The sequence below is a fragment of the Calliopsis andreniformis genome, chromosome 9, assembly GCF_051401765.1.
Source record: "Calliopsis andreniformis isolate RMS-2024a chromosome 9, iyCalAndr_principal, whole genome shotgun sequence".
Classification (NCBI taxonomy): Eukaryota; Metazoa; Arthropoda; class Insecta; order Hymenoptera; family Andrenidae; genus Calliopsis; species Calliopsis andreniformis.
The window spans coordinates 13,375,133-13,497,028 of record NC_135070.1 but is presented as its reverse complement, the minus strand read 5'-3'; the positions used below and the strand labels follow the sequence as shown (position 1 = coordinate 13,497,028).

The 121,896-nt window shown below is 41.4% G+C and overlaps 1 protein-coding gene across 1 annotated transcript; it reads right to left on the bottom strand.

Moving 5' to 3' along the window:
• Positions 1-505: 505 nt before the first annotated feature.
• Sei (potassium voltage-gated channel seizure) lies at positions 506-121,474 on the bottom strand. Its single transcript, XM_076385608.1, has 24 exons — positions 120,823-121,474; positions 102,852-103,082; positions 85,132-85,290; positions 78,654-78,804; positions 65,652-65,838; positions 64,151-64,319; positions 60,018-60,142; positions 59,755-59,835; positions 22,129-22,372; positions 21,431-21,612; positions 19,665-19,685; positions 13,575-13,729; positions 12,452-12,572; positions 12,174-12,294; positions 11,710-12,019; positions 10,605-10,941; positions 10,091-10,275; positions 9,688-9,812; positions 7,074-7,169; positions 6,472-6,612; positions 5,739-6,066; positions 4,421-4,498; positions 2,097-2,336; positions 506-1,439 (listed from the first exon to the last, which is right to left on the bottom strand). The coding sequence occupies exons 1-24, from the start codon at positions 120,896-120,898 to the stop codon at positions 1,124-1,126; spliced, it is 4,179 nt and encodes a 1,392-aa protein (XP_076241723.1). The 5' UTR covers positions 120,899-121,474; the 3' UTR covers positions 506-1,123.
• Positions 121,475-121,896: the final 422 nt, after the last annotated feature.

Below are 121,896 nucleotides of genomic sequence, written 5' to 3'. Positions count from 1 at the left end.
TATTATAAATTCTTTCGCCTACGCTCCCTACCCCTCCGTCTCCCTCCGCCCTAGCCGCCATTTTTGTCCTCTGCTCGACAAGTCGTTCGCGACATCGAACAACGAAAGCTCTCCTCGACGGAAACGAAAAGACTCAGCGCGCCCTGAGGGGAATACATGCGTGTGTATAATCGCGGTTAGTAGTTTTTTCTCCGATTAATTTTTAAAAAAGGTTCGCCCGGTGGGAACAGCATCGATGCGAGTAGAAACCTCGAAGGCAAGTTCTTGCTCCTGCGGTCGGATTCGAGAGGCCCCGAATGCCACGGGACAGTTTACGCGTCAGCTTCTTTCTTATCATTCCTCCATTTGTAGTTTCTGTGTGGGAACGTGTGTATATTGCGTGTGTATGTGTTCGGATATAACTTTCGTTTCTGAAACGCCGCTCGTGCTTTCTGTTCTCACTCTTTTCTCTCGTCTTGTCGCGCCTTAAGCTTACGTGTCTGGCGCTGGTTGGTTGATTTCCCTGCAGAGGCTCTTTTCAGTCACTGTCCTTACGATTCAAATGTTCCAATAAGACTGGCGTTTCGGTGGATTATGGTATAGTGTAGCTTGGATAACGTACCCGAGTCGCGAAATTCTCTTAGAGGTCCCGAGCTTGGCAACGCGAGGCCAAGAAGGGAAATCTAAAGACAGAATTTATAGCGGTACGCGAGAAGTAGATCTACTTGAAATATTAAACTCTGAGGTTTAATACAAGTAGAAGAATACCACCGAAATTAGATGAAGTTTGAAACCAATTCGCTGGATATTTATAGCGCCTTGACCTGATTCTCATTAGCAAGTTTCGTCCGTCTTCGTCATTAAGCAGGACTAAAGAAGTCCATGTGTACAGGTTCCTAAATAATTTTGGCTAAAGATCTGAGATAGGACCACGTGAAATCGATGAGCTTCAGAAGAAAATCGAGCAGCCAGCGCGCTACATATCCCAGTGTCGCATTTAGATCCTTCAAAGGGAAACGGAAGGAGTCCACAGCCATCCGAATGATCATCAGCCGCGCCGTCGATCCGTCGGCAGCGGCGACGCGTCGCGTTTCAGTCGCAGGCGAGTCGAAAGTGCTTCGAAAAGCGAAGAGGAATCATGCCCTTAACTGCCGTGGTCCTGGTCCAGCTCGTCCAGGGACTCCAGTCTCGCGATCGGCGCCTCGTTTATCGTGAACTCCCAGGACATGTCCTCGCTGGTCTGTCTCGAGGACTCTTGCCGTGTGCCCGACGTCTGCGGCTGCTGCGCGCCTTCCTGTGTCGCTTGCCTGCTCTCTGATCGCTGCCCGCTCGCGCTCGCCGATTCCTTCCGCGACTCGCTGCTTCGGGGACGTTGGGGGCCTCCCCTGTCTGACACGGACACCACGCAGCTCCAGGGGTCATCCCCCTCTGGCTCCGAGCGTTTGTTGAACGAACTGTACCTGCAGCAAGTCGAGATGTTAGATGTGGAATGGTTTTTGCTTGAGGCTTTTTTTTATAGATAGCTGAGGATAGGAGTATGCTTGATTCTGGTTAGGTAATGTACAGGGAGCTTGATAAGGGGAGTCAGAAATTTTATGGGGTGATTCTGTATGTTAAAATGGAACAAAAATCGAGAATGATAGAGTTGTGTTTGAGCCTTATTTTCAGAGTTATTAAGTGTTGAAGTATGGCTGAGTTTGACTTGGGACATTCTACTGCCGCGGTGCAGTAGCCAGATCAGGCGCAGCGAAGCCAGTAGATTAAGCCCTGAGTCAGACACATTTCAATAGTTAATAACTCTGACACGAAGTCTCAAATTTACTTTCGTTTTATTTTAGTATATAGAAATGTCCCTTGAAATTTCTGACAATTTATTGCGGGACACTCTACACTACTTGTGCTACAGTACTACAGTACTACTTTCGTTTGCCACTGTACATTCTTACTACAATACTACAGGCTTAAATTCCAATAGAGTCAGGAGTCCAGATTATAATCCTCGCCTAATAGGTTCAGATTTTGCTGGGCTATTGGAACAAAACTTAAGCCTGCATGATTGTATTTCCAGATTCCACAATCCCTAAAATCACTAGATTCTCTAAAAGTATCCCACGTACCCGCTCCTGAACTCTCCCCTTCTGAACGCAGCAGGTTGGCTGTGCCAGGCGTGTGGCGGGTGTGTCTGCTGCGAGTTCGGCGGTACAGCCAGGTCGACAGGTTGGCTCTGCGACCTCGTCGGCGCCGTTCGTCCATTCAACGCAGTCTGGAGGGCAGTGGCCAACGCCGACGTGTCCGACGTCACAGTCAAACGAGACGTGCCCGAGGACGTCGAGGTTGGCTCCCTTGTCGGGGGTCTGCTGCAGATGGAGATCGAAACGAGTTAATCGTTTATCAGTGGCCAGCAGCGGCACAACGCGACCGCTACGAGTAGCAGCGAAATATACTTGAAGCACGTGATTATGTACAAAGGGATTCGGTAGGCCTCTAATTCCTCTAAGTGTCCCGAACAGTGTCGCAAGTCTGGCTGATTGGGACTCCTAATGTTAACCGTTGTAATCGGACATCGACATTACAATTAAATCTACGGTCGGGTCTCGTCGCAAGAATTATGCCGTTGTTTCTTGTCACGCCAGTGTTCCAGCGGAGCACGAGCCTTTAATTAGGTGCTAAGAGGAGCATAATAGAGTCTCGATTGTTCTTCGTGCAGAGACTTTTTCGAGATGGAACTGAAGTAGGCTTAATCATTCGGTGGACGAAGAGGTTCTGGGAAGAGGCTCATGGTTCTTGGCTCAGGTATAGGTTCGCTATATGTATATTGAGAGGAAATGAATTTTAACCTTCTCTATGATAAGTTCTTCCTAATAGATTTTCATTAAAAGAAAAATTATTTTTCGATTTCGGACGTTGTAAAAATTGGTATCTACACTTCCAATTTTTTCAAGATATAATAATGAATAGTATAGAATTTGTAACACAATGTTGAAAATATATTTTAATTAACTGTTTAAGCGATGTGTATACGAAATTTTTTACCTACTTCTTATCTACATTGCATGGCTCTTATAATTGTGTATACAGTACACGAACAATTAATTTCTAAATTATCGATTTTTTTTTGTAACTCTCGTTTATGGAAATAATGCAATCTTTTAAAGATTGAATATCGAAGGAACAGTCGAGACTATATCGTGCTTCACTAAACGGGGCTAGCAGAACATACGTATGCTTGTGCACTAATGAAAAATTATGTCCTACACAGTGGCGGTTCATACTCGCGGGGAATCTACTAGTTGAGCTTCTTACCTCTTTCCATTACGACGGGGTATTTAAAGTAGCTACGAGGGCAAGTTCTGTTAAGCGTGTACTATAGTTACAGAGTGAATTTGTGTGCTTAGATCTTAAAAGAAGCGAAAGAAAAATGAGAAACTGTTAGGTAAATCTATGGTTTTTATTTTTGTTTTATAATCGGAAATATCGCAATATTTTCTTTTTAATTATGGATATTCTAGTATTTCTAAAACGATTATTTTTATCATTTACAGATCTTCTAATGACTATATAAGGGTTCTGATAACAAGCAAGAGAAATTTAAAGCGTAAGTTTGCATGATAAAATAAGATAAAAATCAAGAGTGATAAAATTGCGTGTTGACTCATTTTCAAGTGACTCGAAATTTCGTTGCTCTTGAAATTCATTTAATTTTACCATGTAGAATTATAATTTTAATTTTCTCTTTAGTATTATCGACCACCCTGTTTTTATTTCTTTACTAACAATAACCATTGTCTAAATATTCGGTCTAGTACACGAATATAGTAACAATACATTGTGGTCATGTGGTGTAGTATAGCGAAAACGATGAAAAAGAACGTTTTCATTTGTTGAACAATTTATTTTCAAGCTCTGAAACGTGCTAGGTAATAAACCAAATCGAACAATCTACGCGTCGTGTGGAAGATGCTCAGTCAATCTAAAAAGGAAAATGAAAGACGTATTTAAGAAGGATCGATCGCAATACAAAGGTAACCAAAGGAATCTAGCACTAGTGTCGAAAAGAGAGCAGGTCATTCTACGTTGGATATCGAATACAATTTACTCGAGTGACTGAATGTCGATGTCGATTATCGATGCTAATTAATCGAAAGAGACTGTTAAAAAAAATTGAGAAAAAAACAGAGAGAAAGATAGAGAGAGAATTCAAAATATTACACAAGGGAGATATAAAAGATCACGTACTTACGACGTAAAAAAGAGGGGAACGATTAGCGAGATCGAGATAAACGCAGGAACTAGCGGCTTTACCGTTTTCGCATTTACAATACTTTTCTTTGCGTTTCCACGTTGCAAATTTAGATTACAGTACTGGCTGGTCTCGTTTCACTACACGCGCGACACTGCTCGCAAGAAAAAGGGTTTCAAAGAAGAGTATGAGTATGGTCACCTTCGGAACTTGTCCAACCTTTCCAAAATAAAAGACGCCGAAATCAAATGCAACTGATCCAGGGATTTCGAAAGAAAGCTTTCCAAGAATAAAAACATCGATTACTTCCTAGGAGAAAAAACAATCAATTTCTACTTGAGTGAGAAAAATAAATGCATGTAGAATGATTAGATAGAACACCGTGCTCTCTGTGTATGCCGAAATCGGTCGCGTCGAACTTCGACCGAGACGATTCGGATAGAGAGAAACAGATATAGAGAAAGACATTGAAACAGCAAGAGAAATATAAAGTGATAGAAAAATAGAGAGAAAAAGAGAGATAGAGAGATAGAAAAAGAAACACATGTATTTAATCGCTATGACGGACAGGCTAATAGATACAGTAGAGTGCGATAAGGATAACATCTTTTTCGCATGTCTTTGAATAGATATTAAATATCGTATAAATGTTTTGTAAATGTTTAAACAGAGGGCACTGATATTAAATTGTTAAATTAATTCGAACAGGAGGAATTTTTTAATAAGACACTTGTGAATTCAGTGGAAGCTTCTATCGTCTGAAATAGTAGGGGAATAGGGTTGTCTATGTCAGACACAGGTGTGTTCGACAATAGAAGTCAGAAATATTAAGAGATGTTTCTACATTCTTACAATTTTTAATAATTTTATATGTCTAAAATTCGCGTGAAATGTGTCTGACCTGAGACTTATTCTACTGCCGATGTACAGTCAGGCCAGACGCAATGAAATCAGTAGAATAAGTCCCGAGTCATACACATTTAGAATTGATAACTCTGAAAGGAAGGCTGAGACGCAATTTCGTCTTATTTTAGCATGTAGAATCATCCTTTCAAATTATTGACACCTGTCATCGACCATCTTATATAAGTATACATATAAAATCATTATATAATACAACTGATCATCCTACATAAATTTATCCAAATTTAGAGGCATCTCAAATTTATCAGACAAACATGTACCCTTCTTAGTTCTGAAAGCGTTCATAATACATCACGAAAACTTAACAACTTATATCTCCAAAACAGTCAAACTTCCCATAGTACAAACCACAAAATACTAACAAAATATTTCAAAAGAGTACCCTTCAAATTCGACAATCCTTCACCTCATTTTATTTTATTTTTATAATTAATAGGCGATCCCCTTGGTCTTTTCCACTTTCACAATCTTTCCCACATTCCCCTACCACCCTCATTTTCCCACCACCTCCAACTTCCAGACGCTAATCCTTTTCGCACATCACTGCAAGAACCATCAAGAATCTTATCAGCCTAAATACCGCCACCCTACTTACCTGAACAAACCATGGGACGTGCTCGGCTGTATCTTCCCATTTCCATTGGTGGATGGCGGCGCGGTCGGCGGTTGCGGCTCGCTGGCCGAGCGTTGCACCAAAGCTGGCGGTCTGCTCGCCTGCTTCCCCGTTCCAGCTGGAGCGGTGCCAGGCATCATCTCGATGCTGGAGCTCTCCCGCGACGAGTTAAGCGTTTGTTGAAGCAGAGTCAAGATCAATCGAATGTCCCCAGCCATCGAGTGCTCCAGGGACGACACCTGTCGCGACAGCTGGTCTATCCTCGCGTTGATCTCCTCTATAGGCCGTCCTGGTCCGCTCTGAAAGTCACCTGGAAACGGCAGCGTACCACTGAGCACTCTCTGACCCAACCAGCCGCGCTCAGAATTATGATCCGATGGAACTGTCGGTGCTGTGAGATGATGGTCGAACCTTTCGAGCTAAATACTTGGGGCGAACGGCGGGCACCTAGGATCGATTAGGGTCGATTCCTGGGACACGTTCGGATCGGCTGGGACACCTTCGAGCGATTCACACCTACGGGGAGCTTTAGACCCGGTTCTCAACGAGAGTTCCCATCTCGCAAAACACCGACTTCCCCCGAGACCCTGCGCGGTTTCGTTCGGGTTATTCGATGGAAGGGGGAAGTGGGAAGAAGCCAGGAGGATGTACAGAGAGAGAGAAAGAGAGAGAGAGCACTCTGGAAAGCGACGACGCGTGCGTTACTAGGACCCACCATGGGAGTGCGGATGCTGTGGTGGCGACGGCGTCGTGTAATGGCTGGACGTCGTCGAGGTCGGGTGCACCACGTTCTGGCTGAGGCAGCTTTCACCGGCGGCGGAGCTTCTCCGTGCTGGTTTCGTCAACGGCGTGGTCACTGGATAAACCCAGGCACAGAATCAGTACCAGCACGGCAGGTGGCGCGAACGGCCGTCCTACCCTCTAAAATGCCTTTTATTCTCCAAGAGAAGGAGGAGAAGAGGAATCGAGGAGAAGAGAAGAGAAGAGAAGAGAAGTGAAGAGAAGAGAGAAGAGAAGAGAGCAACAGAGAGATTAGAGGATGTAGAGAGAGAGAGAAGTAAAGAGAGAGAGAAAGAGAGAGCCAGAGAGAGAGAGAGAGAAAGTAAGATAGAGAGAAGAGATCGAGAGATCTTCTATAGAATGATCCATGGGGCCTAATAACCGTGAAGTGTATCGTTGATACTTCGCTTCGATAGCCGTGAATCCAGCCGATATTGAGCGACACGTCTCTTTAAACACGTTAGGTCCGTGCGACGATCGATATGAGAAGGGCTGTTGCCTTGCTTACGCTATTCGCACCGAGAAATGGATACTTACTCTGCTTGGCGAGGTAATCGTGACTCGTCAGTGGTTGCAGGTGGATCTTGTGCTGACGTAGGTCCGGTATGCTGCGCTTGAGATGGGTTAGCATGCCTGAACAACCAGGTTTCAAGGTGTTAACGAACTCGGGAGTCAAACGCAAACGCAAAGCTTAACGCCGCTCGCCTAACCGAATCGCCTCGAATCTCTACCCTTGTTTTCCTTGGAACTGATTCCATTTTACTTTGAGATTGAATTGTGGTTTGTATGTGACACTCTTGACGAACAGGGTGATCCATTTCTATGTATGTGTATTATTCCTTGTGTGAAATTTAATAGTTTGCGAGGCTGCTGTTATAAAATTTATCTTTTTGTGATAATTACTGCTTTGTAATTTTAAAACTATTTTCTTTTTAACATTGTTTCTGATGATGTGTATCTTTTCGTATAGTTTGGCGAAATTTTGTTTAATTCTGAGAACTAGAAGTATACGAATATTTATTACAGAAGCTAAATTATTAGTAAATGAATTATCGCTGTTTTATTTTAAGTTTGAATATAATGAGTATATTAATGTAAATGTAATCAGAAAAAAACGTACCAATCCTAATCACTATTTCTTGATATAGAAATTGTTTTTTAAGTAAATTGTTTAAGTTGTGGGTGATAAACAAAAGTACATATTTTCTCCAATATATTACAATTTCTAAGATATAATAATTTCTGAATTAAAATGATTCACCCTGTGTAAGAAAATATGAAGCAAATGATATCCTTTTTCTCATACTGCAATTGTATTTTTAGAAGACTCGATATTAGAATTTTGTTTAAGAAGCAGTGTCTTGAATCCTTGAAAAGACAGTTTCAAATAAATTGGCCTATGCTGATTTTTCGAAAATAGTTCATACGATTTTAGGTTTAAATAGCGAGCTGTCCCGATCGAGGCGATTGGGTTAAGGGGATGTTTTAGTGGGTAGAATAAAACGGGGGGAAACAGTAAGGGAGGATAAACAGGTCGATCGAATGAAGCTCGTGAGAAGTAAACTACGCTACGGAGACGAGATTTTACAGAAACTCTACGGAGGAATGAAGATCTTTATGAAACACGAGCAAGTAGCAATTGAATCAAGATAAAGTTTGCTCGTAATCTAGTGATCGTAGAGCGGAAACGGGGACAGTGATACCAAAAGCTTCGAGAAACCTTATTTTCCTCCTTTTTCTGGAAATACTCTAATGAGAAAATGATTTTCTCATTCTATAGATTTTATACTTTGACTACCACGTCATTCGTGTATGGATGAGAATTATTTACACAAATATGAGTATCAATAGTAATTTACAGTATTATGAATGATATTAACAAGTATTTCTAACGAATGTTTCTATTAGAAGCGGAATACCGTAAAATGAAGGGAAAGATTAGTAAAAAATAATTTAATCTAAATCTAGAATCATTCTGCATGTCTTCAATTTCTAAAGAATATGACGTGGCGGTCAAAGTGTTTGTTATGCTTATATTAATTTAGCTTTTTAATCACTCTATTACGCTATTCATCTACCAACATTAATTTCACATCTCAGAGTAAATTATGTCCCTCTTAAAGGATTCTACGTTCTGATATGCATCTGAATTTTCTAGCGAGCCTAGAATGTAAAAGCTTGCAATCCTCTCTAGTGACCATCGTTCTTTCAATTAACGACGGCAAGGGTGTTAGAGGCGTTATTAGGTTTCAAGTCCAGCATTAGAGCAAAGGCTGTTCATCACTCCGTTTTCACTCCACGACTTTGTTGTAATCGGGGTAAAAGACTGTAATTACTCCGCTCTGCGTCGTTGGCCTCCGAATTACCTTTTCCGCAACAAAGTTGTTAATTGGCCCGGAGTAATCATACTCTCGAACTAAGCGGTCCAAACGCACGTGACCAGTAAGTCGAGTAAACAAGAGAAACGGGGAAATAGGGGAAAGCCGAGCTTTTTATATACATTATGTTTCAAGATGCTTCTATGTCTCTTTCGTATTGTACAGGATACTGTTGAATTGTATTTGAAACGATATACAGATTGGTACTCGTTGAAAGAAAGACAAGAAAATTCTGTGAAATTTTCTGTGAAATTGTATCTTAAAAATATACGTATATTAATCATTTTTAATTTGATTTCTTTTCCCCTGTATTTCGAATAGATTATACTTACATTTAAATAAAAGTCAAGATATGCTCTGATTAAAACCTTCGATTTCTTTGAACGAGTTCAACCAGCCCCTACAGTTTGTATCTACGTATCAGCAATATCCTGTATAATAGATATTCTGTAATGGTAGGCGTCGATGTGTTGCGGGTATTGCGAAGCATGATTCAAAAGTACCTTCCAGTATCATAAGGATCTTCCGTAATCCGTGTGTGTGTGTGTATTAAGTCAATACTCTCGGCTCGTAACGATACCGACAACCGTCAAAAGAACGCCTTTGTCGAATATCAGAAGAATTTCTATACGTCGTGCAGAGAACAACATTCCTCAGACAGAAAGTAGAGGCAAACAAGAGAAAATTTTCGGCAAAAGAGAAGGCATTACTCCGAAGGAGAGAAAAAATTCGAGTAAAACTTCGGTTCGTACGAGGAATGGGGCTGTTCTCACCGGTTATGGAGTTCAAGGTGGAGCTTCTCTGCTTCGGCTCGTCGAACTCCAGGTTCAACGGTGTCACGTCCTGGCCAGCCTTATCAGTGCTGAACTCCAAAATTCCATGACCACTTGCTTTGTCGCTGTTGTGCGAAAGAAATGATTCAATATTACACGTTTCTCCACTTATGATAGAAAGAGAAAAATAATTCTTAAATATAAAAAAAAATCTAAGGAACATAATAAAAAATTTGACGAGTGTTCGCGAGTATACCTAAACTAGAATCCTCATATCATGTGTACAACTTTATGTGAAGATTCAAAGTCAGGCAGATTTTTAGTATATGATTTAATGATGGCTGTGTCACCTGCTGATTTAATGTAAATGTAAAGGAAGAAGGAATTCAAGAAAGAAACTTACTAGTCTTCCTGATCACCCTGTAAGGAGTCTTGTCGACCAGTGGGGATAAGATTGGTGCCAGGACCTCCTGGTCCTCGACGGTATCTTGGTGGACGGAAAGCGAATCTCCTAGCGTCGACGTCGACGTCCGTTGGAGTGCTGACAGGAAACCTTGCTGACATTGGATCGACACCAGCTTGTTCCTCCTATGTGCATATCATTGCAATCTTCATTAATTATCTCCATAATTACCTCCAATCACGACACATATTATAGCAAATTAAGTCTAAACCAAAAGAAAAACCTCGACTCACACTATGGACTCACTATAATATTTGACGTGATTTCACGTGACGTGACGGTAATGTGTTTGTACCTTAAATCACCTCATTTCCAACATTACATTTGAAAAATAGTAAAATACCAATTCGTAATACCACTTCTTTAGAATGGTTTTCCTTTGGAAAAAGGTACTTCTTGGTTTGCATTCACACAATATCTAACTACAATTATTATTTTCAGAAAATATACGTACGTCACGTAAGTTAAATGTGATCTCGAGATTCTGGCTGAAGTGATTCGAGAACTCCGGATAAAGTGCCAGAACATCGAGTAGATCGTCTCTGTGTATCTTGTGCAGATCACAGTAGGTCAGTGCGCGCACGTTGCAGGACGACTTGCCGACGGTCGAGTATATGCAAGGATTCTCCCCGAATATGTCGTCCTTGCCCAGGATAGCCATCACCACGTCGCCTTTCAATATTTCTATGCTGCCGCGCGATATGAAGTACAGAGACGTCAGTACGTCTCCTCGATGAACTAACGTGTCACCGGGTGGTGCGTGTGTGGTTTTGAATTTTAACGATAATGCCCTGGTGTGCAGAAAGAAGAACAAAATTATTCACTGAATTCATTTATGATTGACGAAATTTTGTCGAAGGTATGGTCTTTATTGTAGCAGTGGCAATAGGGAGATGTTTAAGAGGATATTAAGATAAGGGATTGGTGAGGAACTTGAGGTGATAGAGACAAATAGGTAACAGTAGTACCTTTATGTAAATGTCTGAATGTGCAGGGTGTAGTCGACAACGTTTTAATATTTTTAGGTATTGTAAGGGAGCTCAGATGGATTATAAAATGTTTGATGCTTGAAGCTAATATGTAATGTTATGTCTGCAATTTTAAGTACCTTCTAGTACTACTACTATTACTACTACTTACTACTACTACTACAATTACTACTATTAGTTACTATCTATCAGAAATGATTTTGAAATGCAAGTGTTCAGTATTTTAATAAAATTCTAAAATACTATTTGAAAGTTTTTATTTTTTCACGAAAATTGCAGCAGTAATTCCTGTAGTCAAACTAAAATAGATTCTAATATATATTATATTCTCTATGAAAATGCTGAAAGAAAGGAACAATCCAACACTGCTCTATAAACTCTTACTTCAAAATTTATATTTCTGCTTTCAAAAATACCGTGAAGGTACCCATGCGTTATTTAACAGGGTCGAGTTTTCTGTGAGGTTCGAGAAAAGAGTTTCACAGACAAACGAAGATAATACCCAATGCTGTAGGTAGTTTATTCTGCGAAACTCACGAAAAGAGGGAAGCATTCAGTTTCATCCATTACCTTAAACAACCGGGACTGGCGCCCTGAAAGGCTCTACAGTTGCTTAAAAGATTTCTGTTCAGATGAAGACAGATGTCCGCCTGAAGGCACTCAGGGAATCCTTTCAAAACGCTGTTCATGTCGATCCCGTTCGTGTAAGTCCAAGCGTGCTGGAAGTATTCCTCCAATCGCTGTCGAAGCGGATTTGGAATTTGATGGAACCTTATGAACTCTCTAACTCGAAGCATCTGCGTGTGGTACCTTGCTGTACCGCTGTAAAGCCTCTGAATGATCGCCGAAACGTTACCGAAGATGCTTGCGTACATCAGAGCTGAAAAGCGCATTGATTACTAAAATTAGTTTCAGAGCCATTAAATATTCGACGAAGTTCTTATTTATTGCTGTAAAAAACTTCTAAGTTTAAATTTACTTTTAAACGTTTCACTTGTCGATTATTTGACTCGATCAGCTCAATGGTTACTCACATCCGATTAACATAACGATTATAGTGAATATCTTCTCCATGTCCGTGTTTGGAGCCACGTTGCCAAAGCCCACCGACGTTAAACTACTAAAGGTGAAGTACAGTGCTGTGATATAGCGGCTCTAAAATCGAACAAAGGAAAGGTTCAGTTTTCTTGACGACGCTGAAGCAGGTTTGTTTCATCCGCGGAATAAAAGTCGATTCAATTTTACGCAAAGTTACGTATATGCATCGACACGGTACCAGGCATTTAAAGAGGAATTTATCGAGTTTGTTCACCTTTATACTTGGCCCTCCGGTGTTGTTGTGAAAATAAAACTGATGTGTGTCATTGGCCAGAATATCGAGCCAACCGACTTTGCTCTTCAAGGATGGTCTTTCTGCGTTCCCTATAGCGTACCTTCGACAAACAAATTACCTCGTTTATTACTTTGCCTCACCGAAATTTCTCTCTCTACACGAAAGAACGATTTACGATCAAGCGCTGCGGAACGAAGGGAACGTAGCTTCTCTGAAGCTTTTTTATATTGACATGAACATTATTAGATTGTAGATAAAAGTTGTGTTAGCGAACAAATATTAGTGGTTAATGTTTGCGAACGGTTGTTTGCGAAGAGCTATTTAACATATGATATCTGTGAGGAGTTGATATACAGTAGCACCGTCACCTTGAAAACAAAAAGGAGTATTGATATATCTTATTCTATATTTTTTATATAGAATCGTCTTTTTTTTGCAGTGTTCGACAAGAGATGTTAGAAGTTTCAAGGGGAGATTCTACACGATAAAATAATTGCCTTAGAAGCTTAGTTTCAGAGTTAGTAATTGTTCCAAATATGTCTAGAATTCGCGCGAGATATGTCTGACTCGAGGCGTACCTATTCTACTGCGCGCGTACAGTAGTCAGGTCAGGCGCAGGGATGGCAGTAGATTAAGTGCTGTCAGACACATTTCAGGAGCGTTTTGGGTGCATCAATTAGTAACTCGGAAACGAAGTCTCCTTTTGACTACATTATTTGATAATTATGTAGAAAAGAAAGTATAGAATTGTAAGACTAGTACGTATGCTAACTAACACTTCGCTCAAGCGACTATTCTGAAACACTGAAAGCTAATACATATTTGCTCGTTAATACTCATGCGAACTAAGTAACAATATTCACTAATCTATGTATATCTCTTCACTTTACAGTCACAGGTACTGTGTAGCCATCGTTAACCCACTTAGTACCAAGGTACCGATACATCTGTATTAGATAGTGCTTAAATTGTCAATTGGGACTAAAAGGGTTAAAGGACCCCCATTCGCTGGTGTCAGTTTTTCATTTAAGCTCTCTCACGCTTTCAGGTTTCGTTCTTTGAGTAGAGGTTGTTTAACATAAGATAAATGTGAGTAATTTACCATATGCACGCCATCCAGTGAGCGATAAGAGCGAAGGTGGCCATCAAAAGGAGCAAAACCGCAGCTCCATATTCGCTGTACCTGTCGATCTTCCTAGCTACTCTGACGAGTCGCAGAAGACGAGCCGTCTTCAAGAGTCCTATCAAGGTGGTCGTCTGCAAAGAACACGTTACACTTTGTCGATCTCAACATCGATCGTATGAGTCTTTTGTTCTTTATACGAGCTTTCCATCGAAGGGAAAGGGAACTGACTTTGTCAGGCCATCTAACACAACTAGCAATGACACATTTTTGGTCGCTATTCAATCTTACAATAACCAGTTTGCGATATCACTTTATTTGCTATACTATATTTATGTCTGTTTCAAAAACAATAAAAAATTCTTAAAGTAAGTAATCGTTTAATCGAGGATAAAATTTATCCTCGTAAATCTACGATTTACGAGTTCTAAGATGTGCAATGATTCATTGAAATTGATTGTAACAATTTATCCAGTTTATTTACGAGGATGTTCCAGCGAACTCCTCCACGTGTACAATTTCATATCGAAGAAATTTATCTTCGTGACGCCACCAAAGTCAGTTTTCCCGGTTCCATTTGTTGCGATTGTAGGTTTTACGAGGAATCTCTAATACACGACAGTCGTTCTTCCCTTCGATCGATCGAGACGCTGCCGGTTATTTTCAGGTCAGCCAGAAGCCATCGGGTAATAATCTATGCATGATCTTTCAAGGAACATCGAATTATGTCAGGCAAGTCAGACGATTCGTAGAATTCACGTTAAATCAATAATCGTTTCTCGGGCCACGTTTCGATCGCGTCGAATAAGTATGTACAAAAAGCCCTCCTGGCAAGAACGACAGTCGTGGGCGTTTCAGCTGACTCGTGAGCAGACATTCTGCTTCGTTAAGTGCATTCCCAACGAAACACTAAGAAGATTAACTTCAACTTGCAAAATCACCCTACTTTACTATTCAATTTACCTTGGGGGGGCTCAATTCGTTACGATTTTTATGTACAAATATTGTTCTTGTGTAAGAAACGGTACAAAATATAGGCAGAGTACTTACTAAGATCCACTCGAAAATACATTATAGCTAGTGATAGTTAATTAAAGGGCAAACACTCTAAGAGGGCCTTGTTATTCACAGTGAGAGAAAAGCTACGTGAGAGAGATCAGGGTTCTTCGCTCCCGCTCGATTAATAATAAATTTAGCGCCAAGGGTAACACAGCTTCCCTTTTCTGCTCGATAAAAAAGATCCAACTCACGAGCAGTCGGTTGTCATGTTGCAAGTGTCATTTGCATACACCGTTGCAAACATTCACTTCAAACAGAGATGTTACTCATGCTTCTCTTCAACTCCTTACCTGGCGTGGGTTCGAGTTTCGATAGCGATCGAAGCTCGACTGTCCGAAAATACCATGGAATACGCATCGTCCGATCGAACGACGCCTCGTACCATCATGCAAAGTCGACTACGCTCCAATCAAACTGAACCATTCGTCTAAATGTTTGGTAACGATAGTCTCGACTTGATACTTTGGTGCATAGGTTGCTCGAGAACTTTCACACGCGACAAGGATATGATTATTTGGAAAATGGATATTTTATATCGTAGAACAATATGCTTAACGAATATCATATTTATATTTAAGAAAAAGAGTACCAAATAGATAACAATTGTATTAAGTTATTCTTAGTCAAGACTGCATTTCAATGGAAATTTCTTTCAAATTGTCCTACAATGAAAACATCTCTATTCATCGACAAATTATACTATAATGTTGTATATTAGGAATTTTGCACAGTTTTGAAGAAAATCATCGATCGATCATTTTTCACTGAATACTCTGTCGAGTACAAGAGTAGATGTATCAAGGCTAACACAATATTTTTCAACATCATTGGTTTCTTTCTGCTTCAATGACGCACACCGCGGGCCAAAAGTATTGGACTTCTTATTACTAGATTTCTCACTAATTGAGTGTCGATTAATGTAGACTAATCCTATTAGCCTTTACCTACATTTAATCGTCGTTATATCTTTCTTTTTATGCGTTAAATTTTTAGCAAATAATTTCTACTCTTTTACTAAATGTAGGGGTGTGATTTCCACTTTTGGCCGACAGTGTTCGTTCTAAAAACTCTGATACATGGACACGATTTGCGTCTGAAATGGCGCGATAGATTGGCCAGCGATCGACCTGGGCCAGAGATGAGCCCAGGTCGGTCGTCTTTTATCCGGCCTCGGACTGCTAAGAATATCCGAGGACGTATGATAGTTGCGTCTGATAGCGCAAGGAATGCTGTTACGTACACGCGAACCAAGCGCATCAGGGAAGATCGTGGAAGCTTGGAATACTTGATACTCAGTCCTATTCTGCATGCAGATTTTATCTCGCGAGTGAAACAACTGGTAGAATGTCATGGATACTCGCAGAGACGAAAATAAAGATATTTAATTAGACATTTAATATGTCTGGTATTCAGTCATGTAGGAAATCGGTACTCTAGATTTTTGGTATTCTGATAGTTCGGTGTTGTGAACACTCGAGTGTTATAGTGTTGAATATTCTAGGTGATATTATCTCTCGATGATATTAGTGGTACTGTACTCTATAGGGTGTACAAGTGAAGGGAAATTAGAAGGGTGATTCCAAATATCAAAGTAAGAGGAAAATAAAAAAATTATGAAATTACATTTGTTAGTTAGAAGAGTTTAAAAAATGGTAAAATCTGTCTAAATCGAGAAAAATAAAATAGCTCTGTTATTAGTATAAGTAGCAAGGATCAAGCCATAAAGAGTAGTGATTAATATAACCATTATCGATGTACAATTCCATCACAGATATAATATTGAACTTAATATTTAAAATATTCTACATTTGACGCTTCTCATAGTAAGCCAATCTTCCACGATAATACAGTGACCACTTCCAGTTTGTGTACCTCACTCCATAAGATAGTCAAGACACGTGTAATCTTCAACGTACATAGACCAAAAGCATTGAAAGTTGCGCATATCTGTGCGTGTAAAAATATTCTAACAACCTATGCTTGTACATAAGACGCATAACACGTAGGCGGAAGAAGACGAAGCGTTCAAGCGACAGAAAAACACACATGGTCACTTATTGTGTAGAAAAAATATCGAGATGTACGTATGTATAATAGATACATGTATACACAAAAGAAAAAGGAAGAAAACAGTACACGTAACAGGATGAGTTCTCAGTTCCAGTATCAAAGCGCAAAGATCGCAAACACATCGTTATCAGAAACACGACGAATCAAAGGATTCGCGCGATGGTAAATGTTAATTAACGCGCAACGAAAAAGTTCATCGTTGTTAGGCCGGGCTTGTACGGTTTTAACACAGCTTGCAACAGAAGCGTAACGATTAAATGGTACGAAAAAAGAAGCTCGACAACGTAACAAACAAAGAGAAAAAGAAGACAGGATCAACTGAGCCTTCTTAGTCGACTCCAGAGACAGACAGAGAGAAGAGAAAAACGGCAAAAGCGTACATACGATCGTTTTACAAAAGTCCCGCTGAAAAATCGTTCGTTTTCGTGGTGCTTTCGTTGTGTCGCTATGTGATCCTCTGCGTCTCTTGCATGTCGTTTTGTTTCTATAAGTGTGTACTGTGTGTACCGTGTACGTGTGTGAGTGTGAATGTGTCGTTATTTCTCTGTGACCGGGAAACCACGAATTTGTTCATTTTCGAACTAAATTATTATTCCTAGATTATTCCTATTCTGTTCAGACTATGATATTGAGACTATGAATAACGATCTGAAGCTGTGATTAAACAGGTGCCAGTACACGTGATCGCACCTTGCAAGGTTGGAAGACTAACTGTTAAATGAATGTATGAGTAGTATCGTTAAAAAGTTAGAAGCGCGTATGTTGTGTGGGCGTGCTTGTGGCTATTGGAAAAGTCCCTGCGAAGGGGAGAGATCGATTTTATAAATGTCTGTCTGTGCAGTACTAATGCTACGTCTTTCCTCTACTGTAGAGCAGTTCAGAATTTCGAAACGAATAAATTTCCCTTAGTGTAGGGAAAATTGGAGTCCAAAGAATGTAAAATTTTGTTTTTAATTTTACGTTAATTTTATTCACTTTTAGAATCTTCGTTAAAGTGTTCCATGCCACATTTATTAGAATTTAATATTGAAACGAGATGATAGATACGATATTTAAATTGTAATATATGTAATATATCTTCATAGATTCGTCACTGTTCCCCTTATCTCTCAAAGTTATTCTTCCATTTCATTTGACTTTAAAATTCGATGACAAGAAGTTACCGAACAATTAATTGAAAATAAATGGAGTTAAAAAATTACACTGAGTGGAAACTGTAATTAAATATTGGAGTTCTAATTTTTAAGCATTTGAAGCATGAAACACTCGAACGTGTTAAATTTCAATTAGTCGCCTCTCTACCTTTAATTTTATTTGCGAGGTTTGAATTTGGAGCGATTCCAATTCATGAGAATCATTTATCCCGTGTTCTCGCAGCACGACAAAGAAGTGACAATTACTAGTTGTTGAACACCAATATTCGGTAAAAAAAGTTGTCAACTATCTACAAAAAAAGAAAATATTCTAACTATTTGGTATTATTTGCAACAAGTTTTGGTATCGAATCTCTACGTCACTACGCAAAAGGGGGCCGTAGAAAAATAGTAATGACAAGAAGGTAAAGAAAAATCGAAACGAAAATATAGTTAAGGGGATCGTTCACTTGATATTAACAATGGGTCAATATTTGTTGGGAATTAATCGTCTAAAAACTATCATCTATCTAGTCAGGATAGTGTGTGTGTATATATAAATAAGTACATATATTATCATATATGCATATATAATACAATATTCTTATCAAATACTGATTACAAAGTATTTTTCATTTTCTTCTTCCATTCATACTAATACTTTTTTTAATGTTCAAACATATGTATAATATATTTTACAAAAACTCTTGTATGCTCAGGGATACAAGGCTCAGAAAAAAGACAGACAGAGAAAGGGAGGTGTAGAGAGAAAAAAAAAGAAGGTAGTTTTAACGCTACGGTTTCATACTCTGATGCAAGTCGATTCTCCTACCGAGCGATCGTACCTAGATTAATTATTTACAGGATATCGTTTTTGTGAATACTTTACTCTGAACATGCAGACTTCTTCGAGGTTTACCACTGAGAAATTTTTATATGGCGCAGTCGGGGTGGGGCCGAGGGCAGTCGACCGCCACTTGCTCTCTCAAAAATGCATTACTTCAAGCATTCCACATCCTCGACATATATTTGACTATCACAAATATTTCAGTGCAACTGATCCATAAAAGGGCAACATTTCCTCAAGTACCTTCAGAAAACTACTACAAAATTGATGGGCAAGCTTGTAAGCACAATTTTCTTCAATTAAGCAAAAAAAAAAAAAGAAAAGAAAAGAGACAATCAATCAGCCGCGACAGTGCGCAAAGTGTCGATCGACATCGCCCCCAAGTTCCTTGATAAATCGTGGGTTTACGGTTGCTTAACTTCTGGTGTACGTGTGTGTTGGTGTCTGCGTGTTCTATATGTGTGTACGTGTACGGAGTAAAAGTGACGCGCGTGTGTGCGTGTGGTGAGTCGCGTGAGAAACCGTGTGAGGGGTGGGACGGGGGGTCGACGTGAAACATAGTGGAGAAACGAGTATCGTTAAGAACAAAACGAAAACACTTGTGCAGAAGATAGTCAGAGATATCGCACTGTGTCTGATGTGTTTTCAAGCGATTAATTGTACACGAATGAAAAAGACAGAGAGAAAGAAAGTAACAGAAGACAGAAGAAGGGAAGAGAAGAGAAAAAAAAGGATTAATGGCTGCGTTGGTGATTTTCAATTATTAATGTGTAGAAAAAACGTGTGTGATTCGAAATCTGCGTTTCATTAAGGACAGAGATAGATATAGATAGAGAAAGATAGAGAGAGAGAGAGATAGAGAGAGAGATAGAGAGAGATAGAGAGAAAGAGAGAAAGAAAGGAGAGAAAAAAACGTCAGCCTGTGAGTAATTTTTCTGTGTGTATTGTGTGTCAACTAACCTCGTCCTTGTCCAAGCCGAGCTACGAAAACGTTAAACTGAGGTTAAAATTCGTTCGTCACATGAATTCGTGAATTGATTTAATTGTTGCTCAAACGAAGAAATAAAACAGGGAGCTATGCTCTTTCGTTTTTCTTTTTCGTTTTCTTTTCGTCTTTCGAGCGAGATTCGTTTGCAATAGGGGGTTGGGTCAGGGGGTGCGTCGAGGGGGACAGAGAGGAGGCTTAAATTTACGCCGGATCGTTTCGGAGAATATAAATCTCATTCCCCTTGGAAAATCGTATGTTCGCCGAGGCGCAAACATCCTCGCAGAAACAATTAATTCACGCATCACGCTCGTGACATAAACTTTCCTGCGCGCGTAATTAAAATTACACCACCCTATTTCTGCTCCTCCGCCAAGGAGCACGGGAAAGAAGGGGGTCACGTAGATAACACGCAGATGTATTTTTAACGCGGTTCTGCGTCTTCGACTTTCCATCTTCGCCGCCGCACCATTTAGCCCGTTCGTTTTTCCTTCGCACTACCATTAACGAGCGGAGACGAAGGGGAACGTTTCGCGCGAAAGGAGGGCTGCTTTCGCTGGTATCGCTCCGCGCGAGGGATGGGGAGATGCAAATAAACACGATAATTAATTGTGATGTACACAACGGAACTGAACGTAGAACGAAAGAGATAATCGACCGGAACGGAAAGGGGCGAGAAAAAAAGGAAAAGTAAAAGAGAATGCGAAAGAAACGTGACGCGGGGAAAAGAATATAGAAGAGAATCTTGACGAGGTATTGACAATAAAAGTAATTATTATATCTAACACGTTGACAACCAGAGAGTAGAAATCTTCACAGCGAGAGAGACTAGACTTACTTACACATGTATTATTTCAGATGCGTATGCGTACGTGTGAGTACAGGTACAGATTCGATTAAAGAAACTGCGTCGATGTATTTGCTTTTTTGTTCGTCGTTATCTTACTTCTTTCTTTCTTTTTTTTTTTCGCTTTTTACTTAGACGAGACAGCGTCGACTGTGAAATGACTGCCAATGTGTTGCACATAGTGCTGAGTGAATTTAGTTTCTTTTTCTTTCTTTTTTTTTTTTTTTTTAATCCGTGTATGACGCATGTACGTGTACCACTCGTGAAACTTGTGTGGAATCGTTCCAGTCAACGAGAATCCGTTAAAGTTCCTTCTCGTCCGCCGGTACGTAGTGTGCACATTGAAATGTATTTGCACATCGAACTGACTAACTTTCGACAAAGAAAAATAGAACTCATTCAACACCGAGAAACGTCGAAAAAAGGGGAAAACGAACAAAGCACCAGTCCGGTAAAAGACACACCTATTAATGGGCACTTAACTTGGGCTCGGCATGTCATCCTAATCATATTTACGAGCTAACATCGACATTCTAGAAACTTTGACTGAAAAATCTGATCCTCTGTCAAACTGCTTTCCATCTAATCATTCTATTAGTTCCTTGATCGATCTTCCTACACATAAAAATAATAGACAACGAATAGCAGTGATAACTACTGTTCTGTATAACTATCGTTGCTTCTTTCAAAATGAAACATTTTTAGAATTGAATCGGTAAAGTTGATATTCAAGATTTATTTCAGTAGAAGTCTATTTTTGTGTTGGTTTAATATGTTTCTTTGAGTTTCAAGCTTCACTAGTGGAGAAAGATTGACTGGGAGCGATTTCACAGTGACCAGATTCAGCCTTATAAAAAGATTCTGAGAAAACGTAGAGCGTGCGACATAACTTACCTCGTCAGTATCGGAGCCAACGAGGAGGAGGTCGAAGGGTATGGCAGCCACCAGGTCGATGATGAACCAACCCTTCAGGTAATGGACGGCTATCTTTGCAGGATGGGACACCACTTCATCGTTGCTATTCACGAAAGTCGTGCGAAAATTTATGATGATGTCCACTATGAATGTGACGTCGACTGAAAAATCAAAAAAGAGCATATGAGAACGTCGAGCAAGAATAACTAGAAAAATTATACATCGCTGCTGAATAAATTTCATTGTAAAAAAAAAAAAGAGAGAGAGAGAGAAACATGAAGTTGTGTTCTTTTTCTTCTACATGGTAGCACTGTAGTCATATCAAATTAAAACAGGAGAAAAAGAACAAGGGGAACACGGTACTCCTTGTTTACTAATTTCAGAAAAAAATATCGCTGAGCCGAGCTGGAGTAATTAAAATACTCTTTCAGTCGACCTATTTTGCCAGCTATCGCTAAATACTTGCACACGACACAAAAACCTGAAAGAAACTCAACGGCTTCGTGGTTTCTCTCTTCTCTACTCTCTCTCGAAACCTGTATACGCATTCTCTAGAATATGTCTCGTGCCCGCGATTTTAGCTCAGCGCCCAGTGAAATAAGTCCCGTCTGTGGTCAGACCGAGGGACGATTTAAGCGAAACGAGGGCGAAGTCGATTTTTCTCTCGTATGTCTTACCTATGAAGTCTATGATGACAATGGGATCGTCACTGTACTTTTTGTTCTTCCTGCTGTTGTAATCTGGATCCGACAGGACGAAGGCGGCGACGTATGGAGTGAATATCGCTGTATACATCACGAGCAGTAGTATCACCCAGTCCCAGACCGCCTTGAAAGGTGAGTAGTGCAATATGGTCCACTTGCCGATTCTAGGTGACTGTAATTTGTACTCTGGGAGGATATCGTTTCCAAGGGACAGCACCTGGAGCATACAGTATCAACACCTTGGGAGTGAACACATTTTACAATGGCATGCTTCTCGTTTTCTTCAATAAACAGGAGAAGATGTAACAAAAGAGAAGAGAAATAAGACACAGCTACGTTTACTAGTCAATTTGGGATTTGAGTTTGAGGGAGTAGCGTTTTCTCGATATAGGCTCAGCGTTTACTGATGAGTTTATAGCGTGGAATAGTTTCTCTTATGTTCATTGTATTCTAGTTTGATCTTATGAAAAATTGTGAGTAAATGAAACTCTTCCACTCTAAATAATGTCACAGTATAACTAGTGTGATAACGTGGCTAAAATGAGGAAACACTGCATTGTGGAGGTTTTTGTATAAAACAGAATTTCTATCATATAAGGAAGAAATTCTACTTGAGGTAGTGTTAAGAACTAAAATCTAGAACTAAAAATTCAGGCTCTTCGTACAGCTAAATTAAGCTAGGTAACTGAAAAAAGAATTAAATTAAGAATTTATAATTTGCAGAGAACTTTGAGTAGAGACAAAAGAAATTTTGTTATACTATAGCATTCTTTTCGCGCTTGTTTTCGAATGTTTTTACAGACTTCACGTAGCAGGCTTCTTTTATAGTTGCAATATACTTTTATTGACCGTTACGTTAGACAGATGACAATAATTTTTGCCTCCTTTTGTGCTTGCGCCGTATTGTCGATTGAAAATCGAATTGAAAGAAATACAGTGTTGCTATTGTGTTTACATTCTTTGTTAAAGTGAAAAAAGAAGAAAAAGTATTGTTCGCTACGTTCACCGTACTACAGTCCGCTTTTCAACTTTCCTCTCTGCAAAACAACGAATCTCGAAAGTCTCACAAAAGTTACACATCACACTCTGGACTACATCCTCCCCGCCAACGCGAGAAAAAATCACTAAAACACAAATCTGTCGCGCGTTCATTGTTCCATTCCCCGCTGACCGCATTCCTTCGCCGAACGCTACCGAACTAAATACATTCTAACTACGTTCAAGCTCTAACCTTCATCTCAATATTCTCCACGAAAGCACACCAGCAAAAATCCTGAAACCGACAATCCACTCGAACCATCAATCGCCACAAACAGAAGTCTCCCCATGCAGGAACCACTTAAAAAACTGAACACATCGAACGGCAGGTGACGAGACCGATACCTAAGGCGTCAACTCAAGCCAACAGAAAGCGACAAAAAGGAAGAACAGACAGATCACGACGCTCGGTCGCGTAAAGTGGATGAAACCGCGAAAGCAACCGAGCGTCGAGGGAAGACAAATCCTCTTGTCGCGCAAACGTGGAACAAGAGCTAACCTGCCTGGCACAGTAGCGTTTCGAGTTGCTAATCGGACTCTCTGCCATTTAAGCCGGCGTTTGTGAAGTTTCTGCGACGAAACCACGAGCACCGATCGGGCATAAGTAAACACACGCGTCACGTACACAGACCGAGGTTCCTCGCGAAACAGACACACGGGGGCCGGCACACGTGCAGCGCGTTCATCCACCGACGAGCGGAGACATCTCAGGTCCCGCAACTCCCACGGCGCCGCTGAGCTGGCTTCCCTTCGTTTCAGCGACGCGTGTAGCCCGCGATAAGCTTCGCCCAGCCGCGACGCTCTCCCTCGGCCACTTTATCGAGCGCGAAAGACCGCGCGAAACACCCTTCGGCGTGTGTGCCAGTCGGAGCGGGACTCCGCGAGGTCCGAGCGTAGAGCCGGGGATATCGATCCTGAGCGTTGGGAACGTTGGCCCAAATACCGCCTCGGTGTCGGTTGTTTAGTTGTTTACAACGCGAGGAAGAACCGGAAGAGTCCTGGTCGAGTGCTAGCCTCACACTGATGCAATGCGGGCCGCGAATGGTGGCGGCGTTCGATTGGCGAAGGGGAGGACGACCCTCGGGGCGAGGGAGACAGCGACGGAGGCGAGGGAGACCGTGTGCGTGAGTGTACGTGTGGGTTAGGGCAACCCACCGCCGTCACACCCTACGCGCCGACCACGTTTCGAAGTATCCAGCCTTAGCAGGGTTAGCCTTATTACCTTAATAGTGGCTGCCTCCGCGGCTTCGCCTGGGCCAATAACAAGCGCCAAGGATTCCGTGCTCCTCTCTCTAATCGGGACTAATCACCCAACGACGATCACCGCGACCTGTTTCCTCCCCGGCTTGATTTCCGCTCGCCTAATGGCGCCGATGGCGCTGCTCCATTTATTTCCCTCGCTCCCCACCCCTCGGGGATCCTTCCACGCTGGGCTACCTGTCGAGCCCTGTTTACCTGGGGATCTGTTGCGCGGAAGGACGCCCCTTCTGGGGACAGGGCGAGGAGCGGTTTTTAACGCTGGGATTTTCGGGGGTTGATTACCTCGCTCTGGGTTCAATGAGATGGGGTGGTGGCTGGAGGGAGTGGGGGATTGGGAGGGAAAGTTTTGGAGGGGCTTCTGGGGCAGCACGTGGCTTTGGGGAGAAAGGAGGGTTTGAAGTTTAATATTTGAGTCGTGTGTTGGTGGTCGAAGTTTTGTGGACATTCGAGTTTGAATATTTGATGTGGGTAGTATTTATGGAGTTTTAAGGAGATTAATGTATTAATAAGTTATGAATTTTTTGTATGGTACATTGATTAGTTTTTGTAAGTGAGATTGGGGTGATTTTGATAGCTCGTGTAGTGGGAGACTAAGGGTGAGGAGAGGGTAAAAATTCGAGTCTTTTTTGAATGGGAATAAGTATGATTGATTAGCAAAGATTTGTATCACTGACTCTAATTTTTTTCCTTTCTAAATTTTTGATGCCTTGAGACCCACAAGGCATCTCAGAAAGGAAACTTACAGAACGAAACTTGAAAAGTTCTTTGTAAGTCCACTATCTATACCTAGATGTCTTGGAAACTTCTCCGAATTACAATTTAAGAGGATTAAGGTATAAATCTTTCAAGCAGAAACTTCTTTTATACAACTTTCCTTATTCAATTTCAAATCGCTTTGTACATCATGGTAAATTAGCTAGCATGGTTTTCAATCTGATATTGAAGATTGAAGTAAATAAAATAAAAAAATTATGAGGTGGTAATTTAAGAATAGCCTGTCAGAATATCATTACTGAACAAAAACAGGCGACGAAAGACACTTTTAATTAGTGAATCCTAGGAAATGAATATTCACTTGTCATCGATACTCTTTCTACAATTCAAACTTCCCTGATATCTTGAGACCCATTTACGAACGTACTCATCATCAATTTCAAGAGGACGTGACTACTCTACAGTTTGATTAACACTTCAATTAACTCGACAACGATTAAATCATCGCGTCGGTCATGTGCAATCCGATGATTCGACACGAACAACTGTCGTCTGGATTTAGTACGTCCAACTGTCTTCGTGCTGCGACAGAACAGGACACCCCATCGATTTCTCATTATCTGTCCTCATCTCTGGCTGCCAGCGGCGCTGCCCGACGGGAGGAAAAACGAAAAGTCATAGTTCGTCACGGACGACCTGGAGAAAATGTAAATCCGAATGGATTATCTTTTATTCATGCACCTGCACTCGCACCAGGTGAGCACGCGTTCCGCTTACACGTCCCTGTGTGTTCGTGTGAGGTCGCGACCTGGCAGCCCCGTTTCAATGATCCACCGTCGTTGGGGCGTTCAGGAATGTTCGTTATTCTTAACGAGCCAGAAATTAATGCGAGCACAAGCCTCAGCCAGAAAGAATAACGGGCCTTGCTTTTCAGATTTCACCGAAACGCGAGAAAGCTATCCCGAGTTGGGGCGAAAGTGGCTTTCTAAGCTATTGCCATCGATTCGTCGAATGAAATGGAATCGAAGGCCAGAAGGTATAAAAGCTGCCCTGCTGGGCGCGTTGGGAGCGTGCCCGAGCTATCGGTGATTTCCCGACGAGGAATAAAGCGATCTTGAAGAGCGTTGCCTGTCGAAGCCTTTTGTTCCATGGCTTTCGACCGATGAGACGGAATGTATTCGGTCGTTATCTTAAAAGGCGGGTTCGATAGATTTCTAGATTGAAAAGGATCCCCTCGGATAAGGAGAGGACGAAAATGGTTGGTAAGACTCTTGGCGAAGTGCATAAGGATTAATTGGGTCGCAGATGTTTGATAATCACCGGGAACAATTTAGAACGTTGTTCTACTTCGCTGAAGTCAATTCTGACTCGAAATCGATTAATCCTAGTTAGCGGTGCTATGTTTAGGAGCAACCTGCTGTCCTAGTTCTCTGCGCAAAGGGCTCCGCAAGGATGATACGAATTTCATGACCTTTAATGCTTCGGAAGGCATTCGAGTTTCTCCTTTGGCATTCGAGCTCTGCACGAAGAATCCTGTTGATTATGGAATTCAATCTGGGATTCGAAAAACGATAGATGTAGGAAAAGGAGGACAAGTTGGAGACTTCAAGCAGGAAAATAAACATCTTAGGAACCTATCTGACTGATAATACATATTCAAGAATTAATATATGAGAGATTGTATCATGGGAGACAATAAAAGAGCTAGTACAAGCAAAGGTATACTAAAAGTTGATTAAATATGTTGGCGTTGTATAAGCTTCAAATGTTCTTTTGGATTTGATAGACTTCAGGAAGTCTGACAGTATCTGTCTTAATAGGGAAATAAACATATACCCTATCTTGCTCCTTTTGTTCTATATAGGTAGTATTATATATGGAGAGTATATGGATGATATCTCCAGCTTCAAATTAGATCACTTGCTACAGCATTAGCTATCGCTAATTAAAGCACAGAATGTACAGGTTGCTGCCCCCACACGAATCAAAAGGGGTACGCTTTTCAAAGCTAGGATTCGGAAGCAGTGAAAATCCCTGTCATTCCGATTGGTTCAGGCTCAGAGGCGATCATTTGAATCCAATCCGAACCAATCTACTTGGCATGTGAATGTAATTACTGAATGAAGGACGGGAGAGAGCAACGGGTATTTCTACGACTTTATCAAGAAATACCTAATCAATTTTAATTGCACTGACTGGCTGGCTGTACGACGTGATCGAATATTAATTCAGACATAGAAGAAAATCTCTGGTGAAAGTAGTCTTAAGCTACAGAAAAGGTACAAACCATACACCAACAGAGAAACTGGTGACTAGTAAAAAATTTTCAGTTCAGTTCGTGGTGTATCTTCTAAGACATAGATATACCAGCATCTTAAATTTTAAACAATAAATTTGTGAGTAGACTATAGCTACTACATGTTTTATAATGTACCTACATAAGTAAGTGTGCAACTAAAAATGTTCTCTTCGCTCTTCTCAAGACGTATATTTTGCAAGAGTTTTCTCTCAGGGTTGGGATATGTAGCTCTATTCGACAGAAGGGTGCTTGAGTCAATCCTACTTACTCTATTCGCTACACAAATTTAATTACTAATTAGGGACCAGAATAGAGCAGTTTATATCTGGACGAATTCATCGAGAAATACCCTTTCAATTAGAGTAATATGGACCGACTAATAGGCTGTTCAAAGTGATCGGGACCAAGGGTGAAGAGGACACAGGGTTAGATGGTACTAGTTAGATCACGCCGTGACCTGGAATCATCGAATAGTTCCTGCCGAATATAATGGCTGCCCGGTAGTGCTTAACTAACCAAGGAAGAAAGAAGATGCAATAGCTTCGTGCAAGGAACTAAGGTCGTCGCGTTAATTAAAACGCTCCGTCGTCGGGGGAGGGGCTCGAAGGTCAGGGGGATGTTCCCCTGTGCCATATATTTCAACCATTTTATTCCCTACAATCTAATCTTCAGTTCGTGTGACACAGGTTGGATTACTACATTCTAGTAGATTACACTATCAGCCAAAAGTTATTCAAATTAGTTTCTAAATTACTGATACTGCAAGTGTAGAGTACTGCAATCATAATTGAAAGTAATTTCATTTCACATTGGGCGAAATTTTGTCAAATAGTATAATTTGAATGAAAGGGGACAAGTGATTTTGACTGGCAGTATATGCTCTATTAATAGCTCCACAAGAAACAAATAAATCTTTTAAAATACACTCGAGTCTTCGAAGAATTTTAGACTTTTTTGTTTCTTTACTTTGAGTTTCCTAGAAATACTGCGATTTGTAAGCGCAATGGAATGACGATACAGGCAAAGTGGAGTCGTTAAGAACGCGCGATCACTTGGCAGATTCCTTTACAACTTCATTCCCAGAAGTCACGCGGAAATGACCTCTTTTCCGTGGATATATGTACAGGCGATCCTCCTCGAGTTTACTCGTCGAAGTTGTGGGACACACGTGTCGCGTCGCGAATTTAGCTGAAACCTCGCGATGGATCTTCGAAATAACATAAAATTACCATACGTTTTCCTGCAAAGAAAGCTTCTCTAACTCATTTCCTGAAGAAAATACTACATACAATTTCTACAATTTTAACACCCTCACATTTTAAACTATATTTCAAATTTTTATGATTTACTAATGTGAAATATATATTTTATCTCAATATCTATCTCCCACAAAAAATTGCAAAGATATTTAAAACAGTTCAATCCAGTATCTATCGTCTTCAAAGAGACTATTTTACCGCGTTATTAAAAATCTCTTTTTCCAACGAGTTCAGCAGGAACCACTCTCGTCAAGGTTTCCCTTTTGAAACCACAGAATTCGTGTAGGTAAAAGAAATTCTGGTGTCAAAGGAGCACAAGACGATGGAATTTGGATTTATCGAGCCTCGTCGACACTTATGTACGCTAGTCGCGCGATACTCCGAAATCAGGTCGCGTCAAGGGAGAAGCTCATATCGGACGGTGTAATTCAACTTCAGTGAAAAGGAAACCGCTGTCAAAGTGTGAAAGTCAAATTCCCCGGTCGTCGGGTCGGCATTGGCCCATTGTAAATAACAGGGCCGGGTTTAATGAAAGCTTCTCGACCCAGGGACATACCCAGGGCGACACCAGCAGCCGATTTATCTCGAGTGTGTATTCCGAGATGGATACGCTTGTGTATCCGCCTCGAAAACGCGTTCCCGTATTAATGGGCCTATGAATACGTGCTGACACGACCGCTTTGATTTACGCCGCTGCTAATATAACGAGCCATGTTATGAGGGCTGGAAACAGGAATTGTGCAATATCGCGATTTATTGCGTGGAAGAGTATACACAGGGGTGGTCGTGTCAATTTCGCGAAAAGGGGTGGTGAGAGTAGAAGCTCTCATCAGTGGTACTTGAGAAATGTTTATAAAGAAGTGAGTCAAGTTTGAGGATGATCCAGTCTCTGAGATTTAGAGGGTAATGTGATAGAGAATGAGTGTTAGAAATTTTAAGGGATGATTTTGTATTCTATATGTTATAAGACGGAAATTATGAATAGTGAAATTGTGTTTGAGGCTTGGTTTCAGGTTTATTAATTGTTAGAATGGAGCTTAAAGTTGAGATGTGCCTGACTTTGGACTTATTCTATTGACGACTTGCAGTAGGCAAGTCAGACGCAGTGAAGCTAGTAGAATAAGTTCTAAGTCAGACACATATGTATCTGTAACATTCAATAACTTGGAAATGGAGTCTGAAGCGCAAGTTCATCGTTCCTAATTGTTTTCTATTTAATCGTGTAGAATTATAGTTATAAATTTCTAGCAGCCGTTGTTGAACACCTTATATGGAATTGATGACTATGTCTTTTGAACCTGTCATTAGTTTTCAATGAGATCCTAGAATTATCCCATTCACATGCTATATATTCGTAATTTAATACTGTATTATCTGAGATTAAATGACCAGTTAGAGAATATTAATCATTCTTACACTTCACACTATTTTCTCGCCAGAAGTCAATCGACACTCAAAAAAGTGTTTATAGCAAGAGAATACTATGAAATAGCGTAAGAGAATGAACAAGGTTTTCCAAACAATATTCCATTAACAGTTACTAATTGCAAGTAATACTTGAAAATATTTTCAATGCAGCAACAGTGATGTTCAATAAATTTAAAGTACAATCACTAGTCAGAATAATAACTGATTTTACTACTTGTGTTCTGAAATCTAATTCAACCTACATTATATACACCAGTGTTCTGTTAACCGTCTTCATGGAGCAATAGAGTCTACATTGATTATTTAAATCCAAGATGATTTGTTATTTTACTTAACCACGAGCCTGCATATATAAAAATAGTTCTCAATTGTTTATAACTAAATTACTAGCTGAATCAACCATCACCATCTCTACCCTTAACGCCCCCACAACATTCCCCTCAAACTAAAAGAATATCGCATACGAACATCGATGACGGTGAACAGCGTGGATCCAAACTTTTGCTTCTTGCCCTTCACGAAGTAGGAGCGCATCATGGTTGCCGAGACTTTCATAAAAAATTCCAGACTCATTCTCAGCCGGCTGAGGGGGCGAGCGTCTCTCTGTGGCGCCGGTGACTCGAGTGCTCGACGTATTTCAAACTCGAAAGCGAAAATAAGCAACGTTCAAGGAACCACCTGTTCCACTCTTGCACTCTCCACTAACTGCGCACCACCTTCAGCAACAGTCCCCCTAGTAACACAAACTCGCGATCGCCTCGAAGCAAAGGTAGTCACAGTTCCTGTCGACATGACCTCCTCGAAACTGAGCTCAGAGGAACGTTCCTTCGTTCTATATCCTCCCCGCGATTATCCCTCCTGTTCCCATGCACTTCCTGTGTCTGGTTAATATCCAACCCAACGTGGTGCACTAGTGTGCAGCTCTCGCTTCGACCTTTCTCCTCGATTCACTCCCGACCAGATCGGTTCACCGATACGACGAGATCTTCCGGCTTATCTGCATGCTACTCGCAAACCCGAATCCAATTAGGCGGAAACCCTATCGTGAAACGAACCCTGTGATCTCCATGTCGGTCTGAACTTGGCTCGCCGTGTCATTCATCGTGAAAAAGCCACAGGGTAAGGCAGTCTATCCAAATCGTGCGCAATAGGGAGCCAGTGGAGTTTCGCGTGACAGAATCGAGTAGTGGACAGTGAAATCGGTCAGACGAGCAGGTCGAACTCCAAAGCGGCACGATTGTGATGGGGATCTCCCCTGTTCGAGCCTTTTGGCCAATTTATTGTCCACGAAAGGTGGGACAATGCTTCCGTCGCGACCAGGAGATTGAAGATGGAGGTCGATATCTGGGTTCAGCGAATCCTTTGTTTTGGCGGAACGAGTTGCTCGACGACCAAGTGGAGTCACTCTTGACGATCCAAGGGTGGCTGAATTCGGTCAATTCTCCTGGGAGATACTCGACAGCTAGAGGAAAACCGTGGTTGAGACAAGTAGGTACAGTGGATAGGAACAAATAACCACGAGAGGCAGCACAGTTTTTCTAAACAATCCTCTAATACGCAGAGCTCGAAATTTTCAGTAAACTGAACCGACTCTTGCGAATTTTTCAACTGGAAGATTAAGAAGGTCGATTCTATTCTCGCTGAACGATCTCACGGGGTTCTGTTGCGCAGAATCGGTCACGTTTGAGTGGCGTAAACAGACACTGGATCACACCCGGAAGCGTTGTTACTCAAGACGACGTTCTTCGATCCCAGGGGCCGTGGGTCGAGAGTTTCACAACAATGGAGAAGGCAGGAGTCAAGAGCGATACGGAGGCTTTCGTCGAGCGGAGGAACGAGAATTCCAGCGATCTAATTTCGGCAGAGCCTCGCCCGTGGATCAGCTCGGCCGCACGCTCGCGTACGCGCGCCAAAACTGAAGAGGAGGCCTGTGCTTCGACGAGCACCGGCTGAACGCACGGTGATGCTTTCAGAAAACATCTGCCTCGACGGATCACTGAGCCGAAACTAGATGTCACGGGGGGTGGGATGGACTGTGCATGGTTCTGCTGTCCGACCACGCGGCGTCAGCGACCGCTTGTTATCGGGGAATTTTCCTTCATCATGCGACGAACGAATCTGCCTCGTATTTTCAACGACGAGTTTTGGTATTCCAGGGGGCCTTGAGAGATTTGGGTGTTGCGTGCTGGTGAGTGATTTGTATGGTGGAGCGTGGTGTCTGTGAACTGCGCGATACGCAGTGGGCGAGGGTGACTGCTCAGGGAAGATAAAAGGGAAATCTTGAGTACAGTGGAAGTCTGTTTAAATGAAGTTATGGGGGGACGAAGAGATTTATGTAGACGAGTAATTTATGTGTATATATACAGTGAGATATATTAATATTGGGATAGTAGTATAATTTTAATTAGGGAGTTGTTTAATAGCTTCGACATGTAGAGTGTTTAAATATTTGTGTAATATTAAAATCCACTCTTTTTTTATGTATTGAGAAAATTCGTTTGTAGAAACTCAGTGTTAAATTTTATGAAACCATTTTTCCTGCTTTTTTTATATATCCAGTAGCTGGGAAAAAGGTGAAGCGAGTGAAGTAATTTGAGTATATGTATGCCAAGTAGACGACTAGTCGATTCATTGCTGGATCAATCCTCTATCCTACCACGTTAATCTCGTAACGCTGACTTCTACAAAACAGATTACAATTCGCAAGCTCGACAAATACTTATTAAACATTTAAATAGTGAAGCTAAAAAGACAATTTTATGGTTTGAGTATCCTCGTTTCAAATTTTGTATGCACCAATAAGAAATAAACAATAATTTTTTGTTTAATTTCTTAGTCATCACATAAAAATTTTTTCAAATACAAAAGCTGTATTAACACATAAGTTAGAGGTGAGTTGGAATAAAAAGCAGTGAATAAATCTGTATCATTTATTTTTAAAAGTACTACGAAAATGGGCCAAAAAGGTATGCATTCAAGTTTTAAAGTTTTGCAATTTGTCTGGAGCTTAAATATTCCTTAGGCAAAAAAATTCGAGCAATAATATTTCTTGGAGAAAATAACGTGAACTAGGCCAGCTGTAAGTCACGTACTGTGCAATTTGTTTCCTTCTTTTTCCCAATTTCGTTCGACGAAGAAATATCACCAAGCCAGAATTAAGATGGACAGGCAAATACGAGGCAGAACATTTCTCGCAAGTAAGCAGAACGCTGAAATGTCTGTCGCAGGGAGCTGAAGGTGCAGGGGAAACGTCAGCTAAACGTAACTCATGCGAACGTTACGTTCTTCCAGCTGGCTGAAACACATTAACGCTACAACTCCACCCGAGTATTTCACCCTTTTTTCATACTTCGCACCAGTTAACCCAGTTTACCAAGAGAAAAGGCTTCGTTTTACACAGTTATTGCGTGACAATGATGACTCATATTTATGTAAATCACTCTTTAATTGCATCATCAATTAACCACGGACGACTGATTTTTTAATCCTGTTATTTCGAGTGTAAATTTCACTCTGCTTTATTGCAACTCTTAAATATGTCATAAATTACAAATACATTATTTTGATATTCGTAAATAAGCAAAATATTATGCTTGACCCGAAACGGTGTTGGATGAATCATTTTTTGTCGAATATTTCATTTATAATTTATTTCAGCTATCAAGTGAAAAGGGACAAGAAATGTATGCATAATACAAGCTGGGAAATATTTCTATAGTCAGTGAAGCTTTTTCTGAAAAAATCACACTGGAATTTGGAAACTGAGCACAACAAGAAATCGAATATTTGATAGCGCTCTCAGTGCTGGAATGACGTTCGAAAATGCGATGGTTGCCGAGCATAATATCGAAAGAGAGGCAGAGACGTCAACATAACGTGCTGACATCCGGCGGTAATGAACCGTATCGTAAAAATCGAAAATAGAACAAGCTCTGCGTTAAATCGCGCGCAGGAAATTCTAAATCGCTCTGACATTCATGATAACAGAAAATATCGTCTTCATTTAACGATAATTTGAGAATTCATCAGGGGAAAAATTACTATTTCCATCTGGATAAGAAGCTCACACTTTTTGTGTAGTAAAAATAATTCACGATTTAATAAAAAAAAAGGATTACATGAAAATTTCTTTCAATGAATAATATTATTCAGATAATACTCAAGTTTCGGCGTAAGCTTTACGAGGAACTAATGAAACCATTTGATTACAGGTAGATAGAGTTAGTATAAATTTACATGTAACAAACAGCTTATTTCCAGTTCATTAGCCGACCCCTCATTATATCAGGTTAATCTCGTAGCATATCGATCGAAGCGAGGGTGATCGAAAGGTCACGTGAAATACACTCCACTGACATTTCGCAAGCACATCGTCCTATTTCAACGTTCCTTGAACCATTGCTTGACAAGTGGAATGAATAATATCCTTGAAGGATCGAGAGAAACGTATGTATTTGCCATTTTGCGAAGCATACGAAGTTCAAGAGCTTTCATTTCAGCTAGTAATTACGTATGCACATCGACGACCTCGTGCTTCAATTTTTCAAATTAGAAATAGCTTGCCTCGGTTAGCTGTTGCACCACACGCATAACACATAGGTCTCTAAACAATTACTGTAATGAGTGATAACTAGAACGATAACTATGCAACTCCAACTTTTTTTTATTGCTACTATGAAAGTAGTTAATTAAGTATTTATACTTAGATTTCATCGTGCGTGTATAACGTTTGAAATTTTAATGGTCTAATATAAGTGATGGTTCGCTAAGGAATTCATTCTTTGTTTTGTGGTAACAAGTCACATTCTACGTGTAAATTATGTTTCAAATATTGGAGCAAAGCTTGTAGTCGAGACTATACTATATTTTCATTTTGTATAAATGGACTCTGATCAGAATATCCTGAGAAAAATCGTAAGAGATCAGAGACTATTTCATGATAATTTAAGAAATTTTCGAGTGATCTCTTGGTTTTGCGAGGATCGTTCAGTTATCAAAATAAGCTGCGATCTGGCCTAAAAAATACTTATATCTCTTGGTGCGTGCGTCATGTCATTAATCATATGACTAAAACTACGAGGCGAGAAAGTCGACGCGAATCGTTTAAATAAATTTTGCCTTTCTGATCGTTTGTTTCGATCCCAACGTCAAACATGAGATTATAATACTTTTATTTAAACACATAATATTATTCCTGTGCTAACTTTTCTCGATTGGACAGAAGAGAGTCTTACAGTACCAGATATTAGCATATTATGTGAATAAACAAATGCACGTAACAATTCTTACAACATATTCTAACTATGAGTATGAGAAGTGTCTGGTTTGGGAACTTGTTCTACTGTTAGCATGCAGTGACTAAGTCAGACGTAATGTCAGACAAATAAACTAGTAGAATAGGACAAGTCAGACACTACTAATAACTCGAATCACTTCCACAAATTTCTGACACTTGTTGTCGAACACTCTGCATATGTTAACTAAATCACATTAAACGTGTACATCCTGCCAATGGTGCCTTTCACAAATTTTACAAAAATAATTTTTCTTCTTTTATCAAGTTCCAAACACTTTTTCGATTTTGTTTTTCATCAACTCTGGCCGAAAAAAGTAATAAAAAGACTTAGAGTGATTGATACGACACGAGTTTCTCCTATCTTCAAGCCAATAGGAACATCTAACTAGTTCGAGAAATATTCAGTGTCAATCTAGTTCAAATACAATACAAAGTGACGTTGTTTCACCATGAAACTCAGGGAATGCCATAAAGCACAATTATTAGCTTGTTAACCAAGCGAAACGATCTCCCGTGTGTGTTCTCAGGCGTCTAATCTGTAAATATGACCCACCACTGTGTACAAGCCATTTTCAGACGAAAGACAGAGACCATCGGGCTGTACACAAATGAAACTCTCCCTGCAGCTCTCTGGAAACACGTCCAATATGCCATCGCACCCACCGCGATCGTTAACCCAGAAAGGTGTAACAAATTTCGCAGAATTTGTACTAGTACGGCTGCATCTACATGTTCATCTATCAATTCCATGGAAACATATTTTCCTCGGGATTACTCTGGGAATAACGATGAAAAATTACTGGTGGGATTAATCCTCTGTTTCAAAATAACTTACATTATTAATTATACTTTAATTCCTTTGCTGCATTTCACCCTACCTACACTAATATCGAAACCTATTTATTAGTGTTCAAAGAAGAGCACCGAAATTGGGCACAAGAAGAGGGCATAAATTTTCCAAGCAAGTTCCACAATCTCTCTCCAGGATGTAACATCATCGGCAGCGATAGCAGGAGCTGAATAAAATAGCAAACGATCGAGGGAAGAGGGCGTACTCAAGGCTCAAGGAAACGGCCTCGTTATTTCTAGGTAAGCAGGTAAGCGTGAGGCTGAATTAATTAAAAAGTAAGGGAACTACTTCTCGAGTCGGCGAACGAGGAGTTCACTCTTAATTGTATCCGCGATCGCGGATCGGATTCTGTGGCATTTCATTTTTCTCGCGACGGAAAACAAGTCGAGTCTTCCTCTCGTCTTTGTTCCAGGACGGCAGTAATAGCTTTCAGGGGTATTAATTCGTCAGCACACCGCGAGCCGATAGTGGAAAAGACTTGCGTCGACTAAATCAATTTCCACCGCGCGCGCCTGTCTTTGACGTTCAATTAAATTACGCCTTGCGCGTGACTATTGTCCTTGTCCCTTGTGCCGATCCCTCGGCTATTCCTCGTGAAATTAACGGGCAAGACGCGATGAAGGGGCTCAATGTACCTTCACCGATTGCTTCTGGACTCCTTTGTTCGTTGCTCCACGCGCGGAATATTCGATTGGATTATTTTAGAGACGGCTCATTTGTTTCTGGGGAAAAGGGATGCTTTTAATATATCGAAGAGATAGAGTGTTTTCAATGTCGTGCGTTGAATTTGAGGGTTGAATCGAAGGGGCTGGAGTGAGTAAATTGACGTCTGTCTGACTTGAAACTTATTCTACTTGTGACGAGCATTCACCAGATCAGATGTGGACATGGCAGTAGAATAAGACAAGTCGGACATATTTTATGCGTAGTTTAGGTGTGACTTTAATCAGTAATAAATCGAAAATTAAATCTCAAACGTGAATTTAGTATTTTTAATTTTTTCCCTATTTTGGAATATGGAATTATTTCTATGAATTTTTGAGAATAGTTGGTGAACAGTTCTGTACAGAATTCTGTACTCACATTATTCTAATACTTCTGTGTAGAGTTCTATGTAGAATCGATGAGTAGGTCTTTTGAACCTGTTACTCAACTGTATGCCTAAAATATGCATGTGTCTGACTCGGGATTTAATCTACTGACTTCGCTTTGTTTCACTGCACGCCAACAGTAGAATAAGTCTTGGAGTCAGACACATTTCACGAGAATTTCAGACATCTCTGCGCCAATTAATAATTCTGAAAGGAAGCTTGAAACCTATTGATTTTCGTCCTATTTTAACATTCCTTAACATTCCTGACACCTGTTGTCGAACACTCTACGCTCTTAACAATTCCTCTGACAAATATGATTAATATTCTAAACATAATTCAACCATAGTACACTTTCTTATTCCCCAGCTCTTAAATCTTTGTCTTTCAATTATCTAACTCAGTCTTCGTTTTTAATATTCCAAATTTATAATGAAAATAGTTTATAAAAAGTCCTATGTCCAATTATACTCCCTCAAATTAAAACATAATCTTCCGCAATCAGAGGACTGTTTTAAAGCATTGCGCGTCTCACACGTTTTCGTGCGGGCTAGTGTTCCGCAGCGGGAAATGCGCGCACGAATTCCGAAAATAGCAGCCTGATACGGTCACGGCGCGCAAGCTCGACGTGAGCGCGTGTTTATCCTGCTGATCGTAACTGAAGCGGCGAACGATGTCGTCGACGGTGTTTCTTGAGAAAACAGCGCGTGCAAACCGACTGCTACGACGGAATTACGGGAAAGTGCGCGATTCAGCTAGTACGAGGGCAATCGATTACGTTAACGTGGCCAACGACGCTCCCAGTTTCGAGGAAAGCAACGTTCGATCGGTCGTTCCGCGGCGTAACGGCTCGTTGTTCAACTAGGCCGTGTCGATAACCGACACCCATTACCATCGGGCGCGAGGGGCGCGTCAAACGATACGAGCCAGCGACTCGCATTCGATTCGACCGATCGATCCCGCGACAGCGAGTTTAAGCAAGATTGTTGCCAGTGAATGGAGTCGGTGGAAACTTTGAGAGGATTAAGCGCGTCGAGGCTGCGGAGAGGTTTAGGGGATCGATCGCGAGCTGAGGAATCATTGACAAAAGTTGCTTGCCACACACGGTAAACACTTAATTAATTCGATGAATCCTTTCACCGAGCTTTGCTTAGGGAAAGTGTTTCCTGAACGCCTCATGCGCGAGAAAGAGCAGAAGTTAGAGACTCGAGGGGGATTGGATGTTAATGTTGGGTCGGAGAAGTGGTTTTGGCTATGAAGCGCAGATTAGAGATTCTTATTTCAAGTGTGGTTGGATTTTGGGAGCTTGGCATTCATTATCTTTGCAAAGCGCTGTTTTCGTTGCTATTGTGGTATGCAGTAATTAGTATTATAAGTGATGATATGATTAATTTTATTAAGGTATTCTTTTAAAGAAAGGTATCTGAAAGAATGCAGTGATGTCTGTGTTATGCACGAGTTATTTGTGCCTAGTGAACTCACATTGTTTATGAATTTACAATTTATGGAGCAGATGGAGTAGTAATTTTCAAGATTACTACAGTATTCTCGAAGTGGGCGGCAAAAAGTGAATGACTCGGTATTTAAAAATAACCTAATGATCGTTAAATACGACTACAAATATTGAAAGTCGAAAGAGTTTTGAATGAAAACAAACGTTCAGCATACAGTTTCTAAGAAAAGCCTTTCATTGAGAGAAACAGGAAAAGAATGATCACGTGTCTAAGATAGCAATGAAATAGAAAATTATTACAAATAGTAGGCTGGAGTTTAAAAAAATCTTCAAAATAAAGAAGTTTGTATGAGTACACTACTGAAACCAAAGTTTCCTTCGTCACCAAAAAGGCGACGAAATCTGCAATATTCTCTCCACTAAGAATTCGTAAACATAAAGAGCATCGGCATAAAATCTAAAATTCAATCTCCACGAAGAAGTAATAAATCCTCGACGTGCCTTTTAGGCGAAAAAGCGATCGTGACATTTCTGAGATTAAAAAGGTCAAACAGGTAACTCGAGATGCTGGAGTTGCAGCCAGAGACTCCAGCAGAACCATGGAAACAATTTTAAACCTGCCCCATTTGAAACCATTTTACTCGAACCTCATTACCTTAATAGTAGTAGTAATGCAAAAATCGAAAAAAATGCAGAAAAATGGTCTGACTTCGAAAATCCTCTGAACTTCAAATACTCTCACAAAATCACCTCCAATGGAGGCACATTTCCCCAGCGATGTTCAAGAACATCTTCGTCGCAGGAGTGGGGTACAGATAAAGCGAAAACGAAGATGCTTTCTTCCTCCCAAGAAAAGTCTTATAAAAAGACTACGAGCGCACACGGCCTATTGTGCATGGCACTTAAGAGAAGGGAAAGAGAAGTAGGTCTTAATTAATGCGGTAAACATCTTAATCAACTACTAAGAATACCTCTGTCGTGAGTGCACCCTTCAGCGGCTTGGTCTGCGGCCCTCCGTTCTCCAGTAAGAGACTCTTCGTACTACCACCCTTGACCCTGACGCTGCTCCACCTCTGTCGCGGCACATCGGTCACCCGTTCGCTCTTCTCCCCCTCCTTGAGCGATCCACCCTTAACACGCAACGCGCCGAGGACAGCAGGCGTGACAGGGACCTCCAGCTGCCCCAGCAGATGCTCCGACATCGCTCTGGGGGACTTTATGCAGGTCATCGTCGTCGGGGCGAGCGTGTTTGCCGAGGACACCGACTTCACCAGGAGATCCTTGCCCTCCTTTGTCCAGGACGTGATCTTCCTGCCGAGGGACAGACTAGTGGGCGCGGACGAGGGCTTCCTGGATGGTAGGTCAACGATATCCTCCTTCTCCTCGCGTAGCTCGTCGCTCAGCTGAATATCGTCGATCGGTGACCTGACCGTCGACGAGCTGGACGAGGTGTTCTCCCTGAGTCCCAGCAACCGATCCCCAGCCACGAAATGCTCCCTGGTCGAGGAAGCTGCTACGATCCTCTTCCTCGCGCCAAACTTAGTCAACCTGTTCCTGCACACTGTCAGGGGAGTCCTGACGCCCTCTATCAACGCGTCCCTCTCCTCTGAGGATAACTCGCTCTCTTCTTGAAAGTCTGACGAAGTGCTGTCGCTGATACGACTAGCAAATCGGCTTCTCGATGTTCCAGCTTCTTTTCTAGCAAGCTCCAGCTGCAGGTTCTCGATGGGCCGAGCAGACAGAGCCTGCAGGTCGCGGTCGTACGAAGAGGAGCTCGTCGAAGTCGTGCCAGCCTCCGTGAAGACCCTTGCTGCGCCGTTGGTGGAGGCGGACTTGGGCAGCAGGCCCCACCTGCGGGCCCTCTCGGTCCCTGATAACGCCCAGCGGTGGCCCGAATGGCTGTCGGCTCGTGGAGAGCCCTCGGACGAGTGCCTCCCGTCGTTGACGACGCTTGGCTCCTCTTTCACGGAACGAGCACCCTCGTCCGAGACGCTGGACTCCGCGATACTCGAGTCCTGCTGTTTAGCTGACACGGGCCTCAGCGGGATCTGCTTCCTCCTTATCTCCACTGGAGGCGGCAGACGATTGGTCGGCCTGCCAGCCGCCTCCAATTGACCTTTCACCGATCTCAGTGCTATCTGCTCTGCCCTCGAGGACAATCCCGGAGGCTGGGACTTGGACAGTTTTTCCTTGAACAGCTGAATTTTGGCGGAGTGTTCGGTGACCTATTTCGCACTTGGGACCCTCCCCCTTTCCTTCTCGATGGTCGTTTGGATCGCTGTTCCTTTGATCCCTCGCTAACTGGTCTTGGTTCGTGCACCGGGTCGACACGGGTCTCTAGCTTCTCGCTAATTGTAAATACAAAAAGTGTTGCTAGGCTAATACTTGGAGTCGTTTTTTTGAAAGACAGTTGGGTACACAGTTCTCTGCGGCGGTGTTGTGCCGCTTCTCTTCCTTCCTCTCTTCTCTCTACTTGGTTTACGCTAGTTAAGTGTTAAAGAGGGCCTAGCGTGGTAGCTGGAACCCTCGATTTGTGCTTGTCTCGTGCGCGTTTGTGTCGTGCGTATCAATCGGAAATTGTGTGCGTTCACACGGTGGCGTATCGTTACTCTATGTAAACTCGACGACTTCTCTCTGTTCTCCTATTTACGACGGTCTTATGTTAGCCTAGAGGTTAAGTCGCGTAAAAATCGTCCGTGGCATCAGAGTCAAGCTCGTCACAGTCGTTCGTTTATGTTTTCTTCTTTTTCTGCGCTTAAAACATTGGTATAAAACGGTAAAAGGGTCGTTGGCTTAAACGTAACGCTTAATCACACACCAGCTCTCCTCCTCGTTAGCGGGGATTCGACGCAGGATAATTAATAATTAGTAATTAGTAATACGTAATGGATGGAACACGACGACAGTCTCAGTTGGGAAAAAAGTGACTTTCTCAATTGTCAGTCTCGATCACGATTTTTGTTATACTTCCTCTGTCTCTACCTCTCGTGCCGCTCACCCTCCTCTTCGCCTCTCTCTTTCTCTTTCTCTCTCTCTCTCTCTCTCTCTCTCTCTCTCTGCTTCTCCCCACTACCCCACGCTTGCTCTTGCTCTCGTCTTTCACGGAAATATTGCGCAATGCGCAAGCACGGTATTGCAAACGGAAAAAAGGCGATGGAAAACAAAGGGCCTCCGTCCCTTCCTTCTCTTCTTCTTCTTCCTCCTTCTCGATCTCCGTCTCCCTTAGCCTTCCCTTCTCTCCGCAACCGGGAGGACACCGCGAGAAGCACGACGAAGCTCGATCGACCGATCGAACGATCCTCGACGATGGTGGCTGAGCAGAGCCGCGGAGCCTCAGAGCCCCCTCGAGCGTCGTGCTCGTCGACGCGACACGCGAGACACGGGTCCACTGCGATTCAAGCCTCCGATGGATTTGGCACAAGCTAATACTGAGGAATCCTCCACGGATGCGCGAGATTCCATCGTCACGAGGCTCTGTCCGATTCCACTCACCCCGTGCACCTTGAAAAATCCACCGTGGCCTTGTTTCCCCGATCGGAACACGTACCCCGCGCGAGTCCAAGGTTAACGAATTCCAGCGGAACCGATCGATCTGCCCCCCTCGAAACAGAAACGTAGCACCTTGTCGAACGTCTTCCACAGGATCACCGGTTCACCGAGCCTCGTCTGTCCCTTATATCCGTTCTATCCGTCATCCGAAATGAAGCGAATCGAGCGATCACAAGACCCCCGAAGGAGCACCGATTTCGAGCATCCCCGCCACGGATACGTCGTCCCGATCAACGTGCCTGACGCCACTGTCTCCTGTACCTCGCATCTTCCGTTGCACCGAGCCACCTCCGCGAGAACGGTGCACTCTACCACTCGTGGATGTCACCGTGGATGGACTGGTCGCCCAGAGACCCCGCGTTAATCTCTGCTCTGGTGTCGACTGTCTGAATGGACGGACGACGCGGGAACGATGCCGAGCGAGTCCATGTCGCGTGACGGAGGCGATAAACAACGGGGGCAGCGGCCAGGCAGCGATCTAACGACAGTCCTATCACCGACTGGATAAAGTGTCTCGTTCCACCAGGGCCGAGCGAACTAGTGTCCCCGTTCGAACGCGATGCACCGTGTCGATAAACGCGCGCCGTCGTCGCTGGGTGATGTCAACGGACGTCGAGATGATCTCGGGCGCAGCTGCACGCAGCAGGGTGTCTCATGTTGCGTTGGAAGCCACCGTCCTCGGACAGCCAGGGAACACGGGACAACCGGGTTAAGGGAGGGCCGAGGGCACGGTGCAGCGGGCGCGTCCGCGGCTCCAGCTCGTCTGGACGTTACCCGTGGCCGACATTCCTCTCCTGTCCTGTCCACGCGTCGCCACGGGCCGGATCAGGCTCTGGCCAGACTCTTCGATCGAACCACCAGCCCCGCGAGCACACCGTCGCTCCGTTTCTCCCCCGTTTTACGTCTCCGTGCGGCCCTGTCCTGTCGCTGCACGCGCGATGCTGCGCCGCCTCGGTCGCTCGCTACGATCGTCGGACCCCAGAGAGGCAGCCGTGTCGCCGTCGTCAGCGTCGTTTTCTGATGCGCGCCGTGCCGCCACCGACGCCGTGCCACCGACGACGAACCCACCTGTGCTCACGCTTATTGATTCGCGGCAGTGCCGCGAGCGTACCGACGCGTAACGCGCCTGTGCGCCCGAAACGAGATTCTGCGCGTGCAGCACGACGATGCCTCTCGCCTGCACCGCGTGCAGTCGCGCGCGCTCCGCAACTTCGCCCCCTTTCTTCGTCTCCTCTTCAACCGAGGAGGCTCTGATTCTTTTCACGCGCTTCCCCCCTTTTTTTCCTTCGGCCACTTCGGCACACAACTTTTCGGCACCGGCTGCCCTACATTTCTTCTCTGTGATGACTTGGGGAAAGAAATCCCTCGTGGCTTTTTTGGGAAGATGGAGGAGAGGGTAGATGGAGGTGCTGTTGTCGCTGCTGATGGAGGCTCCAGTAGCTGCTTGTTAAGTTGAAAGTAGATGGGTCTTCGTTTCGATTCTTTTCGATTCTTTTCGATTCTTGTGTTCTATTTGAAATAGGATTCGAGGGGAAAGGTTGCGACGCCCTCGATCGCTGCCATTTGATTGAGGATTCTGTGACTATGCGGTATCCTTTTGGCTCGGGTCTGTTAGCTCGGGTTTTGTTCTTTCTGTCCCATTCGGGGATCGTTGCTCGTTCTATCGAATCCCTTTCGCTCATCTGGCCTAGATATCTTTTCTAGTGATACGCGTTTTCGAACCTTCTGCAGCGCTTTTCTCTGTTCTAGAGCTACTGATGCGTGATCTGCTTACTTCAAGGTGTCCACAGTGCTCTCTTAGAGATTTCGATCTTGGGTTTTGGGGATAATAATTGGGGTCACGATGGAGATGACTTTTCTGTAATGTTCGATGAATATTCTTCTGCGAGATGTCTGTCTTGATGATTGGTTATTAACTATCTTGAGAATTGGTCTTTATCTAGTAGGATTCAATTTTTGTCACAGTAATATGAACACAGAGACTGTCGTATATATTCTAACAGAATGCCATGGACAAAGTTTACCAGCCAAGTATCAAAATTACAACGATAACGTGTCCTGTACCTCTTCGTCATAGTCTTCATCACAGAGTGAAATTAGTCTGGTACAAAGGCACTCCTGACAGAGTAGAACAAAATTAACCTCTCTTAACGAGTCACGAGCTAATACATAAGACCAGTACTTCTACCTACATAGTAAGCTTCTACTCTATCCCTAATAAATGTAGTAACATAGTCCTCAACGAAACACAATTGCTCGAGATTAGAGGCAAACGTCAGCTGGTCGACTTCAATTTTCCCTTCTCTTTGTTGCCACTTGTCCCGTCTCAATTTTTCATTAACGCGGAGACCTTCGAGTGCTCATTGTATCGCGATCGATCCCTTTAATCGTCACGATGCGACAAGCACTAGCTGCCCCTCTGCAACGTCGATTTCTCTTTCTTGCTTCCCCCTCGACCCTCCCCACGTTTCTCCGATTCCACCCCGCCTGACAAACAAGCCGCTCTGGAGACTCGAGTCTGCTTTGCCTCGCATCAACTTATTTCCTGCCGCTTTATGCTCCTCGTCGCGTCACAGGGAAAGCTTTTCACGAGTCTGGAACGAATGCGTTAACCGGACGTTTCGAATCACTCATCGTTCCATTCGCCATTTGTCGGCTCCCGCGGCTGTTTGCTTGCGTTTCAGGTTTCACTTGCACGCGTCGGGTGTCGTTTCTTCAATAACTCGAAAGGGGAACCGAAGTCATGCGAGAATTATTTAAGGGGATGCTATTTTTCTATCAAATTCTCCCTTATGCACAGGATGCAGCTGAGCGATATGTAGGTATTTATAGAGGGTTTCTGATAACAGGTGTTACAATTTTAAGAAGTGATTTAAGATATATGCAATAATGATTATAGTTGAAGCGTGTCTAATTTGGGGCTTACTGATGATACTAATTTTGTGTGTATCGTTAACAATTAGTAATTCGGAAATTAAATCTTGAGTCCTAATTTATTATTCTTAGTTTTTGTTCTACTTTGTTGTATAGAATTATCCCCCTAAATTTATAATTCTAATCTGTTATTTAATTGTTGAGGAAACGCCTCTAACATACGCGTGAAACGTGTCTGACTAGTGACTGATTCTACTGACTTCGATGTGTCTGACCTGGCTAGCGCATATCATCAGTAGAATAAGCCCTCAGTCAGACACAGTTCATGCTAAAATACCAAGTAAGATAATAACTAATAAGAGTTAGAAGTAATAAGTAGCGTGTCGTAGATATTACATTTAAATAACATTTCAAGTTTCAAGTAATAAATTGCAATTTCTAGTGTCCCTCAGCGACACTTCGTTTCATCTTAATTTCCTTCGTTCAGAGATCTCGAACCACACCGTCACCGCGTCTAAATCTCAATTCCCTCGTGTACGTACGTGTAAGCACACAAGCTCTATGATCAATTAAAGTCTACGCCCAGTTTCCTTTACGTCTCGTTTTCTCCCGTAATCACATTTTCATTTCCCACCCACGACCGCGTCATCGCGAACGACGTCCCAATTCCCTCGATGCTCGATTCATTAACCGAATAACGCAATCATCCCCGTTGAGATTCGACCGACCACATTCTATTTGGTTTTCCATCTGTTATTAAGATTCGGTTCTGAGCGTGTAACTGAACTCCGAGGATATCGCGGAAATAACGTGGTGGAAAAGGTGGTAAAGAAATTACTACTCGACTATCTGCTGAAATATCTGCTCGACTCTGGATTATTTGTCGAGAGGACGTTCTCTCATTTCCTGCGCAATTAATCGAATCACGTAATCACAGCCTTTCGGTCTAAAGTGTGTTTCAAAGGGTAATACTGCAGTGAAACATAATTACAAAAAGAGAAGGAAAAAACGGGAGCTAAAGCTGACGTTATGTAATGAAATCTGCGGACATCAGCGCTGCGTATATTGCCTCGCTAATTAATGTCAGTATATTAATAGCTATTTGGAGCTAAAAAAGAAAACTTATAGTTTGAATATTCAATGCTTTTTCAGTACAAATTTAATCGATGTAAAATTCACTAAATATGCCCACTACACTATTTTCTATTATTAACCCTAGAAATCGAGTACAAATCTCTCAATTTATTATCCTCCCTTTTCTGAATATCCAGGCACGTCCAGCTTCAATCACAGGCATAATAAACGCCAGTTATTAATTATGAAATCTTCATGCCAGAGCTTTCGTTCTCGTCACTCTCGAGAACTTCTGTCTTCAACACACCACTTCAGAATCTCAATCTCGACAAGAGCACCCACGCCACCCTGTTCCACGAAGTCAAGCAGAGGAAATACGAACGAGACTGTCGACAGGTTTCGTCGTTTCCACGAGTGAGTCGGAGGTGTCCTCCACAATTTTCCCTCGCAGGGGTATCGAAGCAAATAACTATCTAGCGTGTCCGATTTTCCATGCATATTTCCATTGCAAATTACGCGATTCCAATTAAATTAAGTCGCTGCCGCGCTACTAGTTCTACCAGTGCTCGCGCCGACGTCGTAGAAACACATAAATCATGGGATCTGGGTCGACCAGCCCATGCATGACCTTGCCAGAGCGAAGAGAATCCAAAGGCATCGATAAATGGTGACCCAATTCGGTGACAGAAAGGGGAAATCGTTATTTGTCCCCTTTTTCAGGATCGTTCGTTTGGACCGCGACTAAATTACTAGATCCACCGAGATCCATAACAGAGGCTCTCCACGGGAGACTACGATGGACATTCAACTCTGTCTACCCTGATCATTTTTCGAGTTATCCCTGACGTTTCTGGAGGGTTCTTGATACGTGGGCTGTCAGGTATGTGGGTCTCTCAGAAAAGATATTTTAACATCTAATGGGTTTATCTTGAATGTGTTGCAGGGTGGTAAGAGACTCCACACCATTCAAAAGTAATTAAATACTTATTAAGGGTAGTTGAATTCCTAATGAGATCTACCCCTAACAATCACCACTATAAAGTGAATAAATAAGGACGAATTAGGACTGAAAATTTGTTTGCCTAATACAGTATTTGAAGGAGAAAACTAGTGGCACTAGATGGGTGGAAAATATTAACGAGGCAGCGCGTGAAAATTTCATAATCTCAGTTCTAACGATCTTGTAAAGTGTGACGATTTGAAAATAATTAAATGTCCCTCTGACAAGATTCCACTTAAAAATATTTCGAATGCATTGAAAGAGTTATCTGGTGCACAGTAATTCACCTATATTTTGAAAAGCGACGGTGTAAACGACGTTTAGTTCGCACAGTCTTGACGATTCAATGTATCATCAGCGTGTTACTGCGTCACGAATTTTTCACATTTGAAGTGGGTGCACGACTCGCTGCGCCGACGAAAGATCCCGAGTTTGCGGCACGTAATGCACCGAATGCACTCGCAAAGCGCAAGAAAAGAAAACTCTCGCGCAGTCCTTTCGTCACACTTACGGTGCATATTCAGCGGTAAATATGCGCGTGGAATTAACGAGCATTCCTCGAGACGCGTGAAAACGTAATAAAATAGCAGTAACTGAAAAAATTATGACTGCAGTAGTTCTAAAAGTATCGCATTTCTCATTAAATTATAAATGACTAATTAAAGATTGAATTGTGGAATATTGCAGATAATTCAGTGCAACTAAGACTGCCATGTAGTTTCACTATATGTTACAGGAGTGTGCTGAATTCGAAGAAATTTCTTTTTATTGAAACTTTGTGTTGGTTGCTTATGTATGTCTCATTAATCTCGTAACAATTTCAAACTTTATCTACATGGACCTAGTTTAATTTTACTTTAAGTGATGTACACAGTATACAGACTATTTAGAGAACCCTTACGATTAATATCTTAGCACCGTCAGCTTAAAAAACCCACAAGTATAGTGAATATTCTCTTGCTCATGATATCAACATCACCTAAATTTAGATAAATACTATTTGTGGTAAAGAAACCACAAAAATGATATACTTTTCATAAAAAATAGTAATAAAGCGCCTAGAAAATGGCATTCACGAAATTAAAATTTCTATCTTCTATCGCGTAATGGACGAAATCAGTAAAAAGAAAAATTCGAATTGTTTTTCATACAGTCTCACCTGCTCAGCACGCGGTTTGATCTTTTCGTCCTGCTCCTTGGCGAGGTCCTCGACGAGATCATGTAGGAGCCTGATATCCTGGGGGCTGGGGGAGTCGACCCTGCCAGCCCCCACGCTCATCGCACTATGGGGCGCCAGCTCACAGGAGTCAGCAGCCTCGCTCTCGCTAAGCCTCTCGCTATCGTCCTCCCAGCAACCTTTATTGGACCACTCCTGGTCACTGTCGGTCACCCCTTCGTCGTCATCGCTCATTTAGGGCATTTAGGCGGTTTCCATACAAATCAGACCCTTGGCTGCAGCTTCCCCCGTCACTTGGAGCAGCAACGAGCTCCTCGCGAAATCGTTCCTACTGGCACCCTAAACGAACCTAATGGTCCACTTAGGTATCATTTCTTCAATATACTTGGAACATTTGACCGTTTCGACACTAGTTCAGGAGCTACTGGATACTTCAAGCGAAGGAACTATTGGTTTACTCATTTCTACGAACGCTGAAGCTTCAGTCTCCCTTTCTTCGCCAGTGACAAGCACTTGCAAGCAGGTAGCAAATATTATTCAACTGAGATCTTATGATAGTACGGCTCCTATTTTATCTTCTACAGGATTACATAGAGGTCTTCTTCGTCAATTCCTTCAGTAAACAGGTTAGAGCAGCTCTTTCTACTTCTTCAATCATTTCACGAAGGCAATCTCTTCAACGATTCAAAAGTTTCATCCTTAATTGACTATGTCTTCCTCACTTCCTCTCGCTACTCGTTCACCTGAGTACGACGTCCACGAACTTCCGCCCACTCTTGCTTCATTCTTCTCCAACAGTCTACAGTTCTGGACATCGGTGTGAAGAAGCCTCGAGGACCACTAGGTCCACTAGGAATCGTGTGCAGCGAGGTTTCGGGCTTCGATTATTGTCAAGTTGAGCAGTGATTGTAGGAGACAGTTGTTGCGAAGTTCCAAGGCAGAACACGGTCGATACCAAGCCTGGTCGTCAGGTTAGCGATCTACCAGACTGTTCCTCGGTAAATTCCTCCACGTTGGTCGACTTTCAGCCTGTCACTGAACAGTCCCTGTCATGTTGTCACTACGAACTTTCTTGTGAAAATACGCTGAGCACCAGAAGTCCCTCCGTTCGCAGAGGGGTCGAGGATCGAGAGTGTGCAGGCACGCATCGACAGACGAATTGTCGAGAGATTGAGTTGGCCAGCGTGATGGATCACGCTTATTCGTGTCTATTCGTGTCTATTCGACTCCACGTCAGAATTTCGCGCCATGGTGCTCGCTGGAAATCGAGACCTCGGTTTCGCGCAAGACTCGCGTGGAAGTGGGACTTTGGGGATGCAACGCAATGCAACGCAACTCGCACTAACTCGGGCTTACGTGTGGCTCGCGAGCGTGGCCACCGGCGAAGGTATAGCCAGGTGGACGGGTCGCAAGGACGCCAGCCATTGATCACAGCGTGGCTATGACCTTCGTCGGTTGCCCCGTGGAAACGGAGAAATAATTTCCAGCAGAGACGATAACGCGGGAACGCGACCAACGCTTCTGAATTACTCACGAGCTATTGACTGGCCGATCGAAGGAAAGGGTGGACGCGTCGAGTGGAGAGGATCTTTTGCTTGGTAGAACTGTGGCGAATCGATTCACAGGAATGCTCGGGGGTTCGTTGGGGGATGTGATTCGTTTTAGGTGTTTGGAGATTTAGGAGATTGAGAGGGGTGATGGAGAAGTACTGTCGATGAGAAGAGGCTAGGTTGTGTGTGGAGAGAGATTCATTTTTGAGGAAGGGATTTGGCGTTGAAACATGTGGACTTGTCGTGTAAACTTGTATTGGGTGTATTCATGAGTGATTATTTTAGGGTTAGATTTTTTGAGAAGATGGTAGTTTTGAGAAAGATTCTTACAGAATTAAGTGTGACTAAAGGGTGTTTATAGATAAGGAGATGAGTTCAAAAAAATGTGATTTAACTTGAAGGTTCTAAGTTTCGTCAGTATTACTATTGATTACATTGTGGGTAGTAGTACATTGACAAGTAAATGAATCAGAGAATCTCTGTTCTAGAATTGATGAAGAATTAATACTATGTACTGATGTGATTGAGAATTGTTTTGTACTGCTGAACATAATGATACAATTTGCAATTAAGAGTCCCCGAGCAGAATTAACAACGACAGCATTGTCTTACCCCCTATTTTCCCATAGGATTGGTATGCACAAATTAAGAATGGGAACTTGATCAACCAGGAATGATTAGTGTATTTTCGATAGGTGTACACTTTACTTATGTAAAGTGTAGTTGTGCTTCTGAAAGGATCAGAATACCAGTTCTTAATTCCAACTCATCCTGAACAGTTAATGAAATGCATTCATTAGAATGATAAACCGCTCTGCTTATTAAACGGAAGAAAGACCCTAGAGTACACACAGAATTAATTATTCATGGCAAAGCGAGAAATAAATTTTTTCCAGTAACTAGGGCCGACAACGATCGAGTCATTTTCACACGGGATTCTACAGTACAGCGTGCTATCGATTTTTGAGAATTCATACTAGCCTTATGCAATTTCGTGGCACTCGTAATAAGTCACCACGCCTGAGCGCGTGTACCCTCTAAAGGGAAATTTACGACACGCGCTTAATCTCATAAATAACGCATCCCGACGCTTCCTCCTGATCTACTGCCGTGTATTCTCGTCCCCATTCAAAGCCACAAAGACCACAGTGTAATTGAATTCACCGTTAAATCGAGCAATTAAAAGCAAGAACTACTTCACATTTTCAACTATTCATTGCTGGGATAGAAGAAAAAGAAAAAAAAAGAAAACCGAGAGATTCACTGAATTACTTAACGAATGAACGACGGGAACATTTATGATAAAATATAACAAATGTGATATCTATACACGTTACCCTCTAACAAAGGTAAAAGGAAAAGGAAGAACGAAATGCCCACGCAACTCGTCATAGAACCGAACTGAAACTGATCCAACTACACGAATAAATCACCGATTTACGAGCGGATAGCAATTTGCCACAAAGGGAAGCTTCAGCCACTATCAACTTGCCAACGCAAAATTTCTCCCGACGCGGTGCGCCACGCTCGACTATCGACTCGCCACTATCCAAATTCGACTCCGTCTACCGATCCAGGTGCGGTCCCTTATGTAAGAGACTCCGTGTCACTGTTCGTCGCGGCTGGGTAGCGCCGATTGCGGGAAGACCGAAAGAAATCTGCAAGCATTTTCGTTGCTTCTGCATCCGCCACCACCCACGCAACCCGACCAACCCCCGTCCCATCTGGCTCCGATCGCCGAGGTATCCTCTGGGTCAGAAAATATTTTGGCAGGTGGCCCACGGTTTCAGGGATGGAGGCCATTGATTTTGTCGGCCAAAAGGAAAGTGGACCCTCCTCGCCAGGACCCATTTGGCACGGTGCAGCGGGATGCATTATGCGCCTCGTTTCCTGCGGAACGCCGATGGGAACCGTAGCCCACTTAGGCCACCTTCCTCGGGGCGACAGGGGAGGGAAACGTTACACCATTTCCCGTGTTTCCCGCGGTGTCCCAGATATCTGTCTTCCGGGAGCCGCGACTAGCCGTGGGCGCGGCCATTTCAAATCCGCTCACGCTTGACGCAAATCGCTTTTTCGACACAGTTCACCCCCTCTGAATTGGGGATCCTGGATGGGGCGGTTCTCTCGAGGGAATTAGGTAATTATGTAATTTGAGAATGAGCGGAGGTACACTGGGATTTTTAATTGGCTTGCTGAGCTGGAAAATAGTGTATGGCTGATTCATTTTAGGGTTGTACTACTTAAGTAGAATAGGTGGTCAGAAGATAAAAATTAGATTAGAATTCGAATTTCTAAATATTTTAGGATGATAAGAGTTTAGAAGTATAATTAATCTAGGTATTTAGAAATTGTAGAATTTAAATACATACAATTTTGTAATACTTTTATATTAGTTGTATGAAGCAAAATACTCTGAAAATTGAAAATCTAAATATAATAATTTTGCAATACTTTTATACTAGCATTCAATTAGAAAGTTGCAGATGTGGAAAAAAATATTTTGAGACTTATAAATTTAAGAACAGAAATTTTATAAATATTTTTGTATTAGTATGTAATTGGAATTTGATTGTAGACAAATAGCGAGGAAAGAAGACGGATCATTTTCACAAACTAATCAAGAAATATTGAAGCTTCCAGTACATTTCACCTGAATGAGTATTCCTTACAATCTCTGACGACTTTACACGCAGCTATTGATTGCTACAATCAGCCATAGAACATAATCCAGCTCACGTTTCACCCCTGTCTCGATTTCAGTCACGTATTTGCTGCGAGGTTGGGTATCAGGAAAATCATCGCTGCTTATTGGTATCTGCGACAATTCAACATAGTTACGCGCTCGTGTCGCGCGACGCGAACGCCCCGAGCACGTGGGGGTACGAGCAATGGCACGTAACTTGCGATCTTTCTGAGTAACGCGCACTTAACCCCCACGGATCACTCAGAAACGAAACCAAAAGAAAAAAAGCAAAAGAGTCTTCATTTAGATTAGGGTCGCACAAGTGTCGAAAAATGAACCACTGTACTATCTTTGTCACTTTCAACTTAAAAAAGAAAAAACAAGGAAAGATATATTGTCGTTCGCCAAATAGGCTCTCGCGTAACCCTAGCCTAAGGGTATGTGTCCACTTAAAAGTAAAATTATAGTGACTTGCTCTTGAGAGTACTCTCAGATAGTATATTCACTATCTGCCACTGCGTTTAGAGTAACCACGAGTTACTGTCTAAGACAGATTTCTTATCTGAAAGTACTCTCAAGAGCAACTCGCGATAGCTTTACTCTCAAGTGGACACGTACCCTTAATCTCGCCAATTGACCAATTTCTGCGATCCGAACCTTCTCGACCGCTTCCACATTTCAATGAAGACTCCTCAATGAAACACGTGGCGTTCGAAGTAGGTGCCCTTCTCGAAGCGTCTTCAACCACAGGTGGACATCTCGAGGCAGCAGACGCCGATGCACACCCAAATCGCGACATTAGCATTTCAACATCCTCCGTGGTTATTGTCTCCTCGCCACTTGTGCCTCTAACCTCTTGGTTTCTTTAAACTCGAATCGATCGAGGATCTCGACTCTCCCTGCCGCGACCTATCTCAACCCAGCGCCTCCACGACGTGGGTTTAGATCACCGGCAACCAATGAACGGCTGTCCTTCACCTCGGCCACTTCCGGCGGCGACGAACAACGACACGGCTGGCGAGGTGGACACGCGACAGCGTCCCTTCTCCTCGACAATCACGAGGCGTCACACTCGACTGTTCCCTGTCTGCGTGCCTGCAACTCCTGTTTTCCTCCTCGACCCTCCCCAATGTGCCAGGAGGACTCCTCGTCGGCTGAACCGCGCGCGACAGCGTCTTCCCCACGTCCAATCACCGTGAACGCCACGATCGCGTTGGTAAGGCCGTTTCGTCGCGCGGCCAGGCCTTCCTCAGACTTATTCACCGTTTGCATGTGCTCTGCGTGCTCCTTTGAGGACGACGTGGACGGAGTGGCGACGGTGCAACCTGCCGGGCAGGACGGGGGATACTGCGACACTGACGCCAGCGCCTTCTGTCGGCGCGCCTATGCCACCCCCTCTTGCATCCACCCTCCTAGACTGCCACCAACCTCGTTCTCTGTTCCTTCTCGACGTTCCGCTCTGGTTTTCCTTTTTGTCCTTTTTTTTCCCTCTTCCTTTTTCTGTTGGTATGCCCTATTCTGCCTATTCGTGGATGATTGCCCCCCTTTCTCTGCCTCTTTTTGGGTGGACGGAATTATCTGGTTTTTCAGGGGAAAGTTTGTTGGACGTGGAGCTTCACGTTGCAGTCTTGATGCTGTTGTTTGAGTTTCGCAGAGAGAGGCTGCGTTGCCTTTGTCTTTCTGTGGCTGTGATGTTGAGGTAACTTCTGAATAATACGCTGGTTAGGATCTCGAAAATTGTAATTGTTGTGCGAGTTTGGGTGGGATGAAATTGGGGGACAGGTGGGGAGAATTTAAGAGGCGTCGAAATAAGATGGCAGGTAAGGGTAATGAAGTTGTAAATTATGGGAATGAGTTGGTTTGTTGATTGTGGTGGTCAAATTCGTTTGAAACTGGGCAAATCGTGTGACACCATTGTAGCGCGAAGCTTGTGTGATGGAGGTCAGGTCATAGAAAGTAGGGATTATCATAGCCACTTATGGGTCGAGAGTCGTAGAATTCTACTGCAGTTGTGACGCAAGTACCTTCTTATGTTAGAAGCTATGGCTGCAGCTGCTTTCTTTAAACGCTTATATAGGGTGTTCGACGAGAGGTGTCAGAAATTGTAAGGAGTGATTCAGAATAAAGATATAGGAAAATATGTTCCAGATTTCGTTTCAAAGTTATTAGATAATTGCTAAGAAATCGTCTAAAATATTCGTGAAATGAGTCTGCCGTGAGACTTATTCTACTTCGCTGTATCTGATCCAACTGATGCACGCTTGCAGTAGAATAAGTCTCAAGTCAGACACATTGCTAACATTTTTGTAGAATCATTCTTTAAAATTTCTGATACCTATGATGGGAGCAATTTAGAAGTGGGATTAATATAAATGTGTAATCCAATCAGATTAATTAAAGTCAAAGTTTCCTCACTTCTTTAACTGTTTCATGGGAATATCGCGTTATATGTACATGTGTTATCTCTACTTGTTCACATAGTGGTAGGTCATTTTCCGTGGGAGGTAGTAAAGAGATTGTCCTCCTGTTTCCAATTTTCTGCTTCTTGAACTTTGTGCTGCGTTGGCTTTATTTTTGTAGTCTTGTTTCTCGTTTCAGGTGAAGAATTGTATGTTCCCTTCTAGTCGGTGAATTCACATTTCAACCCACCTCTTGGTCGCTTACAATACTCAATGCTTTGTAGTCCTGTTTTCTATATCACTTGACCCGTGTTTCCTTCGATTCACCCTTCCGTATACATTTAAAAGCTCCCACTTCGCCTCTTGCTTCAAGTACACTTCCAAAATCTGCAGACTGCTCTTCAACCTTACACAGAATCCAATCCCTGGTCAGCAAATAGCGTGAATGTATGTTTAAATGGATATAAAAACTACTTCGTGTTTATACCTAATAAACACTGCAACCCCATATCCACTATAAAATACAATTCCACAGTTTTCGTGTCCCCATGAAATCTGGCAACATGTCACCAAAATTAATCCATTAGCGTATCGACAAAATCGCGGGATCATTGCCCACGCACTCACGACAGAACGTAGACTATTTTCACGTGGAATGGAATATTCCCGCGGTTACGAAAGGATTCTCGTGATTAGATCCCTTTTGTTGTCGGCTACAATAGGCGTGTCTTTCATTCGCCGTAATAGTTTCCGCGACGTCGTCGCAATATTGTTTGAGCGGCGGTTGAAAAAAAGCAGGCACAGTATCGGTTGTCGATATCGATAGCTTCGAGCTCCGACAGCGTAAATAGCTTCAACAACTACGACGAGCCTCGCTCTGATCGTTCGTTTGAACAGAAGAAAGGCCTTGCTCAAGTTAAATGAATTTTGGACTCGAGTCCGTTCGCTCGGGGGAACTACTGTCTACAAACAGGACGAACGAACTTTGCCTAAAATAAAACCACCCCAAGTGATGTGTAGCTCGAATGGACCATTGTTTCCAGAATATCTTAATTCGAGGTTTAACAATCGCTCGGGAATAATACGCCTGTTTCACGTGTTCTCTGGGTAATTGCGTTTTAAGCGGAATATTGTACGAAGAGCTTCTCTCTTAGAAGAAGATTGAGTCTCTATAAGATATCTTCAAGGAACGAGTTCTTTTACTTCCTTTTTTTTTAGTAGAAAATTGAGGACAGTTTTATATTGAAGAAATATGCTGAAAACTCATCAATGACCCTCATATTTTAAAATGATTTATAAATTTTCAAAATTGTAAAGAAACTTTAAAATTATTCGAATCTTCTCTTAAGTGCCTTGTTACAATACATTTTTTCACGAGGTTTTTTTCGCGTGGTTATTTCACATGAAAGAGCACAACGTTTGTAACTACAGCTATAGGTATCGATTATAAAGCACTGTCTGCTAAGTGCGATATGTACAGGCTTTTGAAGACCTCGTCAAGAGGAAAGTAGCAAAATTTCATGTTGGCCACTTTAATAATTCCTCCCCTGTCTGTCTCATTAAAATTCACACCATTAAATCATAATATCCTACATCCCAAAAAATATTTTGCCACAAATTAAATAAAATTCTAAATTTTCAAATGGCTAATTTAAGTGCACCAGACCACAAGTTCATACCACGTCTAAATTAAGAATATTTTATTCATTGTAGCTTCGAAAACTCTTACTCGAGGATCACCAGAGCTTTTCTCACTCCAGGCTGAGAAGCTCGCGACATTTGACCCTCTACGCGTCGATAGCGTGTTGGCAGCTGCATCGGAGTTATTTCAAACAAGGAAATTGTTTAAAGGCCGGCGTCCCTAGGTGGGACCGATCAAGTGGCTTCTCCATCCATCCATCCTCGACTGAGGAGGCAAGCAGTGACGAGAGCGTGCAAAGTATAAGTCGACACTTGATCTCCCGACGAGGACTCCGTTGGAAATCTTTGTTCCGCGACCGTACAAGAGTCAAAGGCTCTCTGTCTATCGTTCCGTCGTGAACCGAGAGTTATAAATTATCCAGCGTTGTCGAGAAGCTTTGGGACGCTGCCACGAAATACGCCCTATCGATCCTGAACGATGTATATTTGCATATTCGTGCAATACATGTACGAAAAAGGAAGATACAAGCGAGTCGTAGTTTGACAACTCTGCGAGGACAAATACATTAATTGTGTGTACTAGCTTTCATTGAAATTGGTTAGAGTGAGAGATTTTGATAAGTGGACTACGGATGTTTATGTTAAATTTATATTTGAATAGGCAAAATTGAAACTTAATTAAAAGTTTGCTTCACTCGTTAATTATTATGATTTTGGATATTTTATATGTACATTTTTGAATGTTATGTATATTATATAAACGTTCTACATATTTAAATTACTCATAAATGAGTACACATGTTCGGTACCTATACTGAAAAGTAGTCATATCAAGCACTCGACTGATTATTGGGAAGTTTAGTAAAAATTTAGGTCTACTAACTTCGTAAGCAACCAGATAAGAACGAGCATGCTAGAGTAACATGAAATCGTCAATTTGTAGACATCCCACATTGCGGGGAATTCCCACCCACAAGACTGCGGCGTAGACTGATTGACGCCAGCTAGTGTCGTATTACTACGGGGTGTCACAGTTGAATTATATGTACTTCAACTACATGATATTTAAAAACCAGAAAAATTTGGTAGATATAAGAAACCTTCATAAAGCTTTAATAACTCTATTTGCAATAGGCTTCTTAAAAAAATTGAAAATTTTTAAAGGTTTGACTTGCAAATTTTCCTACCGCCTGTGAAAAAAGTCAGTTGACACCGATAATGTAATGTAGAAATAATGTACGAAGCATATTTGATATGTATTATTAATAATTGTAATTTGAAAAAAGAGTTTTATTCTTTTAAAACAAATCATAACTTTTACCTAGAGAAACTCAGTATTGAGTGAAATGTAATTGAAAGTGAATCTGGCATTAGACTATAGCATCTAATAAAGTCAGTGGAGTAGGGCAGTGCATGTCAGACATATATGTAATTCACATTGTAGTATACTACAGTAACGCATACAGGATACATTTTTCTGTCGAACGCTACTTGTTTTCTGTGATATATGAGTCTTTAGGCAATTGATGTAATTTTTGAAAATTCATGAGAGCAGTGAAATAGTAAGTAGTACAAGTTGACGTACACGACATCATAATTCTTTTTCTCAGACAATAACACTTTTATACGTAGATATCATCCCTTACTAATATAATCTTTAATGAAATTCATATTGTATTACGCAATCCCTTATAAAATCAGTAGAATAATGTATTTTAAGTCAGACGCGCGTACTGATTTTTCTACTATGCTTCTCTCCATTAAGGGGACATATTTCATCAACATAAGGTCTTTTACCCTTCCATCAAATATAAATCTCCATCGAACCAAGAATATTTCCTAGGAATTTTCCTAAATTAAGTAGAACAGCATAGCAAAAGTCAGACGTATGAATATTATATCATAATACGTTTTTTCTAAGGAAATGTAATTTCTTCCTGATTAAAAACCTTATTTTTATATTACAATATACCTTCAAAAGATCAAGGGCGCCTGGGGGCATTCTAGAAAATCAGTGATACAATGTACTGTATGTCAGACCTGGAACATGCCTCGTATTAAAATATACCCTGCCTCGTAAAGATGGAATTTTCTCCAGGGAGAAGTTGGCTCGCTGAGACTGCAAAACGAAAGATAGAGCGAAAACCTAGATGACTGCTAGATTTACTAGAATAAAATGACGTAGACGAGATATGCATGTCACTGTCTGGGGAATACACAATGTGCGCTCATCAAACGAGTTTCAAGTGGAATAAGACAATACGAGACAGACAAAGGTCAAAGGATGGAAGCTACGAAAAGTAAATAATTCATGCATAAAATTTCTTAGATTCCTATACTTTGAGAAATTTAAAAATAGCTCTCCGACAAGTCAGAACTTTTGGAGGTTCTGTAAAACGCTAAAACAATATGTCTCAAAGATATGAATAATTTTAGAAGCACAAGAATTAAGATGAAATTCACCTTGTGTACGAATTTAGAGACTAATGTTCACTCACTAGAGAAATATCATGAATGAAATCATTTACAAAGTTTAAAGGCTGCAAGAGAAGAAGTTTAGAAATTTTCTTGATAGTTCAAGAATTCTTGAATAGTCCATCAACGTAACTGATAGCCCCATTAGTTGTTGAAGGCCCAAGGAGACCATGAAAGGCTATATTGAGGGATCCGCTAACGTCCCTGAGGCTATCCAGAAAAAGAACTTCGGTAACGTGACTCTATTAGAAATTATGCTTTCCTAGTGGAGTGCGTCACGTTTCGTCCTTCCGTGGAAGTTCCAAGGTGACAACGCGAATCATAAGCCCGTAATTTGCATATAAATTTGTGGCATCTCGCGACTCTTGCCCAAGTTCTCTACAACTTGATACTTCTATGCGTGCTCATAATATTCAACTCAATACCGCGTGACGCATCGACAATTAAACTCTATGTTTTAGGAATTAAGACTGAAATAATATTACTTACCTGCGCAACCTTTTCGCCCATGTTCGACGCGTGCATGGCTCCTTGAAAGTATTTCGCAGACCCGTTGTCCTGCAAGGAAAACTGCAACAAAGGATAACGACAAATTAATATTATTGTTGTATTGATAATATTTACTTAGATGCAAAAGCAGTAGAGGCATAAAGAAATAAACATTTTCGTAAAAATAGTATAGAAGAACAAGTACGAAATTATGATTAAATAAAAATTTTACGAGAAATAGTGGTTGTTAATAAATAACATACTTTGTGTTTGATGGAATCGGGACCCATTTGGCTGAGGGACGGCGATTTCCGCTCTTTCGACGTCCGCCATTTCTGCAAGTCACTTTCGGACGCGACACCAGGAAAGATTTTCGAATGTTTAGTTGCTAGAAACATAAATACTTCGGTCAAACAACGCCAGCCAGTAGACATCTCATAATATTGGTCATCGCCTATTTTTGTATCGTTACAAAACTATAAGTGTGAAATACAGGCTCGATTAAAGTCAATACTATTCAACGTGTCGTTTAGAAGTAATTCAATTTATCAACGGTGATTATTAAACCTGGCGCACTAACGCAGGTCGCGAGAGTAATAGTTTGGCAAAATGTTGGTGCGTTACATTTTGGTTTGTCAAAAGAAAGCGTTCATCGAGGCGCAACAGAAAAAGAAAAGTAGAAAAGGAAAAACTCGATCGACATCGACCGCTGTACAGATCTGACAAATGGCGTGATCGTACGTACAATGTTCTCGTTCCCAAAAATTTACCAAATGGGATGTAACATCAATTACAACCACACGCACTAATATGCTAAATGAAAATTACCAAGTGCGATGACGAAGCACACAACAAATGTCACGGGTCGATGCTATTTTACAAAATGGTTCAATACAGATTGTAATTGGGTGTTTCAGAGTTGAACGAACAGAGTGTGACAGTCTGTTCTACGAGTAGAAATAAGCAGTATTGTGAAGACAAATCTTAAATGTCAACTAAAATCTAAAATGAAATTTATATAATATAGATGTCGATATGATAAATATCTTTACTTGTAAGAAAATAGAAATTCATTTAGTCCACTGTAAGTTTAGCAAAGTAAATTTAACAAACTTTATTCCATCATGAGTAGTTCTACAAAAATACTTTAAAAATGATATAGTTAAAAAGCTATTATTTTCTAAAGTTTTGTAACTCTACTATATATAAATGTAATTAGTTTTCTTTACTTATACTTATAAAACGTACTGCCACAGTTTGATCGCCAACTCCGAAATACCCAGCATATGCAAGTGTGTCAACTAAAAAATGACGACCAACGTAGAGCCTACAGATTGTGGTGTAACGCAAAACTGAACCAACGTAAAAAGAACCGAGCCTATATCTCGAATCTAAAAGCGATTAAACGGTGTGTCGTTAAGTTAAAGTTAGTTCAATTCGCACTAGGAAGCTGCGCATACCTGTGAAGAGAAAGATCGTTTAAATGTTCGTAAAGATCGTGTGGTTATTCGTAAAGATGACAATGCAGGTATCTGCTACGCTCGAGTAGTATGTATATTTATTTATAACGTTTACATATGCATATATGTATATACATATACATAATGAAGAATCGGGAATGTATGAGGGTGGGAGTCATTTCGATAATGGTTTGTACAATGAGGAGTTTGTCGAGTATTTCCTAGACCGATCGTGGAAATTTCGGAGAGCACTCGGAAGTTGCGAATTTGTGATTGAAAAGAGACAAAGATAGAGAAGAAGCCGTGTGGAAGGCAGCCACTTTTGCCCCTATTTTGTCGTGATTAAAGCGCAACTAATGTATTCGTCTCCCATGCCTCGGTCAGCCTTGCGTACTCGAAAAGAACCTTTCAATTTTTCTTAAACTCCTAAAATTAAATTAAAATACTCTAAAAATATTTTATAATACTCTACATTCTATTATTCACTTAAAACTTTTGAATTTAATATCATTGAGAATTAAGCTTGTATCTAAACGCAATGAAAGTAACTTGCTTTCTACCTCTATACAGTGAGCATAAGATATTTGAAAGAAATGTATACATTTTGAAAGAAATATTTTTTAACAATTATTAATGATTAAAACCTAAACAAACTTTATGTAAAATTTGATCGATTCTATTCAACAGCTAATGTTGGCTATACAAAACTTCTCCAAAACTGTCTTCGCAACGCCAAGCATGAAAGACTTAAGAAAAAATTCAGTACATAATTTAGAGTCGATTCACCCTTAAAATGAACACATTGACCTCTTTCACCCCATTGAAATAGTGGACTCCAGTTCGAGAGACCTCTAGAGAGAGCAATACAGAACCCCAACCTCCCGTGGAAAAATAATCAAATGATTCTCAAGAAGCTTCTTCCAAACGGTGAACGATCAAAGCTTCCTATTCGCGATGAGTACAAAATGGCTGACCGAGCGATGCTACAGTGCTCGTCTTGGTAAACAGTACGGCAAACAGATACGAGAGAGACAGAAAAAGAGACAGACTGGTAGGGCTAGGAGATGGGTAGAGTGTCGCGTGTTCATAGTATATATCGCGGATGAGAGAGAAGTGGAGGAAGGCAAGTGTAGACGAGTAAAGAATAGTAGTATAACAGAGTGGTTGGGTGGAGGCAGTATATAAAAAACAGGCCTATGAAAGCTCAATCGGACAACGTTACGTTATCTCTGGTAAGCTCATGACCAAAAAAGTAAGCCTGCAAGCGCTTGGTAAGTTGTAAAAGGGGTGCAAACTCGCCGGCGCTCGGTCGGTTAAAAGAAAAACCAAATGGGGTAGCGGACTGGCCGCCCCCGTCCTGTTTTACCTTCGGTGAGATTATCGACTGTCGCTGGCCGTCGTTCGAGGGTGACGTGTTCGCTCCCTCGGCCCGCTACTAAAATACGTTTCTGTGGTTTGACTTTTGGATTTACACACACTCCGCGTACCCGACGGGGTACGGTTAGGCCTGATTTAAAGAAGGAATTTCTGGCTGGGGGATGCGCGGAGGTACGCATGGCTGCGTGAGGGGGATGATCGACGGAACCGACGTGGCTCCTCGAGGGGGTTGTAAAGGAGGGTTGCACTCGGTAAGCAGGCGCCAACTCGCGTCACCTCTCAGAGGCTCGCCAGCCGGGACCATTCGATTTTCGAGCTTTCCTTGTTGACAGATAGCGAGACGACGTTCTTCCTTTGGAATCGTTCGATGGTACTCGATTATTGATACAGAGATGGTGAAGTATTGGTAAGGGATTGCCGATGAATTGTGGCTACGTTGCGTTGGTGGGAGATGCTTTGATTATTTCTAGCTGGATGGAAATCACGTTCCCAGGGAATGTGGTATTTACTCTCTGTCTATAAGCTTCGAAGTCTGGCCATGCATTGGTCTTGTCAAGGGTAACATAAATAGCACTGTTTTAATGATAAAATATTGTACTAGTGAGTTCTAAGAGATATGCACGAATATTCTCAAAGGTGGAATGATGAGTTCTAGAGTCTGACCACGACTGTCTGAATTCACTTATTCCCCTACTCAAGCTTTACACTTTAAAACATTTTTAGCAATTCTTCTAATTAATATAAAACTACTCCCATGTATCACCAATTAAATTTCAATTTTTCAGCAATTTATGCAGCATATCTCAAAAAATAGACAAATAAAATACTACAATCAGACTTACAACAGTAACCATGTAAAGCCAGCGTGATCTTGTAACAATTTACCTACCAGAAAATATAAAAAAAAGCGATTGAAATAGTATCTGATATCGTCAACATCATCATCGATAAAACCATCACACGAAAGCCTCTACTCGTAATCGAGGGACACGCGTGGTCACTATCTGTCAACATTCGCGACACGAAACATCGCATGTGGCAGCATTATCCCCCTGCGTCGTGAATTGCAATTTCACCGCAGCAAACGTGCATTCGCACACGGCTTGTTACACGAGACGACTCGTGGGGAGGGGTATGGGACAAGGGCCGAAAGTCGAATCTCTGCGAAACTAACGATCGAACACTCCTCCACTCAATCGATCCATCTGCCCCTGATACCCTCGCGCTCGTGACTCGATCTCGTTCCAGGAACCTCCGTCGCGTTGGGCCCCAAAACGAGAATCGATCGCCGCGACAACGTTCGATCGTGAGACTCGCAAAGGGTGATACGGAGCGAGATGCAACACCTACTGTAAATCGGCGATCGAGAGAGAAGGAAGCCGCCACGTTCCACAGAGAAAAAAAAGCTCGAGCTAATACGTCAAAGAGGCAACCCACGAAAATACCGAGAACACGAAAACAGAATGTCAAGAAAGAAGAGAGGAGATCAGAAAATAAAAAAATGAAAGAAAAAAGAAAACGACGAGCAATCGAAAGGGGTCGGAGGGCGTGGTACTTACAGACGCTGCAGGTGAGGCTGCGACACGGCGCCCTCGCCGCATCCGGTTTCACCGTCCTCCTCGAGATCGCGTCCAAACTCGCCGCGTGCGACACGCTCCGCGAGGGTCCCTCCGCGCCGCCTGACGACGAGAAGTTCCCCCCCTCCCAGATTCCAGACTTCTGGGAGACCTGGAAAGAGAAAAGCAACCCCCGTTGCAGCGTCACCGTCCAGGCTACCCTTGACTCGGACTTCCGTTTCACGTGACAGCCGGCTGGAATATCGTTAACAGCATCGCGTACACTTCTGCGACGCTGGATCGATACCGGACGTGTTTTGAACCGAGTGCACGCGATCAGGTTGAATTTACCGACTGCTTAGAAGGTGAGGGAGGACGCATCGGTTTCGGGGTTGAGGGCATGGTCTAAGGCTAAGGCTGCAGCTGCAGTGGATGCGTTTTCTGAGGAAGTGCTGCTCTGACGAGTATGCTCCAACTATTTATCGTATAAGCGAGACAAGTTGAGAGGTAGTCGTGAGAACATCAGTTCGTCAGAAAACGTATGAACTGTAACTGTAGCCTAAAAATGCGTCTACGCTGCCAGTTATGTAACAATGTTATGTAACTTTTTCGAAAATAGAAAAGGGACACGTATAGTATTCTCTTTTGTGTTTTTTAAAAAGTTATGTAATTTTGTTATATAACGTGTAGTGTAGACGCACCTTAAGGCTCGTCTATGGTTGGAGGATATCGCGGACTTCAAATCAGGAAGCGTTCAATTGTCCCTGAGGAATTATGGGGCTCTCCCTTGGTGCGTGTGCAGGATGGGTTATTGAATAATAGACGGTTCAAGGGTCTCTATTGTTTCTGAAGATGTCCTGGGTTGATGGGAGAATGCTTTAGAATTTGTTTTTGAAGATTATTTCATTTTCTCTTACTCGAAAAAAATCGAATTATATGTTAGATATGGAAAGTAAAAAAAGTAATTTAAATAGTTAATAGTTTTCTGATAAACCGAATGAGGCTGAGGACATATTTATGCACTTATGGGAAAATTAAATGTATACGAAAGAGTGCAGAGTGCACGCGATATACATACAAGAATACATAAAATATTTAAAGTATATGTATAGTATGAGTGATTCTCTACTTAAGTCCCATTTCATGCACTGTCTTTATAAAAATTTACTTGACAATAGGAGAATATTAATATTGCGAATGTTGAGAATATTAGTACTGAATCTAATTGTCCAAAAAGTAACACTTTATACCTCAAGGATGTAAAATTATTGATAATTTCTTATTGCAAAATCCGATAATAGTTTTCAATCTAATAATACAGCCTTTTCATGTATAGAAACTTCAAATAACTTGTCACAATTTCTATGCAGCAGAGCTTGAAAGAAAAAATGCTTTCCAATGTCTGTGGCTTAGGATCCGAATCGCATAAGCCACAGAATCGCTTTTATCTTTTTGCCGCCCCTTTCTTATGGCCATTTAGGTGGAAGCCTTCCTTTTTACTTACGTCGCTCACCCCCTCGGGACTGGCGATCGGTGCGGCGGTGCTGGTCTGTGCAACGTTTGCGGTCGCTGCAGACGTTGCACCACCATTGTTGCTCCCGGCTGGCGGGGGTGGAAGGGCAGGAGGGGGTGTGCCCGTCCTCCCAGGACCCCAAGATTCCATCATTGTGGGTGAACCACATGTTAGTGGGCTGCAAGATATAGAATACGGTTCCATTAAACGAAAGTGGGCACTCGTAACCACTCGATTGGTAAAAAATAAACCAAATACTGGCAATACTGTATCGAATGCAGTAGTGAAAATTTACCAACTAATGGACAATTCAGTTCATTTGATACCGCTTGTAAATCTACAAATGTACGCCACTGAGAATGTGTATGATTGGTTACATTAATAATTAATTTGCTGTTGTGTGAGTAGAATAACACTTTAATACTTTTTGTTTTTATTGTGGATTATAAATCAAGTCTGGTGATAATTTTGCAAGGAAGGGAATGTGTGATATCTATATTATATGTATAAAATAGCTGTAAAGTGTGTCTGACTTGACTTATTCTACTGTCATCGCTGTGTGTGACCTGGCTAATGTCTGTCCTAAGTAGAATAAGTTCCTGAGCCAGACATGTCTCACGTGGATTTTAGGTGTATCTTTAGCCACATATAATTCAGAATAATGGTTCTAATATGTTTACGACATTATTAATTTTCATGATGTCTGAGCATATACAGTCATTCTTTCAAATTTCTGACACTTGCAGTTGAGCAGTATGTTATATCAGAGGGTCATATAATTAATGCTTTTAATGCTTAAAATGTTAATAGAGGATGCCACCGAGAAATTTCTAATAAACGAATTGTGTCTCCTATCACGACAAGGTTTGACCTGTACGCCACTGTAGTCAAACATTGTCCCCTATATTGTACACACTTCTATTATAATACAGAGATCAATTTCCTAAGAGGCAAAAGGGTAAATGAACGACCAGAGCTTCATTCTTAGACTATCTTCCGGACATACACCCTGAACAAATAAAATCATGTAAACGACCATTAACTCTTTCGTATTAATATCATTTCTTAAAATATCAAAAACCACTTTTACCATTATTTTTCACTTATTTCCAGCTACGATATTCAAGTGATACGATATCAAGCCTAGCTTATTGAAGTGAAGTTTCGTTCCAGGAAATTCTTACAAACGAAACACTTCTATTTAAAGGGTTAAGATCGATACCTTCCAAGAAAAATCAATCTTCAAAAGAAACTTCTATCTTCCTCAAGCCGAAGCTCACGAAACTCTCTATGTCACGACAAAGCTGCCATCATGATAATCCATTCACTGCACGTGCCTCTCGTGGTTCCACTCCCGGCCGAGAGAAGAATGAAAATCCATAAAGCTCGTCGATGTATTGCCCCACGAATTCCTCGCACGTACTCCTCAAAGTTCGATTCTGCCAGGGGATCAATATTAATATCTCCGTTTCGCCGAAACATTCGATCAAGTTCGTTGAAGTCCTGCCCCGCTGGCCGTTCCCTCATTCGATAACATTGACCGCAACACGCCATCGGCGACGCCGACGACGGCACCGTTTCGTCGAGGGAACGCGTCGAGACGGGTCGGTGCATCGTGGATAACCGACGTCGACGGGACTGAGAGACTCGCGGCCTACTGTAATCTCGAAAATGGCCGGAGGAAAAGTGTCCCGACGATAAATTCTCGAAATCTTAAGATTACAGTCGGCGGTGGTCGATACGAAACAGAGGTCAGACTTGGCGAGTGAAGTGTGTCAGTGTTAGGTCAGACTTGCCAATCGATACAGAAGCTGACGAGCCGCAACGCGATGCAGAAGAAAAACGATCCCTTGGCGTCGTCTCTAAACAGTTTAGGATTCTGCTCTCGTTAGCTTCCGACCAAGACGTGCTTGTGTATTCTCTGCTCGTTTCTTTTGCTCGTCTTCTGCGTTTTTGGGGCAGAACCGCGGGGGAAACTTTACGAGCGAGAAACCGATGATGCCGAAAGTATGTGACACTGCTGACAAGTTTATCGAAGGGGAACGAGAGTGAGTGGTTTTATGGTCTTGAAAATTTGTTTGTTATGGGAGATTATGAGTGGAAGTGGAGATTTTGGCGTTGCTGGAGGATTCGACAGGTTTCATGTCTGTAAGGTATGGTGGAAGTTAAAGCGTTTAGACTAACATAGTTCTTAATATTTGGTGTAGCATATGTCCATAGAAAATATACAGGGAGTAATAAACTGGAAAATTCTGTCCTATCAGTTCTAATATAATAATAATAATATCTAAGTATTAGATATAATATAATGTATTAACTAAATAATCTAATGCACTTCTAGTATTTATACTTCTACAACTTAAGTTTAAGTAGATATTTTCCATCTACTAAATTCCAAAATCTACAATCTAAAAAAAGATTACAAAAAGGTTAAGATACTTCCAACACTTTACTATCTGCAAGAAGTATTAATTTAGGTTCCTGAACCCTCAAAGTGCCACTATGTCCGCCAATATCCAAGAAAGAGAAAATGACGGGCAATTTATCAGAGGAACAGTAGTCTGTCGAGGACATTTACCGCAACGTTTACCACGGATCGTCTTCGAAAGACGGAGCTCTCTGGTAATTGGGCATAAAACCCACCCTTGTGGAAGCATAAGGGGAGGCAGAGACCGTGTGAAGCCAGGAGTCGTCGAAAAAGACTAATTCTGCTAGCATATTGTCCAAGCTGATGTGAGAAGTTGAGAAAATTTTGAACGCAGATTTACAACCCTGGTTCGAAGGGATGCAGGAACGTGTGTTGCTGTTAGGATGAAAGCAAGTTCAGGGTAGTTTCATTTGGAACATTTCCAAGCATTTCGAACGCGTAATGAGAATTTCCCGCGCGTTGTCGGAACATTCGCAGCGATACGATCGTTGGCACTTGTATAGGGTATTTCAAAAGTATAGTATGAAGATGTTTGTATGCAGTGGAATGCATTGAAAAAATATGTTAAATGGATTTGAATAAAATCTTGTGGAATTGAAATGTATCGAGTATAATAGTTCTCTGTACTGGTTTTATGAATTGTAGATTCTTCAGATTGTTTGTCCTCGTATGAAATAAATATGCAAAGAGAAATGTAAGTGGAACGAGAAAAAATTTGAAAGAAATATCGTGTAATGCAAATGCTAATTGGAATTCGAAGTCTTCTGGGTGGTAAATGAACTACAGTTAGTCGCCAACTATTGGAACATTATGTTGAGAAATCCTACAATGGCATAATACGACCCTGAGTTCCGCTGTGGCAATCGGTTCTGCCATTCAATGGTTTGAATCACGACCACGTTGTTCCCCTTTGAGCAAGAGCACATTTCTATGTTGCTGAACTCGGAGCTACACAAACAAAGCAGAAAATTGAACATCGAACGAGACTACCCTATAAAATCCTGTTTTCAGTAAGATAACTTTGTTCGTTTATTTGTTTTCTATTCAGCCAATTAAATCTGAATCAGCAATCCTGAAATTCCCACTATTTCAATGAAACAAGAAATCAGTCGTTCTTTGACCGACTTTCCTCTGCTTTCACAGTAACGCCACTTTGTCTCTGAACGGCTATTCGTATGCATTGGGAGGAGCTGGAACGACGATGCTCGTAATTTCGTTACATCAAGTTGAGAATCTTTGCGCTGCAGCAAGAGTAAAAAAGAAAAGGAACGTCGTGATTGATAGGGAGTCTTTATCTTCTAGCGCTTAGTATCAAGTTTATCTATCATTCTTTTAAATGGTTGGTACACCTGCTGCATCACATTATGCACTTTTAATGAAACACGTAAGGTGACTGTAGCAATGCAGGGGTTGCTGTGATGCAATCACAAAAACTGTTCAAGGACTAGAAACTGCATAATATTTAGGTTTATCAATTTCTACAATTCATTCCTCATATCACTATGTCACCAAATTTTTCACAGCTCTCTAATCATCATATTATTCCGAAATATCAACACAATGTATTGATGCGACATAAAAAAAAAATTCATTTAAAAAAACAGCGTAAGCATTTACTTTTTTCTACAATTTCATGTTCTAACATCAAAAACAAATGCTTCTCCGATTACAAAAAAATAGTATCCTGATGCTGTTTCCTCAGATCCACTAAATAGAACAAACAGTATCCTCCAACCCTCAGAAGGGGTTGGAATTCTCCGAGATCGCGTCTAAAACGCGACGTATTTATCGACGTTCACGGCGGCCAGGCAACCCTGACATCGATTCCTCGACAGCCGTGTTGACAGAACGATTTCGTAATACAAATAGATCCACATAATGGACTACCGCTTTTTTCTTCACCCCCCGTCCGAGCCGTCAGCCCCAGCCCCGCTCTCCTTTCAACCCGCCAACATTACCTTGCGGCGTTGCACGCTATTGTCGACTAGGTTCAAGGAATTTACATGTCTAAAAAGTGGTAAATTGCTGTTGTGCATTTTCATGGGCGCTGCTTTAATATGATTCATTGTCGCCAGTCCCGCGCGTGCATCCCTTTTGCCGCGTCTCACGCCCCCACTCGATTCACCGTCGTTCCGACAAATTTGTGACGCTAGAACGAGGCTGCACCGTCCTCTGGAACCGCAAGTATATTGGAAAATTTCATTCCCTTGATGAACTTAAACGCCTCGGATGGCGTCGCTTGGAAAACGATGTGGCATCAAAAGAAACGAATTTGGCAAGGTGCTGGCAAATCGCCGATGCCTAGAGGATCGTTTCAATGAACGTTTTATCATGAAACGGGGTTTTGTAGAATTTTTTTTCTTTCCTCGGCGTTAATCACATCCTCAGAATCGCGAATGGTTAGCGTTAAATATTCATAATTTTAATCAAGCCCCGACGTTTTGTTAGGAGAATAACTAATGAATCACAAGTTTTTGCCGCGTTTCCATGTCACGCCTTGTCCACCCTCTTTTGCACGCTATTGCGTCCAAGAAACGCTAAAATAAAATGGTAACTGGATAGATGTTGTTTGAACGTGATTTAGATTCTCCTGGCTGCCTTATACAGAAATCTGAGCTACCGTAGGAGGGAACGCTATTGTTTGCTGCACTTCAAGTTTTAATTAATTCTAATTACGCATTCGTTCTATTAAACTTGGAAGATGTAGGCATTGTTGCTTCGTAAGAGAGTGATTCCAAAAAGTGACAGAGATTGTAGATTATGTCTAAGTAAAAAAGGAAGTAGTAGTCGCACTTGTGATATCATTTCTAGTAGATTTGGTTATGAATTCTACTTTGTTAAGAGTAAATGTAGGATGCAATTAGATGTATGGAGCTTTGTCATGGATGTATCTTGAAAGTTGAAACTACTATTCATTCTATGCATAATGACAGAAACTGAAGATTGCCACTGCTATCTGTCTATATCACCAGTTTTATCCCTGACTTTTTAATTAATTCTATCAAAGCTAGATCAAACTATCGTAAAAGGATTCACAAGTTTCTTCAGCAAAGTAGTCGCATCGAGGTTCCTTCCGTCGATAAAATTACTTTGACCCGGTAAATTTCCATTTGCAATTTCTTGTTAATTGCAGACCAAACGAAATACTCAACTCCTTTGAATCGGCGAGTGCGTGTTCACACGCGAAGGCCTCCTACAACTATGCAACAACTGGCACGTTCTCATTCGCCACCTTGTCGCCGTTCTTCTTGTCCAATATATATGACGGCAAGTCTTTTACAAATTGAAATATCCGATTGTGAAATTCTATACGTAGTATACACTTCCTTACTTTCATTCCGATAAGAGAAATTTTTACACAAATAATTAGTATTCCCCTTAAAATGTTACAGAACTTGTACCCCGTCGAATGTGTAGAAACGATTTGATTGTAAAATTCAGCTTATATACTCCTTTATGGCCAGCTTATCAGTGTGTCGTGGCTGACTTCTACGGAAATTTGCATACTAACGCAATTCAGTAAACATCAAGCTTTCAAGTTCCACCTTGGAGCTTTGCTTTGTCATCCCATGATTAGAATTCTACACGCACATGCTTACATGTTGCGTGCACGTAAAGCTTATGCCGAAATAGACGACATTGCCTTGAAATGTTCTGTCGCAGTCCATTTCCGGTTTTGGACGCATCACTTGTCTGATTCAGGCTATCCATCATCGTCTGTTTATCAGCTTCCCTACTTATTATTTTAACTCAAGCTTTTCTTTAGCTGTATTCTCTGATTCACTCTAGAGTTAACTTTGGAGACTCTGAGTTTGTCTTGATACATGATTTTATAGGAAAATTCTTTCAGTTTTTCTAGAAAGTATAAAAAGATAAAGATGTATAAAAAACTAACTTCCCACACAAATTTTGCTTCAGAAAGAAACACAAAGGATCACTTTGTACTTATAAAGTATGATAATTTAGATAATACGAAACTCTCACAATATCTTTTAAAACATACAAAATTAAACTTCAAGTTCTTAGGGCGTCGTGAAAATTAGCTTCCACAGCCTTAATTTGCAACACCAAAGTCGTTTCACTCTGCTATACTACACACCCCACCTGGTCCAGTCCCTGAAGCGTATCACTGTTCACCGCACAATTTATCTACATCTCACGAAGCGTTTAGAAACAACTAGATTCTAAAGTTTAATTTACACACCCCCTCTACATAAATCGTCCCCTAAACTATCACTCTAAATTTTCTCCACTATCGCCTACATTCTATGTATTCCTCATCGACTATTCTTCAACAATCCTTCGCCTGTACCTATCAGAAACGCAGTAGCAATAACAATTTTAATTCCCTTCGTCCCAAGCCCAGCCACTTCCGCTGTTCAAATAATTCCAACGTCAAACTTTCGCTCTCCAAACAACCTTAACAATCTCCTAAATCAACCAAAGTTCCCATAACAGTGATCCCTCAGATGTGAATCAGAGTGCAGTAACACTTCAACCCCCTTCCCTCTTCTGTTCAGCAACAACTTCCGCTGAAAAATCCGTCAGCCCTTTTTCTTCCGCCCGATTCGTATCGTCGTCGCGGAATTACCGTCGCGTGCCTCGGCCAGCGAGGAACCTTTGCCTGGAACTGTTCGTCAGAATTTCCAAGGTATCCGTCATCATCGCGCAACTTTCTGATCGTTCGCGGCGGGTCGCGTGTCAGCGGCACCGTCGTGTTCACCTTGAAGAGAGCACACGACCGTGCGCGCACTGTCTCCGCTAGTTCCTGTCTGTTCCCAAGGACGCAGCCGCGATCACATTATTCTCTGTCGCTTCGCCGTGCTTCCCGGTTCCGGGGCTTGTTTATGCTGGCTTGATCCTCTCGCGTGCGAGCTCGCCCCTCGACCATAAACGTCGCCCATCCGATTTTCAAGTCGTTCCTTGCGATCTGCGCCGCCCTGGCGCAGGACGTATGATATACGACGTCTCTAATCTTATTACTAGTTTCTGGAGTATTGGAAAAATGTTTTAAAATAAATCTAATAATAAATTTCGTCTGACTTATTTCTGAAAATTCTGAGTCAATAAAAATACTGATCTCTATCTTAAGGGATTAACGCTAATTCATGGCGCACTTCTAAAGCTCTGACACGTGGCAACTTTCGTCTGAATACCTCTAGCCTTAAAACTCTCATCCTACGTGAAACATCGATTCCTCATTTTCAAATCTCGTAATCAAGCAACCTTGTCGCAGCCCTGACTGGTAATAATTTATGTAGAAGAAAAATAAATACTAATTCCTGCACAATCAATATAAATAGTACCTATATACAACACGTGACAAGGATTCATATGTATCTGTAACACTACAAATGTCAGATTAGTAGAAGATAAACAAACCTGTAACCTGAAACCTGAAGAATAAATGAAAATTGATGAAAAGCTCTGCACCCAGGCGAAAAATCAACTTCTAGAGAAAAACTCGCTCGAAGCGATGATTATTTTCTTTTCAAGAATGAATTGCAACTTGAAGCTAATCGATGTCTTTGGAACACCACCGCAGGAAGAAAAGGAACAGTCGTACAAGAAATGTTGAAGGAACGAGGCACTTCGCGACTCGTCCTGTCGGCAGAGCTTTCGCTCTTTTTGCCATCGAAAGCACGCTCTTCCTCGCGGCTTGTTTCCTTCCCTCCACGGCCGACGATCGATCGTGTATCCCTAGCTCGAAGCAATTCCGGCCTTGGCAATTGTATCGCGCAACAATTGCTATCGTCGAGCTTGCAATCGCGCGACCGATCTCTCGACAGCGCTATCTCTTCGATCGCGCCCTTATCGCCGGACACTTCTTAAACTTTCCTCGTTTACCTTTCGCTGCCTCGTTGATCATTGCAAGTTCCACGCGAGAAGCGGCTTCGAATTTCGATGGGTATCTACGCGATAAATCTGCTGGCGTGAATTTCGGCTTTATCGGGACGATGTTTCATTGCCATTTCGAGATTCGTTAACGGTCGAAGAGCGATGTAGAGGCACGAGCGTTCGAGCAAACTGAAAAAGCTGCGGATTTCGTGTCGATTGTTAATTACTCGGTCTCGAGAGTCGTACTATGGTGAAACAACTGTAATTACATTCTTTTACGCTGACAGATGTGTGGGAGACGGGAATCACGCACAGGCTTTTCAGATTAATTAATTAGCGGCTCTAGCGATGATTAGAGGTTGATAATGACTATAGATATAGTATGTTTGGAAGGATACTTCACGTGTTTCTTTTAATGTTTTGTTTTAGCATATGGAATTAATCCTCAAAATTTCTGACACCTATCGTCAAACACCTTGTATAATGTGAAAATAAAATTGCCCAGTTAGGATTTTATATTACACTAATAGATTAAAAATAGTATGTATAATAGAATGAAATCATTGATAAATGGAAGGTCAACTCTAAAAAGTAACTCTCAACCCATTATATAACTGTTTGACGCCTCGGAACATAGAGAATAATGAAATAAACAATACGACCTCGAAACATACTACCTACACAGAATCGTTACATACATTTGTTTGTTCACATACGGTACTAATACCTCGACGAGGAAGCGAGAACTAGCTTTGGTCGGTAATGCACGACTCTCCCGTAACTACAAACGAGCACCTCTATAGTGGTTATATGCAGGTACAAGTTTCCATTTGAAACACGTTACAAGAAGTATTAATTAGTACAGTACAGCTTCCTCTATCCAAACCCTCATTAGGCAAACATGTACCAAGTGTATCATCAGAAAAGTGAAGGTTCTATTATCTAAAAATTCTTGATCCAAAGACTTTTGACTTCTTATTAGTTCAGATTTCAGATACAAAACGCTCTATTCTATATAGCCTTCTTACATTACATGCTAGATCCTCATGATAGTACTCCATATCACACTAAAGTCATTGGATGAATGATAGACTGTCTTTTTGTCTTTAAAGCTATTAAACAAAGTCAAAGAGATAAATCTATACTGAACACTTCCCTGGAGAAAAGTTTCTCGTATCTATCGCGGCACCTAAGCTAGAGTTATGTTTGCAACGAGTTGCCTCGGTGATACAAAGAAAAATATGTTTTCAACGGTATTTCCGATAAAAGGCACCCGAATCGCCCGCAATTTCCCATTGAGCCCGAATCTCGAAGACAGGCGAGATTTACACGCCCAGATTCTAGACAGCTATCGCGAGTAAAACACGATGAAGAACGGGAACGTTGATACGCGCCTGTTTTTCGTTGGTAACTTCCAAACGATCTTGGCGACACGCGAATCCAAAGAAGCCAAAACAGTTCTAAATTCAACTCCCGCTGACCTGATTTTCGGGGAGGATCATAGAATGAGTTTCTCCTTTGCAGAAATTAACGAAGAGATTTTAATCAACTAAGCCACCGCAGTAAATTAAGGGATAGCTTGTAAGTACGTGCCATGAAATTCTTGATATGCTTTGTACCATAGCCAAGTCTTAGGCTAACAAACTAGCTTGATAGAACCTCAAAAAACTCAAAAAACGAGATTACAACATTTTGATCATAATAAAACAGTAATTGCGTTTTATTATTCATAGCTCAAATCTTCTTCAATTCCATCTAGTTTCAACTTTAAATTACAAAAGCTGCGAGAAAGGTTAAACCAAATATTCTAAAAAAGTTATAAGAGACATTTTCAAACTTTTCCCATAAGCATATTATAAAAGATAATGTAGATTCGAATACAGTCAGAAAAATAGATCCTTGACAAAGTTACGACTCTCAACTGCTTGCGTCCAACTGCAACAGGAAGATGGAATTCAGTCCATCTTGGAAAAGATTGTTAGCGTTAACTCGTTAACAGGAATGGACAATAATTTTCCATTAGTTGACATGGTATTTCCCAAGCGACGAAGAAACATTATGCGATAGTAATGAATATGCAGCATGTGTTTCGTGTATACCGCTTAACAGTAAATACGAATACGTGCAGACCGTTGCAGAACACGTCGACCTAATCGAGTTCGATTCAAATGAATAGCTTTGACCTGACGCTGACCATATTCACGCCTCTTTGGTTTTAATGGGTTTTATGGTCGAAACCTTATCGTTTGAAAGCAACGACTATTGAATTTACCAGTGCACACTAACAATTACCCTGTAACGAGACTCTTCTCACCCTCGAATTGCTAATGAAGCTATCAAAGCTAAGAGGCTAGAAAATTTCCATTTACGAAAGAGGCTGAAATATTATACTTTTAGTTCGATGATACATACTTAAAGTATCAATCGTACAAGAAAAATTCAAGACGATTGACTAAAATAAGAAAATACTTCAATTAAGGTGTCTAAAAGTGCGAGAAATGTGTCTGACTATAGTTGATACTTATTCTACTGCAGACGTGTATTAGGCAGGTCAGGCGTAGTGATATGAGTAGAATAGGTCCTCAAGTCAGACATACTTCACGTGTATTTTAGGCCTTTTTTAACAACTCATAACTTGAAAACAAAGCTTCAGATGCTTCGACATAGAATCACTTCAGTCTTTCCTTGTAAATAAAAATACCCTACACAACGAAGAAAAAATAAACGAAATTTATAAAAATCAACTAATTTGTTAAATCTGTGTGATCAGACTTTTCAGAGAAGTAGGAAGACTTACAAGTACATATTCCTCACCAGAAAAGCCTTTGGAAACTTGTCGCGATTCATAGCCCATCGAACCTCGAGACTTCCGATAGGGATAATCGCTACTCGACACGAACAATGTATCCCAAAATACAAATCTTTGCTTCAATAGCGATCAACACGAAAGGGGACCTTTCACGGATGCGTGACACACTCATGCGAGAGATATCGCACGGTTGCTTATCGGTGGAGGTTGTTTACGAAACCCTTAATCAATTCGTCGGTACCAAACGGAGTTACTGTTTATCTAGGGCGACTGCCAATATTTGATTCCGCGTCTGGTTTCGATCGTACAGGGTGGGTCCTCATGTTTTTCCTACGTTGCCAGACAGAAATCTGTACTATGAGAATTTTCTGTTTTCCTGGACTCCGGCTGTTCGATCCAACAGAAATTGTTATTTTTAAGCAAACGTGCGCACTCCAATTTCACAGGAATCGTCATGAGATTTCCTGGTTCCCCCGTTTCATAATACCATTGAATCTCAGCGTACTATATGTCCTCTACCTTGCCTCACACTTTTATAATTACGTACATCGAACATAAAAAATAAACAGAAAAATTTATACCCCAAAGTCCCATTCGAAAATAAAATCCTCAATTTACTTACTTTTCGAAATAGAACTTCACAGACAAAACTTGACTCTCATACTTCACATACACGAGCACATGACCCTCAGTTTACGTAACGTGATAAAGAATTAACATTTCTCCACTCCGACCCACTTTCCAAAAAAGCGAAGAACATGGCTAAAAAAACTCACTCCACGAATCAAAACGTCCCTTTGGTTTTCAATTCAGTCTTGACTTAGTACCATAAGAAAATCCTACAGAAATATTGCACAGTCCTCTGCTCCAAGGAAGCCTACGATCGATAACACAAAGGTCCATTGAAAATTATCGCCGCGAGGGAAATTCTCGGTGTCGGCGAATTTCAATTCAGCGCGAACGATACATCGAGCGATCGGTAGTTCCAAGGTGGGGGTGGATTCTTGGCTAGCATGGCCGGAAATCGATCACAACCGCGGTAGAGGACGGGGTTAACGAGGTATCGAAATGGCCATTTGGAGCGCGGGTCCGTCGAATTGCCAACAACGTTGTCGAGATTCTATGAACGCGCGCCCGAGGAACAATGCGCTGTATCATTAACGAGCCGAGTGTACTTAGTTAGGTCAGCTTCGTCAGTTTCTTAATTGGCTTCTGTGCAACACCGCAGTACGACCAATTCACCCGCGGCCGTGGCTGGGAACGCGAGAAACCTGCGAATCGTGTAACTTGACCACGAACCGGAGGCCAATTACATTGAAAATACTAGGCGAGCTTATTAGCGATGATGATCGACGTCGTTCTGACATTTGTTACTGTGTGGTCGAAATATTGTATGCTACGTGACGTATTATACTATCACTTCTATAGAATTTCGCTTCGTAAATGATCGTGGGGAGAAAGTGGGTCGAACTAGAAGTGAAGAAGCGGATTTCAACTTGGAGGCTGTATGGTTATGGAGGATTTCTTTAAGGTGGGTGTAGACCTTTTGGTATCTGTGGTATTTGACTTCCCTTTGCTTGTGTAGAAAATTAAATACTTTTATTGAAAGTATAAATTTTAAATATTTAAAATGGCCTAAAATTTGTTATCCCAAAACTAACAATTTCAAAGTAGAAACTGCCAGTTACAAGATAAGTATTACAAAATAAATGAGTCTCAGGTCTAATAAGCTGACTTTCGATTCAAAATTCGTACACCTCAATCTCAGTATCAAGGGGTTAATAATTTCTTTCATTTTTCCAAAGAAAGAAATGGGTTTCTAGTATTAGTGCCTACTTATCAATTTTCACGTACACGTCTCGTAGCGGTTCGATAGACGAAGTATCAAAGTATGTTTAAATTAAGTTCCAGAACTCACCAGTTCTCAGAAGCGTCCTCGTCGAGGATGGTCCCGTCAGCAAGTCGATGAGGTAAGTTGGTCGTGGTTCTCGGTCGATTCCTGACCCTTGGTGGACCAACGACACCGGTTCTGGATAGGCCAGCACGAAAGGACGCCCTTGCCCTGTCGACTGCTCGAGTCAACGTCATTGAATCTTATTAGTGATTGTTAGTAGAAACTGCTAACTCTACATCGAAGAAAATATATTGCGTAAATACAACGTATCGTCGGGCTATTCATAAAGACTGTATTTCCCCAAAAATCAATTAACAAACCTTTTTTTAATTTTCTTAAAAGATAGCAAAATTGTTGCCTCATCTTTCAGCTAAAGTATTACCAACCTATCAAGAAATTAATTCCATACCTAATTTTACAGGACTAACTAAAATGACAAATTTCCCCAAAAAAGTAATTTCAAGTTTGATCAGTGTCAAATAAAATAAACGTACTATTCTTAAACACAAAAAATTGTATCATCATTTTAACTGCTTTAGTAATTCCAGAGCCAAGTATTTAATTAAAAATACATGCTTGCTATTAAATTAGATTTTAACCTGTACAAAGCTAGAGCAGGTACCTAGATCCCTAAATTATTTAGATAATTGGTATTCGTATAAGCTATATCCAAAAGTTTCATCATTGTCCTAAGCACCGACACGTACGTGTTACTTCACGCAATATATTTTTCTCAGTGAACGGGGGATCCGATTGAGTTACGCGTAAACGAAGTTAGTCAAGGTAGGATTAAACAAACTTTAGTCGGAGCAGAGGAAAATGGGATCATGAATCGCGTGGCGGAAAAGTAGCTGCGAGCGCAGAGAACACAATTTCCTTCGGCCATGCCCGTACTGCAGTGAATGTTAATAAAACTTTGCAAATGTTTCTTTCGAGTTGACGTAAGGAAAATATCGTAATCCTGCGAGAAAACTTTCATAAGTGAACTATTTTCAATATTCATTTAACACACTGTTAACGTATGATATGAATCAACATCTTCCGTTTTTGAAATGTTGATAAAGTGTGAGAACCAAGGCTATGCATGTTCAACATATTGTCAGCAATGTGTTAATTGCGTGGAATATTTTCTTAAGTTATCTATGTATGTAATATATAGATACATCATTGTTTTAAATTTCAAACAAATTTTTGAATAAATTCTAGTTAACGTATGATTTGGAAGGTTGAAATTATATAATTTTGCATATAAACTTTTGTTTGCCATCTCTGAGATTTTTATATTTTCGACTCATAAAAGTTTTCTCGTAGAGCTGCAATATCTATTAGATATTCCTGACGATTGTTAAAAAAAGAAACGAAAGTATTGATTTTCATTCACAGGCTACAGAGAAAGAGCGACCATGCAGTGAAACGTTAGATTTATCGTTACACGCGCGATCGGATCGTTGGCACGCGAATTCTACGATCTCCTATGATCGTCATAAAGTTCTTTGATTTTGCGCCAAACGCGAGTCGTTGAACTTCGGGCGCAAAAATACAGTGCCTGTTCCTGATTCTGGGGTCTGATCCAGAAAACGCTAGCAAGATTGATAAAAGCAGAACTAGCAATGTGGTAGCATTTTTGGGAACTCAAGAGTTTTGAAAGAACTAGACATTCTGCTAAGTTTCGGTGATGCAAGAGTATTCAGATTGCGAATAAAATTAAAACATTACAAACTGTTTCAAAAGTATCCAATGAATCTTATAAGAAAACAAGTAACTATAAGATAAGTTACAAACAATTCTATGTTAAAATTAGAATCGCTATGTATATCCTCGAAGAACTTTTAAGGAATGTAACAATTAAATTTTTTCAAAGTTTTTAAAGATTCATTTTTATACTCAACTTTCCACGTTGAAGTCGAAATCATCTCCGAAGAATTTCTAAATTTAACTCTCAACTATTGACATGGAGTCTGGCAGACTCTGCACGATCTAATTATGAACATTTTTATAATAAAACTTGGAAATTATATCAGACCACGTTTCTATATGACAATTAATATCATATTGATTATATGAATATTTAATAGCCATATGTTTTAATTAAAGTCTCTGTATTCGAAAATTAGCTGTCTATAGCTGAGGGTCACAGAAAAGAGGTTTCGAAAGTAATGTGATTAAATAAGCGAAAAATTACAAGCATGTAAGTGGATCATGAAGCGACACTTTCGTACCCATTATAATAATCGATTTCGTTTCGAACGCGTAACTATCAGCTGATTCGACCGCAGGGGCAGAGGGTGGATTATCGCAGGTGTGGAGTGTCTATAGCTTCCTATACCAGGGGTATAGCATTTATTACCAGGTCAGGGTTAACCGTTAGGCGCGCCACACACGTCCAGCGACTGTTCTGCGGCGTCACTCTAAAAATAGTTTCGCGAACACTCCAGATATAAAACGTGACTACGCGTCTCTTCCTTCTTGACGTGTGCTGCGTGTACACGCGCCTGAATTTCAAATCATCCTCGACAAATTGTCGGAGACTCATGGATATTGAATATTACTGTGATTTCTTATAAATTTAATAAAAAACTTGGATTTAAAGCTCGTTTGGAAAGTTAGGTCAGCTTTTGCTGTGTATGTCTCTATGTGCACGAGCTTCACTATCGTTCACCATTTATTATTTTATTACACTGTTACTGCATTGTGTTGTGTGAAGAGATAGCATTAGGAGTAATGGAAGCGTGATTCAAAATAAAAAGTGTGGAAGCAAGGAGATCGCCTGACAGAAGGGGTTGAGAAAGTATGAACAGTGATAAAATGTTACAGTTTTTGAAGACGACCTGAGAGTAGTAGATATAATTTTGAAGATTATTTCAAATTAGTAATACTATTTTGTAATTGTTACGTATTTTGCAATTGAGTAATCTGTGAACTACTCCACTTCGCCACTTTACAAACTCTTATGCACCCTTGACCCTCCTGATCGCTTGACGTTAAAAATTCAAAGAAACTTCGCCTATAATTACCTAGCATTTAATTTTCTTCCAGTGACCATACACTGAATGCAGACTACGAATTGGCGATAACAGAAGTTTCCACAGAAATAGACCCCTGCCCAACCTTCCCACAGAACCCAAACGTTTAACAGTACTCGACCTCGTGGGAGGATCGAAAGAACAAGAAAGAGACGGAAGCTCAAATCGCACTTAGAAAGAGACTTCCCAACTGCCAAACTTCTCTCTTTCTCCCAAATTTAATATTTCCCATTCTCCGCCCATTCAATTCCACTCGTTCAAACGCCCAACACTCGAGCATTCAAATTCGTCGAACTGCCTCGAACCAGCAGAGGAAATCGAAGGGAAGCCACCGAATTAATTACGATCCAGACTTCAGAAGCGCCTCTCGATAGAGAGCTAGCAACTTTTCTCATAAGATACCTCGGCAATCTGTCGTGAAGGGTAACACTGAACGTTCGAACGCTTTACCTTCCTCGGGTGGGACATGTTTGGACGATCGAAGAGGCGCTGGCCAGCGGAACAAGACACGCGGAAGGACGTGCAAACGAGTAAGCTCGCGAGTGGCGCAGGGTATCGTTGCACTGCTCATTATGCGGACAAATCTGACCCCGATCTCTCCGATTCTAATAATCTTCGTCACAATGGAGAGGTACACGTGTGTTACATGGCCCAGTTGCCAGGGGGCTGGCCCTGAATGTCGGCGACGCTGTCTTATACCGATCGGTGCAGCAGAAAATAATGATTCTCTGGCTTAAAAGCCGCAGGAAACTATATGCGAGCACGACACGAAACGTCTTGAGGTATACATCGTATTAGGGGCGTCGGAGGTGCGTTTCGTCGTGGGTCAGGTGATCTATGGACTCATCTTATGGAACTTCGTGTCGCGTGAGGGGAACCACGCGTCGTGGGAAGTCGATCGCTCGGGTAAAGTAATGAGGAGAGTTTTTTTTTGCGTGTAACGATCACTTTTTACTCATTCGCTGCTAGGGGCGTGTAAATACGTTTAATAATTGGCACACTGGGGCAGTATATATAAACACGTCTATTGAATTGGGCAGGGAGAGGTTTATGGGCGTGTTTACGATATCAGTATTTTTATTTGTTGGAAGCATAAAAGGAGGAACTTGTGAACTACTTTTTTCGGTTTTCAAAAGACTGTAATCGGCTGGTTTTAATACTAATACTACTTCTACGTATGTAAATAAGAAATCCTAATAGTATTCCTCAAAAAATTGACTTCCAAGAGTAGATTATATGACGATGACGTAATGAGTTCTACAAGCTGAGAAAGACCAATTAAGAAATGTGTTATACTTGAGGATCTCTTCTCGTCAGTAGACCAGAGATGTCAGTAAAATGACATTGTTTACTACTGATATGTGAGCTCACTAATCATCACTAATTTTATTGATTCTAAACGCATGAAATAAGTCTCTTTCGCGTGATACAAATTTGCATTGGACGATAGATGTGTCTTATGTCTTTATAAGATTTCGAGTTGGTACATGTCTGAAGGAATTCATTCGATGACTTTTAGAAAACGAAACGAATCAATTCCACAATAAAATGTTACTCCACGTGTGGACTGTTACCCGAGGTGAACTACACGGAGACACAAGACAGAAGTGTTAGAAGGAACGTGTTGTTTGAAAAGTTTCGGCAAGGACGGGCAAGAGCAGTCGCAATCTTCTTGGAAAATGAATGACTCTCGACGCTGAGTTTCAGGGTTGATAGAAGGTTTTCGACAAGTACAACAGTGAATTAAGGAAATATTGGAATTCATAAAAGGAGATACAAATTTTGTCAATTGTTTCAGCCTCTTATAAACAAGATCAAGTAAATATTCTTCTAGATCAGTGAAAATGTTAAAGAGACATGGTGCTTTATCACAAAGTCAGAATCATAAAATGCAAACCCTAAGCTCAAAAAAAAAAATACTTAATTGATGTTTCTGAAAATAATTAATTATATTCAGTCCTCTTAATTAAGTACCTTAAATCTCCCACGCAAAGCCATTAATAACCTTAGTATTTCCAGGAAACACTTTTTGCCAAGAATATGATACGTGACTAAGCTCATGGGATGCTGGAAAGCCCTTTATCGCCGAGGTTAATTATTTTAATTAGTTTCGACTCCTTTTATCGAGCAAAGAGTGCTTCCGTGGTTGCACTCGAAGCACACTTTTCCACGGCGAGATTGGCGGAGGAGGGTGCTTGTACTTCCCACAACAGGGTTAATGAAAAATTTATCCCCCTGGGACGAAGTTGCAGGCTGGAATTAAGCGGTTGCCAGAGGAGAATTACTGTAAATTCTGTATCGAGCTGGAGCAGGGAGGCTCCTGGTTTCGCGAGCACCCGAATTCTGTGTCCCGGTCACAGAAAATTAAATCCCACGGCGGATTCGTTTAGTATTCTCTCGACAGTACACGCGATCGATCCGCGTGGTTCGTTTAACGCCACGATCGAGCGAACTTGTTTTAAGTGAAAATTAGATTCTTCGTCGTTGGCGGGAGAATAGGCAAGGCGGAGGCGCGAAATTTATTCGATGAGATTTCATTAAGGCGGCAGAGGGAAGAAAGCGTATTGCATTTCTCTCGGATTGAAAAGCGACTCGGTGGTAATTTTTCCAAGCACCTTTCGGTCTGCGGCGAGGAAGGTCACACGGTGCGCTTCAAGCACGCTCCTACAGACACACCCAGTGTTAACACTTAACTACGTGACCTAGTGTCCTCGACGACACGGTTGCACAACGAAAGCAAAGGGACGAGAAAGAGAACGAGATGTCCGCGGAAATAAATAGGACAAATAGAACCGACGGAGCGACGAGGTGTTCTTTTAGTGCCTAAATCAGGGAACTTCTATCGCGACACTGATGAAACGGAATTTTTCTCAACTACTTCACGATATCATAACTATGATTTTTTTTACATCAATTTTTATACGAATTTCTATGTATCTTTTCAGTAATGACCATTGAAATTGAACTATCTTACGAATAGAATTTTTTATTTGTATAATTTAGATATATTTAGGTATCACATTTATAATCTCTTTTAGATTCAACAAATACTATTTTTAGCGAGTGTTGCATTTTATTGGTCACTGCTGTATACGAAGGTTGAAATCTTTGATTACATATGAACGGAGATTGTAAACACATAAGGGAAGAGTGAGCAAGGTGGGGCCGATGTGTAATGTATGTATATGCACTGACATAAATTTTCTAAGCTGTGTATACGGCAGGCATTGCATAACAAATATTTGCACTTAATCAAGAAAGTAATGATTAACTGAAAATTCTAGTTACACTTGATTTGATCCTAAAGTAAATGTATCTGAGGTTTCTATTACGAAATATTTTACAAGAACATACAGCACACGACAATGTAAACGGGGACATTTTTGGAAGGGATGTCGTAAAAGTTTCTGAGGATAAGAGCGAGTCGTATCAGGAAACGAAAAAGAAGAAAGGAGATTGAGAAAAAAATTGGAACTTACAGCGTGTGACGAGCCTGTTGTTGGTTTGACTTGGGGGTGGAATTGCAGGCTGTGGGGGTGGTTGAGAGCTTAGGTCCTCGAAGTTTATGATTTGTAAGCAAATATCGTCCACCTCGCTCCTTATTAACGCTATCACTTCGCTGCATAAGAACTTGGTGCCTGTAACAGAAAAAACAGTGAAACCAAATGTAATATGTGTCTGACACAGGGACTTATTCTACTGTGAGTACGTGTTAACCAGTTGAGGTAATATAGTTGGTGTTGATCAACATTATTCAAATAAATTCGATATTCTGTTACGAAGTTATTTAAAGCCAATGTTCGATTTCAGATTCAATTGACTGGAACAGTGCAAAGGGGTTAAATAGCTGTCGTTAAAAGACAGCAGAAACATCCAAACTACCACATTTAACCCCATAAACACAGGATCTCCTGACCTCGAGTGCAGTCGAACATCAATGTGATTTGTTTCCTTAAATGCCAATAAAACGAAGTTCCCAAATGGCCTTCCCATATTTTTCAATAACATTCAATTTGTATAGGATTACCACTATTACCATTACTACGAAGTAAGAATGATCCAACCCACATATCAAACGAAGAAATTTCACAGACCTGCTTTTCTATTGATCTCGAAATCGACAGGCTGCAGAACTACATATATCTGCCGGGATAAATATTCGAGATGGACATTTAGTGGATGTCTATTAAACGCGTGCTCGTTAAACATGCTGCCCGGCATGTTTGAAGCTAGTGCGGTAGGCGAATAAAAAACCGACAATAAAACCACCGAACTTCCTATAAAACGTATCTGGATTCGATCCAAATATTTGGCTTGTTCGCTGTTAACGATAATGCTGCTGTAAAACTCAAGATTGTTGCAGGGTCCGTAGAATTGCTAAGTGGTGTGACGCGATTACGCCACTTTCGTCGATCATCGGTTATCGCAACTAATATCCCGTTACATAATAGGAAAATAGTATTTTCTAGTATCTAGAAAATTATTATTTCGTGACTTCTAATCGAAATATTTATTGTCGTCTTGCTTTGAAACGAGAAACTGATATTCTTCTGTTTTATCTTGCAATACTCTTGTAAGAACTATACCTTGAGTTATACTACTACTTTCAAATATAGGCTTGCTAGATTTAACGAAGGTCCTCCTGTATACAAAAGTGATTATATTTGTCTTGAGATATTCCTTACGGAATAATCACTGATTTTTGTTATTCAGTATCCATTTTTTTTATTTAAAATGGCCAGAATATTGTTATGAAAAGAGACACGGTTTATTTGGTTTAATTGTGAAAGGAATTCGTTTCAAGTAGAAACTGTTTATATTCGAGCAGTGAAAGTGCTTCAGGAATCTGGAGCACAATAAATTTGTAATGGTTGTGAATTGTAAAGCATTATAACAATAGTTAAAAAAAAGTGAGTAAAACTTTTTGCATTGTACTTACAGGAATTTTAATACAGGCTTCAAAATGAATGATAAAACACTTTGTAACTTGGTTTCTCAATCCTAGAAAGACTAACGAGAAGCTCGTCAAATGTGTAATCATTTTCCTTCCAAATTCTTAATTCGTAATTTACTGGTAAACGATTATAAATGCACTACACTGATATTTATTGATATGTACGTATTAGAAGCTTAGATATGTATATTTAATAATGCTTCGACGAAACAACACGTTAGTCTCTCTAGCCTTAAGAACGTAGGAGAAGTCAAGTCACTCCTTCGATGTTCTTCACAATACTGAACAGAAGTGTCCTTTCGTACATTCATCGACCCCTACCCAAACGTCTTACCCGAGCAAAAAATTTTGAAGCCACAACAAACGCGAGCTACTTAACTAGCGTCCTCCGTCGACCTAATTTAGATACCTGTTCCAAATACAATAGATGCTTCGCTACTGAGCAAGAAACAGAAGTAGCCCCGCTACCTCTCACTGAGTGAAAACAATAAAATACACTCTCCTCATCAATACTTCAAACAGTCTCTATATAAAGCTACTTTTTCACGTAAGTTCTCTATAAACTGATAAATATTTAAACACTCCTTCTTTTTCAGAAGCTTTTCAACATATACATACTTATATCAATACTAATACACGCTAATGCCTTCGTTAATGATAATTCATTCAAGGAGATTTCCATTAAAATAATCACATGAATGTTTCAAGGTACGTTTTCACGTGACAGTAAGAGTCCCTGACATTTGTTGCCATGACACTGTGCAACAATATAATGTCATCAAGTTTCGCTGTCATATCTAGTTTTCACGAACAGCAAAAGTCATGGTATTTACCCTCATGGACAGTGAAATTATACGTATCGATAATTCCCTCTAATTTTGACCGCAAGAATGAATAACACAACGCGGAGGTGTCGCAGAAAACCTCTTCGCGGCGTTTGCGGCCAGCGTCAAGGTCACGGAAGCCCGTAACCACGGGAACACGATTAACTACGACGACGGCGACGGTGGCGATGACGAGGGCGAGGCTGCTTTCGCCGCGGTTACACGAACGCAACTAATTAGCCAGCGTGTTTACGAGTCAAGGTACGTTGGAATCGGTCCAAAAGGGCTCGACGAAAGAAAAGTGTGTCCCGCTCAAGAGAGCACGGACGACAGGTAGGCAGCAGCCTTCGGGTCCCAGATTCGAGCGGGACTGTTTGCGCAAGCTGCGCCAATGGGAAACACCCTGGCATGCTAGCGCGTGATCGGTCAGCTAAACGTGCCAAGAGTGCTGTCCGTCATCTGGATCCTTGATGCTGAGCGTCATCGACGTGCCGCGTCAGCGACGATGACTTTCGTATTGGATTCGAGAATCGTGCGATTAACCGATCTGTCGGGGAAAATTGGAGTTTCTGGGAGTAGAGGGACGTTGGTTTGGTTATTTTGTGGGATTTGGAAGAGGGTGTTTCCTAGGGAAGATGGAGGATTGAAGTGCTTCTTCCCTGAGAACTGAAAAATTGTCGCTGCGCAGTACGCATCGAGCGATCATTATGTAATCCCCTCGCAACCCAGAGTCTGAAACTCTATAGCGACCAGTGGTACAGGGTGTGTCGTTTTAAATCGATTCATGCATAGCTGAAACTATCATATTAGCAAGGTGAAGGTATGTTTAATGTGGTAAGTGGATCACTTTCGTGAGCAAAGGTGCGATCGGTGTATACACGAATGTGTGTTGAACAATTGTTGGACTCGTTTTGTTTATGCTGGTAAGTGATTCACAGACGATATAGTATTCTAGTGGGATCATTTCCCTATGAGTGACTGAATAATTATTTTGGGTCAAGTGAAGGAGCATTGTTGTAGTAACTTGAGAACTCAAATAATGCTAGATATAGACCTAAATTATGAATTTCGTATGAGTAATTAATTTTTTCAGATTTTAGTAAGTTCATATTAAGATAGAGATCGTATATTAGATGTCTAACTCGCTTGCGAAGTTATTGTTGTTTCCTGTATTAGTGTTTTTTATTCGTATCTGTATAGAAAGAGCTGGGAACAGTATTTCAGTGCTGATAACTTCAGCTCGATTCATTAATCAAAGTTTCCATTAGAATCTCCCCATCGTATCCAGCTTCTCTGATAAAGAACATAAACAAACCCGACACTTAACATCCTCATTCTTCTTGTTTTCATATATTTCAGCTGTCTTGTTAAGCTTTCACTTCCCACAAATTTTTGTCTTCCCACTTCGTCATCTCCCATGACATTGACATCATTTGCATGAAGACACAGAGGAAGAAATGTAGAGTTCAACAATTCATATATTTCTTTCTACCATTAATTTCACGACACCTTTATGTAATTAAAAGAATAATAAAATTCAATCTCCTTTGCTAATTGCAATTCCATGGAACTTCTAATTTGGTAATTAATGAGCTATTGCTATAGCTACCTTGAGTCTTTAATAAGCATGAGCCTCTTTTCGATCTAAAGCAGTGCTATTCAAGCTTCACTCACAGGTAAAACTAACTTCTACTATTCCGTCCCTTCTATCGTGCTACTGATAAATTAAGGCACACTATGCGTGTATGCTCTACATAAACGAAATATACTCTCTACGAAGGGACGTAACATTGGAAATTGTTCTATCTATGGACAGCACTGTTCTAGAGGCGACTTAATAAATTAATTACCAAGGTTGGCACAAGTTTTTTCCTTTTCTTTTTTTAAGAAAAATCACAACTGACCTCTATATATACGAAAAATTGTTGAACTTTATAACTCAATTTCTAACAACCTACTGTAGCGACTTCCAATAAATTTTATATGAGTATTCTAGACGCAACAAAAGTTTTAATTAGTCTGTTTTTAGACCCCACAAAAACGGATTAAAATGACCAAAAATTAGAATTTTATAGCAGAACTAATTGACTTGTTAATTGATTTATCTTATTAATTAATTGAGTTAACATAAAATCACTTTCCAACATTTCTTGGTCTGTAATTGTCTCATCACTTAAAGCACAGGCAACATAAATTTATCTTTACATTAACATTAGATCCACAACCTCCAAGAAAAATACTTGGTCCTTCAAGTGTTAACGCTCAAGTAACATTAATCCAAGAAATCCCACAACTATCCTTCAACCTCCTACTATAATTACAGTCCTACACAATATGCACTTGGTTACAGCTATACACAAGCCTCAGTTGCTCTGGATGCAAGACATGACTTCCATTTTCAGCTTCGGCATCTAAAAACTCTCCAGCGTGAGTAGATACCAGCAGAAAGGGAGCATCTTATTCCGACGAACTACACGAGTTGCCCAAACGAAGTTGCGAATGCTTGCCTAGACTAATATGTGCAATACGTGTGGTTTCTTCGGCAACGTCACCGACAAGCTATCCTATCGATCCACCGTCAGTCTTCTTTCTCTCTTTCCCGCGGTTCCTCTTTGTCTCAGTGCTGTTACGCACGCGGACGGGTCACGCACAGTTGGCTTGTCAGGTCCGGCTGAAATGCGAGGTATGCGAGGGAGAAACAGCCCGTCATGGAACAGCCCCTCGCCCCCGTTGCGCTTTTCACGTCTCCACGCTTCCGTTCCACTTTTCGTGCGGTCGTCGCCGTTCACTGCCGCGTTAAAGTTTCATGCCGCTGAGAATTCCGCCTACGAAACGAACCCTCCCCCGTCAGGGGTGCTCCTGGTGCTCTTTTGATCCACTAACTGTATTTAATGTCTGCGTTTTCTCTCGCATACCTCGTCGCCTCGATTCATTTTTAACTCTTCCACTCTTCTGGTTACTCCTTTTAATTCGTGATTCTATCTGCTCTACAATTGGTGAGATATAGTTAGTTATTAACGTATAAATTGCCTTCAGAGAAGAGTAATTCTGAAAACGTGAATAGGACATACTTAAGTATATGAATATTTAGAAAAACATCTAGAGACGTCTGCATTATTAAATGACATTAGAACAAACAACGTTTTTAAGTCTGACAAGATAGACTGTATTCAAACCCAAGTAGATGAATAGTTTCCCATTGACGTCAACAGCTGATGTTCCAAAAAGGAGCAAGGGGCGACTTTATGAGGATGACGTTTCAAAAATGCACGCGCGACGAGTTACAAAAGCAGACAGTAAAAAGTCTTTCCTCTTCCAGATGAAAAATAATCTGGGAAAGGGTAGCGAAAGCGGGGCCGAACCGTGAAAAGAATGATATTAGCCAACTCAAGAGTATTAAAAATGATGCACCTTCTTAACGCGTAAACAGGGGAGCGTGTGGATGTTCTTAATGACTATCTCAATTATAATCAGCGAACTGAGCGCATCCGAGAAGAGGGCGGACGTTCTCTTTGTACTGACTTCATTAGAAGACAATTCTGTTGTTTCAAGATCTGTGCCGCTGGAAGAGCAAAAAGAAAGCGAAAATAGGGGTGAATTACATTAATTAAAGCGACTCGAAAGCAACTGAATCTTCTAGTGTCCCTCCATCGGTGATCATCAAAACAATAGAGAAAGATCGAGATAAAGTCGTGCGAAGATACGACAGATACAAACGTCGTTGGTAGCTCTATTTTCAGCCCCCTTGGGTCACAAAGGAAGTCGAATCTGGAAGAATGTCGAGCGAAACAAGCAACCCCCCGAGTGCTCCAGTGGTACTTTAGCTTAATTGAAAGCATCCTTTGCCAACGGGATAGGAAAACGCGAAGGTAGAAACGTTGCCTTGTCACCGTCGACCAGAAGCGTTCGTGCTTCGCGACTTACTTAGATACGTTGCTCTTCGTTAATTCCAGGAGGAAGGATTCCATGAAAGGAGGCACGTGAACAGTTCTGTTGATCATAATTCAAGATGCAGTTTAGAGGGCCGCGAGGCGTCACCGAGGGGGATGCTGAGTACACTTGCTTTACTTCCCTCGAGTAGCCTGGGTCTCGTTAGGTCATCGACGCTGCAGCTTTTAAACCGACCAAGGGGCCAAGAGAAAAACCGCGAACGAAACACGGGAAAGGTAAAGGAAAGACGGGGGTGGAAGGAAGACAGAGCACGAGGCTAGAGAAACGGCGGAGGTGAGCAGGCAAGGGTGAACGCACTCAGGGTCCATTCAGTGCAGCATTCTTGGTGGGAGAGGGTGGACGAGAATCGGAGGGATGTAGAGGGTGCCTCTTTCAACAGGCAGTCTCGAGGATTTCATCCTTGTGGAAAAATCGATAGTGCATCTGTTGGATGAAACAACGTCCGTTTGATGAAACATCATTTCGAATAGGGAAGATTTGGAAGGAATTTCAATTGATATAGAAAATGTTCCCAATCATTCGATATAGTAGTTATGACCACAGAAATATTTCCACTCTTAGAAAACTAATTACTAAGTACATAGTTATTTCAGATCAATCATCAATAATTACAAAACATTTGCATTTTACTTTCCCATCATTCATTTCGATGAAAGGATAGCCAGGAGTATGAAGAGCTTTCGTTGTGAGACGACGTTCACTATCGACAAAAGCTCAATTTAGCTATCGGTTTGGTAACCTAGAATGGAAGTTGGAAAGCCGATGACAACTTTGTGTATGTATGTACGTATGTACGTATGCCGTGGCGCTTTATGACGAATGTAGCGTAACAGTTCCCGAGTGTGTAACAGTTTCGTGATGACTACGCCCTCGACAGAGAGAGAAAGATAGGGGGGCAGAGTCCAATGGTCTGTATCTATTTTGAGACGGCAACGTGCAGACACTAATAAACTCGTGTTGATACTTCTAATGTTCTCACGATAGGATCTACACGTGCAGAATTCTATGGAGCTTTGTAGGCACTGAAGCACGCGCTTGCGTAAAATTCTGCCATGTCGACGAACTTGTAATTCTACCTCTTGGAATCCCACTTTCCGCCCCTATTTTACCTTAAATTCAAAGTATCTTTAAATTATTGTCAAACTCGTGGGAGTTTCATTCAGATTATTTAATTAGCCCTAATTGTTATGCACAGGTGACAGTCTTACTTAAACAATTGCGAATTATATTCATTTATGTCCTAAGAGCTAAATGAATATGAAGTCACTTTTCCTAGAGTGAACGTGATCTTTCACGAAATATTGTGCTATCTTATTTCGTGCTGATAAATATGTAATATTTTTGTCAAGAAGAAAAACTTCCCAGAATATTTCAAAATTTATAATTCATATCTGCTAAGTTAACCTGTTATACAACTATTTTTCTACATTGTATAAACTGGATAAAAAAATTGGAATCTTATTAACTTATCACAGAAATATTTTTGTAACGATTGAATAAGAGAAAGGTTGAAAAGCGATGAAAGGTGCAAAACGTAGATTTGAAGTTGAAAGGAAAGATATCGTACAATGCATAAAACGCGAATGGTTTTTGTCTGGTTTAACAGACAGTAAAACAAATTCGTGCCACGCTGAATCGACAGGAAGGGGAAGAAGCGAACGCATCGATAATACAGGAGCCAGGGCGAAGATAGCCAGACGAATATCTAAAATTGCACGGCCGTACTACCGAGCGAATACTATAAATAAGCATCGTCTTGGGGGTGATCCCCTTCTCCAAAAATATATCGAGTCCACTCTAATTCGTGCGACTAATTTACACACGGCCCTTCCTGATCCAGCCGCTGCGTGCCTGCGTGGTGACCTTGTACACGAGCCACCGAACTGATAGCTGATAAACTTCCCCTCGAATTGCCACACCAGCACTCGTCCCACTCGAAAATACCAAATTGCGAAAGATACGACTTTATGATGAACGATGAAACTAAATGGGGAGTAAAATTTAACTCAAATTCACTTTTCGAATGGTTTTTAATATTCTATCGAAAACCTGAAATTCTATTCTGGCAAAAAGTCTATTTCTAAAAATTCTAAACTGTGCCTCAACACTTCGAACTGAAAATCATTTGAAAGTTTTAGAGACTCAGAAAAGGAACAGTATAATTCCACTTTTATTGACACAGGGAAATTGCAAGATTGATATCTTCCTGTTTACATGTCATTCTACCCATTCAAGCGAATAGAGCTAGTGAATGTTTGATGAAATTGAACGCTCCGAATTTGGAACTGCCAGGAGCCTTTCCAGATCATGTAGACGTAATCGAATTAATCCTTGAAATTGATAAACTGCTATTTGCAATGCCCACAAAAATACGATAGACACTACTAATGAAACTCCTATGTAATGAAGCAAAAATTTGGGATCTCCTAGCAGACCCAACACTTTATTCACTCAACCTGTCCCACTCTCTAAACCCATAACCTAGTCTCAGGAAACCAAGTAAAAATACCATAACACTACTGGTGCCCGAGGTGACAGGAGGTTCCAAACGAAAACAGATTCACAGATAATCGAGAAATGTCGTGCGATCGTCACGTCACGAGGTCTCGGTGGCTAGTTAGACGATTGGTGGATAGCGAGGAGGTCACGATACCGCAGTGGAACGAACAGCCGAGTGGTTAATGGGTTAACGGCTCCCTCCAATTGGTCGATGACGCTGTGCCCTCGTGACGTCACCGAGTGCAATGCCCCTGTGACGTGGCAACGTGTGCTGCAGGCCAAGTACTGCACAGAAATAGCATGCGCTTTCTCCCTCTCTCTCCTTCCTACTTCGCTTCTCTCGCCTTTTCGTCTCTCTCTCCCTCTCTCTTCTTGTACCTGTCCCTCACTTCCTCCATCCCTGCCCTCTCTCTCTCTTCCTCTTCCTCCTCTCTGTCTCTCTTGGGTTTGCTCCCTTTTCGAACAGTTCGAGCTAGCGAGTCGCTCAACCTCGCCGGTGTACTTGCCAAAAACGGCCACGTGACCAGCCCCAGGAAAATGTCAAGCGCCCGCAAAGAAGCAACGGGAAGGGAGCCACCCGATCACCTGATTCGCTACGGATGACCCTAATTACAAGCGACTCGAAGCCATCGGGGCTTATCAGGACGACGAGAGGTGAACAGAAACCACCTCTGTTACCGCGAAGTTGAGGTACCTTGGGAATAGAGTCGGTTACCGAGAAACGGATACGCCGAGATTCCTTGAACAGGGGTTCAACGATCCCCATGGATGATCCAATTTGCCTTCGACGAAGCTTCCTATCTTTAGTTCCGGTGGCTGCTGTCTGATAAAGGGAACGAGGAGATAAGGGTTGCTTGATCTCTGAGACACCTTGGTGATGTGAGTGAGTTTTGAAGACGAAGTGTTTTTATTCCAGGAGCCATTGCCTCGTGCTTCCTGTTTCCCTAGAACCGTCGTATTTCACAGCCCCATCGGAAGTGGAAAAAAAATGGGACAGTTTTGTGTGTCAACGTGACGTCATGGAGACTCGGAAGACTCACATTAGGCCACAGTTCAAGGTTCCCTGAACACGAGGTCTACGATCTCGAATAGACGTTGAGGCACTGTATCGCGAAAAATGGACGCCTGCCATAACAGTGTCCTTTATCTCCAGGATTCCTCCTTTCTCAACGAGATTGGATTATATCGAACGTACTGCCGTAAATTCAACCTTTCCCTTCCGCTAGGGGACCACCCTTTTGTCGCGAGGACAGCCTGCTTACTTGACCTTTCTATTTCTCTTGTTCTGCTCCTCGTCCTTCGAGGAACCCCTCAGCTGGTTGGGTGACTAACGTCTTTCTCGGCTCTGATTTCGCTATCTTTGGAATCGTTCCCCTTTCTGCGGAATGGGAAGTTGGCTGCTCTGTTTGGTAGCACCGTCGCCCGACAATTTGTCAAATGGGGTTGTCCTTTCAAATCCACTGACTACTACATGGAGCTCTAACGAAAACTGGTAATTCACTGAAATTCTAGTCAACTTTTGTGGACAGAAATGGAATTTGAGAATACATACACTAGAGCTTAAAAGTATTTGACCACCCATTGGTCCACATTTGCTAGTTAAATATTAGAAAATCAGATTAAAATTTAAAAATTTAAGTTTCGATTACATACATAAGTGGGCAAACACTTTTAAGTGTTCATGTATCTATTAGAGTGAGCTTTCTTAATATAACTACTTATAATTCTACTTGAAAACTAGTAAGAAAGTGCATTTACAGATCTGTGTGGATTGCAGACTATTTTAAAATCTATAGACTAATTTTATGGTCACACTAGTGTACATTTTATAATATCGTAATTGAGTAATTTTGTTTTCAAGTCTTTTGAAGAATTTTATTTTCAACTTATACCACTTTCCTTGTGAAGGTGCTATACATCCTTCTTTAAACACATTTCTGATCAATGCATGATTTTTTATCGTAACATCCTTTCGTCAAATATCCACTGCACACTACCACATTACAGCCTGCTGGTACCGAATTCATAAAACTTCGCGTAGTCATGAGTACCCGCACGTTTCGTGATGAATCCTCATTCCCCGCGGTCTAATAGCGTTTCTAATGAGCGAACTTCTAGGCCACGGCGTCGGAACAAGGAGGGAAGACCGTAGGATCACGGGAGTAAGCAAGATTGACCTACACTTTCATGGGGATCCATCGACGTTGCTCCTCTGGACTCTCCACGTTGCAGCTCATCGTTTCTCTTCGCGCAGATCGATTCCACGATAGTGCAATCGCCACAAGGGGTGTTTACGATGAAGAACACGGCTCTCCTTCTCAAGGGAGGCTCGAAAATTGACGAGGGCAGCTCAACAGGTAATATTCGTGCGTTTGTTCTCGTTTTTCTTCTCTCTGAACTTGGGACCACATCGCACATGTATTTGAAAAGTGACACAATTTAAAGAACGCGATTTTTGAGTCACGGAGCATTGAAGCTATCTGGTGAACACAGCTCTATTTATTGGAGAAATTTTACTAATTTTGAAATCCTAAAATCTTCTTAACCCTTGTGTACCGTTTGGGTCAATTTGACTTGAAACTTAATTTTAATTGTTACCTATTCTTTGATAATAATTCAATATCTAATTTGAACAGTGTATAAAGCTTCAAGAATTCTTCAACTAAGTAACTACAAATTATCTGAGTAATTTAAATGTACAAAATCATTTACTGCGCACAAAAATATTATAAGCAATAAATATTATAATCCTATTCTCCGTGTCGCTATTATTTGTTCAATAAATAATTTGTTTCTAAGCTTACAAGTGATCTTCGATTCCTCTTGGAAGGCAGACTTTCTTGAGTTATGTCTTGTGTCACTTTCAAAATATATGCCTGATATATTTAAATGTTTCTCACATCTCGTATGGTGTAATTTGAAATATACACTTCTCTTAGCGAAAATAATTTCACCATATGTCAATTCACTTGTTTGATTAGGAGCAAATAAGGATGAACCTGAAGCCTACATTAAATCTATGACACACCACTGAATAAATGACGCTACTTCTTAGAATTTGCATTCTTATAAATAAAGAGGAATCATCCAAAAAGGGAATTGATCAAGAAATCTATCACAAAGAGGGCACACGTTTGATGGCAATAGGAATTCGTAGAAAGCGTGACCACGAGCACAGGAACGATAGAGCGAGCCTAATCTCGGCTCGACGTCGTAGCGGAGACTGCAAGCTCACACTTCAGGCGGCATCACAGAGCTACAGTTCCCTGGCAAAGCTTTCGAAATTCGAAGGGTAGCCGTCGCAGGCGTTTTCGTCTTAAGTCGACACTGACGTAATGTTAACGTTCGGTTGAATGGCGTCAATTTGATCGAGGATTTAGAAGGTCGTCGTCCTGTGGCATTACGAAGTACTCTGTGACGATATTTTTTTTGTTCTAATTCAAGAGCTCGTAACAAAAATGATTTGTGTTAACTAAAAAATAGTTTTCTAATTAAAGTATCTGTTTCTATTTCTCTTTCGGAGAATTTCTAATCAGCAGGAATCAGTCAAGAGGGAAAAATTATCTTTAGTCAACCCAAAACTGTATAAATAATTAAAATGATGTAGAAAATTTAGAATAATACAGGAGAATGTAGAACGAGTAACACAGAATTTAATTTGAAATAATGTAGAAGAATTTAGGACAACATAAGTTTCTATAGAAGAATGTAAATTAATGCAGAAAGTTATTTTAGAATTTTCCCACCGAAAACGAGAACCACGCTAACTTTCTAAACGAGATTTCTGTTCTCACAAGAAAAAGATAATTACTGTTCTCGCTAAGTGAATTCAGTCGACCATGACCAAACGTCGGAACCGTCTGCGCACAATGCAGTAGAATCTACCTACCGTGTCTGTCCAATGCACGATAATTCTACTTGCACGCTAGCATCGATAAACACAAACGGTGTTCCAAATAACAGAAACGGTCCCGTGTCTCGATTGGACAGCTCTTCACCCTTGACATTCGGCATTATATTTCATAAAGAGCAGAAGGACGGTTGCAAAAATCACGCGAACGAGAAAAACTACTTTCAAGGAAGACGCGAGTGCCAGAGTGCAATCCGATTGCGGCAAATTCAATTCTGGGAACAGAGACTTCAGTCTTTGATCGGAAGAAAGGGGAAAGAAACAAGGCACGAGTGTCCCATTGCTCTAAGCGTAAACGAGTCTATCTTTAGCACTAATTAATGGTTAGTCTGAGCAATAAATATTGATTGCTACCAATAAATCTATAATTTTCCAAACTTATAAAATCCTTCAAACACTTTGTAGCACTACTGTAATTACTATACTGAACGTCTAATTTCTCTGTTTGAAATATGCTCGGTCATACGATCAGTGGTGATCATCGAGCATTACTGCTCCTTAACGAAACCCCTGAGAACGGAAATGCCAGAGAGAAAAAGCGACGGGAGGGCAGCGAAAGCTCGACGGAACGAAGATGAAGAGAGTACCGTGAGGTTAGTGACGTCACGGGGCGCAAGAGGGGGAGGTCGAGCGCCTTTCCGTGATGTCATTGACTACACGCCGTACCTGGTGGGGGGACACACGAAAAGGGGGTACAATCAGCGGAAGGGGGAGGATGGGCGTTTCAGGAACAGGAGAAGGGGGTTGGAACACGAGCGCGACTATTCTTAGCCGCTTCAAACGGCGTCCTCCCGCTCGTACGGTTGCATAACAACGCGAGAGAGCACTCTCGAGGAGGTCTTCGCGAAATGGCCACAGCTGCTGATGGGGCCGATGGAGAGCGATATCGATACCCTCCAACGGGCCGCTAGTTCCACCGACTGCCAGTCAGTGGCCAAACTTTCCATCAGGAATGTTTCGGCGCTACGTCAGCTGAGCTTGGACTGATCGTACTTTGGGGGATCTTCTATTGTGGAAAGAGCTTTTTTTCAATTTTCTTTCGCTATCATTTCCGCAGAAAATACAAGGCTTTTTATAGTGACGTCTGTGTACACTGTTGGTTGTATGTTAGTAGCATTACACATATTGTTTTAGGGGAAAACAGTCGAAATTAAAGAAAGTGCAACGCAGCACTTAACGAGAGAAGCTTTTTATTGTTTGTATGACGTTGGCAATTTCTTTGGAGAAAAGAAAAAAGCGTGTCCTAAGTAGATATTTCTAGATAGTCCTCTATAGGAAAGGATAGTCTGAGATACTTGATTCTATTAAAACAAACTCGACCAACAAATAAATAAAGTTATCTGATAACATCAATTCTTAAATTAATCAGTGGCTTTCTCGAATAGCATTACTTCCATAAATTTCTGCTCGAATGCCCTAATTTTTAGCATGCCAGGCATGCAGCCCCAAAATCCCTAAATATTTAAACAGCCAATCCTAGAAAGCCACTCGACCGCCGTTTAATCCAACCCCAGCGTAATCGGTCCGTCCACTCGATGCCAGCGAGTCGTAGTTTCAAACTGCGGTGTTCATCGATTAATTGTCCATACTCTAGGAACCCTTCGGGGTCGTGCAACGAGGCTCAAGGTCAGCCTCAAGAAACTTTATGCTCACGCCAATGCGTACAATGCGGCTCACGGAAACCACGCAATAAAAGCCTGACATTTCAACCCCCATCGATGGACATTAATTTCGCCTCGATAAGTCGAAGAAGGGTAGCGAAAAATGGCGAGCAGAAGGCAAAAGGGGCATCCTAGTTCCATGACCTCTGACATTTCCCCTGTCATCCTTCCAACTGCGTACTGTTATTCTCGGAAGAAAACAATAAAGAGACACGCTGCAGAGTTATCTTTAAGCAGCAGGACTAAGGGAAGAACGAAGGAAAGTTTCGAATTAACAGTTCCCCGCAGCGTGCTCTCAGACAGTAGCGACCAACGTCTCGCCACGTAACTCTAAGGGAGTCGCAAGTGGCCGACTGAGTCCCTCCCCCCTCCCTCCCCTCCGCGATCAATTCCTTTTCACCGAGGAAAATGAAACGGAACAATGGAGAGTCGGTCCCGCCAAAGGAGGGAATTCGCGACGTGTAATATCCCTGTTATTCAGTAGAGACGCGTCGTGCTATGTCAGACAGTTCAGAGATAGGCTGCAGGTGGTCGGAACAGACTACTTTGCTCTATTCGGCTCTTTCCCTTTGCCTGCCTCCTATCATCGTTCGTTTCCTTTGTGCTTGTCACGCGTGCCTACTGTGCGCTGGTTTTCGAGCCGGTTCCTCGATAACTCGACGCGTTCGAAAATTCAATCCCGGGAACAAGTGGCAAATCAAGAGCTCTTGCAGAGCTCAGGGGAAAAAGGTTTAAAAGCTCTGCTGGCGGGTGAAACGTCTGAATGTGAACGTTACAGAGGGGGTGAACAGGGAAGCCAGGTGGGCCAAGAGGCCTCGAGCTATGACTATGATAAATTATACAGTGGTGACTATTGATCTCACCGCGCCTAAGGTCAGACACTACGGCAAAATCGAGTCCGAGCCAACCATCGGCCCGCGAATAAATTCAATTTTCCCGCTCTAAATAACGTAACGGGCCTCGCAACACCCCAAAGAGCTTCGCTAATGTCTGCTCGCGTTTGGAAAATTACGATCACCGCTGGGATATGGTAATTCGAAACTATTGCGTGTTGATGAAGACGTCCGAGGAGAGCAACTGCAATCCACGCTTGAGAAAGATCGACAACGTGAACTTCGAAGGCCGACGTCTTGCTATTGCTCCTTTAGAAATTGAATTGTAGACTTCTAATTTGTAGACTGCGAGAGAAATTAGAATGTAAGTTATTAGCTTAGGGAAACCGTTTTATCGCGCTTTTAATGCCAGTTTTTGATGACAGTTCGTTTTTATTATAACCAGAGAAATGGCTGGTTGTAGTTATGCTTTCTGGATTCGCACGCGAAACGATTTGCGATAAGATTCATGATTCTGTTTCTGAAACTGGAAATTAGAGAGTGAAATACACAGGGTGTTATTTACTGAAATTTTTATATGTAATTCTACGTATTAAAATGAAATAAAAATGAGTATAAACAAATTTGCGATTTAGGAAAATCGTCTAACATGCACGTGAAATATGTCTGACTTGGGACTTATTCTACTGTCAGCGTACATTAAACAAGTCAGACCTAGCAAAGTTTCAGTAGAGTAAGTCTGAGGTCAGACACATTTCACCTAAATTTTAGACGATAAAATTTTTGACACCTGTCATTGAACACCCTTTATATATTAATTTTATAGCGTGAAAATATACGAAACAAAAAATTACTCCAATTAACTTGAAACAAAGTGTAGTCGTCGAACTTTTTCTTTGACTTCTACAATGCTCTGTGAAGTCCACAAAAAGGGAAATTATTGATGTAAGAGACTTTATAAAAGAAGTAAACTGTGAAGCGACATATGATAACAATAAAGAGCCCATTATCAACGTAACAATAATTCAATAGTATACACGGTTAATAGTACTGGTAATAAGTTCCCAGGACTGACGCGAACTACTTTACGGGTAATTTTACAGCTGCCCCGCGCAAAGTCGAGCCGCATGAAATCTCTGGTTAAGCAAATATTGAATCAACCTTTACACGCGCCTATGGATTTTGTAAATTTAGAAACAAACAGTAATCCGTTGCGAAATTAACTCTCGTTGTAATCTGTAAACCCGTCGCAACTGTAGCCATTCAGGAGCCGCTCAATGAGTTTCTAAGAAACTCGGCATTTTCTGTTTTACGATCGCGAGAAGAGAATCGGGAACGCAGAAGCGTTTCGAAACTTTGACATGGATCGTTCTGTAACTACGAAGTAGTTGGTATCAAACAGGTCAAACATTAATCAGACCGAAAGGAGGGGGCTAATATTTCTCAAGATGACGCGATTCAACGAGTTTACAGGATCATTTATATCTCCTGTTCTCGCGGATGTTTACATGCTTCGTGGACAGGCAGGTTGGAGAACAGTTCTAAATAAATATTGATCACAATGCACGACGACGAAGAATCGAGAAAATGGCTGAACGTTTTCCGAGAGAGCGGTTGGCAGAAGTACAAATCGCTTCGTCTATTCCCGAGGATCCAAGAAACAATGTCCCTAGAAAGCTGAAAGGGCTTGCCAAGACGAGATTAACCGACACATCGGATAGGAATTCCGGATGTCCGGCTTCCCGTTTCGCGCGACACCTCAACTCGCCCGGAAATCTTGCCAATTTGCGCCCAAAAATTGTTGGCTTTCGCTCGTGCATGAGAGTTATTCATCGAAATCGAATTTCCCGTGGTCAGTTTGACCGAATTCCTAAACCTCTAGCGGACAATTTCGATAAAAGGAATAGCGAAACGCGGGCAAAAAGTTCACGAAAGATTTATCGTGAATGGAACCATGTTGAAGTCTCCATTTGCAATAGGAAATTGCTGAACAGCTACTGTTGCTAGTACCTATTAGCAACTACTAACAAATATACACTATATTCCAAAGTTTTCTATAAAATATTACTTTTTCGTGAATCAACTTCTGGTGATTCATTATCGCAGGGTCAATAACTATTAATCTTCGACAAAGAGTTTATCGTAACGTCTCTAAAAGTGGCAAATGCATACCATGTACTGCTCAATTTAATCACTCTGTCATCTCAGTGGATCCGAGGAGAACACATAGACTCTTCCTTATTTCACGAAGGTACTAGGAAGCCTGACCTACGCCCTAGATATTCTCTATGCCTAAACCTTTTCCCTCAGCAACCCTTCTCAATTCTTAATTCTGCTCTCTACTCCTTAATATAATTTCCTTAGTACCTATGCCATCCTCTTTTAGTCTTGAAACTCATAGAATTAATTTGGCACGTGTGCCTAAATTGTATTGCATACCTTATGATCTCAAGAAGCGCGAAGGTAAAGTGAACTTCGTGTTTTCTATGAAAAGCATTCGAGCGAAGGAACACGTTCACGGTGGAATTGTCAGAGGTCAAGAAATTCGAAGAGCAGATGTGACTCACCGTCTTTCCTGTAGTAGAGGATCTCGAAATGCTTTTCGACGCCGGCGGCGAGGGCGTCGCGGAGGGCTGCGACCGCATGGGGCGACGTCATTGGCCCATGAAGGAACTCGCAGATCGCTGGTCTCTGCATCACTTCCGCCCTGGAGAAGCCCGTCAGCCGGCAGAAACCGTCCGAGCAGTATATTATGTGACATAGTCCCTGTTGAGCGTTGGCCACTAAAAAACTTCGATCTGTAAACAAAAGAGGGATCACTGGTTACGTGGGAACAACTTTTTGTTAGAGGATGAGCCTTTGCACTCGTGTGTGTTCGTGTATTTTTGGTAAAATGTATTTTTAAAATTGAATAAGACCTTTTTGGAGCACTTTATATATTCAGGTCGATAAGACCATCCTGGGCTATTGACTTTCTAATGAAGCGCTGTTATCCCCTCTACAGTAGAAGCACCAGAGACAAATTAACTTGTTCTTTGCAGTAAATACTACGTGCCACACAGCAGTATGTTTCTGTCAATCACACGAGAATGATTATCAAACCTTGGAAATGAATTCATTTATTTCCCGCGAATAGAAAAGACTTTTAGGTGAAGGATTTATTCATTCCTTTCCATTTAAGACGACTCGTAACCAATATACGAATACCTTTACTGGAAGCTCTGTTACTATTATCATTTTACTGCTTACTATTACACTTGCAGCTTAAAACAATAGTATAACAGAAGAATAAGCGCGTAAAATATTCTCAAAGCGAGGACTAAGGTTTCACCTATCGAGGATGTCTGTTATAAAAAGTTAAAATGTAAAAATTTACCGAACTCACGCTGTGTCATGTTATTTCACACGGAATAAAATGACAGGATATCGATACTGTCGTATGCTACAAAAAATAGAAATGACCTTCATATGTCCTAGGTGATTCCACCTTCAAAAAAACGACAGGGCCGTATGATGATCCCTCCAGTACCAAATAACTTTTATTTCAAAAATTGTTCCCTCATTCTGAAAGTGTCAAAAAGAATGAAGGTGTCAATTTTTACTAGGACACCCTGTATACTAAAATGCAAGCACAAAACATCATTATACCTTACTTTTACTACATCATACATTAGAAGTAAAATCACAGAACAGAATTGCGACAATTACTTCGCGACAAGTCACGTGACTTAATCCCTAGTGTCTACACGTGTATAACTTCAATCCTCCTTTCATTAACAAACCAATTAAGGTCGTCATGTGCTTTCCAGATTCAAGCATAACCCATTTCTAATTCGGGAGCTTCAAATCAAGCTTGTCTTCATACCCATCGAGACAACCTGATCTCTCAGCATATGAAGTTCAACGAAAAGGTTTAAATACGATCGTTTCCAAGGATCGGCTGGTCAAAGGAGTTTTATGTGGGCCACGTGGCTTCAGGAAAGCTAGCTTCTGCGGCTCGAACAGCGTTCACAGAAAATGGCTGGCTTCTACATCGCGAATTTGGAATTTCCGTTAACGGAGGGATTTATTACTCTGCCTCTGTAGCAAGACAAGCGACTTTAAAATATACCTAAGATCACTGGAACGCGCAGGACAGAGGGCGAGGGGCAGCAAATTTTCATCGGCTCATTAGCGCGCGTCGCTGGCGTGTTTTCTGATGTATGTCCGAAATTAACTTTCCTTGTTAACGCCAGCAGAAATGGATAAGTGAACGGAAACAGACGATTTCGAACGCACTAGGTATTTATAGATCGTCGATTCCTCAAAAGTGAGTCGCGTGCAATGAGCATCCGCGTGGGAAGATGACAAGAAATAGCAGCTTCAGGTGAAGGAAGTCATGGTAAAGTACTAATAATATTATGTTATGCGAAAAATGTGTGTGTAATAAATTACAATATTATATCTTTGGTATGAAAATGGTAACGATATGAATAAAATATTTTTAAAAACTGAATTTATCATAAATTTATGATGTATCAATTTCCATTACAAAATACGCGATAAATTAAATCCTTTCATATTTCTGACTCATTGTTAGACTACTTTCATTATTACCTTCACACGTATGAATTCTCAGCCTCTGCTGCCATAATACTCAACACAAAGCTATTATACTATACGAAACGATGTATATATAGTGGTCCCTATTCTAAACGTGTCGCAGTGAAAAGGTTAATTAGATCGGAAGAAATGAGCCACGTTTCGTGTGAAGTTACCGAGTGATAGAGACTCTAGAATAGCGAAATCGCGAAATTTCATGTCCCCATTGCGACCTTCGTCCTAAATCTGGCCCGAGCGTTAGAGTGCACACCATAAAATATTTCGGTACCAGTCGTTAAACTTGTCTGCTCGCCGCAGACGTCGCGGGCCTCGTTTAATTCGGCTCGTTTCTGCGCCGGGGACGCTTTTGGACATTTTTTCGACGGCTCGCCTCAAAGGAGCTCTTTGCGCGTGAACAAGCTCGCGTGTGTTCTCGTCGAGGAGGAATGGTCACTTTGGCCAGACGATCTATTTAAGGCAGGTCCAATTGTTGAAACGATGGAGAATAATACCTTCACGACTGAATGGGGTAGTAAAATGTGATGTGAAGACACTTCGATTCAAGGTGGAGGAAATAGAACCAAATTTTTGGCTCGAGAAGCCTGTTTAACCCTTTAATTGGTCCATTATCTTAGTATAAGTAACAGGCGTATTTGTATACATATTATTACGTATTATTAATTTATACAATTCTAGACGTAATTCATATTAATAAGATATACTGTAACATGAAAATAAAAATTCAATTAAAAAAAAACAAGAGTAAACATATCTCAAAAAGTAGTAAAACAGAGCATATTTAGGACACGTTTTCAAGTCAACAGTACATTGCAGGCAAAGTTGGTTTTTGATGGAACATCCTTGGCAAGCACACTTTATTCCCTGTTGACAGTCCTAATTGCGACAAGTATCTTAACGTTCCACTGATTCGAAGTACGTGCAAGTGGCGTGCATTATTCGAAATAACTAGAATACGAGCCTCGAGTGGCCACTAGCGATATCGTAATGCGCGAACTGATGCAAATTTTATGAGGATCGTTAAGTGAATCGATCAAAAGTTTCAGTCCTTGATTGACTCAAATGGGGACTTCTAGTGAAACGATTACCCTTATATTGAGCAGTAATATACTTCGAATAGTACCTACGTCCAAAATCTGCAGAACTAGGGTAATAATAATATCTTACAACTATTAGTAACGTTAGTTTAATTATCATTGCCAATATACTAAACAAGAATTTTTTCCTATTCTTCTGACATGATTAAACATTCTGATATTTTTGTTGTCTATACGACCATTTATTATTTTTATAAACCAAGAACCTGCTTGAAAAAGTAAGCAACGACTTTCTACAAAATTAAGATAAATATTCAAATATATAGTTTGTAAAGTGATCAGAAGATAATTATTAGATTTTTCTACTTCTTTTCTATTATCCGAATATGTATGGGAAGTTAAAAAGTAAATTATTTTTCTGACCTACTGTAGAACCCGACAAAATTTATCAGTTGAACTAGTGTTCAACCAATTCACCTGTCGGACGAAAATATCCTGACAATTTTGTGCATGAGATAACAAGCTTCCCTGCGCAGAGTGTTCTGAACATACGATTTCGTCTCTTTCAAATAATCGATCGACGGTCACGTAATATTCACGAACATCCCGTGTGCGTGACGTTGATCAACAATAGCATTCTGGGCGTTCCCTCGCATTTTCGATTTCCCTTCATTAGAAGCGATTGCCTTTCACAGAATGGTTAGATATAAGGGAGAATGGAGTGGGTACATCTGATGATAGTCCTGGCACGCGGCGCTACTCGACGTGCTTGAAGCTGACATTTCCCTGAGATACCACTATGACAATCTTATGAATTGTCCTCGAGCCCATGTGTGACGAATCAGCGCGATCGAGAAAGTCGTTTTTATTGGTTGTAGAAACCATTTTGTCTGACCATAAAAATGGTGTTTCTTACTTCTTTTAATATTTATTGAGTAAACATGTAGTAAATCTGATTTTCGATCATATACTGTTTTATTTCGTTTTTTCCATGACTTTTTACGGCTCTATATACATGTACATTAGGCTTTTTTATGAGTGAAATTCTTAGTTTGATTTTCAGCGACTGAAACATGTACAGCTACTTATGTTTCTTAATTAAATATGGAGAGATCTCCAAAACTGGTATTACCAGCAGAAAGATGTTACTTCTACATAAAAAACTGGGTTAACAATACAGAATAAAATTTATTAACATTGCATTTCGTTTCAGAGAAAATTAAATTCAAATTTTTACCAAGCAGTAATGTACGAAGGTACAAGTTTAGACTCTTGTGGAGAACACAGTATAAGGAATACTCGCTGTCTGACCACGGACGCTACATACTCCACTGTAAAGTAGAAGTGTTCTCTTCACCTCATGTACACTTTAAGTAGCATAAATTTTACTCTGTTGTACTCATACCTGGTAAAAATTCCAGCATAACCTTCTTAAAAATATAACACAGCATTAAAAAATTGTATTCCATAAGAATAAAGTATGGAAAAGAATTAAATATAAAAGCTAAAAGTAAGCCAGATAGAAAAGTATACCACAGTAATTCTTACAATTAACTGATATTTTATAACAACACAACAGGAATCACTTTAAAATGTCTAAATGATAGACACTCTCGAACATAAAAGAAGAAAAATGTATTTTGCCCGTAGTGCTCGCAAAAGCGCCAGTAAATGGTTTGGGAAGCCTGACAGATTGATCGAAATCACAAAAACATTCAGCGATACGAACGGTGGTAAACGAGGGGTGTAAATGATTGTTTCGTCCGTAGTGAAACGTCGCGCGAAATCGAGTGGAAGGACAGGCGAATAGTGAGGGACGAGTTAATAAGGTTTCGCGGGGAAATTTTACGCGACGCACCGAAACGAGATCAACGTTTTGCAGCAGAACGTCATGCAGTCGTGTTTTTGCAGTGCAATTTAATTCGTCGCAAGTCTGAAGCAACAACACGCCGAGTGAAACACGTGTTTTACTCCCCCTCTATCTCTTTCACCATACAAAGTAAAAAAATAAAGAAAATTGTTGTTGTCTGGAAATGGTCATCTGTTTATCTGGCTGGTTAACTCCCGACTGGTTAATGAGACTAGTTTTACAAATATTAAACAAAAAACCAAAGACTTTTTTATAGTTCAGTCGTTTAGTGAGTGATGCCAACAAAGTTCGTAACTTTCTTCCGTACTGAATTATTCAGTATCCAATTTTTCCCTGTATGGGGAAATTCCAATGTTTTTCGTGAGGCAGTTTAATTAGAGGATGCAACTTTTAGAATGGATATTGGATATTTCTCGGCAAAAATAACTGCATAATTGCTGCGTTGAAATGCACACACGAAGTACTTGGATTATTTTTATCATTTCTGGTGAGTGATTCGCTAAAATACTCGAGTTTGCGTTTGCTCGACGATTTTGACTAATCGTCAGTAATCACAAGCAAATCCTGATTCAGCACTGAACACGACAGTGTTCCTTTCGGTAGTTTAACTGTGATTAATATTTCCTCGCACTATTGGCCAGAATAGAAACAAAGCATCGCTCTTCTTCGGTCAACAGAGATTAATCGCCATCGCTTTTGCGCAATATCAATCACCAGTGATCGCGAACGGAAGCTTCCCTTTCTCGATTTCCCACGTTAAACGATCCCATATTGCAGCAATGGGAATCACCGAGGAATTTACCTTGTCATCGGCAATTTAACAGTCAGGCCAAGGAAATTTAATTAACCCTCAGTAAATTGTATCTATATATTAGGCGAGTCAACTGATTGACTACCTTTGGATTTATGTAACTGATTCAAATTCAAATATTTGACAAAAAACATTTCCCACACACAAACTTAATAAAAAATAAATTTGTCTAGTGAGATTATCACTACACCAAAGGTTAAGCCCGAAGTACCAAAAATGTCACCTAATTTTTCATCGAAAGACAAGATCTATATTCAGGCGCATCTTGTAATATCTGAAAGTAGCTAACAAGATTCGAAGACGGTCGCAAAGTGCCACTTTTCCGGCAATTTCTCTCGAATGCAGCAAGCCCTCGAAACCTCGTTTCCCCAATTTCTCAATCTACCTCTCGTCGCTCGACGACCCACGACAATGCCCCGAAATATTTTCGCGACAACCTACGCGAAATGCTCAGCGAACCTCGGCGTAGGATTAATCCCGTGAAACGGTGTAGCGAAAGGATGAACCCGTGGGAGCGAAACAGACGGGCGAGTAGGCTTCGACACACGGGTTCTTTTCGCGAATCTCGGGCTCGCGGGTTTATCGGCCGAACTAGAAATAGATATTGCCGAGTTCTCTTCGAAGACAGCCTCGACAGATTCGCAGGGCTGGGCCCTTTGCCAAGGATGTCACTTAGACGCGAGAACTACTTTGCTATCTGTGCCATTCCGGAATACTGACCGCCTTGGTTCTTATCTTTCCGAGTCGCCACACTCGTCGAGCACCTCTTAATCTTTCGAATCCCTGCGAAGGCGCAAAAAGGAATCGCCGCTGCCGCTTCTAGCAAGTTTTTCTATGGAAGTAGAAAGATCTACCCTAGGTTTTTGCGAAAATGATCGATGAGAGGGGAGGGAGAGTTTGGGGAAGCCTCATTCGAAGTTTTATTGTGAGATTATTTAGACGTTAGAAAAATCGATTTTTTTAATTGAGAATGTCTTTGAGTTAATGTGGTAGGTACCGAGTTGTTTTTTCATTTTTGTTGGAGTAGAATCTTTTAAGTGATAATTAAAATGGTTTGGATTCTGAGGTTGCATTGCATTTATAAATAGAAACGAAGATTTTATTTACGTCGAAATATTCATTTCTCTAGTAAGTGTAATATCTCAAAGAATGAATTCCATTTGTGTCATAGCAATACTAAGACTCAAACTTGCAGCTAAACGCCGCGTGTTCTGCATTAATTTATCCAATCTGGCGCTTTTTAATCAATACTTCATATTTATGGCCGACAGTACGACATTCCCTTATCTTTCGCGGACGGTAATATAACGGGCGCCTGCAATGTTTCTCGTGTTACAAATGGACTGAATTTATCGTTTTTCAGCAGGGGGTGGATTTTACTTCAGATATCGTCGATTATAGATGCAATATTTCACTCACTAATAGGGCACAGCGGTTATGAAATTTATAATCAAGGAGCCATCGCGTCAAATTATTTTTTTATATTCATACACCCAAACTGTAATCACCACCCAAGAATATTAAACTTCCCATTAAGATAAAAAACATAATAATATCTTGAATATAGCTTGAAACACGTAATATTCTCACCGCAATATGGGACTGCCTTGCACGCCCTTCACTCAACATCAAACCTGGGAAATCATTTCCCAATCTTTGTCAAACATACTCCCTTAACCAATTGTAACTTTTCCTCACTGTATGCTCACTCCCACAGGTCACGCACTTCACGTAAACACGAAAAGCAGAAAACAGTCCTCTTTCTACGTTTCTCTTCCTCGCGAACGATCACCCGCGAACACCATCAGATTCTATCGGTTACAGACTATGCATGGCAGACGATCACCATCAATACTCTCCAGGGCGATTCTGGATTTATCTCTGGTCCGTCCTTGAACAATAAACGAGAGCCAGCCGATTCGTCTTACCGAAAACCCGAAAATACGATCGAGTCACGCTAGCCCCGCGGCAGTGTTGTGACAAGCCTGGAGCGACCTTGTCGTCGCGTTAAAGTTAAATCCGCTCACGCGGTTCGATTTAAACATCCTATATATAAACATAGAACTGGCCCGTGATCCGGCTGTGACCCAGGTCGAAGAGGTTCTCGCCGCCACGACGGAATGGGGAAAAAAAGGAGGAAAAAAGGAGGATGGAACGCCTCCAACCTGTCGATACTGTGCCAGAAGGGGTTGGGGGGTCGAGTGACAGGGTCCCACGGGGTGGTGGCTCGCGCGAAATTCAGGAATGCTCTATAAAGGATTTTAGCGACAGAAAACCGATTCGAATAAGGATTATGTTGTTCGCCAGGGGTAGCAGCGAACGCGCATTAGTGAACAGTAGCGATCTTAATATCAATATCTCGCGATTTCCTTATAGTCCCTTGTTCGTCATCTCTAACAAATCAACACTTGTATCAACATTATCCAACAGATGAATAGTATCAATCTTGATGATCCCAAAAGAAGCACCACTTTACTTCCCTTAAGTACTCACTTGTCCCTCCCAAACCACGATCACACGATCGACAATCTTCCTCGCCAAAAATAAAACCAGAGAATCCGAAAACAATGGAGTTTAAAAATACTGCTGCTTCTCGGGACCGTCCCAACTCGACTGCACAGAACGATCAGATGAAGTTCATAAAACGATTACGTATTGCGTCAACAGTCTTATCGGTCACGTTGCTCGCGTTGTCGCGATAAAGAACGCTGTCGAACCATTGTGCTCCTGGGTGAAGCTGAAGTAGAGCGACTCGCTGAATTGCGAGACAGACTGAATTCGGCTAGGAAGCGAGCTCGCGTCCGGTAACTTTCCTTCCACGTTCCTTTCATTTTCGTCCCCCCTTGTCCACCCACGTTACTCATCGTCGCGTGCTCCTTCAAACCGATTCGCCAGCACGGGGACTCCTGCGAAGTATGCAGCGTCGCTTCCCGTGCCAAGAACGCACTTGTCGCTGCGGCTGTGTCGCCGAAGAAAATAGAAGCTCTACGAAAGAACGACAGTTTTAAGACAGGCGGCCCGTAACTCAACGCATCGGTATATTTCGAGGGCCCTGCGTCACGATACTCCTGGCTGAACCAGCTGTTCCTTCGATTAGGACTGATCTTGCGGATGGAACACCTTGCTTGTAACGAGTCACACGTCTGACGAGTATTGCGTTCCAAATATTGGACCAGAGGTTCTTATGTAATTGAATTCGATAAAATAGGAGACGATGGAAAGTCCATTTGATCAGTGAGTTGTTAGAGGCTGAAGAAATGAGAGAAAGTTGCCAAACGTGGTTGGTGAATTGCATTTTTTGGGAAGCTGCGTCTTCCACTTATATGAGTCGAAGACCTACTGGTCTTCGAGAAGTTTGAGATTGAAAATCATCTTATTTTTTGATTTTTGGTTGGTATTTTGGAGCAGAACGTTGGGTGTTTTTCAATCTTTTATGAAGAATTGCGTGAACTACTAAGGATTAATGTTTTACCTAGTTATTTAGTCTGTTTCAATAGTGTTAATATAAGTATACTTAATCGACTAAATTATGTGGACTGTTCTGGAGACTGACTAGCGAAAGTAGCAGATTCTGTGAAAGTCCGACCGTTGACACTGACGTAAACTGACAAGGAAAAACACTAAAACTATTCTCGTCAACGTTCTATTTCAAGAAGGATCTAACCCAAACAAGATTTAATACAGATAAATTTGGAGGCGACAAATGTGCTGCTCAGCGTGTAGCTTGTATATTTTCAGCGGGACATCTCCCGTAGAAAATTGGGATAAAAATCGCAAGATTTACGAGGCTCCCCTAGTTTTCAGTACTAGGACACGATTGAATAGATGCTGCTGTAAAGCATCACGCTCCGCGAGGTTTATTTTCATCTCATAGAATCGCGGGCGCGGTCGTATTATCGAATTCAGCGATATTCTTTGATAGCGAATTTTCGCCGTAAGAAAAATAAGCAAACCGAGGATTCTTACAATGCTTATCGCCGATAAAGCGTCAGAATCATCCGGTTTAACGACCTCAAGGCGTGTGGAACACCGCCTCTGACGATTGTTACCATGTGGCGTTTACAAATGCACCGAACAGCGTGTTGCCAAACGAAAGGGAGAAAGCTTCAAAGAGGCTGCAGCTCGACTGCAGAACATCGGGACAATGAAAAATAATAAACGACGCAGCTGGACGCTCAAAGTCCTGTGAGGCGATAATGGCACATCAGTTAAGCGAACACGAGGATCAGTCAACACGGTCTACTAGAAAATTCAATAAACACGAACAAAATTTCCAAGTTACATCGCGTCCTATAAATGAATTCTTACAGCGTGCTGGAGAGAAAGAAATATAATTGGAAAATATAAAATCCCTTTTCACGAACTCCAATCAAATTTCATCCCATTCATGAAGAAGCTCTTAAAAACTGTTCTCACAAACAGGTCTCTAAGCAAGACTACTCCCACGAAGCACTCCAATTTATTTCACTCGAAACTTCCCAAAGATTAATCATTAGATATTCGCGTGAAGTAGCATTTGTATCTCCCCGAAACTTCATCGTGCCGCGAAGAATTCTCGGCGGCGAAGGAATTCGAGGAACTCGCGTCGGAACCGTTCCAGAGGAGTATCTCACGGTATTTATAACGTTAATTTGAATGGTGCCTAGGCCACTACTCAATTTTCGTGAGATATTTCAGCGACGCATGTGGTCTACGTTAAATCATCGACCGCCGCTGCGGATTTTGCACCCGAGCCGACCATGTGAACACTTCCGCGGAAACGTCGCAACTTTTTCATCGGAATCGACAGAACCGTGGTTCGATTACGACATCGCGACGAGCATCGCCGGATTATTTATACTTTCGACCGGCTTCCACGAATCGCCACGCGTCGATAGACGAGTCGCCGCGGCAGCGTTTCGCGAGCTCCGCCTTTCTCGAAGCTGATGAATTCGACTGGCAGAGGGAAACATTCCAAAATTAATCACCTCCTTGCGAGCCACTCGAACCACGATCAGGAAAACAAACAATCGATCTATCTAGTGGGAACGCGCTGCCACTTTCCAGGGAAGAAACATTTTTCGCAAATGCCCTATGGAAGAACAAAACCCCCTAATTTACCAGAAGATAGTAGTTCAAGAGGAAATGAAAAGTATTTTGGAGAAGATTCTTAAGAAGAAGAATTAGTAGCATAATTTATTGTATGGGCAAGAGACAACGAACACTTATTCCTTTTTTCTCAATTAGAATTTTAAAAAATATAAAAAATTCATTTCTAGAACCATTTTTACACTAGCAACTTCAATTTACCTTATCAAAGGTAACTGTCAGGTAACGTAAAGTAATAATACAGTCAATACGCCAAGGAAATATGAGCATATCGAGTTTCTTGATATTCAGTTGGAATTATATTACTTTAATAAAAAAAATTTGTAATATCGCCTTAAAGAATCTCCATTATACTGATACTACTTCCACATATCTACTGAATTCTACAGTGAATAGAGATTCTAACAATAAGCTACTTTATTTGCAACACAGCTATCTGTTATATCAAGCTTAGGTCTCAGTTTTGGCAAAACATAATACTCGTTCCCAAAAGCAATTCGTCGATAAATTGCACGAAAGTTTCCCAATGAAAATGAAAACGAGTTTTCCCTAAAGAAGCGAAAGGAGCTGGACGAACGGCTTCTGTAGATATCAACGAAGTTAAAAATAGTGGTAGCGTATTTTCAAAAGAAATAAATACGCGTGGGATCGTAGCTTATGGACAACTTCAGAACCAAGGGCAAGGAGAAGCAGGTCGAACGGTGGAGTATCGAAGCGTTCTAACGACTACGATTGCAGCGTCATTCTGTCGTGCGTCAAAGTCCATCCATCCAGCGGAAATACATATGACCAAGATTGCCGATAATATTCAGTGAATGTTTCCTGCTTCTGCTTGGCCTGTATTATTTTTGGCAGTGCTTTTCTATGTTCTGGTTACAGGACTCTTGGCGGTATCGAGAGGTTGCTCGCTCGACGATCTAGGCCGTCCATCGAGTTGGAATTCTATGTAATCTGTCTTGAAAAAATATTTAGTTTAGGTTTCGAACTTAATTAGTTTCGAGTTGTGTTAGAGGGTCTTCTTGTTTGGATGTGTAAAGGAGCTGGAGTATGTATTACGTTAAACGTCTGTCGAGTCAGGTGAGGGAAGATAAATACGGGGCTGCACTGTACGAAGACGAAAGCTGAGAGTTGCGAAATTCACAAGAGGTGGAAACTTGGAATGACCCTTCACAAGTAAACGATTTGTTTTCGTTCAAGCTGTCGGGATATTAAGTATAAGTTGTTGGAAAAAATTAAGAGGTAGGAATTGAGTGAACGTGAGTCAAGTGTGCTCACGAGGGACGCTTGAAGTGCAAGATGACTTCTGGATGCTTCTTCAACAAAAGGTATTAAGAAAATGGTATATAAATATATACAGTAAAATAAATATAAATAGAAACTAGTACTATTGAATAGAATCAGCGAATATTTAAACTGGGGATCTACGAATTCTTAAGTGAAATGAGTTTTTCTCATTACACAGTATCCCTACACCTCTGTTGAAATAGAGCTAATATATCGATAAATTTTATAATTAATATCTACTAACTTGTATTCTATTGGATACTTTCTAGTATCAATGTATTCTATTTAAAGTTATTTTTCGTCCAATTGCACAACATTTTGCAAGAATGTATATTTCTGTAGACTTATTTTTAAGAAAAACATAAAAGTTGAGAGTATTTTTAAGTAACCTTATTTTAAGATTTAAAAACAGCCCAGATACGAAGGAAGCGAAGAAAAGTTGTAATTATAATCCCGCTTTTCTAGACGTCGCAAACCTGTATGCTCATTAACAGAAATTCTGCTCAGTTATTTGGCGCAATGTTTACTTTTCTAGAGCAGAATAAAAGTTTCCCTTTAATTGCGACGTGTCCCTGCTTCCAAAGCAATGAAAATTCATTTACTTAAAACTTGTCAGACAAAAGCTGCATTAAAACAGCTCTATCTTAAATTCTCTCGAATCATCAAACATACAACATTAATATTTCACACCTAATTGAAATTTATAAATTTCATCAAATCCTTCCCCTCGAACTCCAACAAACCCCGAGCTTCCCTTTCCACTAAATTCCTAAAAAATCCACTTTCCACACAGTGGTTTAATATTGGATGACCGCCACATAACAAACTATCGTTATCCAAAAGTGTTACCAGCATCAACCCCCGACATTTCCCCGGGTAAAGGGAAAAAACTATCTCTGCCTTCGAATTATTCATAATCGTCTCCGCGTGGCAGGCCATCGTGAATAATAAATTCGAAGCTGGAGTAATTATAGCAATCGGTTCGATTGGCAAGCACCTTGATGAACCCGTCCATTAGCGTCTATAGATCCATAGATTGCGATACCTGCTCTCTTACTCGGCCTCCGGCGAGGAGAAAAAACCAGGGGGGTTCGTGGAGGACCGCGGAGAATTTTAAATATCCATCCTGGCAACGGCCCAAACTTTCTGGACGAATTTATCGCGCGGCAGCGCACGTATCCTCGTTATTATATACACGTACACGGCACGTAAACGCCAACGAGGAAAGAAAGAAAGAAAGAGCAAGAAAGAAAGGAAATTGTATAAGAAAGAACAGGAACGTAGGCTACAGCCTCTTTTTCGGTTCATTGTGTTTCACGACGATCCCCTAGGAGGTGCTCGATTATCAGGATTGCATGATAATAATCGAAGGGAAGCACTCGTGGAAGACGGTCAAAGCCATGTGACGCAAACAACGTATTCCTCAGCGTCGATTTTCGGGAAGAAGTTGAGGGATAAGTGGGTCAGGAGGATTCTAGTCAGCCCTGATCCGCCTGTCGCCGATGAATCACCGAGACCCGATTGGAATTTATGAATTCGTACGCGTGCTGACCTGTTTGCTCTAGCAGAGAACGTTCCAACTAAATGAACCGCGAAAGAGCGTCGAACGATGCCGATAGCGGGATGATCGAACTAGAGACCGATATCCTGAAGCTTTGGTGTTGACTGGCGTCGGAAACTGAGCGAAAATTTTCGCTGTTACTTTGTGGATGAAGATGAAGAGCCTGGGAAGGAAAAACGTGTTGATTGTTTTCTGTAGATTAGCTTGAATGAATATTTAAGAGTAAATTCAAGCGTTTTTGGTATTAAGTAGTTATAGTCAAAATATGAGAAGACACAGCTGTACTCAATCACAGTATCAAGTAACCAAACAAGTTCGTGATATTTTAGGTTAATTATTTGGCAAAATTTTGTTCTCATAAAACCACTTACTAATTTTAAATGTTATAGAAAACTCTCTTGTTAAGTAATTAAATGCAAAGGCAAATACATCTATAGCTCGACTGAAAACCTACTCTAAAAATAGCAGTGTATATGCTTATACACTTTAACTTTAACATGAAAAGTTCATAAATTTGTTTCACTATCTGGTATAATAAAATTTATAGTGAATATAGTATGCTAAAAAGTATCATTCACGATAACAAAATATAAGAAATTAATCCATTTAACAGGGTTTAAGATTTTTAACCTGATGTCCAAGTTTAAGGATAAAGCTCGTGGAGGTACCTAAAGGAGCGCATTAAGACCAATAAATCTGTAGCATCATTAGACTGTACCTGTGACAGTTTCATCAAAAGTTGTGCCTGCCTTTATGGCCGCGTGAAATTAATCGTTCCTCAGATAAAGAGAATTTATAAGCAACACAACAACGATACAAGTCCCTCTCCCCCCTGCAGCGAAGTATAATTTAAAGCAGCACGGTCCCAATTGTCGACTTTTAATAGCTTCGTACACGAAAACGAAAGGCCGTGCCAGGTTCCTAGTGTCACATTTTCGACCGAGTCGTGTACGCGTGAACACAGTTCGGGGCGGGCTTAACGAACCACCTGCCCTTGACACGAATAACACCCCCTAACTGTGATTAATAACATGACTGTTCTTAGTCTTAATTCTCCGATTGAGTCGTAAATATTTCATACGTGACACCTTATTTAATAAATTGTACCAACTTCAAACCGTGTGCAAATAACAAAATCTTGAATGTTTGATGCTTCTAAAATAAAGTAAAGAAGAAATAGTAATTTATCACATTTCTTATCTTCTATAGAAAAAAAAGGATTTAAGAAGTTTTCTTAAAAATTTGAAGACTAATTTTAGAATGTACTCCAGTTTTCTCGCAAAGTCGAGTTTCTGAAACAACATTGAAATGCCTAGGATCTTAGCCGAAGGAGAAGGCTTTATTCCTCCACGAGCAAACGGGATGGCTGTTTCTTTAAATCTCATTCGCACGACGTGACAAAGGTCGCCGTTTTAGGGTTAAGCATCTTAACTCGATACAGCAGAGGCGGAGAGAGAAAGGGAGAGGGTGTGAGCGAAGGATAGAAATCGCAGCCCGCACGATGCTCATTTATTATTCACGAAAGAAATCCTAACCGATATAGGCGCTTTAATCGATTACGCGGCGCAACCTGGTCGAGAATCATTTAGCTTCTCTCAAGGACCAGGCCGGATGCGATGTGTCGGTGTTTGCCGCGGAAGATAGATTGCCCTCCAACGTCCTATTCGATTACGAATACAAGAGGACAGGTGAAGAGTATCGAGAAAATGGCTGTGGCTGATGAAGGAGGTGGCGGAGAAAGGCAAACGGAGGGAGAAAAAAGAAACGGGTGAACACGGGGCTGGATGTACGTGCTATAGAGAGGACGTCAGATTAGAAGCCAAGGCTTGACGGGCAGCAATGCCACCGGGACAAAAGCCCACCCTGAAGGGGCTGGCATACATATTTTTTATTATATAAATTGGCGTTCCAAAGGTTTCCCAAGAATTTATCGCGTTAATGCCTATTACCGTGCGCCCTTCCCCACGACAGCCGCAGCTTTTCTCAACGAGCGATGATACGCGACCTTATCGACTTATTTTCCCGCCAAATTCACCATGAATCCTCTAACCAAGGACGGAGGGGAAACTGGGGAGGAAATGAAGGGAGACAAAGGGCTGTAGGTGATAAGAGGTGAATGGAGATTTTAACCATCGTTCTTTGAGACACGGATACATTAAAAGGAACAGAATACTCTGATGGAAATGAGTTTTACAGAAATACATGGCTCTAAAATGTAATGAGATTCACGATATTTGGTTGACATCACTGAAGTACGCGAACTTTCTGAAGCAATTATGAAAATAAAAGATAATGTAAGAGAAATCGCTTTTTTTGATATTACGATTGTTTTCGTACTGAAATTTGTTTTTTTTTTTTTTTTTTTCATTTCCGATGGCCCTTATCATCAAAGAGAAAATATTTCACTTGGAATCACATCTTTTGGCACGGAACGACCCTTTGTGCGAAGAATTGCGGCCTCTTTCTACCATTTAATCCGCACAAGCTCAACTATGAATGCGCGTCGAGCCGTATGTTCAACGACTTAGCGAATTCGTGTGCGCTGTTGACGATGATAGGAATTAATTTCAATTTGGAGCAACGTGGAACGTTATCTCGCGAGAAAGGCAGCAAAAAGGGTGATCTTATTCGGGTAAAAGGAAGCTGGATTGCTTTTGAAAGAAAGAGTGCATTTGTGTTTTCGTACGAAATACTTAACATTGTAAAAAAAGTGGATAAAAAATGTGGAGTGTAAGTATGATCTATTTTTTTCTTCTATTTTTTGAGTTCCACTTTCTACGTTTCACTTTTGTACAATGCACTTAATTTTGATACAAGTGACAAAGCATCTACAAAAAATGGACATCTGTATTCCTAATATTCAGAAAACTAAAATTATAATACAAATGATATTGGAGAAAGTACCTATATTTAATTTGTATTTTACAGTAGCTACAATTTCACCTCAAATCTGACAAAAAATGGATTACGTTTCCGACATTAAAAGTCTTCTACCGCGACTCTTTCGGATTCTCAAATTATTCCGAAAAACTAATCTTTCTGGAGGAAGCAGACAGAACTGAATAGCGACAATACGAAAGAAACCGCTAGCTCTCCTTCATTCCTCCGCTATCAATCGAAAGCCCAATCCTGTCGGTTTTGCTTATGCTCCCTAGCAAGGACTTGAGGCATGCCTCGAGTGATATTGCCAGTGACATGCATTGTGCCATTGTGAAACAGAACTACCCCTTTCCTCCATTTAACCGAGCGCCCTTCCATCACCCGCCTTCGTCGAGATGTTTTAAATAATATTGAAAATGGAGTTCTGGCTCGATGCCTGCTCGTTCCATATACCAGGTGGAGCACTTCTGAAAACTTCGATCATATCGTGCCGGGCAGAACGACAAACCCGAGGCTGTTAACTTTATTTTAATCTTCCGCGAGGAGAGGAAGAGCCTTGGCCACTCGAAAAAGTTTCATTAAACTTCGCGCGCATCGGCTCGGATATTGCTCGTGCGGCAGGGTGAGTAGTAAAAAGAAGAAACGTCAACGTACCCACGAGGATAAACGACGGAATCAATTTCGCTTTATTACATTCCATTATTTGAGTGTCGCGTTAACCTAATCAACGATGAACGATGAACCTTGGTGACCGATCGTGTCTACTTTTAATTAAAATTTTCCATTAACCAGTTGCTGGTTATCGTTTGATCTGCGTGTAAACAGCCTGTGATAAATTAATCGAGAGTGTACGCAGCTCGAGCGCTTGCTCGCAGCCCCTGTTCTAAATTTGTGTAAGTACATCGTCGCTGCTCCCGCGATAACCGAATAATGCACAATTGCATTTCTTTTGCAAAGTAGGATAAATGTTCTCTCTTCCATCGATTAGACGATGGGTATTAGGAGATGTAAGGAAAACGACTGTTTTATAAATAATGTGTACCCATGCTTTCTCATTTGATTACCTCTGTTTTCATTGACGTTTAGAGAATTACAGGCAATAAAACATGAATGTGTCATTGAGACTAGCGATGAATGTTCTCTAGACACAGAAAGAGGTTTAGGGGTAAGTGTCAAGGTTTGAAAAGACGAACCAAAATTTCCGTGTTCTTCGTTCGCAACAGGTGCTCTAGCAATTGTGCGTGAAGGAGTTTATAGAGTGACTGCAATCTACTTTATGACCCTAATCTGATTTATGATTCAATCGTAATTTGATATCTCCTCGTAATCCTCATAATTGTTAAAATTAAAGTGTACAGAACCATCGGAACTTAATTTGACTCAAATGTAACAGTGGCAAACGACTCACCGTGGGTGTCGAACTTTCTGATGATGGTTTCGATGATCGTTGTTCTGGGCGCCACGTGACCTCGTCTAACAGGCATCTCAGGAATATTCCCAGGTACCTGGGCCGACGAGACGTATGGCGTTCGATCGTAGGGCTCGTCGAGCCTGTATGATAATTAACGCGTAACACTACAGCACTGAGAAAACACTCGCAGCATGCGTACAAGCACGGTAGAAAAAAGCACAGCACGTGTTGAGCATAATGATCGTCGAGGACAGAGAGAAGCGCACCGTAGCTAATAAGGGGCGACGTTCGTCACAATTTCGTTCCCAAATCCTCCGTTCTTAAAAAGGAACGGCAGAGAACAGACGAAAGGAGAAAATTCGTTGGTAGTCGGACGACGAATAGCGTGTCTTGGTCTGCTTCGGATGTCTCACCGTAGTTACAAAGGAGAAGTTATTAAAGTAGCAATAGCAACCACCAATGTAGTTTCACTTAACAATAGCGGATCTCTTTCTAAATAACACGTTACTCGCAAGAGGCTTCTTGTTTCTTGGTGTTTTCCTCTTCGAGTTCTGAACCTTAAAGAAACCTCTAGACGCCTCTGCTCTACTCTTGGACCCCAGTTCCCGTCTATCTAGGTACGAGCAAAATCAGAGGCTCTGTGACACACAGCTCATTCTACCCTTGGCTTCAAGGACACGGAGAAGGTCAATCCCGCGTCGCCTTTACGTGTCACGAAGCCTGACCGTATATATCTCTGTTCCAACGTCTGGCCGGCTCAAGACGTACGATCCACGCGAGAAAACATCTATTTATAGTCGATACACCCTGGTCCACACGGTGTTCCCACGAATCCCAGAGCAGACTAGCAGGAATCTGGAAATCGTCATCTATTCGTAACCGTTTCTTTGTTTGTGCACGATGGTTCGTTCCCTCCTATCAGCGTTGCTTCCTCGAATCTGACGGACACACTTCACTAACTCTACTCTTCGAATCTGTTCGTTCGCTCTGAAACCCTTAAGAGGACCAGAGGACCACGTATCGCGGGTGCTGCGACTCCTCGACACGTTCCACAGTATCAGGCAGTTGTCT

What these genes read in the sequence shown, in the direction of transcription:
- Sei (XM_076385608.1), bottom strand. Translation starts at nt 120,898, where the DNA reads ATGCCTGTTAGACGAGGTCACGTGGCGCCCAGAACAACGATCATCGAA. An exon ending in GAGGACGCTTCTGAGAACTG is followed by an intron (nt 65,839 to 78,653) that starts GTGAGTTCTGGA and finishes TATATCTTGCAG; the next exon opens with CCCACTAACATGTGGTTCAC. An exon ending in AATCGTTATGTTAATCGGAT is followed by an intron (nt 12,020 to 12,173) that starts GTGAGTAACCAT and finishes TGCGCTTTTCAG; the next exon opens with CTCTGATGTACGCAAGCATC.